The sequence below is a fragment of the Triticum aestivum genome, chromosome 3A (assembly GCF_018294505.1).
Source record: "Triticum aestivum cultivar Chinese Spring chromosome 3A, IWGSC CS RefSeq v2.1, whole genome shotgun sequence".
Taxonomy (NCBI): Eukaryota; Viridiplantae; Streptophyta; class Magnoliopsida; order Poales; family Poaceae; genus Triticum; species Triticum aestivum.
In genome coordinates, this window is record NC_057800.1 from 741766215 (window position 1) to 741910393 (window position 144179).

The 144179-nt window shown below is 45.5% G+C and overlaps 5 protein-coding genes and 2 non-coding genes across 7 annotated transcripts; 1 reads left to right on the forward strand and 6 right to left on the reverse strand.

Annotated features, from left to right (window-relative positions):
- Nucleotides 1–66808: 66808 nt before the first annotated feature.
- Nucleotides 66809–66882, reverse strand: TRNAR-UCG (transfer RNA arginine (anticodon UCG)). The gene has a single exon. It is a non-coding gene; the product is annotated as a tRNA-Arg (tRNA).
- Nucleotides 66883–79924: 13042 nt separating this feature from the next.
- LOC123059652 (11S globulin seed storage protein 2) lies at nt 79925–81799 on the reverse strand. The gene is made up of 2 exons (XM_044482163.1): nt 80801–81799; nt 79925–80272 (listed from the first exon to the last, which is right to left on the reverse strand). Exons 1-2 carry the CDS (start codon nt 81754–81756, stop codon nt 80122–80124), a joined length of 1107 nt encoding a protein of 368 aa, XP_044338098.1. The 5' UTR covers nt 81757–81799; the 3' UTR covers nt 79925–80121.
- A 256-nt stretch (nt 81800–82055) lies between these two features.
- Nucleotides 82056–84454, forward strand: LOC123059653 (uncharacterized). The gene is made up of 2 exons (XM_044482164.1): nt 82056–83739; nt 84060–84454. The coding sequence occupies exons 1-2, from the start codon at nt 82662–82664 to the stop codon at nt 84101–84103; spliced, it is 1122 nt and encodes a 373-aa protein (XP_044338099.1). The 5' UTR covers nt 82056–82661; the 3' UTR covers nt 84104–84454.
- Nucleotides 84455–100333: 15879 nt separating this feature from the next.
- Nucleotides 100334–102525, reverse strand: LOC123057351 (cell surface glycoprotein 1-like). The gene is made up of 5 exons (XM_044480370.1): nt 102470–102525; nt 101537–101690; nt 100937–101131; nt 100637–100831; nt 100334–100531 (listed from the first exon to the last, which is right to left on the reverse strand). Exons 1-5 carry the CDS (start codon nt 102523–102525, stop codon nt 100334–100336), a joined length of 798 nt encoding a protein of 265 aa, XP_044336305.1.
- Nucleotides 102526–105766: 3241 nt separating this feature from the next.
- TRNAR-UCG (transfer RNA arginine (anticodon UCG)) lies at nt 105767–105841 on the reverse strand. Its single transcript has one exon. It is a non-coding gene; the product is annotated as a tRNA-Arg (tRNA).
- Nucleotides 105842–110518: 4677 nt separating this feature from the next.
- On the reverse strand, nt 110519–111854 carry LOC123059654 (protein SODIUM POTASSIUM ROOT DEFECTIVE 3). The gene has a single exon (XM_044482165.1). It carries the CDS (start codon nt 111714–111716, stop codon nt 110772–110774), a length of 945 nt encoding a protein of 314 aa, XP_044338100.1. The 5' UTR covers nt 111717–111854; the 3' UTR covers nt 110519–110771.
- A 5063-nt stretch (nt 111855–116917) lies between these two features.
- Nucleotides 116918–118155, reverse strand: LOC123059655 (protein SODIUM POTASSIUM ROOT DEFECTIVE 3-like). Its single transcript, XM_044482166.1, has one exon. The coding sequence runs from the start codon at nt 118080–118082 to the stop codon at nt 117168–117170; it is 915 nt and encodes a 304-aa protein (XP_044338101.1). The 5' UTR covers nt 118083–118155; the 3' UTR covers nt 116918–117167.
- Nucleotides 118156–144179: the final 26024 nt, after the last annotated feature.

Consider the following 144179-nt stretch of genomic DNA (forward strand, 5'->3'; position numbering starts at 1 on the left):
CTCTACACACACTACGTAGCCTTTTTACCAAGCCGTGAAACAAGGAAGGCAGGCCAATCCATCTCCAAGAGCACGGTGTTTTTACGGCTGAGTTGGCAACCATGTGGCCAATCTGTCACCCCTTTTATCACCCCTGTATTGCGCATCAGCAACATGCCAACATAGACTCTCTTGTCGCCACCGTTGATGAGCAACTTGCCACTCTTCTCTGCTAAGCACGTACTCCCTCCGTCCGGAAATACTTGTCATCAAAATGAATAAAAAGGGATGTATCTAGATGTATTTTAATTCTAGATACATCCTTTTTTGTTCATTTTGATGACAAGTATTTTCGGACGGAGAGAGTATATGGCATCATACCATTAGTGTTTGTCGGATCCAGACGCAGCAGCGTCAGAGTGTGGATCCGCCACCCAGTGTCGTATAGGGTCTGGATCTCTAGCTCCTGACTCCGTCTTTGTATGTACATCAGGGTGAGCCTTCCCTCGGCATCGACACCAACGCTTGGTTCATCGTAGAGAGACCCCATTAAGTCGGGGCGTTCCGGGAATGCCGGAATCGCTATAAAGGAGACGTGGCCCGTCCCGGCGCTTACATCAAAAGTGTAGAAGCCTACCGACGCGCTCTCAAAGAGCCACCGTGCTATGCCGCGACACACGACCGCCCTGTGCTGCAAAAACTGGGGGTGCATGCTGCCGCCCTCCATATTACCGGGTATATGTTTGGGTATACGTTTGGGTTGACGTGTATCTTTGGTTGAATTCTTGGGGGTTGTTTTTCTTTTATGATCGGTTGGAATCTTGGGGTTGATACGTGTACGTTCCGGTTTCGTTGGATGTTTTTTTTGCTACGATTTTTCATCATTTTTTGCTACGAATTTCGTTGGGTGTTTGACTTCCAATTTGGACACGTACGGCATCTTTTGCTGACCACGTCCGTACTCCTACGTTGGATTGGCAGCCCAAAATTTCCAACCCGTACTTCGAAACTTTCATCTTTTTTACATACTCGAGAGGGAGTACATAGTGTCGTAGCGTCAATGTTGAGTAAAGTGATTGTGTTAGTAAACATATGTTAGACTAGGAAATATCCTCTCTAACCCGGACAGTCTGTGTGCACAAGTGATGAAAGCTAAATATTTTTCATCTGGTCTCCTTGTGGACACTATTTTCCCGTCCAACTCTTCACCAACTTGGCAAGCAGTGGCGCATGGGCTGGAGCTTCTGAAGCATGGTATTTTATGGCGGGTAGGTAACGGGCAATCCATTCGTATATGGAGAGATCGTTGGATCCCGAACGGTGGCTCTAGCAAGCCTATCACCATGCAAGGGCGATGCCGTCTGAGAAGAGTTTCTGAGCTGCTGGATGAACGCGGTGCATGGCGTATGGACCTTTTACAACAATATTTCAATCCAGTAGATGTCGAGCAGATTGTTAAAATTCGGACTTCTCCACGGCTCGAAGAGGATGTCCTTGCTTGGGAACCGGAGCGTAATGGTATCTTCACGGTTCGGAGCGCGTACCGGCTTGCACTTGATGAACGTCTTCGTCCATCTTCAGTCGCAGCGAGCAGGGCACCGGACGGGCGACGAGCCGTCTGGGCTTTTTTATGGAGGTGCCCTGCTCCTCCTAAGGTGCGTGTGTTTGCTTGGCGGGTGGCGACGAACTGTCTGGCCACATGGACTAATAAACATGCGTGTAGCCTTGAAGTATCTAACTTGTGTCCCGTGTGTGTTACCGAACCGGAGGACACTTTTCATGCTCTCTGCAGATGTCCTCATGCGGTCGCCTTGTGGCAAGCTATGGCGCGGCAATGGAATATTCCGGACATCCGTCGAGTCATGCACACTGGGCCAGAGTGGCTTTTTCATGTGCTCGCGGACTTGTCACCAGAGGAGCGGATGTATACGCTCATGACGATTTGGCGTTGCTGGCATGTGAGGAATGAGATCGTCCACGACAAACGACCACCGCCGGTCGAAGCCTCGACCAGATTCCTAACCAGCTATATCAACTCATTGCTAGCCATCCAGACGTACCCTCATGGAGATCACATCAAAGGAAAAATGGTGGATGCGCCTTTGTACAGCAGGAAATTGTTATCACATGTTGAGCGTGGGAAGCAATCATCACTTGGATGGGAGGCACCACCGGCCGGCTGGGCTGCGCTCAACATCGACGGGTCCTTTTCTGCCAAAGACGGAACTGCAGGAGCTGTTATGGTCCTCCGGGATGAACATGAAGATATTATTTTTTCGTCTTGCCATGAGTTAAGGCAGTGTGCATCACCACTAGAATCTGAACTTGCTGCATGTTCAGAAGGCATCTCCCTAGCTACCCAGTGGTCTGAGCTGCCTTTTGTGATTCAAACAGACTGCGCAGAACTGGTAAAACTAATTGAAGGAGGTATTGGCGACAAATCGAAGCATATGATGTTGATCCGCGAGATTACTTCACGTCTTCGGGAACATGATGAATTCTTAGTTAAGCTTGTAAGGCGTGAACAAAACACTGTTAGTCATTTTTCAGCGAACTTTGGTCGAATAAAGAAGCGCACTGCGGTGTGGCTTCATTCCGGACCGGACGAGGTTCCGGACCTATGTAATGCGGACATGGCTGCCACTTAATTAATGAATTTTCTTTTTTTCCCGCAAAAAAAGTAGATCATGTACTTCTATATATATGCCCACGAGGCTCAAGCAATACAACAAACTATTCCACAAAATCTCTCTTTCCCTTCTAACATGGTATCAGCCTAATCGATCCTAAACCATAGCCATCGCCGCTTCCGCACCCGCGCGTCGCCCTCGGGGTGGTCGGCCTACATGACCGCCGCCGGGGCCGCGCCGCCCGTACCTAGGGTTCGTCCACCGGTTGTGTTAACCGGCTGCCCTAGAGAGTCTTTTTCCCTGATCCCTTGATCCGGGTTTTCTCTCTCTCTCGCCGATCATCTTGATCGGCGTTTCTTTTTGGTTTTCCGATCTACGATTGGTTTGCGTCGCCCACCGCCGCTGTCGACCCCCGTGTGCCTCTTCTCTGACTTCGGCATCGACTACACCGGAGTCTTCACCGACCGGGCTGCCTCATGTGTCGTCCGCGCGTCTGCCCACTGGTCGCCCCGACCTGGCAGCCTCGCGTCATGCGGCGGCCCTTCACCGCTGCCGTTCGCGCGCCGGCCCGCCCGACGATCTACGCCGGCCGTCACCGCCCTGCTCCGACCGGGACTCCTGCATCACCCTGACCCAGCAACCTCGCGTCATGCGGCGGCCAATCATAGCCGCCCCGCCGCCCGCCGTCGCCGGCTTCATCCCGGACTCCGCCGCACTCCTAACCTAGTCGCCACTGCCGCCGTCAGGCCGCCGTCGCCGCTCTTCTTTAGCTACCGCCGCCGCTACCCCTGTAGCCGCCGCTGCCCGTCCACCTCCTTCTTCTTCATCCAGCACCAGCCCGTCGCCAGCGTCGCCACCCGACATCACCCGCTCACCACCGTGATCCGCCTAATCTACGTCGCGCGACCGACTTGGCCCGTTGGTTACGCGCGCCTTCGCAGGTCCCGTGAAGATCGTCCCCGAGTTCAGCGCGCCCCACCACCGATCGAGCAACGGGCTGCCGCTGCATCGCCCCGTCGGGCCGCAGCAGCGCTGCCACGTGGTTCTCATCGCGGCTGCATCGACTTGTGTGTCGCCGCTGCGTCGCCCCTACGGGCCGTAGTGCCGCGATATGCGGTCCCTGCAGCCGCCCCGAGGCCGTCCCCACGGCTGCACCGACTCGCCCGCCGCCGTTGTGTCGCCCCTTCGGGCCGCAGCGCCACGGCCCGCGGTCCCCGCCATCGCCCCGACCTACCCGCCGCCACTACGTCGTCCCTTCAAGCCGTAGCGTCGCGGCATGCGGTCCACTTCGCCGTTACCGCGCGTTGACCTCCTGTGATATGCGCCGCTCCGTCTCCCTTGGCGCGGGAACGCCACCGTCCGCGCCGGTCTACGTCACGCTGTTAGGGTTCTTCGCCTACTTCGAGCACCGCCGTGGCACTCCTAACCTAGTCGCCACTGCCGCCGTCAGGCCGCCGTCGCCGCTCTTCTTTGGCTACCGCCGCCGCTACCCCTATAGCCGCCGCCGCCCGTCCACCTCCTTCTTCTTCATCCAGCACCAGCCCGTCGCCAGCATCACCGTCATCTACCCCGACCACTTCGCCTACTCCGACAACCGCGGGCGACATTGGCCCCGCGCCGATTGGCGCCGCAACCGTCGTCGAGTCCTTCTCTGCTGGCCTTTCCGACTTCTTCGACATGGCGTACAGCTCGTGCAGGTCCCAGTCTACGCATGCCCGGTGCTGGCAACACCGCCGCGTGCCTTCGTCCACGACGTGTCCCCGGGCCTGGCAAGCCTGGTGCGGCGCTTTGTAAACTTCGTATTCGTCCGTCTACGCATGCCAGTGCTGACAACACCGACGCGTGCCTTCGTCCACGATGTGTCCCCGGGGTGGGCAACCCCGGCGCGACACGTCGTCAACAACGTCTTCTTCCCGGCGCACCACTACTTCGACACCACTACGCCCATGACTGACTCGGCGCCTCATTGCGCCCGCGGCTCCACGGCGACTTCCTCGACCCCGGCTACCCCGACTTGACATCAACCATGGAATTCTTTGCACGGCTCCCTCGACCACTACTCCACCACCATACACTCTTGGCTACCTTGACGAACGGCACAAAGGGCTACCGCCTGCTTGAGCAACCTCATTGGTTTCCACTCCAGCCACGACTCCGCGATGCGTCGACCGTTATGACTATGGCGGGGTTTCCGTCGGCTTGCCTTCGGATTCTTCTCCAGTCTCACCATCTGCGTCGCTACCATTGTGACTGCGGGGGGATATTGAGTAACGTGATTGTATTAGGAAACATAGGTTAGACTAGGAAATACTCTGGCGTGCCTTGTACTCCAAGTAGATCATGTACTCCTATATATATGCCCACGAGGCTCAAGCAATACACAACGAGCTATTCCACCAAATCCCTCTCTCCCTTCTAACAGTAAATAACCATCCAGCTGCTGTATGTGTCTCGCAATGACGCATACCCCAAAGGCTTAGGGTATATCAATCCACGTGACAAGAGGTGGCTGTGGCGGATATGGCAGCCTCTCGCTCCCGGACGACCTCCTAATCAAGGTCCTCGTCCGCGTCAAGGACGTCGTTGCTCTCTTCCATTGTGCCACGGCATGCAAATGGTGGCACCATCTCATCGTCGATCTATCCTTCCTTCGGCGACCCTGGCTAGAGGGCGAGTGGGTCTCGTCCTCTTTTCTCGGCTTCTTCATGTTAGGAGAAGATAACATGGACTTTGGTACAGGGCCCTTTCCTACCCCGGCGCCCTGGTTCGTCCCGGTGCTGCGGTCCGCTCTGAGCCTTGGCCGCTGCGGCCTTGGCTCCTTGGTGACCACTTCCCATGCTGGCCTCTTTAACCATGCAGTGTCGCTCATCTAGTGCCACCACCTCCTCCTCGTGCGAATTCAAGGCAAAGGCACTTCCTTTTACAAGGACCGGACCATCCTCCAGTTGACGGTATGCAACCTATTCATTGGCACTTGTGATACGCTCCCTCCTCTAACCTTCAGCTCGGAGTTCAAGAGTGATTATTCCAACGGATATGCCATCCTAATCGATGCAGACTGTCAATCCGACGATGAGCCATCATCATCATCGCTACCGACCAAATGACCTTTCTCCCGAGTGATCATCATCGGCCCACCATGCGAAGACCCGTAGTACAATCTCTACGTGATCTCTTCTGACAAAAGAGGATCGCGTCAATCTCGAACAAGGTGGTCGCTTGCTCGACAACGAAAGTAGAGAGGATTGGAGGGGACGCGAGGAGAACGAGCAATGTGGGTGCTGTGGATATAAAGGGGAGAGGGATGAGCATGCAAGGGAGATGACTCGGGAGGGAGCAAGATGTTTGAGGAGGAGAGTAGAGCGTGAGGTACGGGGTGGTTATCTGGTTCATCTGCTCGTCGGTCTTACGTGATCGGGCTTTAGCATGGGGGAGGAGCCATCGACAATGGCAGGGGGTGCTCGAGTGGCCTGCATGCAGGGGGCGGGTAGGGAGTCGGGGCTGGGTGGGCATGGTTTACATGCAACGCCTGGTGGACCACGAGGATTTGGTCGGGCGGTGCATGGACCGGAAGCAGGGATGCCGGTGAGCATGCTTAGGTCGCGTTAAGTGCGAGTTGATTAGCGGCCCCCCCTGGCCCTCGCGTCGCTCCGATAGGGGCGACTCGGGTGGTGAAACCCTAGCCGCCACTTCAAACTCCCCTCCTCCCCTCCCTCCCCTCGCCGTCGCCGGTGGATACCGGCGGGCGAAGCCCTTGCCGATGGACGGCGGCGGCGGGGCCCTTGTCCGTGAGTTCGCACGCTGTTGTTTGTGCGCTAGAGCGGCAGGAGCGCGCGGTGGCGAGGCAGGTGGTCGTCTGCGCTCAGGGGAGGCCGTGATGGTGTGGAACGCATGCGCGGTGGCGCTGCTGTGGCAGCGGCCGGCCGCTGCTGCGAGCAGCAGAGATGAGGGCGCCCAGATCTGGGCTGCGCGTTTCTGCCCCGACCCACCCGTCCCCCTCCTTCCACCCCTCCCGGCCGCCGTCGGTGGTAGCCGCTGGGCGGGTGAGCACGCGCGCGGCAGTCCTTGACGGCTGCTGCTCTGCCGTGCCCCGGCGGTTCCTGGCGGCGGAGACTGCGGGCCGGCGTGGCGGTGGCGCAGTGCAGGTGGCTGTTGTCGCCTGCTCGTCGCGCTCCCGGCGGTGGCCGGCCTGCAGGCACTGCGCCGGTCGGTGCTCCTCCTGTGACTACAATGTTCCTAGGCATCCCTCCATGTGTGCTGGTCTTCTCCGACGTTCTTATCCTAGTCCGATCTGCCATTGCATCTGAGGTCCTTGTTCATGGGTCGGGGTGAAATCCCCGAGCGGCGATGGCCTGCGCTGTCAATGGCGACGCCCGAGGGTGTCGTCACCTCCTTGGAGGCGTTGGCATGACCCTGACCAGATCCCCTCCTCGAGCACCGGGAGAAATCCCAGGTCCGGCCTCCTGGACCGGGCAGCGGCGGTGTCTCAGCGCCGTTCCCCTCTTGTAGGCGCTGCTTTGGCTGCAAGTGGAGTTTGATGCGGCAGATGGAGGCTGGTGATGCATCGCTCTGGCGTAGACTGCTACACAGGAGCGGATCGCAATGTATGCCAGCGCCCGCGCTTCTCCAACGGTTGCTACACCAGTTCCTGTTGAGCCCTGCCCTTCACCCGCCGACTCTCTAGGCACATGGGTGAGAGGTACGTTGGCCTGGGCAGTCCTGGAGTTGCAAACGTCCCTGGAGCTGTCTGGCAATGGCAGTGACGCTGCCCTGCTGGGCGAGGCCTAATGTCGTTGCGTGTCTGTAGTTGAGGGCACCTCCTCACCTAGTTGTAGTCGCTTGGTGAGGACGTTCGTGTATATGTGTGTGTGTCCCTCCTTTCTGGAGGTTGTACCCCTGATGTCTTCCTGTTCAATGAAATGAAACGCAAAGTCTCTTGCTTTTCTCGAAAAATTGATTAGCCCCACATGGCAGGTGCGAGCAGATTAATTGTTATTTTAGCATTTTGAACAGCACTAAGGTGATGAAACGGGACTAGGAGGTGTGATGTCTCGTCGAGGCAAGGCGTGCAGGGGAGGAGGGGCGGGAAGGGGAGGGCGAGGGGCGCCAAGAATGGAGGAAACTCAGTTGGTGGCGTAAATTGCAATGTGCAAGTTGGACCAAACTTCCAGCCAGAGCGTGCATGACTAGGTGAGGAGCGCCATGAATGGAGGAAACTTGGTCAGCGGCGTAAAATGCAATGTGTGAGTTGGGCTGGAATTCCAGCCAGCGCGTGCAGGGTTGGGTGAGGTGAGCCGCGGCCAAGTTTGAAAGTCCAGTATCCCGCACGGCTGACTTGGAGTGGGCTAAGGACAACATCAGCCTATGGAGTAGGATAGGCGACCATTGTAGGATTTAATCTCGAATTTGACTCGGCGACACCAACGTGAGCAACAAGTTTCAAAACACTTTGTTTTAACCGTTGCAGTGATCTATGGACATTTTAACTAAGAAAACACTTTGTTTTGGCTTAGTTGAAAAGAATGCAATCCAAATTAGTAGGTTTTGGGTTGGTATGAGGTGTAAGAGGGGTATTTGCTCGGACTAGATCTAACTTAAACCTATGAACTATGATGGAGGAAAGATCGAAAGCCGATGATGAGCACAGTACAGACCCGGATGCCTAGATGGGAAAGAAAGGATACGAGAGAGAGAAAAGCGAAAGTAAATGCTCAGGGAAAGAGATGAAGAAGAGAGAGAAGGGTACGTGTGGACTAGAATGAATTGCGGCGGCGATGAGAAGAAAAATGATGTGGTTTGTGGTTCCACCTGCTCGGATTATCCAACGCGCAGGGCCCGACCGGCGCGAGACAACGAATCGTTTCGCAATAAAAAATCAAACCTTTTACGTTTAAAAAAAATCTAAAATATACTCCCTCCGTTTTTATTTAGTTCGCATATTAGCTTTGGTCAAAGTCAAAGCTTTGTAAACTTTGACAAAGTTTATAAATAAAAATATGAACATATACAATAACAAGTCAATATCATTAGATTTATTATTGAATGTACTTTCACATCATATAGATTTGTTATGGTAAATATTTATATTATTTTCTATAAACTTGGTCAAATTTTACGAAGTTTGACTTCAGTCAACTCTAATATGCAGAGTAAGTAAAAACGGAGGGAGTACATGTGTACACAAGGATGTAATGCACAAGTGTGTAAAATTTCATGATAAAATATACTTTGAATTGTGAGCTACAAAAAACATCAATTTTGAGAATGGAAAATGCATGTGCTTAAAAGCCACAAATTCGTTTTTATGTACCTCCGAATTTAAGTATTTCATCAAGTAATTTTACACACATGTACATTACATCAGTACATCACTATGTATGTGCTAGTTTTTTCAGAATTAAGTATATAAACAAATTCAAACTTCAGGCTCCATGGAGCCTGAGCTACATATATTCCTCATCAGGCTCTTCTTCATGTCCAACTAAATAGCTGCGGCATCTGGGATGTGTGAGACCTTCAGCCCGATCTTCACACCCTTTACAATGAGCTGAAAAAGAAAGAAAAAGCATTAGAAAATGGCCAATGCAAATAAAAAATGATAATGACCTTCGTAGTTAGATCACAGTGTATTCGCACAAAAATATAAGGAAAATATGAAGATACCTTGGTCATTCTTCTGATGACGCATGTCCAGTTTCAGCTGAAGAGCAGATGCAGGTCCAGAGATCAACGCTGCTGCCGTAACTTGTGGCTTTAGGACGTCTTCTCGCCTACTTCAAATGTGCTTTCCTTTTAACGGTCTTGTATTAGCATAGCACCTGCTGTGTTGTACTCTTGGCTTAAGGACGTCTTGTCGCCTATTCCAAAAATGCTTTCCTTTTAGTGGTCTTGTATTGTGACACGCCGAACCCATGCAAATGCCGGTTATTTGTTTAGTTGTGACTTATCCAGATATCGTAGTGACCATATATGAATACAAACGATGGTAAAGAAATAAAGAATACATGTAAGGACATTGATATGGCAAGAAAAATAAATAAATAATGACTTAGGAGGAGATTGATTTTGCATAGAAACCATTGTCTTGATTTTGCTAAATTTTGCAATATCTTAGTCTCGTGCAACACATACATTCGAGCATAACATAATATGGGGAGAAGAAAAATGCACGCTACAGTAACTTGTCTTGTATGTATAACCTGCAATCTCGCATTTAAGTTCAAATTCAAATTCAGACAATCTATTCGATCGTGTTAAGTACATGTTAAATTATTAAAAACAAATTTTTTTAAATATTTCATTAGAGCATACATGAGCTATAGCTTGAACTCCTTTGGAGAATGAAAAATGTTTATGATGGAAAAATAGTTTAGACTTCTAAACCAAGGTCCTCAACCTAGCTTGATCAACTATTTATCAGCTCAAATAAACCAAAGAAGTTTGGTTATAATTTTAGTAGGGTATTCTCTCTTGGAAATAGAATCGGTGACACCTCTGGTCTCCTGTGATAAGGTGGTGCAATGTACTTCCTTTAAATCTTCATTTGCACTGGACATAGGCACAACAATCTGTTTCCATCGCCAGCCAAAAATCAAGGTAGCCTATTTGCATCCTGATAAAAAAGGCATTAATAAGGTCAGTCTTAAAATACAACATAAGCGACGATGAGGCACGTTGCGGTATCCAGTCAGGTAGGGGCATTGGGATGGTGCATTGGGGACCAGCGGTTGGGTCGGAGAGGCGGCGTCCAGTGCAGTGTGGTGCTGCATCGGCGATGTTGGTGGCGCATAAGAAGCGTCCAGGGCAGGGCGCTGCCTCACCGGTGAGGTCAACTGTGCCCAGGAAATGTCTGAAGCAGGGCACTCCAACATCAACGAACATGGGCGAGAGGATGGTGGCGGCGTGGCGGCGAGACGGAGTCCCTGTAAAGGTGGCCGATCTGTAGTGAATGATAATTAAAACCATTAAGCTACGTGTGAAGGGCGGCCAACCAGCTATGCCACATGGCGCAAGCTGGTTGTCCGCGGTGACAAATCTTTTGCAAAAAATTTAGATGAAGGTGTAGATTATTTTTAAATGTATTTTTTTAGATAAAGATGAGGACCTCTGGTATTTTTTACAAGGTGCTCAAACACGTGCTTTCCTCCACTTAATCTTCATCGATGGGTCTCTGGATTCGTCTTCTCTTCGCCCGTCGCTCTGGCGACCGATGGTAGAGATGGCTAGCTAATAGATAGGTAAGGTATTAGTCCTTGTAAGGGCGGGGTTAGGCGCTTATTCTTTGAATCCCATTAAGTTACGCGTGAAAGGCGGCTAACCAGCTATGCCACGTAGCGCAAGCTGGTTGGTCGCGGTGAGAAAACTTTTAGAATTTTTTTAGATGAAAGTATGGATTATTTTTTAAATGTATTTTTTAAAATGGAGATGAGGATTTCTGATATTTTTAAATGGAGGGTTATGCAAAGTGGCACTCGTAGATAGGCTGCGGTGGTTTTCTTTTTTACTTCTTTTATTAGATGAAGGTGGGGATTTTTTTTAGATATTTTCTTAGACAAAGCGAGGGCTCTATTTTTTATATGAAAACGTGCGCACAACTTCCTCTTAAGCAGCGCCACAGGGTGGCGCCCCAACCACTAGTACTCATCACAAACGAGCCTAATGCTTGGCCAGTCTATGATAGTGGACAATAAATTTTAGATTTTGTGTTTTCATTTATGAGAAAGATGTATTTTGGGTGTAGGATTTCTGATTTTTCTCTTTTGCGAGAAAACTTCCGATATATTCATCTCTAATCATGATAGTACAACAAACATCCGAAATAATAAAAATTACATTCAAATACATAGACCACCTAGCGACGACTACAAACACTGAAGCGAGCCGATGACACGCTGCCAACATAGTCCCCCACCCCCGCCGGAGTTGGGATAAGCCTATTGTAGTAGACAATCGTTAATTAAGTCGTCATGCTAAGGCCTCATACGACCAACACACCAAAACAACAAACACCACTGACAAAGATTAGCATAGATCGGAAGGATCCATCTTGAAGATACACGAACATAGACCAACGATGAGCAGATCCGACCAAATCCAGCAAAGACAGATCCATTGGAGATATACCTCCACCCACCCACCGACGACACTAGACGCATCACGGAAACGGCGGCTAGGCAACTGTTTGAACAACATTTGTACGTTATTTTTTTCTTTTTTGATTTGTTTTCTATGTACAAATCTAATATTGCCTAGATGATAGGAAAGTATGATAGGAAAGTGCCGATCAACTGGATGTATTTGAACAGTACGTAAGAGTTTTGTTCATCAAAATATTTATTATAACTCTATAACTGTCAATATCATGTTAGTACTACATGGAATTTTTACACAAATTCTTGTCCAAAAACCATAAGAATCTAAAACTTTAATACATCACTAGCTGACTCATCACATTTAACTCTGACTTACCTTTTCTCGGCCTGTCAGTGACCCGCGACCATTTTTCTCTTTTCACCTTTTGAACAAAATTTCAATTATCCAAACATCAGTTACATGAGAGAAAAAAAAACTCTACAAACTACTGATGGCAATGGGTAGACTATGGTTGGGGTACTTCTATATGTACTAATATTCGAATTCAATGTAATAAGAAATTAAAGGATATCAAACTGGTAACATCGCTACATTTTGCCATCTCTCATCCATCTTAATTCCTAAAAAAAATACTAACTTCTCTGCTTATCTTAACTCATCAAACCAATGAGCCTTTTAGTCCTAGTGAAAATTAATATATAATATATTTGAGACACATATAGTGAATAATTAATTAATTATACATAACACCTCACAGCTAAACATCATACTACTTTAAATGAAAGTAGGTACAACTTTGCTTATCGATAGATTAAAACTAGCTAATTAGAGCTAACAAGGAGCTAATTAGTCCTCTCATCGAAGGAGAAGTTGTGCACGGCTGATGCGTTCCAGGAGCCCGTTGCCTTGTCTTCATGGGTGCGCCTCGGCTTCTACAGAACCGGCTCTTCGCCATCGTCGTCGGTGTCAATGAGGTATGCAACAACCGGAGTCATGGTGCTCGGTGTTACACTTAATGCCCAACACTCCGCGGTGAGCTTGGTGAGTCATGGATATGCTTTGGGATTGCAACTATGCTCAAAGATGCTGGAATATTCTGATGGGATACCCAACAAAAAAGTGGCACATATGTATTTGAGGAAACAATACTTGCCAAAGCAGAACTACCTTCCCACTTTGAAATGGAAGTGGTTATGCTAGGATGTTGGAGTCTCTGGATCCAATGAAATGGGCTAGTATTCAGGAATATCCCACCAACAATCCAAAATTGGAGATATACTTTAAAGAATGACTTACATATCCTTAAAATAAAGATGAAGAACAAGTATTCAGAAGAATTTCAGAACTGGATAGTGTAAACATCTTGATCCAATGATGCTCATGTTTCCAAAAACTGGAGTTGGCTGAGTAGCCTTTTTGCTCACTTTTCAAAAAAAAATCTTAGTTTTTTTATCTTTTTTCTCATTCCTCTTTGTAACATACTACTATTATATTAATCATGGATGGAGAATCTTTGTGCAATGCTCGTAATATCATTTGATACGAATAGTGCTATGCTACACAGTACCTCAACCTAGCTAACACGGGTTCATGAAAATTTGTGTTGCCTCACGGCAAAGACATTACTAAAATGGACTTTACTATTTTTGGTATAATGATGTATTCTCGGGCATCACTAAGCAACGGCAACAAAGGCGTGAAGAGATACTCGCAACCAGGTAGGTATTTCTGTGATTCAAATTCCACACTCCTAAACACTATTCATGTTTATGTTTCTGCCCAACACACCTTTTCATGGCAGCATGCAAGATTTCAAAGAGTTTGTTGATGTTATCATGTGTGACGGTGGGTTATGGGAGGAGGAGGAGGGGGTCTTGAGCCATTGGGCCAGGGAAGTGTGTTTTGTTTTCACCCATTGCAACACACGGGCATTTGTGCTAGTATGAACTAAAGGTGATGACAGATGCTGAAATGAATCCTTTTTTCACTTATCGGTGAGACTGGGTGTAATTTATCGCAACTTTAGGGGCAATTCTCCGATGGATGGTAGGTGTAGATATACCCCTTTTGATCACACATATGTATACATAGTCGCAGCTATACTTTGCAACAATACTTAGCCTATGCACATGAAATGGTCCAACATAGAACTGCATTGCATGGTAGTTATACTCCTTAATTTTCCATGTACATCAGATACTATAAGATGTATATATACCTTGCATGCATGTGAAAAAAAAACACAAGCATCGCCGCCCATCATTAGATACTATAATTGAGCACTCCATGCCAAAAGCCAACAGAGTAATTGAGCCGTACCTGCCAAAAGATAGTCCTTGCCAAAATCCAGTAGAGTAATTGTGCTGTATCTGCCAAAGGCTAGTCCCTGCCAAAAGCCAGTAGAGTACGTGATAATTACTTGCCAAAAGGCTCCTTGAGAGAGCCTCGTGAGTCGAGTTTTATAACATGGGCTCCTCTCCTATCCTCATCCACTCCATCGTCGTCACAACAACCACGAATCCCCCCTCGCGTACTCTCCCTCAAGGTCTCCCAACACTCCTTTCGGAGTCACCGCATTGCCATTGAGGCCGCCGCACTCATGACTCAGCACAATCCCCATCTCGCCTACATGTACGCCACGGTAAGCCCCCCCCCCCTCACCTGTATTGCCATCATGTGATTGAGGGGTGGGACTTACCATGGCATACATGGAGGTGATGTGGGTGTTGAGCTGGGCCCTAAGCGTGGCGGCCTCCATGGTTACTCACCATCAAAGAAGAGATTGGAGTGCATCGGTGCATGAATGGATCCACTACGTTTGCGTCGATGGATGCATGCTAGGCTACCAAGCTACAGGACAGTATGAGCCATCGAACTCAATTAAATAAAATGTTTTGCAAAGATCAGAAACAAGGCACATATTAATATCCATCTAAATGAAGTCAACTACACATATAAAGATAGATTTCTATGCACACTAATTCTTTAGTGTAGGAGGATGATAGTTTGGCAATTGCTCAAGAAAATCCGCAAGCTATGGCAACTTATTTATACAACAACCTTTTCCATGTTGATCTTCATCCATAGTTAGTGATCCAGTACATCCCCAGAAAAGTGACAACTTATATGAATGCCTTTTTGTGTCCTCTGTTCTCAGTAGAAGAGATGAAAAATGTTTTGTTTGTGATGAGCCCCAACAGATTGCAGACGTTGATGGTTTTACAATAGGATTTACGAAGAGAACTTGGGTCTAATTGGTGACACCATCACTCATGAGGTTCTTGGCTTTCTAACTGGTGCTCTCTGTTGGAGTTCACCCACGGATTGATCACATTACATGACAAACACGCACAACAACAAAATTGTGGCCAAGGGCCCTTGTCGTGCATTTTTTCTCTCTATTTCTTTCTTTCTTTCCTTTTTCTTCTTTTCCTCCCGGTACAATATTTTGTTACAGCACTGGTAGAAAAAGGGCCTATAGTCCCGGTTCGTAAGGGCCTTTAGTCCCGGTTCCTGAACCGGGACTAAAGTGTCGGTACTAATGCCCCGACCCTTTAGTCCCGGTTCAATCCAAAACCGGGACTGATGGGCCTCCACGTGGACAGTGCGCAGAGCCCAGTCAGGAGACTCTTTGGTCCCGGTTGGTGGCACCAACCGGGACCAATAGGCATCCACGCATCAACATTTCTGTGGCTGGGGTTTTTGTTTTTTTTTAAGGGGGGGGAGGGGGGTTGGGGGTTTTGGGGGGTTAATTTAGGTGTTTCATATATTGTGTTAGCTAGCTATAATTAATAGATAGAATTGTCCTCTCACATGTCCGTGCTTGGTCGACGCTACGTACTATACATACGTATAGAGAGGACTAGACACGCTGGCTAGCTAGTAAGCAAACGAAGGAAACAGAAGATCGTCATGAACATATATGCATACAGAGAAAAGTGATATCGACCACCTCTCCTTCTCCGAGAGATTGGTCGAACAACAAGTTCTCGTATATCTATCTGACACTACCGGCTACATATATACAATAATTATCTCTTACAAATATAATCATACGGACTCAGGGTCCACATAGAATTCTCCGTCTTCAGGGATCACGTGGTCAAGAAAGAATGCCGCCAATTCCTCTTGAATTGCTCGCATGCGAGCTGGTGCTAGGAGTTCATCCCGCTTCCGAAACATCTAATTTGAAGAAGGGGGTCAATACATATATATATATATATATATATATATATAAATGAATGAAACTCAACACAAATGATGGTAATAAAATAAAATTGTGAATGTTTTTATTTACGTACTTCATATTGTTCGTTAGAGTACCGGCCCCGCTCACAGGTCGTGTGGCGGATGGACTCGCAGATGTAGTATCCACAGAAATCATTCCCTTGTTCCTGCCACAACCACTTTATAAGAAATAGAGGTCAATCAAACTGATAAGCAAGAATGCTAAATGGTATTGATGAAACTAGCGCTTGAATCACTAGGGGATGCGCGGAACATGTTACTATAGTACTTACTTTCGGGTGTCTAAATTCCAGCTCCTTCGGCAGTCCCGGAACTGTTTTGGTGAATTTTCTCCAAACCCTGCCGGACAAAGAAAACAATTACTTGATATCAGAAAATGAACAAAGTTGCTGATATGGTGGATAATGATCGATTTAACTTGCTTCTGGAGTATTTGAGTCATGTCTGCATAGTCCTGGGGATCTTTTCGTTTTGAGTCTAAGACGGTTACTAGTCCCTGCTCAAGCTTAATCTCTAGGAGAATATAGTGGAAACTGCACACACATGCATAACTCATGAATTACATTACTATAACCTTGACTAATATATAAGGGAAACCGAATACGCACAAGACAGTAACACTCACCTGAAGTTGTAAGGAAAGAGTATTATATCTTTGTTTTGATTTATTACGAAGATCGTAGCAAGTTGGCCTCGGTAGCTGCGGCATGAAGTTTAACCTGAGTTGCATCTATGAGATATGTGTTAATGAACCCAATATCACCGACTTGTCTTTTCTTCAATTCGGCGATCTTCAATCTGCATAATATAGTGAGGATGATTATAAATACATGCAATGAAAGAGCTAAGCTATATAGAGAAACTTAATGACAGAAGTAGTACTACTTACAGACAGTAGCAGGCGACCGTTGTTTTATCGAGGGCCAATTGGTTGAAAAACTGATAGAACTCCTCAAATGGAACAGACAACAGATCAATTCCAACGAGGTCATGCTCCTTTTTAACTTTCACATACAAAGTACTCCTCCCCCAGAGTCTCTGCAGATTTTCAAGTACCAATCATGCAATCTTCGCATCATCGTTGATAGAGATCTTTCATCTTTGACGAGAGGCTTCCCGTACTCGTATCTTTGTATCTGCACGTCCATGGGTTCATAATGTACTTCGTCGGACAGGTAATCTGCAAGATTGCTATAACCGGGCACCATCCTTGGATCATTAGCGACGTTGTGGCTAGGCACCTTGAGCGGGGGCCACGATTGCTTCGCTTGTTCGCCGAGCTGGGCAATTTGTTTCCCAGCTCGTCGTTCTTTCAGCCTTTGATCACTGACAGTACTTCCCGACCGCTCCGCTTCGGCAAATTCCTTTCCAATAATGCGGTAATAGTTTCCTTTCGGCGGATCAGACTTCGGTGGTTTTGTCAGGGCAGCCAGAGTGCGCTTCACTTTCACCCGATCTACCTTCTCCTCCAAAGGTGGATGTTTCTTTGCTTTCACCCCTTCAAAGAAGTTCCTCACTTCTTCTCGCGCGATCTCGACGTTCTCCTCCAGGGTCCTCTCATATGGTAACTTCTCTGGAGTCTTCAAAGAAGGACCGAATCTGTATGTCCTCCCGCCTCTGGTTGTACTGCTAGACACCGACCGAGCAGACAGAGCGGTTGTACACATTCTTCCTGCATTTGTCCAAGTATATACTTTCAGTGTCATCTAAACAGTGCGTGCATGCGTGGTATCCTTTGTTTGTCTGTCCTGAAAGGTTACTGAGAGCGGGCCAATCGTTGATGGTCATGAACAGCAACGCCTTAAGGTTAAATTCCTCCTGTATGTGCTCATCCCGCGTACGTACACCGTTTCCATTCCACAACTGTAAAAGTTCTTCAACTAATGGCCTTAGGTACACATCAATTTCGTTGCCGGGTTGCTTAGGGCCTTGGATGAGAAATGGCATCATAATGAACTTCCGCTTCATGCACATCCAAGGAGGAAGGTTATACATACATAGAGTCACGGGCCAGGTGCTGTGATTGCTGCTCTGCTCCCTGAAAGGATTAATGCCATCCGCGCTTAAAGCAAATCATACATTCCTTGGGTCCTTTGCAAACTCATCCCAGTACTTTCTCTCGATTTTTCTCCACTGCGACCCGTCAGCGGGTGCTCTCAACTTCCCATCTTTCTTTCGGTTCTCACTATGCCATCGCATCAACTTGGCATGCTCTTCGTTTCTGAACAGACGTTTCAACCGTGGTATTATAGAAGCATACCACATCACCTTCGCAGGAACCCTCTTCCTGAGGGGCTCGCCGTCAACATCACCAGGGTCATCTCGTCTGATCTTATACCGCAACGCACCGCATACCGGGCATGCGTTCAGATCCTTGTATGCACCGCGGTAGAGGATGCAGTCATTAGGGCATGCATGTATCTTCTCCACCTCCAATCCTAGAGGGCATACGACCTTCTTTGCTGCGTATGTACTGTCGGGCAATTCGTTATCCTTTGGAAGCTTCTTCTTCAATATTTTCAGTAGCTTCTCAAATCCTTTGTCAGCCACAGCATTCTCTGCCTTCCACTGCAGCAATTTCAGTACGGTACCGAGCTTTGTGTTGCCATCTTCGCAATTGGGGTATAACCCTTTTTTGTGATCCTCTAACATGCGATCGAACTTCAGCTTCTCCTTTTGACTAATGCATTGCGTCCTTGCATCGACAATGACCCGGCGGAGATCATCATCATCGGGCACATCGTCTGGTTCCTCTTGATCTTCAGCAGCTTCACCCGTGGCAGCATCATTGGGCACATCGTCTGGTTCCTCTTGATCTTCACCAGCTCCCCCCGTTGCGGCATCACCGTAATCAGGGGGCACATAGTTGTCATCGTACTCTTCTTCTTCGCCGTCTTCCATCATAACCCCTATTTCTCCGTGCCTCGTCCAAACATTATAGTGTGGCATGAAACCCTTGTAAAGCAGGTGGGAGTGAAGGATTTTCCGGTTAGAGTAAGACCTCGTATTCCCACATTCAGTGCATGGACAACACATAAAACCATTCTGCTTGTTTGCCTCAGCCGCATCGAGAAACTCATGCACGCCCTTAATGTACTCGCGGGTGTGTCTCTCACCATACATCCATTGCCGGTTCATCTGCGTGCATTATATATAATTAAGTGTCCAAATTAATAGAAGTTCATCATCACATTAAAACCAAAGTGCATACATAGTTCTCATCTAACAACATATAGCTCTCCATAGCATCTAATTAATTAAACCATACATTGAAACTATGTAAAACATTTCAATGCGAAAACAAATGCGATCATAATCGCAACCAAGGTAACAATTGATCCAACGGCATAATGATACCAAGCCTCGGTATGAATGGCATATTTTCTAATCTTTCTAATCTTCAAGCACATTGCATCCATCTTGATCTTGTGATCATCGACGACATCCGCAACATGCAACTCCAATATCATCTTCTCCTCCTCAATTTTTTTTATTTTTTCCTTTAACAAATTGTTTTCTTCTTCAACTAAATTTAACCTCTCGACAATAGGGTCGGTTGGCATTTCCGATTCACATACATCCTAGATAAATAAAATCTATGTCACGTTGGTCGGCATAATTTTCATAAACAATAAATGAATCAATAGTTATAAAGATAATATACATACCAAATCCGAATCATAGACAGAACGAGGGCTGACGGGGGCGGATATCAAAACCATCGCACTATATAAGATGCAATAATAAATGTAAGAAAATGATACAAGTATCTATCTAAACATACAAGTAAGAATATTTTTCCTTTCAGAAAGAAGATAAGAACAAGAGGCTCACCACGGTGGTGTCGGTGATGAGATCGGCACGGGTGATCGACGGCGGTGAAGACGGGGACGGGGCGTGACGGACCGCTAAATCTAGACAAATCTCGAGGAAAATGGAACTTGGAGGTCGAGCTTCGAGAGGAGAAAGCTTAAGTAGTGTGGCTCGGGCATTCCATCGAACACCTCATGTGCATAGGAGGTGAGCTAGAGCACCACAAAGCCCTCTCCCCCTCGGCCAGAAAAAACAGAGCACTGTGCTCTGCTCTTGCGCGAGGGGGTATATATAGGCACCTCATTGGTCCTGGTTGATGACATGAACCGGGACTAAAGGGAAGCCTTTGGTCCCGGTTCAAGCCACCAACCGGGACCAATGATGGTGGGCCAGGAGCGAGGCCCATTGGTCCCGTTTCGTCCCACCAACCGGGAGCAAAAGGTCCAGACGAACCGGGACCAATGGCCCACGTGGCCCGGCCGGCCCCCTGGGCTCACGAACCGGGACCAATGCCCACATTGCTCCCGGTTCTAGACTGAACCGGGACTAATGGGCTGAGCCGGCCTGGACCATAGCCCTGTTTTCTACTAGTGCAGCCTGGCCGGCTGGTGTTTATATATACACGCAACCACCATACGCATGTCGTAATCGGAATCAAACTCAGCAATGTAACTAGTTTGTCCCATAGGCATGTCTTAATCTTAGCCAGATCCGGTGATCGGGAAAGGATGTGCCATGGTGAGGAGGAGCACGGGCTTCTGCTCTGCCGTCCAGATTGGGGGCGTGCTTGGAAAGATGGTGCCGTCTCCGTTGTAGAGGGCTGGCTGTTGTAGGGGACAGTGGAAGACGGCAGCTCCTCCTCCTCATCTGGTCGTCCGCTGGGTTGGGAAGGAGAAGGGGATGGAAGGTGCTGCGGTGCCGGGGGGTCGGGGAGGAAGAGGGGTGGCGGCGCGCGGTGACGTGGTAGGGGTGCGCCACGCTAGAGGTGGAAGATGGGATTGTATCATGGGTCGTGTGGTTGAGTGAGTTTTTTTTCTTTTCTGTTGCTCGTACATTTTGGGTTGATTTTCATCTGGACTGCGGGTTAGTTCCCGTAAAAGCCAGGGTTGTTTCAGAATTAAGGTTATCTCTAATGTTCTCCATTATGCTCAGCACCATATTTTCCAACTGATAAATAGCAGCAATAATTTAAAGAGAAGAATATCATATAAAGTAATACTCCCTGCTACCTCTTGAGCACTGCGTTGGTTTTCCCTTGAAGAGGAAAGGGTGATGCCATAAAGTAGCGTAAGTATCTCCCTCAGTTTTTGAGAACCAAGGTATCAATCAAGTAGGAGGTCACACTCAAGTCCCTGGCACCTACACAAACAAATAAGAACCTCGCAACCAACGCGATAAAGGGGTTGCCAATCCCTTCACGGTCACTTACGAGAGTGAGATCTGATAGAGGTGATAAGATAATATTTTTGTTATTTTTATGATAAAGGGTAAAAGTAAATAAAGCAAGTAAATAGTAATGGAAATAACGTGAGATTAATATGATGGAAATAGACCCGGGGGCCATAGGTTTCACTAGTGGCTTCTCTCAAGATAGCATAAGTATTACGGTGGGTGAACAAATTACTATTGAGCAATTGATAGAATTGAGCATAGTTATGAGAATATCTAGGTATGATCATGTATATAGGCATCACGTCCGTGACAAATAGACCGAAACGATTCTGCATCTACTGCTATTACTCCACACATCGACCGCTATCCAGCATGCATCTAGAGTATTAAGTTCATAAGAACAGAGTAACGCTTTAAGCAAGATGACATAATGTAGAGGGATAAACCCATGCAATATGATATAAACCCCGTCTTTTTATCCTCGATGGCAACAATACAATACGTGCCTTGCTGCCCCTACTGTCACTGGGAAAGGACACCACAAGATTGAACCCAAAGCTAAGCACTTCTCCCATTGCAAGCAAGATCAATCTAGTAGGCCAAACCAAACTGATAATTCGAAGAGACCTGCAAAGATAACCAATCATACATAAAAGAATTCAGAGAAGATTCAAATATTGTTCATAGATAATCTTGATCATAAACCCGCAATTCATCGGATCTCGACAAACACACCGCAAAAGAAGATTACATCGAATAGATCTCCAAGAGAATCGAGGAGAACTTTGTACTGAGATCCAAAGAGAGAGAAGAAGCCATCTAGCGAATAACTATGGACCCAAAGGTCTGAGGTAAACTACTCACACATCATCGAAGAGGCTATGGTGTTGATGTAGAAGCCCTCCGTGGTCAATGCTCCCTCCGGCAGGATGCCGGAAAAGGTCCCAAGATGGGATCTCACGGGTACAGAAGGTTGCGGCGGTGAAATTAGGTTTTCGTGGTGGCTTCTGATGGTTTGGGGGTACGTAGGTATATATAGGAGGAAGAAGTAGGTCGGTGGAGCCACGAGGGGCCCATGAGGGTGGAGGGCGCGCCTGGGGGGGGGGGTAGGCGAGCCCCTACCTCGTGGCCTCCTCGTCTGTTGCTTGACGTCCACTCCAAGTCCTCTGGATCACGTTTGTTCCAAAAATCACGTTCCCGAAGGTTTCATTTCGTTTGGACTCCGTTTGATATTCTTTTTCTGCGAAACACTAAAATAGGCAAAAAAACAACAATTTGGGCTGGGCCTCCAGTTAATAGGTTAGTCCCCAAAATAATATAAAAGTGTATAAATAAGCCCATTAAACATCCAAAACAGAATATACAATAGCATGGAACAATAAAAAATTATAGATACGTTGGAGACGTATCAAGCATCCCCAAGCTTAATTCCTGCTCGTCCTCAAGTAGTTAAATGATAAAAAAGAATTTTTGATGTGGAATGCTTCTTAGCATAATTCTCAATGTAAATCTTTTTATCATCGTATGAATATTTAGATCCGAAAGATTCAAGATAAAAGTTTAATGTTGACATAAAAACAATAATACTTCAAACATGCTAACCAAGCAATTATGTCTTATCAAAATAACATAGCCAAAGAAAGCTTATCCCTACAAAATCATATAGTTAGGCTATGTTTCAATATTGTCACACAAACGTTCTCATCATGCAAAACCCCGATGACAAGCCGAGCAATTGGTTCATACTTTTAACGCGCTTTAGCCTTTTCAACTCTTACGCAATACATGAGCGCAAGCCATGGATATAGCACTATGGGTGGAGTAAAGTATAATGATGGGGGTTATGAGAGAAGACAAAAAAGGTAGAAAGTCTCACGTTGACGCGGCTAATCAATAGGCTATGGAGATGCCCATCAATTGAGGTCAATGAGAGGAGTAGGTATTGCCATGCGACGGATGCACTAGAGCTATAAATATATGAAAGCTCAACAAAAGAAACTAAGTGGGTGTGCATCCAACTTGCTTGCTCACGAAGACCTAGGGCATTTTGAGGAAGCACATCATTGGAATATACAAGCCAAGTTAAATAATGAAAAATTCCCACTAGTATATGAAAGTGACAACATAGGAGACTCTATCATGAAGATCACAGTGCTATTTTGAAGCACAAGTGTAGAAAAAGGATAGTAACATTGTCCCTTCTCTCTTTTTCTCTCATTTTTTTATTTGGGCCTTCTCTTTTTTTTTCTTTGGCCTATTTTTTTATTTAGTCCGGAATCTCATCCCGACTTGTGGGGGAATTATAGTCTCCATCATCCTTTCCTCACGTGGGACAATGCTCTAATAATGATAATCATCACACTTTTATTATTTACAACTCAACAATTACAACTCAATACTTAGAACAAAATATGACTCTATGTAAATGCCTCCAGCGGTGTACCGGCATATGTGATGAATCAAGAGTGACATGATTGAAAAAATTATGAATAGTGGCTTTGCCACAAAACACGATGTCAACTACATGATCATGCAAAGCAATATGACAATGATGAAGCGTGTCATAATAAACGGAACGGTGGAAAGTTGCATGGCAATATATCTCGGAATGGCTATGGAAATGCCATGATAGGTATGTATGGTGGATGTTTTGAGGAAGATATAAGGAGGCTTATGTGTGATAGAGTGTATCATATCACAGGGTTTGGATGCACCGGCGAAGTTTGCACCAACTCTCAAGGTGAGAAACGGCAATGCGCAGTACCGTAGAGGCTAGAAAATTATGGAAGGTTGAGAGTTCATATAATCCATGGACTCACATTAGTCATAAAGAACTCATATACTTATTGCAAAAGTTTATTAGCCCTGAAAGCAAAGTACTACTACGCATGCCCCTAGAGAGATAGATTGGTAGGAAAATACCATTGCTCGTCCCCGACTGCCACTCATAAGGAAAGCAATAAAAGAACACCTATGTGTCAAAATTGTTACACAACTTTTACCATACGTGCATTCTACGGGACTTGCCAACTTTAACACAAGTATTCCTCAATTTCACAATTACTCAACTATCACACTCTAATATTACCACCTTTATATCTCAAAACACTTATCAAGTATCTAACCTCTCATGATATTTAATGAACTCAATATGGAAGATTAATTTCACAATTAAAGCAAATTACCATGCTGTTTTAAGACTCTCAAAATAATATAAGTGAAGCATGAGAGATCAATAATTTCTATAAAATACAACCACCGTCATGCTCTAAAAGGTATAAGTGAAGCACTGGAGCAAAAACTATATAGCTCAAAAGATATAAGTGAAGCACATAGAGTATTCTAACAAATTCCGAATCATGTGTCTCTCTCTCTCAAAAGGTGTGTACATCAAGGATGATTGTGGCCAACTAACAAACAAAGACTCAAATCATACAAGACGCTCCAAGCAAAACACATATCATGTGGTGAATAAAAATATAGCTCCAAGTAAGTTATCGATGGTTAAGGACGAAAAGGGATGCCTTACGGGGCATCCCCAAACTTTGGCTTTTTGGTGTCCTTGGATTTACCTTGGGGTGCCTTGGGCATCCCCAAGCTTCGGCTCTTTCCACTCCTTGTACCATAATCCATCAAATCTTTTACCAAAAACTTGAAAACTTCACAACACAAAACTTAACAGAAAATCTCGTGAGCTCCGTTAGCGAAAGAAAACAAAATACCACTCCAAGGTACTGTATTGAACTCATTCTTTATTTATATTGGTGTTATACCTACTGTTTTCCAATTTATCTTTAGTTTATAAACTATTTTACTAGCCATAGATTCATCAAAATAAGCAAACAACACACGAAAAAACAGAATCTGTCAAAAACAGAACAGTCTGTAGTAATATGTAACTAACGCAAACTTATGGAACTCCAAAGATTCTACCAAAATAGGACGACCTAGACAATTTGTTTACTGATCTGGTGCAATTGGAATCAGTATTTTATCGCTTTCTGGTGATTTTTAACAATTGTTTTCGTGAACAGAAAGTTTCTGGAATTTTCAGCAAGATCAAATAACTATTATCCAAGAAGATCCTATAGGTTTAACTTGACACAAACACTAATTGAAACAAAAAAACAAATCTAACCAGAGGCTAGATCAAAGATTTATTCCTAAACAGAAGCAAAAAGCAAAAAACTAAAAACAAAATTGGGTTGCCTCCCAACAAGCGCTATCGTTTAACGCCCCTAGCGAGGCATAAAAGCAAGGATAGATGTAGGTATTGCCATCTTTAGTATTTATCTTTTTAATGGAGTTATGCTCGAATCTGGGAGGTTCCTTACATTTCCCTTCATACTCAGAGATTCTTAGATCTAGAGCATCCAACCGTTTATTGCAAAGTGTGATCAAAGTATTCATACGATTGAGGTTTCCTCCAACATTTTTAAGGGGTTCAAGAGATTTTTGCAATTCGCCTAATTTTTCTAAAATTTGGGTTCCCTCGTGGGTAAGAGTTAGTCCCTTTGGTAGGGGAAGTACTCCTAATTTCATAAGCAAAACTAGGATCAGTTTCAATAAAATTCCCTTTGGCGGAAAAATCAAGGAGTTGTCTATGGGATAAGGTTAGCACAACATAAAAATTACGAAGTAAAACCTTGAAATCTCCCTCTATAGTGCAACCACGATAGGATTCTATCAATCTATACCAAGGATCTTTTAAATTTTTTACTTGTTTTTGTTTGAAGTGAAGAACTTCAAACTCGGGAGACAAAGGAGTAGATAAAGGACTATGCATAACGATGAAGTAGGCGAAAAAGAGGCAAACGGAAGAGAGAGGGAGAATAAAACGGCAAGGGTGAAGTGGGGGAGAGGAAAACAAGAGGCAAATGGTAAATAATGTAATGCAAGGGATAAGAGTTTGTGATGGGTACTTGGTATGTCTTGACTTGACTTGGCGCACACCTCCTTGGCAACGACACCAGAAATGGCTCGTTGTCGGAAAATCAAATCTTGAATTGACTTGGTGTGAGCCTCCCCGGCAACGGCGCCAGAAATCCTTCTTGCTACCTCTTGAGCACTGCGTTGGTTTTCCCTTGAAGAGGAAAGGGTGATGCAGTAAAGTAGCGTAAGTATTTCCCTTAGTTTTCGAGAAGCAAGGTATCAATCCAGTAGGAGGTCACGCTCAAGTCCCTTGGACCTACACAAACAAATAAGAACCTCGCAACCAACGCGATAAAGGGGTTGTCAATCCCTTCACGGTCACTTACGAGAGTGAGATCTGATAGAGATGATAAGATAGTATTTTTGGTATTTTTATGGTAAAGGGTAAAAGTAAATAAAGCAAGTAAACAGTAATGGAAATAACAGGAGATTAATATGATGGAAATAGACCCGGGGGCCATAGGTTTCACTAGTGGCTTCTCTCAAGATAGCATAAGTATTACGGTGGGTGAACAAATTACTATTGAGCAATTGATAGAATTGAGCATAGTTATGAGAATATCTAGGAATGATCATGTATATAGGCGTCACTTCCGTGACAAGCAGACCGAAATGATTCTGCATCTACTACTATTACTCCACACATCGACCGCTATCCAGCATGCATATAGATTATTAAGTTCATAAGAACAGAGTAACGCTTTAAGCAAGATGACATGAGGTAGAGGGATAAGCCCATGCAATATGATATAAACCCCATCTTTTTATCCTCGATGGCAACAATACAATACGTGCCTTGCTGCCCCTGCTGTCACTGGAAAGGACACCGCAAGATTGAACCCAAAGCTAAGCACTTCTCCCATTGCAAGAAAGATCAATCTAGTGGGCCAAACCAAATTGATAATTCGAAGAGTCTTGCAAAGATAACCAATCATACATAAAGGAATTCAGAGAATATTCAAATATTGTTCATAGATAATCTTGATCATAAAGCCACAATTCATCGGATCTCGACAAACATACCATAAAATAAGATTACATCGAATAGATCTCCAAGAGAATCGAGGAGAACTTTGTATTGAGATCCAAAGAGAGAGAAGAAGCCATCTAGCTAATAACTATGGACCCGAAGGTCTGAGGTAAACTACTCACACATCATCGCAGAGGCTATGGTGTTCATGTAGAAGCCCTCCATGATCAATGCTCCCTCCGGGAGGATGCCGGAAAAGGCCCCAAGATGGGATCTCACGGGTACAGAAGGTTGTGGCGGTGGAATTAGGTTTTCATGGTGGCTTCTGGTGATTTGGGGGTACGTAGGTATATATAGGAGGAAGAAGTAGGTCGGTGGAGCCACGTGGGGCCCACGAGGGTGGATGGTGCGCCTGGGGGTAGTCGCGCCCCCTACCTCGTGGCCTCCTCGTCCGTTGCTTGACGCCCACTCCAAGTCCTCTGGATCACGTTTGTTCCAAAAATCACGTTTCCGAAGGTTTCATTCCATTTGGACTCCGTTTGATATTCTTTTTCTGTGAAACACTGAAATAGGCAAGAAAACATCAATTTGGGTTGGGCCTCCGGTTAATAGGTTAGTCCCCAAAATAATATAAAAGTGTATAAATAAGCCGATTAAACATCCAAAACAGAATATATAATAGCATGGAACAATCAAAAAATATAGATACATTGGAGATGTATCACTCCCAACAATTGAAAATAGATGACATTTTAGTGCTGCACACAAGATTAAGTGTGAGTTGGCATATGAATTAATTATGAGTGAAATGTCAATATTTCCAGCAAATGGTATCAAGAAAGTTTAAGGTGATGTTGACCACAGTGCCTATGATAAGGAAACTAGAGCACCAAGTAACTCCATATGAAGATAGATAGGATCAAGAAACTGAAAGATGCAGATGGGAATTGGGTGGACAATGCAGAAACATCTGAACAACTGGTCCCGGATTTCTTCGGGGTGATGTACACCAAAGACCCTGATGTGAACCGCAATCAGCTGCTAGCACTCTTTGAGCACAAAGTCAAGGAGTATATGAACACGTCCTTATAAAGAGAATTGGGTGATGGCGAAATACATGATGCTCTGTTCTAAACAGGCCCAGTCAAGACACCCAGCCCTTCCACCGAGATTTTCCAAAGGAAGTGAGACACACTGAGTGAAAATGTTATCAATGCAGCCAAGGAATTCTTCAGGTCAGGGATTATGCTGGCTGGGTTGGACAACACAGTTATTGCCTTTCCTAAAAGGTAATTAACCAAAAATAACTCACAGATTTCAGACCTATTAACCATGTGGTGTGGTTTACAAAGTTGTGGCCGGATGCTTAATCCATTGCATGACTCTCTCGGAGCTTAACTCTAAACCTTAAAGTGCTTCGTACACGGGCGGATGATTTGAACAATACAATCATGTCCGTTGACTAAGTGCTTTCATGCGATCCAATCCAACAGTGCAAGAAACCTGATGATAACTGCTCTACTTACAAGTTTTCGGAGCTTGGTGAGTCATGGATATGCTTTGGGATTGCAACTATGCTCAAAAAAGTGGCACATATGTATTTGAGGAAACCATACTTGCCAAAGGAGAACTACCTTCCCACTTTGGAATGGAAGTGGTTATGCTAGGATGTTGGAGTCTCTGGATCCAATGAAATGGGCTAGTATTCAGGAATATCCCACCAACAGTCCAAAATTGGAGATATACTTTAAAGAATGACTTACATCTCCTTAAAATAAAGATGATGAACACGTATTCAGAAGAATTTCAGAACTGGACAGTGCAAACATCTTGATCCAATGATGCTCATGTTTCCAAAAACTGGAGTTGGCTTAGTAGCCTTTTTTCTTTTTCAAAAAAAAATCTTAGCTTTTGATCTTTTTCTCATTCCTCTTTGTAACATACTACTATTATATTAGTCATGGATGGAGAATCTTTGTGTAATGCTCGTAATATCATTTGATACGAATAGTGCTACGCTACACAATACCTCAACCTAGCTAACATGGGTTCATGGAAATTTGTGTTGCCTCACGGCAAAGGCGTTACTAAAATGGACTTAACTATTTTTGGTATAATGATGTATTCTCGGGCATCACTAAGCAACGCCAACAAAGGCGTGAAGAGATACTCGCAACCAGGTCGGTATTTCTGTGATTCAAATTTCCACACTCCTAAACACTATTCATGTTTATGTTTTCGCGCAACACACCTTTTCGTGGCAGCATGGAAGATTTCAAAGAGTTTGTTGATGTTATCATGTGTGACGGTGGGTTGTGGGAGGAGGAGGAGGGGGTTTGTGTTTTGTTTTCACCCATTGCAACACACGGGCATTTGTGCTAGTATGAACTAAAGGTGATGACAGATGCTGAAATGAATCCTTTTTTCACTTATCTGTGGGATTGGGTGTAATTTATCGCAACTTTAGGGGAAATTCTCCGATGGATGGTAGGTGTAGATATACCTCTTTTGATCACACATATGTATACATAGTCGCAGATATACTTTGCAACAATACTTAGCTCATGCACATGAAATGGTACAACATAGAACTGCATTGCATGCTAGCTATACTCCTTAATTTGCCATGTACAATAGATACTATAAGATGTATACCTTGCATGCATGTGAAAAAAACACAAGCAGCGCCGTCCATCATTAGATACTATAATTGAGCAGTCCATGCCAAAAGCCTGCAGAGTAATTGAGCAGTACCTACCAAAAGATAGTCCTTGCCAAAAGCCAGTAGAGTAATTGTGTCGTATCTGCCAAAGGCTAGTCCCTGCCAAAAGCCACTAGAGTAAGTGATAATTACTTGCCAAAAGGCTCCTTGAGAGAGCCTCGTGAGTCAAGTTTTATAACATGCGCTCCTCTCCTATCCTCATCCACTCTGTCGTCGTCGCAACAATCACAAATCCCCCCTCACGCACTTTTCCTCAAGGTCTCCCAACACTCCTCTCGGAGTCACCGCATTGCCATTGAAGCCGCCGCACTCATGACTCAGCTCAATCCCCATCTCGCCTCCATGTACGCCACGGTAAGTCCCACCCCTCACCTGTATTGCCATCGTGTGATTGAGGGGAGGGACTTACCATGGCTTACATGGAGGTGATGTGGGTGTTGAGCTGGGCCCTGAGCGTGGCGGCCTCCATGGTTACTCACCATCAAAGAAGAGACTGGAGTGCATCAGTGCATGAATGGATCAACTACGTTTGCGTCGCTGGATGCATGCTAGGCTACCTAGCTACATGACGGTATGAGCCCTCGAACTCAACTAAATAAAATGTTCTGCAAAGATCAGAAAAAAGGCAAGTATTAATATCCATCTAAATGAAGTCAACTACACATATAAATATAGATTTCTATGCACACTGATTCTTTAGTGTAGGAGGATGATAGTTTAGCAATTGCTCAAGAAAATCCGCAAACTATGGCAACTTATTTCTACAACAACCTTTTCCATGTTGATCTTCATCCATAGTTAGTGATCCAGTACATCCCCAGAAAAGTGACAACTTATATGAATGCCTTTTTGTGTCCTCTGTTCTTAGTAGAAGAGGTGAAAAATGTTTTGTTTGTGATGAGCCCCAACAGATTGCGGACGCTAATGGTTTTACAATAGGATTTACGAAGAGCACTGGGGTCTAATTGGTGACACCATCACTAATGAGGTTCTTGGCTTTCTAACTGGTGCTCTTTATTGGAGTTCACCCACGGATCGATCACATTACATAACAAACACGCACAACAACAAAATTGTAGCCAAGGGCCCTTGTCGTGCATTTTTTCCCTCTCTTTCTTTCTTTCTTTCCTTTTTCTTCTTTTCCTCCCGGTACAATATTTCCTTACAGCCAGGCCGGCTGGTGTTTATATATACACGCAGCCACCGTATGCATGTCGTAATCGGAACCAAACCCAGCAATGTAACTAGTTTGTCCCGTAGGCATGTCATAATCTTAGCTAGATCTGGCGATCGTGAGAGGATGTGCGGTGGTGGGGAGGAGCGCGGGCTTCTGCTCCGCAGTCCAGCTTGGGGGCGTGCTTGGCAAGATGGCGCCGTCTCCGTTGTAGAGGGCTGGCTGCTGTAGGGGACAGTGGAAGACGGCAACTCCTCCTCCTCCTCTGGTCGTCCGCTGGGTTGGGAAGGAGAAGGGGATGGAAGGTGCTGTGTCGCCGGGGGGTCGGGGAGGAAGATGGCGGCGCGCGGCGGCATGGTAGGGGTGCGGCACACTAGAGGTGGAAGATGGGATTGGATCATGGGTCGTGCGGTTGAGTGAGTTTGTTTTTCTCTTTTCTGTTGCTCGTACATTTTGGGTTAATTTTCATCTGGACTGTGTGTTAGTTCCCATAAAAGCCAGGGTTGTTTCAGAATTAAGGTTATCTTTAATGTTCTCCATTATGCTCAACAGCATGTTTTCAAACTAATAAACAACAACAATAATTTAAAGATAAGAATAGCATATAAATTAATACTCCCAACAATTGAAAATAGATGACATTTTAGTGTTGCGCACAAGATTAAGTGTGAGTTGGCATAAGAATTAATTATGAGTGAAATGTCAATATTTCTAACAAACGGTACCAAGAAAGTTTCAGGTGATGTTGACCACAGTGCCTAAGAGAAGGAAACCAGAGCACCAAGTAACTCCATATGAAGATAGATAGGATCAAGAAACTGAAAGATGCAGATGGGAATTGGATGGACAATGCAGAAACATCTGAACAACTGGTCTCGACTTTCTTCAAGGTGATGTGCACCAAAGACCCTGATGTGAACCGCAATCAGCTGCTAGCACTCTTTGAGCACAAAGTCAAGGAGTATATGAACACGTCCTTATAAAGAGAATTGGGTGATGGCGAAATACATGATGCTTTGTTCTAAACAGGCCCCGTCAAGACACCCAGCCCTTCCACCGAGATTTTTCAACGGAAGTGAGACACATTGAGAGAAAATGTTATCAATGCAGCCAAGGAATTCTTCAGATCAGGGATTATTCTGGCTGGGTTGGACAACACAGTTATTGCCTTTCCTAAAAGGTAATTAACCAGAAAGAACTCACAAATATCAGACCTATTAACCATGTGGTGTGGTTTACAAAGCTGTGGCCGAATGCTTAATCCATTGCATGACTCTCTCGGAGCTTAACTCTAAACCTTAGAGTGCTTCTTTCACGGGCGGATGATTTGAACAATACCATCATGTCCGTTGACTAAGTGCTTTCATGCGATCCAATCCAATAGTGCAAGAAACCTGATGATAACTGCTCTGCTTACAAGTTTTCGGAGCTTGGTGAGTCATGGATATGCTTTGGGATTGCAACTATGCTCAAAGATGCTGGAATACTCTCATGAGATACCCAACAAAAAAGTGGCACATATGTATTTGAGGAAACCATACTTGCCAAAGCAGAACTACCTTCCCACTTTGGAATGGAAGTGGTTATGCCAGGATGTTGGAGTCTCTGCATCCAATGAAATGGGCTAGTATTCGTCGATGCTGCGTTGAAGTTTGTTTTTCCATCGGCTCCGGTGCTGCTGCGTTGGAGCTCTGCATGTGGGTCCCGGTGCTACTGCGTTGGACTCTGCTGGTGGGTCCAGTGCTGCGATGCCGTCGGCACATGCACCACACCACTAACGCAGTAACAGAGAGCTGCGAAAGATGATGCAGCAGGCCCCGGCCGCACCACCGTTGGCTGCTCGGCAATTGGTATCAGAGCTTTGGTGTATTGGCGTGATCTTCGGAAAGCACTCGAAGGATCATGTCGAACACAGGCAAGGAGATCATGATGGCAGCAGCGGGAGCACCGATGGTGATGGTGGGGATGTCGCAATTCCCCTGCCTGGATCGAGAGGACTACGCACTATGGGCGATGAACATGGAGGTCGCGATGGAGGGGGCTGAGTTCTGGGAAGCCGTTGACCCCGGCGGCGCCGAGTACGCGAAGGGCGCGATGAAGTACCGGATTGGTCGTCAGGCATTAACGGCGATCTACTCCGCAATGCCGAAGGATGTGCTACAACACCTCGTCAGAAAGAAAACGGTGAAGGAGGCATGGGAGACCATCAAGATCCTGCACCAGGGTCATGACCGTGTCAAGGAAGCACACCTTCAGTCCCTCATGAGAAGCTACGAGTGCCTGAAGATGGATGAAAGTGAGACGGTTGATCGGTTTGCCTCCCGTCTCAAGACCCTCGTCAACAGCATACGCAACTATGGTCCAACCCTAGAAGAAGTTGCGATCGTCCAACGATTTTTGCGTGCCGCGGCGACACGCTACATCCAGATCGTCACGTCGATCGAATAATGTCTCGACCTGAAACCTCTCACGGTTGAGGATCTCGTCGGAAGGTTCAAGGCCCACGACGAGAGAACTCGTCTCAGTTTCGGCGACGCGGAGCCGAGTGAGCACCTGATGTTGACAAAGGCGCAATTTATCACCCTGTCGAAAGAAAAGCAAGGCGGATTCACGAGCAGCGGCAAGAAGAAGGGGATGGGGAAGCAGCGCTCGGCGAGAAAGAACTTAGCTGACTCGTACGATGAGGCTACACCTGAACCACCGAGGAGGAAGTTTGACATCAGAAAAGTGAGGTGTTATAAGTGTGGCCTCCACAGTCACTTCAAGGCTAACTGCGAGGAAGCATCGAAGCAACATGCGCTCATGGCTGAGGAAGGAGACGATGGGGATATGATGTTGATGTGCGAGCTAGTGGACGAGGAGGATCCAGATGATCTTGGTCAGCTGGACACGGGTCCAGTGATTGCATTCGCCTCAGCAAACCCAGGCGAAGTTGTGGCGCCCGAAAACCATGACACAAGGCGTGATGGTGTGGTCATGCCAGTAATCCCGGGCGAAGTCACGGCACCAGAAGACCATGACATAAGGCGTGATGGTGTGATCACGCTAAAAGCAGGCGAAGAAGTGACGCCAGAACTCCACGACACAATGCTTGACAGTGTGATTACGTCAGCAAACTCAGCGAAGTCATGGCGCCAGAAGACCATAATACTATGCGTGATGGTGTGGTCGCGCTAGAAGACGGCGAAGACGTGTGGCCTGAAGAACACGACGCGAGGCGTGACATGCGGCAGACTGCACTCGGACCAGAGGAGCGTGGCAGTGCAATAGCGAGTTGCATGGACGTCGTGACCCGCGACGGATCCGACGTGGCGAGTCGAGACGCCACAGGCGTTGCGTGCATTGCATCGAGCGGCAAACCAGCCAGCCCGCATGAGCACGCAGCCGAGACGAGGCAGGTCACGTACGCGGCTAGTGCGGCTGTGATCGCTGGCATGTCATGCCTAGCAGAGGGGCCAGATGATGGTAGGGCTCCAGCAAGCTTTCAACACGGGAGCCCAATATCACGTGGAGGCCTAGTAGATAGGCTAGAACGTGAGCTTGATGTCCCAGACGGAGACGGGCTAGAAATGGGTGCACTAGACGGAGGCACTAACCGTGGAGGTTTTTTCAGCAGGACAGAAGAGAGGCCGGGCCCAGCTAGCAGTGGAGCAGCTGCAGGCTTTCCGAGCGGGCCCGGATGCCCAGAAAGCGGACCTCAATTGCTAGAAACAGGAACTTTGGCAAGTTCAGAAGCAAGTGTTTCTTCACCAATAGCACATGAACGACCCGTGTTTGATCTCTCTCCAGAAACAGGGCTTTGGATAAATCCGGTGAAGATGAAAAGTAAAGGGCAACGAAGTTTGCACATCAAGGAACCGGAAAATTTTAAAGATGCAAATATGGAGGAGTGTTGGCGTCGTGCTATGGATGAAGAGTTGGGGTTGATCCGAGATAACGATACATGGGAACTCATGGATCTTCCCAACGGACATAATGCCATGGAGCTCAAGTAGATGTACAAAGTCAAGAAGGATGCCAAAGAGAACTTGGTGAAGCATAAAGCAAGGCTCGTGGCTAAACCACACGTGCAAGAGCAAGGTGTGGACTTCAAAGAAGTGTTCGCTCCAGTTGCGAAGATAGACTCGGTGAGGCTACTTATAGCTCTCGCGGCTCAAAAATCTTGGAGGCTACATCACATGGATGTGAACTCCGCATTATTGAATGGGGAGTTAGAAGAAGAATTGTATGTCAAGTAACCACCAGGGTACATCAAAGAAGGAGAAGAACACAAGCTATTGAAGCTACACAAGGCGTTGTACAGGCTACGACAAGCTCCTAGGGCATGGAACATCAAACTTGACCGTACATTGATTTCTCTTGGATTTGAGAAAGCCCCACTAGAGCATACGATGTATAAGCGAGGTAAATGCAAGGATCGTCTGTTAGTGGGCATCTATGTGGATGATCTGTTGATAACTGGAGCAGACGAAGAGGTGATTGCAAACTTTAAGCTACTAATGAAGGAGCTATTCAAGATGGCTGATCTAGGGCTCTTGAGTTACTACCTTGGGATCGAGGTACAACAAAAGCCGAAAAACGATCACAATATGTCAGGAGGCATATGCAAAGAAGGTACTTGAAAGTTGTGGCATGAAAGATTGCAATCCAAGTCATGTTCCGATGAAGCCTTGTCTCATACTAAGCAAGAAGAGTGAAGCACACGTGGTTGATGCAATGGAGTATAAAAGTGTGGTCCGAAAGTTGAGGTATCTCACGAATACAAGACCGGACTTGGCCTATTCTGTTGGCATAGTGAGTCGCTTCATGGAAGCACCCACGATGGAACATTGGGCAGCTGTGGAAAATATACTCAGATACATCAAAGGGACAACAAACTTCGGTTGTGTCTATTTGAGAGAGAAGAAGGAGATGGTGGAGCTACTTGGCTATAGTGATAGCGACATGGCAGGAGATGTGGACGACCATAAAAGTAACTCGGGCGTGGCATATTTCTTGGGAGGAAGCATAGTGAGTTGGCTATCATAAAAGCAGAAGGTGGTTGCATTATCATCCCGTGAAGCGGACTATATTGCAGCTGCAACCGCGGTGTGTCAAGGCGTTTGCCTAGGAAGGCTACTCGGTGACCTCACAAGTAAGGAACCGAAACAAGTGGTGTTGAACGTTGATGACGAGTCTACAATCTTTTTATGGAAGAATCCAGTGCGTCATGATAGATGCAAGCACGCCGATACAAGATATCGTTACATAAGGGAGTGCGTGAAAGAAAGCAAGATTGACTTCAACTACATTTGCACCAATGATCAGCTTGCAGGTATCCTAACCAGGTCTTTGGGACGACGGAAGTTCGTGAAGATGCGGCGAAGGATTAGCGTCCAAGCTGTGAAGTGAGGACATCGTGCTTAGGTGGGTGATTGTTGAACATAATCACGATTAGGTAGCTTGTCTGGTACGGACTCTTTAGCCTTAGCCGAGTCGGTCATGTACTAGTAGAATATATGTTCTATATATACTGTACGTGGCTCCCCCTGTAATCTTAACTCAGATCAAAGCAATACAAAGCATAGGTGCGATACGCACCTATTAGCCATCAAATATCTTGTGTTTCGCCGAGTTGTGCTAGTCTAGATCGATTAAGTATCCAGCCGTTGCTACGTACTAAGCTAGCAACATCCATCAGCTAGTTTTGTACGTGCACGTTGCCTCAGGAAGAATTGATCAAGCGTGGTTTCGTACGTACGTGTTCGGTCGACGGAAAGTAGAGTACTTGTCAAGGAGCCAACATACAACGTTTGATCGGGCCTGTGCCAACAGCGCCTATGCTACAAGCCTGCGCCAGTGTCCATGCTGGAAGATGAGGCACTAGCCAGTAGCCACAACACGCGAGGCGGGGGCTCCACTGCTGAAAGGGGTTGGCAACTGGTGCTCAGGAGGCATCGCATCGGTGCTGGAAACGGGGAGGAGGACGCGCGGGTGCAAAGTTGAAAGTTGTCGCCGTTGTCATCGGTGGTGCAAGCAGACAAGCGTCGCCATTGTGGACATCGTCGGTGGTGTAAAGCATGCCGCGGGTGCTGCAATGGAGCGTCGTCGGCTCTCTGACGACATCATACTGCGACAGACGTGCTGCTGCAATGGAGCATTGCCGGCTCTGCAACGACTTCGTGTTGTGACGGTGACCGCGACGGGGCGGCCGATGGCACTGCAACTCGGGTCAAGTTTGCGCGGCTGCTCGCCAGTCACTTGATGCTGCGTTGCAGCATGCTCGTCGAGCTCACCGGCGCTTTGCTACGAGCTTGCCAGGTGCGGCTGACGAAGTTACGTCGAAGCTGTGTTGCAGCATGCTTGGTTTCGTCGAGCTCGTCGGCGCTTTGCTACGAGCTTGCCAGGTTCAGTTGCTTGCCGGAGTTATGTCGAAATGTCTAGTTCGCTTTCACTATTTGAGCCGACCGGCAGCCCTGCTGCTGCAAGCATGTGCTACAAACGGCGAGCTGATGCCCTCACCGGAGCTATATGCGAGCGTGGGGAGGGGATCGTGGTCGTTTCTTTTGCAACTAAACGTTAGTTGTGGAGGCTCAGCGGGAAACATGGGCAGTCGTGGATCAAGCGAGATGCAGAGGTCAATCTGACGACAGGCGAGGCAGCTTACGTTTGTATGTTATCATCCGGTAGATTTGTAGCACTGGCCGAAAACTAATCTATCATATGTTTTCTAAAGAATCACGATACCAAGAAGTGTAGTCCACAACACAGAAGCTCCCACGATAGGAGTTGATGGATAAGGTACCTACAAGTTGCCTTGTCCGAGTATAAGAACTAGGATTTAGAAAGAGACTATCAGTCAACCTGTATCTGGATCGGACGAGAACCCAATCCGACTCCAATCGAGTATGTACAGACATATACTCTTGTACTACGAACGACACTCGATTATATATACCGAGCCGGCCGGCTGGCCGTAAGCAATACAGGGTCGACCAGCCGAGCGTGCGCACCACCATGGCAGTAGTCTCGGACGACATGGTCCTGGAGATCCTCGCCCGTGTCGAAGACGTGGCCACCCTTGTTGTTGCGGCGCCCTTCTCCCTCCCTCACCGGAGCACTACCCCCCTCTCTCTCTCTCTGCACTCGAGGAAGAAGAGGACTGGAGGAAGAAGGACACAGGGACACAAGAGTATTCCGGCGCACGTACGCCACCCGCCGTACCAACGGCGTTGTCATTTTCTCCTGAGCACGTACTCACCACACCAGACTACAACATGCGGGGTCAATACTTATACACGGGCGCACACCGACTTTGCTACAGCTACTGGCAGTTTTCACCGAAAGTTGTTACGGAGATGAGGTGGAGACTTAGGATTTACCACGATTTGGATCCCACAGCTTAATTCACGGGTTGAGCATCAATGAGATTACGACACCCCATCCCGTAACTACCATCCGTAGGCTGGTTTCCCTAAGTCTAGCATTTTTGGGCGCACACACACGCACTAAGCTAGCTGACCTGATCCATCTAACAAACTCATGCATGCATGCAGCTGGACGCAGCTAGCGCCCACCCAACGCCCGCCCGCCGAGCTCCACGCGCGCGTACACGATCTCCTCGAGACTCGGCGCGAGCCACTGCACTTCCGCTGCTTTCGCCCAGCCCTGACGCCCACTGTGCCACGCCCCGCGCTCCTCAGCTCCTGCGCCCGCCGCGCACGCACGCCAACAGAACGCAACTGGTTCCAGCGCCCGGCACGCGTCCGTCTTAGCAACCCACACACACCAGGTCATGTACGCACGTGACCCAGGCTCACATGGGCCGAGCCCGACGCGTTCACCGCGCGCACGCATGCGCACCACGTCCCGGGCTCGCCACGGCTTATTCCCAACAACCCTCTTCCGCTGTGCGACGGTTTGCAAGAGGTGGTGCCGCCTCGTCGTCACCAACCCCTCTTTCCTCCGCCGTTGCCATGCGTGCCGCTCGTGCCCCTTCGCCGGCTTCTTTACTCAGCAACCGTGCCGTGATGGGGTCCCAACGCCGTGCCTCATCGCCGCTACCGGTGTTGGGTCCTCATCGCCGCTTCCTCAGCTCCTTCATCCCCGACTTCAGCGATGCCTGTATCTTCGTCCACGCGGTGCCGCTCATCTCCCGCCACGGTGTCCTCCTCCTCCGCCTTCAGACGAGCACGAGTGGTGTCCTCATGGCCGTGTACGACCCACTCACTGGCACTTTCCATGAGCTCCCGTGGCTAGACCATTATTGGGACTTCGAAGACAACCACGGCGTGAGTGGATATGCCTTACTTGCCGCAGCCGACTGTTCAAGCTCCAAGGACGACCAAGATGCCCAGCCCCAGCAGCAGCGGCCGCCTTTCTTCAAGGTGCTAATCCTTACTGTCCAAAAGGGCCCAATGCAGTACAATCTCCACACGTGTTCGTCAACCGAGTCGGGATGGAACACGTGCTATGGTGTCATGGAGAACGAGGACGGTGGCATCAGTGCAACCCTTAGGCAGCACAACGCCATTGTGTGCGGTGGTGCAGCATACTGGCTCTTACGGGGCAAGTCTGAAATCTACACTCCTGCTGTCAGCACTGAGACTGGCCACGTGTCTGTTACTGAACTAATGGGCATGCAACTCCATGACCTCCGGCAGTTGGCAGTTGACATATGATGAACCGTACCTTACTGCCGATGATGGGAGGCTCATGGTGCTCAGCCTGCAAAAGGACGGTCGCCGACTAGAGATCTGGTCATCATACGACAAGGGGAGGTCGTTCCATGCTTTGATTCTTAGGTTAAAACAACCTGATCAGATGATGAAGAAGCCTAATCCGGTATACACGTGCTTGGGAGAGAAGAGCGGCATGATGCTCGTCAAGGACAATGACCGGCATGTCTACATCGTCCATCTCGAGACAGGGGTGATGCAGGAGGTGGTGGATTGGCCACGCAGTCGCGGTCTTAGCCGTAGAAAAACCGTGCCTTTGAGATGGATAGGCCCGCTTTCATGGTTTCCCGCCTTGGTGTAGCAGATACAACGTGAAATTTCCATGCACTATTAGGTTGATCGAGATCAGTAGTTGCTCATGTTAGTCCTGACATAAAACAAATTGCATGGTTGTTAATCATTTATTTAATGATTTAAGTATTACTAGGAAACATGCCCATGCGTTGGAGATTTTTTTTTGTCATACACACATAGTCGAGTAAGCAAGGCTCATTATCCTCCTTTCCTTCCTCTATTTCAACATGGTGCCCCACCTATCACAGGTTACCCTCAGTTCCATCCTCGCTGGCAGTGACCGTGGTGTCCACCTGATCGTAGTGTGTCTGAACATATCCCCACATGACTCCTTAGGGTATGGTCAAGTCAAATAAATTTTAGCACCCAATCATGACAAGAAAAGGAGGCACATTGCAACTGCGGTTGGATGAGAGGGGAATCTAGCAGTCGAGGGGAGGGGGCGCTTAGCTACGTTGCCAACTATACCTCCACGATGGGCGTCGAAGCTTCTAGACCGTCCGCGTCGGCCCCCTCATGTGCCCGAGAAGTGCACCTCGCCCTTGTCCTCTTGCTGAAACATAAACCCCCCCTTTCCTTCCAATCTCCTCAGAAAAGGTTCACCACTTCAACAAAACTGAAAATATTCAAAAGTATCGATAGTCATTCTTAAAAAAATCATTCTCAACAATAAAAGTTTACATCGTTTCATATATCTACCTCTCTAATTACAATATTAATAGGAGAAATATGTCTTCCCTTGTTTTTAGTAGTTCATACCTTTTTCGCACTTATTTATTCTATATTGATTGAATCCGAATATAAGCATCAAAATGGTTTTAAAAAATTAGTAAGTCCTAATTTATTAGTATAAAATATGTTGTTGTTGTTATTTGAGCATTAAAATTGTTTTGAAGCCAAATATGGACATGCATAATTTCTCTCGATAGACAGCCAAATAAGAGTAACACTACAATCACATATTCGGCCTTCCAACACCCGTCACACACCTACGAACAGTTTTTGTTGACATCAAACGGGGTCAAAGGAGTACACCGTTCAAAAATAAAGCCATTGCTTTTGCGCACCAGAGAAGGCAACAACTTAGGATTGGGAAGAAGCTGCACATTTCTGGCATCATAGCCGAGTAAAGGGCAAACTTGCGTGGCTGCTGTCGGCGAGACACACAAAGAGTGCAATCTAAGCATATGTATTTTGGTATAAAAGTTATCAAGAGCTATTTTGTGACCTGTGTGTCTCGCTGACAGTAGGGTTACGATCTGTTTCATAGAATTTTATGACCTTATCAGGTCCTGATCCTACCAAAACAGCGATACGGCTTTGAACCCTACCAGAACTAGCCATGAAGTGGCTTACATTATTTTGATTGCGACACACATGAGTATTATTAGCATTTGGTTCATCTAGTTTCCGTTTAATCTGCCGGATCAAGAAAGAGTTTCCCAGATCAAGAAAAACGGAAGCAGTGGTTAGGTCCCTTTGTGATTGCCGAATATTACTATTTAGGCATATGAAAAGTGGACGAAAGAACATGAAAAGCATCCAGTTCTTTACTTCTTTTTGAGAAATGGAAAGATGATAGATTGAGAATCATATGCGGAGGAAAGGAGCAATGGTCGATAGCTTTTTCTTGCTAGAAAACATGTATAATATTTGAAGCATCTATAGGACAGAGCACAGTTTTAAATTCCTGTGCACCATTGGGAAAAAGTAATTCCTTCAAATCAGTTCAATAGGAAATAAAATACACGCCCTTTCGGAATAAAGAAAATCAAGTTAATATTTCCAATTGTTTGATGGATGCATGGACTAAATATAGTAACAATTTTGCAGCTCAGAGGAACTGTGGACAAGGATGAAATTTAACTATAGTGAAGACTGGACTTTCAGCTCCCGGGTGCAGGGGCACCCTAATGAACAGTAAATGAAAAACAATATGAAAAAAAATAGAAAAATTCTGAAACTTTGGGGGATCAAATATGATCAAACATTCGATGTTCATGCAAAGTTTTAGCATCAAAAAACATTCATGGAGCCTTCACAAAAAAATCAGTGTTCAAAGTTATGTGTAGTTTTGAGCAGTAATTTCTGCTCGAGTGTTATTTCTGGCTTAAAATTTGCAAGAACATCAAAATTTTGATCATATTTGATCCCCCAAAATTTCAGATTTTTTTAATCTTTTTTTCATATTGTTTTCAAGTTATACAGGATATTGAAATCAGCACAGTTATAGAAGCCAGATAACCTTATTGGCACTTTTTCTGCTAATCAGAATTAACCAAAAGTGTAGAATATACAAGTCTCGTAACTGTTCCATGCCAGAATATGAATGAAGATAGTGCTTATCTTTTATCAGCGGTAGGGGAAAACAACCCAACGCTCCCAACTAAAAAGAAGAGAAGAAACTGCAGAAGGAACTAATCTTAGGTCCAATATAAGTTAGAACCTTGCCAAATAACTTCGAAGATAAACATGGATCCATTCAGTGCCTAACAATTTTGAATGAAGAATGCTAAGATGAAAGATTCGCTCAAAATTGTCAAAAGTGAGAATATGATACCCACTTGCCGCTTAAGAATAAGCATCCTCATTGGCCTATAAAAGAGGACAAGAAAACATCACACTTGCTGCAAACCAATTCCTACCCTTCCAGCATTTCCTCGTAGCTCTTAAGCAAGGAGCCATAGACCAATGTCTCATACTTGTATGCTTTACTTCGAAGCCCACCAACACCATGCCAAATTTCAGGACAACCATGCCAGTGTTATGAGGAAAGAAGAAGCAGCAGTAGGAGCAAAGCATGTTGAAGCCAACAAAAAACAAGTCAAATTTCAGGACAGCCATGCCAATGATATCAAGATAGATGATGTGAGTAAGGATGTGGATACAGTGGCTTTGGACTTCATCAACCGTAAGCACACGTCCTGGGCACTCCAGAAGAGCACAACCATGTATCCAGCTTCCTAAGTGCACCAGGGTTGCTTAGTCATGGTACTATCTGCTCATGCTTTGTCCAGTATGAAAGTTAGAATAAGAGGTGATGCTTGGAGGTAACCTAAATATTCCGAAGTAGTGGTACTATCTACTATGGTGTTGTTACTTGCAATATCAATAGAAGTGAAGTGAATATGTTGTACTGTTATTGGCAATACCGATGCATAGCATTCTTATATATGAATGTCAGGTTATTACAATGATGCCGTTCAATTTGTCAAGGGATACACATTCTGTGGCATAGTGGTCTTTCATTGACCATGAATTTAAGTGGGGCAAACGATAGACTCCCATGACGGAGAATTTGTCACAAACTTCCCCTATGATGGAAACACTGATGCCAACCTACACTGTCTTGCCTTAAAAAATTCAACAATATCCCTTACAATTCCACCACAGTACTGCTCCCTCCGTTTCTAAATATAAGCCCTTTTCGATATTTCCATAGGAACTACATACGGATGTATATAGGCGTACTTTAGAGTGTACACTCATTTTACTCCATATCTAGTCCATATTGAAATCTCTGGAGGCCTATTTTTAGGAATGGTGGGAGTAGATTATAGCAGCTTATAACATATAAAAATATTATGCTGATAGGATAAATTTGACAAGAAGGCTGCAGTAAAAAATGAGACCTTTTACAGTACATCAGATCAATATTGGCCGTTTATTTTTGTGTTTGGACGGCTCAGATTTGAAAATACTACTGCAGATTTTCGGTAGTATATTTTGTGATCAGGGGCAGTTTCGGTACTGTTAGCAAAAACGTGGGCTGGCTCCCTAAAAAAACGAGTGACCGGCATTGCGGAATTTCGACTATCCATTCACCATCACCACCATACGCACCCCCGCGGCCCATCCTCTTAATGGACACAGCGGATACCTCGAAAAAGAAATACGACCACTAGTGGCGCTAGGGCGAGAGGACGACGGCAGCCTCTAGTCGCCGTGACAGCTCTCCACACAGTCTATGCGAACGCTAGGGCTTCGCGCTCCGCCGTAGGCCGTATGAGCCGGCACTGCGGCATCGGCCCCCTCCTATCCTAGGCGGCAGCTATCGTCGGCGAGAACACTGCGACAAGAAGGAATTAATTCACGCAATAACAGCATTATAGATTAGTTGCCTCCTGCATGCAGCGTCAAAGCGAACCTCCGGCGTTCTAGTAGTTTGGATATGCAGTGACCATGGCATGCACTGCCATGAGCATGCATCGCCGCACTAAAGAGAAGAATTAGTTGAGAGATGAAAGAGGGCTCATTTGAAAAGGAGGACATTGCTTGCGCTAAGAGCATCTTCAATAGGCGCCGAACGCGCCGCGCGCAAAAACAGCTTATAGCGCACGCCCATCGCCTGGTTTGGCGCGGCGTGCAGTGCTGGCTCCAACAGCCGCGCTAAAATGCAGCGCGCGCGCCGTTCCAGCAGTGCGCAAAAATGCAGCGCACGCGACACTCGCACAAACAACATATGCATTCGAAAACAGAAGCAAAAAGATCAAAACAAACAAAAATAAATAGTTCAACTTCATTTATTACAACTCAAACAAACAGTTTATCGTTCAATACAACAAATAGTGCAATTAAACACAACAAATAGTTCAACAATACAATAATGAACGCACAAATCATGATGCTCTTTGTCGTCCATTCCATGCCCACCACTCCTCAATGAGATCCTTCTGAAGATCATTATGCGTTGCGGGACGTCGAATGGCATGATAGGAGGCAACAAAACGGGCCACCCTTTCAGCCCTCCGTCGCACTCGCACGGGATATCCCAAGAGCTCATACTGAGAGTAGTCTACATCTTGGCCACGCTCATTCTCGATGGTCATATCGTGCATGATCACACAAGCATGCATTATGTACCAAAACATCTTCTGATCCCAAAATCTAGCCGGTCCTCTCACAATAACAAATTGGGCTTGCAAAATCCCAAAAGCTCTCTCCACATCTTTTCTAGCCGCCGCCTGAGCATTGTGGAAATCAAGTTCTTTCTTACCTTCTGGCTTTTTCAACGACTTGACAAAGGTTTGCCACTTTGGATAGATGCCATCCGCTAGATAATAGCCATAGTTGTATGTACGGCCATTTGCTACAAACTGCACCGGTGGCAACTCCCCCTTTGCAATCTTACTCATCAGTGGTGACCGGTTGACAACATTGATGTCATTCACAGATCCAGGCATTCCAAAGAATGCATGCCAAATTCAGGTCTCTTGATCGGCCACCGCTTCAAGGATTATAGTGGAACCCTTTTTTTGGTCGTGGAATTGCCCATGACATGCCTTTGGACAATTCTTCCAACTCCAATGCATGCAATCTATTGAGCCAAGCATGCCAGGAAAGCCGCGAGCTTTGTTCATCGCCAAAAGCCTTGCGACGTCTTCAGCGTTGGGAGATCTCAAATACTCCTCGCCAAACACTTGCACAATTCCGATTGCGAAGCTCTTGACACACATGATGGCTTGGCTCTCACCCATAGCCAAGTGATCATCAACTAGATCAGCCGGTATACCGTATGCCAACATACGCAAAGTGGTTGTCACCTTCTGAAAGGTGCTATGCCCGAGCTCTTCGGCGGCATTCCTCCTTTGCTGAAAAAAGCGGTCATGGCTCGCTAGTTTCTCTGCAATGCGCCTGAACAACTCGGTGCTCATCCTAAACCGGCGACGAAAATACGACTCGGGGTATGTGAGATTCTCCGCAAAATAATGCCTGATCAATCTGTTGTGGGCATCGATCCTATCCCTCCAAATTTTCTGCCGACCCATAACCGAACCACCGTGCTTCGGTTTTTTATTAATATGCATAGCTAGGATCATTGCAAGATCCTCCTCCTCTTCCATATCAAATTCTTCTTCGGAAGAATCATACGACGAGCTCATCTACAATGTTGAATACTATGCTATAAATAAAAAACTACAATCAACATGCACGAAAATCGTGGCTTTTGAGCAATACATACCTTCTAGGTGTTTTGTCGAACACCTTGCGGGCGCCGAGCGGCAGCGAGCGCGCGGGCGCTGTTCGTCGGAGGACCAGCTAGCGCCCGCGGGACTAGAGGGGGGGGGGGCAGAGAAAGCGCGCGCGGGCGGGGATAGGCCGGGGAAGCGCCGGAACGGTCGCCGGGTGGCGCGGTCGGCGGCGGCTGGATGAGGGGATGGGACGTGCGAGCGAGCGCGCGAGAGTCCAGCGCGCGGGAGCGGGCGCAGCAAATAAGCGGCGCATGATTGAGTTTCGGCCCGCGCGCTGGACTACGTATGCCACGCGCGCTGTTTTCGCGCGCCCGCTGGAGCAACTATTCCAGTTACGCGCGCGCTAAAACGGGAAATTTTGCGGCACGGCGCTAGTTTGGCGCGCCTGTTGGAGATGCTCTAATGAGAGACGACGTGCCGAGGAACAGATCTCGAGCGCCGTCCGAAGATCATGCGACGGTGGGCCACCAGCCGGCGCGGAGTAGCTGCATTATCTAAGATCTTGGGCAGTAGGCCAGGAGATGGAGTGGCCGCCCCTGTGCGACTAAGGAGACGGCCGTCGGGCTGCTGGTGTGTCGCCAGCAGAATGACGAACTGCCTGAGAATGAGGGACAAACCTATGAACTAAGATGAGGCACAAGTTTTCTTTTCACATGTCTGATTGCCTACGTTATTAATCATTACAATCACTCATAGTATTATTAATCATTACAATTAACATTAAGAAAAGATAAATCTACCTAACATCCAATTACCAAAATGTCCTAGGGAGAAAAAAACATTGAGTAGTACGATATACCGTAAAAAGTCTCTAAAAATAGGCTACAGTAGAAGCACCTCTAGGGTACCTGTCAGTTCTCATGAACACAACGGTAAGTGTAGACAAAGGAGGTTTCCAGCCCTTTTTTTATTTCTCTGAATAAAATAAAGGTTGCGACGGTTATCTAGGAGAATACTGATCTTGACTACTACCTTGATTTTAGCAAGACTCATTCAGTATCAGCAATAGTGCGAAGAACTTGGCAACATAGGAACTAAGTGATCAACTACAGCAATTAGAAACTAACCAGCACTATCACTTATATGAATACAGAAGTTTTTCGTTAAAAAGTAATGTTAGTTATTGTATGTCATGTTCCAATAATTCTTATTCAGTATAGCCAGACCTACAATAGAACTTTGCGTTAACACCCTAGTATGACTACTCAATGGCCATCATATATATTAGTACTCATATTAGTTCTATTGTAAGTCAAACTTTTAAATTTTGACCTAGTTTATATGGAAATATTAAACATGTATAATAAATACAGAAACATATTTCACATAATGTATGGTCAAAATTTGATTGTTTAGAAGTTGATGCTTCTCTATATGCCACCTATTTTAAAAAGTAGGGAGTACTATTCTTTGCTGGCAGAGAGAAAGATCTTTGGATGCTCAGGCTCCTGCGTGCATGCGTGTCAGCATCCTGCCTTTACACAAAGGCTCTTGTAATAATACGCACATATAAGACATATACACAAATAGTCCACACCTAACCTTCTCCTAAGATACAGCAGCAGCAGCCATGCCTTTTCTCGGTACTTCTATACTTCTTTCTCATGACATAGCCATTGCACTAATCACCACAATCACCTAACGCTGTCGTTGTCTACACGAAGCATCTAGCCTTTGTTATCATCCCCAACGTATCAGATCTTCCCTGGCCGAATGCTCACGCCGGCAAATCTCTAGTTTAATGTACATCCACTGCTGCAATCCTACGTCGCACTCGGTGATGCTTTCTACTAATACGCACACCCATATATTCATCTGAATGTCGCCAATCTCCTAGACATCACCCCTTTTCCTGATGTTGTTGTTGTTGTTGTTGGTTGTGTTACCATGATCCGTGCCATCCGTGGACCCGAACCGGATGTTGCCAATTTCAGCATCACCTTGCGCGCTCATCGGAATATCGTCTCAACGTGAACACTTCATGTCACCTTGTTATGTTGGGAAATGCAGTGGAAAACAAAAAGGTTTGCCCCACTATCATGATCCCAGGAACACTATGAAGATACATTAGAGGTTTAGATCATATCATTACCAACTTCGCGTTGCTATGGACGAAGAGTTGGTGTAGATCATTGATGAAGTCACTCAAACCGTTCAAGAATGATTCCTCAAACCAAAGACCGAAAGAACAACCTTTCTACGGATTGCACACGTCCGGGCTTTACGATCCGGCATAGTTACGCCGTTGAAAGCTTTGTCGTTGCCGGAGAATTAGAGGGAGAAGAAGAGAATCACACGGTGTTTTCTCTATTATGAGGATAAGAGAGAATTAGATCTAACTCATAACTATATCTAGAGAACTAGAGGAGGCTCCAAAACTTGTGTGTCCCAAAGGCCAAAATCCTCTAGTAGATATAGGTTGAGGTGAGTGTGAGGGGCGCCACCAAGGGATGGAGGAATACTCCCCTTGCGTCGTGCCTATGAGGAGAAGGAGTCCACCTCCCACTCCTATTCACCCCCTTCTTGGCCTCCTACAAGGCTAAAAGGGGGCACGCCACATGTTGCTGGGCCTGATGGCACAAGAACTCTCTACTACGAAGCCTTTTAGTGTTTTTTAGCTTGTAGATATTAAATTAATTCTAGAAGACTCATAATGAATATTATAACCTTTTATCATTTATTTAATGTCTCCAGAAATATTTTCCACCTATATATCATTTCCCGGTATTACCCTAAACTCTTCCAGTAACCCCGAAACGCTTCTAGTTTCTTTCAAAGCTATTTCTTTATTCCCAAAACTATTCCAAGAATATTTTCTTATATTTCTCACTCCACTAAGTCTCAGCATATCGTAATTCCCTTAAGTGTTTGACCAGGTAGGTTCAGTCAACTATATACATGAACGAAACCCCTTTCGTTCAATGATCAATAGCGGAACCGTAGACATCCATATTTACCCCTATGATTACACGAATAATATTTGAATGAACCTTTGGTTATAATATTCTATTCCCTTTGCTTCATGACATGTTACAAAACCCAAGGTGAGATATATCGGTATCCCCTTCATTCTCATGCTCATTATACCGGTCTCCTCATTATCGGTTTTGTTCTTCTTTCTCGTTAACATGTTTCGGCATCCCCATTACCTAGTCATGTGTGTCTGGCCAGATGATGATGGATGTCGTCACACCAAGAGGGACCTAAAAATATCTTTCCATCGTCAGAGGAGCGAAGCTAACTCTTAAGATATCTAGTTCCTTTTCACACATTCCGATAAATTTGTAAGTTGTTGTTATGATCACCATGTAACAGATGATGTTCGAGAAACTCCAAGGTGTATCATCTAGTATGAAGTGACTCGATACTCTCATGATCTAAGGATCTAAAGCATACATTAACTCTCCATGCTATAACTATAGACTTGTGATGATAAGAACCCAAATTATGACAAACAAGTTGGGTCAATTCAATATGGTAGTTCTACTAACATCACATTCTCAATGTTGTTTGGCATCCTTGTTACACATAATCAAAAGCCCACGATCAGGAAAACGTAATCATCACACAACACATGAGCTGTCCCTATAGGCTAGACTAGGAATTAGGTTTTACCGTTTATCATTCTACACATGCTCGTGAGTTTTCCTTTGAATCACATATTCAAGAACCATAGCAATTATATCATAGAATATAAACTCTTAATTGTAAAGATGGAAATATATAATAGAAATATAATTGCCTCTAGGGCATATTCCGGACATGTTAGCTTTCCATTTAGGAGTTAGATCATGTATTATAAGCAACTTTAGAGAAAAAGGACTACAAAGCGAATGCTCTTAGAAAATTAGACATCAAATTTATTATTCATTGAATTACATTTTAAAAGTCCTTAACTCATTCTCGCATTTGTTAAAAGAATCTTTATGTCTACCATATTTCTAAAGAAAAATCCTCGAGCCTTGCAGAATGTGTTGTTTTACTAGAAGGGTGTCTTTGTGCCAGGACATTTTTCACCCTGTTGCATCGCACGGGCATGTTTTCTATGTGTGTTTATGTCTCTGTGTGTGCAATGCTATTCTAAGCATCAATGTAGAATAGCTTATTCTACACCCCGAGTAACGCTATATACAAAATTGAGTAAAACCCTGTACAAAATTTAGTGATTCGGAAATATATTTATACTATTCAAGTTAGTAATTTATTATTTAAAAATACAATATACTGTGTGTAATGTGTTACTATATTTTGATATAGCTTTACTAGGTGTGTAAAATATGTTATTCTAGAATCACGCTTTGTTTGTTGTTATTATATGCATACGAGCTATTCTGTTACTCGAGTCGAACTACCCATTTTCAGTCATGGAACTGTATCTGCCTATTCGGATTTTTCATTGATTTTTTTTATTTTCATCATAACAGGGCATGTAATATACCGTTGGAACTCTAAGCAGCGTGAATACAACTCATCTTGTATATTTTTGCAAAATCATCATGGTTTAAGAGCAGTTTGTAAAAAAAGCTATAACACAAATGGTATTTTGGATTCTATTTTAAAGGTATTTGTTGGAATTGAGCAAATGAGATGGCGTTGGAAAGTTGCTACAAATCTACTAGTTTTATCTATAGAAAGTTTTTTCAAATTCCACACAATTTGAGAGCAATTTGGAAAACGGTGAAAATCTACTAGAAACGCATTTTTCAGTTTTTGGGCAAACAGTTTCTTAGATTGACGCAAATGGTATGCTATTAAAAAGTTGTGGAAATGCGAAAAGGTTCATAGAGAATATTTTCCCTAATTTCTTATTTTTTAAATTCAAATTTTAATCCATTGAAAGTTATTTTTAATTTGATGTTTTTAACGTTTTGGAATGGGACAGCTAATATACCATTCGAAACGTATTGAAAATGCGAAACTTTTTCATGTCAGAATAGAGTAATTTGAAATACGGTGTGAGTGCTCGTGTTGTTTTCCCATCCCAAAAATAGAGTATTCGAACTAAACTCTCTGCGCGGTTGAACTGAGCGTGTTTGATAGTTCGAATTTCTCTAATTTTTGGTAGTATATTCCTCATAATTTTTTCAAGTTTGGTTGAAATTGAGCAAACATTATATCGTTGAAAAGCTGTTGAAAAGGCAAAGCTTTTTCATATTGGACATTTTTTCAAATTCATCATTGCTTAATATCTGGTTTGAATTCGGTGAAAACAACATGAGTTTTTTTTACACAGCCGAAATGAACAGTGGAGTTATATGACCAGATATTTTTAACTGAATTGGGGTTGAGCTCAACTTATGGAAATGAAACAAATGGTTTTAATTTCAAGAAAAAATTTCACCCGAACTCACTTTGTCATCGTCAACATACTTGCATGGTTTATATATTAGAAGTGACTAGACTTTTTTCAAAATAAATATTTTTGTGTTTTTTGTTTTCTTTTCCTTTTTCTCATTTCATCCAAACTTAATGGGTTACTCTAGATGAAGTATGACATTTTTTGAGATATCGTTTTCTTCTTTCGGACTAACTAGTGGTTTCATGTGTGAACTTTTCAGGCTTTTTCGCATTGTGAATTCCATGTCTCTTGGTGGAATTCCACAAGGCCCTTTTTCAAACAATTATCGACCTACTTAGTATTAAGTGTTCGTACTTATAGGATTCAGAAACATTAACTTCACTTTGATTTGATGTTATTTTTTTGAAATTGCAGCATTTCCATTTTCTAACCTTGAACTTCTGTAATTATTCAGAAAATGCTAAACCTTTTCATATAGAAACTTTTTGAACTTACACAAGTGCCAAACACCACCATTTCCCATATTGCATTGAGCTTCATCTGGATAGTCCACTCATGCCTTGTTACAACCTCACACGCACATAATTTTCAGGCAACCAAAGTAACCCTCCATTAATATCTATCTTGTGAAATTTTTTGAATATGTGGAAAGATGGAATAGTTCGTAAACGATCCCTTCCTACAGACCAGCCCCATTTCTCATCTCTGGCGACATTTACTTGCATGCTACTAACAGCGTAGAAAATGTTATTTGTGTCGGGCATAGTAGACAACATGAAAATTCCACCATTTGGGCCTTAATATCCTTAGAGCAAAGAGAGACCCCGCTGTCATATTTGGATACCAAGGCATCTACCTTATGGCGGAACATCAGCATTGCTGCAGCTTTGACGCACATCGTCCAGCCACTTCAGCTGCACGGGGTAGACAAAAGATTATATTTAGAAACATGTCTTAATTTCCCCATGCAGATAGGTGCAAGCAGCGTCGGATGTGGGTACACTGGTCAATGAACTTATGGTCTCTCGAGATCTGAACTGATTGTGTTACAAGAACACGCATAAAATCCAACTAGTTGATGTAATTAAGTACATGTTAAGAAGATAATCAAGTTCATGTATATTATATTGGAGAAGTTCAAGAAGAAACTTTTAAAAAGTTTTGTACTATTTTTTCTATAACCACTATAGTTATCTTTGCCAACCATGTATATTACATGGTTAAGATATTTGAACTAAACTCAAATAATAATTTGAAGTAAACTCAAATAATAAGCAAAACTGAGCATGTCACTGAAATAATAATTGACAGATGTGTAGTTTAGTAGAGCAATTTTCATGAGTTGATTGATGTCTACTATGCAACTTTATTCTTGTAGACTTGTGTTGGGCCCCCAAGAGCAAAGTTTTGTAGGACAGTAGCAATTTTCCCTCAAGTAGATGAGCTAAGGTTTATCAATCCGTGGGAGGCTTAGGATGAAGATGGTCTCTCTCAAACAACCCTGCAACCAAATAACAAAGAGTCTTTTGTGTCCCCAACACACCAAATACAATGGCAAATTGTATAGCTGCACTAGTTCGGCGAAGGGATGGTGATACAAGTGTAATATGGATAGTAGATATTGATTTTTATAATAGGAACAATAAAAAACAGCAAAGTAGCAAGTAACAAAAGTGAGCACAAATGGTATTGCAATGCTTGAAAATGAGGCCTAGAGTCCCTACTTTTGCTAGTACAATCTCTCAACAATGCTAATATAATTGGATTATGTAACCATCCCTCAACGTGCGATGAAGCCAAGTCCTTATCTAGCAGATAACATAAGACAAAATTGTTTGTAGGGTACGAAACCACCTCAAAGTTATCATTTCCGATCGATCTATCCAAGAGTTCATACTGAAATAACACCAAGTTATCATTTCTAATCGTTCTATCTAAGAGTTCATACTAAAATAACATCATATGATACACATCAACCAACTCCAATGTCACCTAGATACACATCAACCAACTCTAAAATAACACCATACGATATGCATCAAACAATTTCAGATTCATAATACTCAATCCAACACAAAGAACCTCAAAGAGTGCCCCAAGATTTCTACCGGAGAAACAAGGACGAAAACGTGCATCAACCCCTATGCATAGATTACCCCAATGTCACCTCGGGAATCCGCGAGTTGAGTGCCAAAACATATATCAAGTGAATCAATATGATACCCCATTGTCACCATGGGTATTCATAGTAAGACATACATCAAGTGCTCTCAAATCCATAAAAGTATTCAATCCAATAACAACGAAATCTCAAAGGGGAAAACTCAATTCATCACTTGAAGATAGAGAGGGGGAAACACCATATGATCCGACTATATTAACAAAGCTCGGGATACATCAAGATCATGCCAAATCAATAACACGGGAGAGAGAGAGCGAGAGAGAGAGAGAGATTAAACACATGGCTACTGGTACAAACCCTCAGCCTCGAGGGTGGACTACTCCCTCCTCATCATGGTGGCTGCCGGGATGATGAAGATGGCATCTGGTGATGATTTCCCCCTCCGGCAATGTGCCGGAACAGGGTCTAGATTGGTTTTTCATGGCTACAGAGGCTTGCGACGGTGAAACTTTTGGTCTAGGGTTATTTCTGGGCGTTTCTATATTTATAGGATTTTTTGGCGATGGCTTCATGCGAAGATGGGCCTTAGGGGGCCCACCACCTAGTAGGGCACGCCCTAGTTTCTTGTGGGCGACAGGGGGGGCTCTGGTGGTTCTTTGCTCCATTATTTTTCTTTTCTTCCAAGAAAATCGTTAAGAAGTTTCAGCTCATTTGGAGAACTTTCATTTCTGCACAAAAAACAACACCACGGTTGTTCTGTTGAAAACCTGTTTAATACAGATACGCTGGAGACGTATCATTAGTCATCATGGAAGATCATTCCTTGTGGCATCTGTTGGGTTTCGTAGTAGTTTCAAAAAAATTCCTACGCACACGCAAGATCATGTGATGCATAGCAATGAGAGGGGAGAGTATGATCTACATACCTAGTAGATCGACAACGGAAGCGTTTGGTTGATGTAGTCGTACGTCTTCACGATCCGACCGATCAAGCACCGAAACTACGGCACGTCCAAGTTCTAGCACACGTTCAGCTCGATGACGATCCCCGGACTCCGATCCAGCAAAGTGTCGGGGAAGAGTTCCATCAGCACGACGGCGTGGTGACGATCTTGACGTGCTACTGCTGCAGAGCTTCGCCTAAGCACCGCTACAATATTATCGAGGACTATGGTGGCTGGGGGCGCCGCACACGGCTAAGGAATAGATCACGTGGATCAACTTGTGTGTCTCTGGGGTGCCCCTGCCTCCGTATATAAAGGACTAAGGGGGGAGGCTGGCCGGCCAAGGAGGGTGCGCCAGGAGAGTCCTACTCCCTCTGGGAGTAGGATTCCCCCCCCCCCCCAATCCTAGATGGAATAGGATTCACGGAGGGGAAAAAGAGAGAGGGGGGGCCGGCCACCTCTCCTTGTCCTAATAGGACTAGGGGAGGGGGGGGGAGGCGCGCGGCACATCTTGGGCTGCCCCTTCTCTTTTCCACTAAAGCCCACTAAGGCCCATATATCTCCCGAGGGGTTCCGGTAACCTCCCGGTACTCCGGTAAAATCCCGATTTCACCCGGAACACTTCCGATATCCAAACATAGGCTTCCAATATATCAATCTTTATGCCTCGACCATTTCGAGACTCCTCGTCATGTCCGTGATCACATCCGGGACTCCTAACAACCTTCGGTACATCAAAATGCATAAACTCATAATATAACTGTCATCGTAACCTTAAGCGTGCGGACCCTACGGGTTCGAGAACAATGTAGACATGACCGAGACACGTCTCCGGTCAATACCCAATAGCAGGACCTGGATGCCCATATTGGCTCCTACATATTCTACGAAGATCTTTATCGGTCAGACCGCATAACAACATACGTCGTTCCCTTTGTCATCGGTATGTTACTTGCCCGAGATTCGATCGTCGGTATTCCAAATACCTAGTTCAATCTCATTACTGGCAAGTCTCTTTACTCGTTCTGTAATACATCATCCCGCAACTAACTTATTAGTTGCAATGCTTGCAAGGCTTAAGTGATGTGCATTACCGAGAGGGCCCAGAGATACCTCTCCGATAATCGGAGTGACAAATCCTAATCTCGAAATACGCGAACCCAACATGTACCTTTGGAGACACCTGTAGTACTCCTTTATAATCACCCAGTTACGTTGTGACGTTTGGTAGCACCCAAAGTGTTCCTCCGGCAAATGGGAGTTGCATAATCTCATAGTTATAGGAACATGTATAAGTCATGAAGAAAGCAATAGCAACATATTAAACGATCGGGTGCTAAGCTAATGGAATGGGTCATGTCAATCAGATCATTCACTTAATGATGTGATCCCGTTAATCAAATAACAACTCATTGTTCATGGTTAGGAAACATAACCATCTTTGATTAACGAGCTAGTCAAGCAGAGGCATACTAGTGACACTTTGTTTGTCTATGTATTCACACATGTATTATGTTTCCGGTTAATACATTTCTAGCATGAATAATAAACATTTATCATGATATAAGGAAATAAACAATAACTTTGTTATTGCCTCTAGGGCATATTTCCTTCAGTCTCCCACTTGCACTAGAATCAATAATCTAGATTACACAGTAATGATTTTCACACCCATGGAGCCTTGGTGTTGATCATGTTTTGCTCGTGGAAGAGGCTTAGTCAACGGGTCTGCAACATTCAGATCCGTATGTATCTTGTAAATCTCTATGTCTCCCACCTGGACTAGATCCCGGATGGAATTGAAGCGTCTCTTGGTGTGCTTGGTCCTCTTGTGAAATCTGGATTCCTTTGCCAAGGCAATTGCACCAGTATTGTCACAAAAGATTTTCATTGGACCCGATGCACTAGGTATGACACCTAGATCGGATATGAACTCCTTCATCCAGACTCCTTCGTTCGCTGCTTCCGAAGCAGCTATGTATTCCGCTTCACATGTAGATCCCGCTACGACGCTTTGTTTAGAACTGCACCAACTGACAGCTCCACCGTTTAATGTAAACACGTATCCGGTTTGCGATTTAGAATCGTCCGGATCAGTGTCAAAGCTTGTATCAACGTAACCTTTTACGGTGAGCTCTTTGTCACCTCCATATACGAGAAACATATCCTTAGTCCTTTTCAGGTATTTCAGGATGTTCTTGACCGCTGTCCAGTGATCCACTCCTGGATTACTTTGGTACCTCCCTGCTAGACTTATAGCTAGGCACACATCAGGTCTGGTACACAGCATTGCATACATGATAGATCCTATGGCTGATGCATAGGGAACATCTTTCATATTCTCTCTATCTTCTGCAGTGGTCGGGCATTGAGTCTTACTCAACTTCACACCTTGTAACACAGGCAAGAACCCTTTCTTTGCTTGATCCATTTTGAACTTCTTCAAAATTTTGTCAAGGTATGTGGTTTGTGAAAGTCCAATTAAGCATTTTGATCTATCTCTATAGATCTTAATGCCTAATATGTAAGCAGCTTCACCGAGGTCTTTCATTGAAAAACTCTTATTCAAGTATCCTTTTATGCTATCCAGAAATTCTACATCATTTCCAATTAGTAATATGTCATCCACATATAATATCAGAAATGCTACAGAGCTCCCACTCACTTTCTTGTAAATACAGGCTTCTCCAAAAGTCTGTATAAAACCAAATGCTTTGATCACACTATCAAAACGTTTATTCCAACTCCGAGAGGCTTGCACCAGTCCATAAATGGATCGCTGGAGCTTGCACACTTTGTTATCTCCCTTTGGATCGACAAAACCTTCTGGTTACATCATATACAACTCTTCTTCCAGAAATCCATTCAGGAATGCAGTTTTGACATCCATCTGCCAAATTTCATAATCATAAAACGCGGCAATTGCTAACATGATTCGGACAGACTTAAGCATCGCTACGGGTGAGAAGGTCTCACCGTAGTCAATCCCTTGAACTTGCCGAAAACCTTTTGCGACAAGTCGATCTTTGTAGACAGTAATATTACCGTCAGTGTCAGTCTTCTTCTTGAAGATCCAGTTATTCTCAATTGCTTACCGATCATCGGGCAAGTCAACCAAAGTCCATACTTTGTTTTCGTACATGGATCCCATCTCAGATTTCATGGCTTCAAGCCACTTTGCGGAATCTAGGCTCACCATTGCTTCTTCATAGTTCATAGGTTCATCATGATCTAGCATCATGACTTCCAGAACGGGATTACCGTACCACTCTGGCGCGGATCTTACTCTGGTTGATCTACGAGGTTCAGTAGTATCTTGTTCTGAAGTTTCATGATCATTATCATTAACTTCCTCACTAATTGGTGTAGGTGTCACAGAAACAGTTTTCTGTGATGTACTACTTTCCAATAAGGGAGCAGGTACAGTTACCTCGGCAAGTTCTACTTTCCTCCCACTCACTTCTTTCGAGAGAAACTCCTTCTCTAGAAAGTTTCCGAATTTAGCAACAAAAGTCTTGCCTTCGGATCTGTGATAGAAGGTGTATCCAAGAGTCTCCTTTGGATATACTATGAAGACACATTTCTCCGATTTGGGTTCGAGCTTATCAGGTTGAAGCTTTTTCACATAAGCATCGCAGCCCCAAACTTTCAGAAACGACAACTTTGGTTTCTTGCCAAACCACAGTTCATAAGGTGTCGTCTCAACGGATTTTGATGGTGCCCTATTTAACGTGAATGCGGCCGTCTCTAGAGCGTATCCCCAAAGTCCAGGTGCGGTTCCGTTGGAGAGCGTCGAACTCTTCCTGCATCGCCGCAAGCCAGTGAGGATCACGGAGGGCGGCGCGGGCGGACGCAGGAATGGGTGACGGCTCCGCGGCAGAGGCGGCGAGGACGTACTCGTCACGCGAGTAGCGGAGGCTCGGGCAGTGAATGCCGGCGCGAGCACGGGTGATAGGACCGGACGGGGCCACCGGTGCCGGCGAGGCGGCCGGCGAGGTGGCCGGCGAGGGGGCCGGTGTCACAGCCGGCGATAGAGCCGGCGAGGCGGCCGACGACGGGGCCGGCGAGGCGGCTGGCGACGAGGCCGGCGAGGCGGCGGGCGAGGTGGCCGGCGGCGAGGCCGTCGGGGCGGCCGGCGAGGCGGCCGGCGTCGAGGCGGCGGAGGAGGCGCCCGACCCCGCGGCGCCCGAGTCGGGGGCGGCGGGTGAAGGCGGGGCGCCGGCCGCAACGGCAGGGCCGGCCGTGGAGGGCGCCGGCAGTAGGGCCCGTGGACCGCCAAAGCCCAGAGGCGGTCCACGAACCAGGCGTGCTCGTCCGCCTGACGAGGTCGTCGATGGGCCGCCGGTGGCCGGCGGTGACGAGACGACGAGAGGTGCCTGCTGCTGAAACGGGAAGACCATCTCATCAAAGTAAACGTGTCGGGAGGTGAAAACACGGTGAGAGACTGGATCGTAGCAGCGGTAGCCCTTAGTGTTAGGTGGGTAGCCGAGAATGATGCAGGCGACTGAGTGGGGTGCGAGCTTATGAGGCGCAGTGGCAGCGATGCTAGGGTAGCACAGGCAGCCGAAAATGCGAAGCCCTTCATAAGAGGGGGGTGCACCGAAGAGAAGGTGGTGAGGTGTAAAGTTCCTGCGAGTACGACATGGATGGATGTTTATGAGGAGGGAAGCGGCGGCTAGAGCGTCAGGCCAAAAGCGCGGAGGCACATTGGCGTGAAAGAGAAGAGTCCGAACGCAGTCATTAAGAGTGCGAAGGATGCGCTCAGCACGACCGTGCTGCGAGGTGTACGGGCAAGTGAGACGAAAAATCGTGCCATGTGTGGCGAGAAGATCGCGGACAGCGGTGTTGTCAAATTCCTTCCCGTTGTCTGTCTGCAACGCAAGAATGGGCCAGCCAAACTGCATGCGGACATAAGAGTAGAAACCGACAAGAGTGGAGATAACGTCCGACTTGCGGCGCAACGGGAAGGTCCACACATAATGCGAAAAATCATCAAGGATGACAAGGTAATAAAGAAAGCCCGTATTACTTGCAACAGGAGATGTCCAAACATCACTATGAATCAACTCAAACAGGTACGATGCAACAAAGGAAGAAGCCCTAAACGGAAGACGAGCATGTTTGCCAAGACGGCATGCATGACACGAGTGATCCTCATTCTTATTACACGTGAAAGAAAAACTCCGAAGTATGTGGCGAAGGGTGGCATGATTAGGATGACCCAAGCGAGCGTGCCAGAGATCCACTCCGGTGGCGAGAGCGACAGGGGCGGCGGAAGTGGTGGAGGCGGCAGAGTGAACCGGGTAGAGCTCGTCGGGGCTGTCACATCGGTGGAGCACCATCCGCGTGCGAGCGTCCTTAACAGAAAAACCACAGTCGTCAAATTCAACGGTCACCGGATTTTCACGTGTAAGAGAACGGACGGAAACAAGATTTTTGATAAGATCAGGAGAAACAAGAATATTAGACATGGATATAGGGGTGGAGTTAGACGGAAAATATGTATGTCCAATATGGGTGATAGGAAGAGAAGAACCGTCACCGACGGTGATGCGGTTGGAGGTGTGGACAGGGTGGGCAGTATGGAGGTTACCGGGGTACGTCGCCATATGAGCGGTGGCGCCACTGTCCATGTACCAATCGCCGCCGCCGGTGTAGCTGGACGGGGAAGGGGCGGTGTGGAGAGCCGCCAGGAGAGCCGGGTCCCATGGCGCCGGTGGAAGAGACGGGCAGACGTCAGGGGCAGCGGCGGCGGCTGCTGCCCGTAGGGTGCCGCATAGGGCTGCGGCGCGGCGTAATACGCCTGGTGTGACGGAGGCCGAGTGCCGAGAAGACCCGGAGTAGGAGCCCGTGGAACCGGCATAGAATAGGCGTGGACGACGCCGGTCCACGGGTTCTGACCGGCGTACCACGGGGCCGCCGGCTGAGGAGCCGGCTGTTGCTGGCGTGGCGCTCCTCCCTGAGCACCGCCGCCGCCGCTGCCGCCTCCCTGCTTGCGGCCACCCCGGCGGCCGTCGCGATGGCCTTCCCCATTGTCTGCCGGCTGGGGCGGCGGAAAGGGGGCGGGTGGGGCGGGCGGGAAGGCGGGCGCCGCCTGCGGGGGCGGCGTCGGGCGAGAAGGTGGTGGGGCCGAACCCCCACGTGTGCCGGCAACGAGGGCGGTGTGGGTGGCGCGCGTCCTGGCCACCCGCATCCGGCGTTCCTCCAGCTTGAGGTACGCGACCACCTTGCCAAAGGTGGGCTCCGGGATGAGGGTGAGGTTGGAGGCGGCGTTCCCGAAGTCCTCGTTGAGGCCGCCGGAGAGGGTGCTGATGAGGAGCTCGTCGCCGATCTTCTCCCCCAGATCACGGAGCTCATCGGCGAGCTTCTTGAGACGCATGCAAAAATCATCGATGGACGAGTCAAGTTGCTGGCACCCGTAAAACTCACCATAGAGGATGACCTTGCGCTGCAGCCGATTGTCGGTGAAGAGGCCGTTGAGCTTGGTCCAGACCGCATGGGCGCCGTCCTCGTCGTTCACCATGGTGTGGAAGATGTCGCTGGAGATGGTGAGGTAGAACCAGCGAATGATGGTGGCGTCGAGGATCATCCACTCCTCGTCATGGATCATGAGCGCGGAGTCCACGGTGTCGTCCACGTGGCCGTGAAGGAGGTACTCACGGAACACGTGCGAAAAGTACCGCTTCCACGCGGAGTAGGAGGCGGTGGTGTGGTCAAGCTTGACCGGGACGCGCTCATGGATGTTGAGGTCGCGGACGAGGGTGACGTCGGGACCGGCGAACGGGTTGGAGACTGTAGAGGAGGAGGAGCTCATGATGGCGGCGGTGATCGGGTTGGGGCGCGGCGCGAGTTACAGAGAGGGAGAGGGAGCGGCACGGGTTGGGAGGGGGGTGGGCGGCGCGGGTGGGGATGGGAGAGAGGTGCGGCGCGGGGAAGGGAGGGAGCGGAAGCGGTGCGGCGGCGGCGGCGGCCTCGGGACAGGAGGCGGCGGCGGCGGCGGGCGGGGCGGGCGGGTGAAGGCGGCGGTGACCAGGGGCGGCGGCGGCGGCCTAGGGAAGGGCGGCGACGGCGGCGGCTGGTGACGGCGGCGTGAGGCGGCGGCGGCGGCGGCGGCGGCGGCGGCTGGTGACGGCGGCGTGAGGTGGCGGCGGCGGCGGCGGCGGCTAGGGTTAGGATCTTGCTGCGATAGATACCATGTAGAAGGACAAGTTATGGCTGTGCAATCGCGATGTATTGATCGGTGCACCAGGCACGTATATATAAGTACAGAGGTGGACCACAACCTCAACTATACAAGGAAAACAGAAGGTGGGCCCTACACACACATATACACGTACACAATATACTCAACATTGTACACAACGTAGAAACCATCATATGCAAGAATTTTGATTCCAGGAGAAACTAAATATCGTTTGGGGCGGTGAGGTTAGGATTTCTCATCATGTGGCGGGATTTGGTGCCAGGCGGTATAGATCTATGCAAGGGTTCAATGACGACCACAATTGCTCTAGGGTGCTGGTCCTTAGGGACGCGTGTACGAAGACTTCCCGATTGTCATCGACAAGGTCAACCTGACTCCGGTAGTGGAGCGGCTAAAACGGCATGTCAGAGGTTTCGCTCTGCCGCTAGTAGTGGTATAGGAATCTTGGTGTAATTTCTGTCATGTTTGAGATGATTTGTACTTCCGACAAACTTTTATAATATATATCCTTTCCGCTAAAAATATATAATAAATAAATATCATTACAGAAATAGTTCGTTGCTGATTACAGGATATTGTGGGGTTTTTTTTTAGAACTAGATATTGTGCTCTTTGACGTGGCCAAAATCTCCTCAACAAATGGGCCGTTCGAGAGGGACGCCCACATCACGGGACGCGCGAATATTAGGGCATTGGGCCTACGTAGATAAACCCGCGACGATTAAGCAGCCTAATTAACGACGCGCGAATATTAGGCCATTGGGACGGAAGACCCCTCAAAAACAAAACCAGACCGATGGAAGAAGCGGCGGCGGCGGCCATGGCAGTTCCCCTCCCGGACGACCTGCTGCTCGAAATCCTCTTCCGCATGAAGGACAACGCTGCTCTCTTCCGCTGTGCCACGACGTGCAAACAGTGGCGCCGTCTCGTCGCTGATCCCGGCTTCCTCCGTCGATGCTGGCCAGAAGACCACTCGTCGTCCTCTTTCGTCGGCTTCTTCACCCGCATCCGGGGACGTCGCCGCAGAGATGGGGACGCCGATCCTACGCCCGTCATGGCGCCGTGCTTTGTCCCAGGACCGCAATCGACACTGGGCCCTGATGGCCGCTACCTCATCTCCTTGTCCACTGCCGCCGCCGGCCTCTTCGACGGGGCGGTGCCTCTCGTTGCTACATGTGCCGCCGATCAACCCGTCATTCTTCAAAGTGGTAATCATCGGCTCCGGTCACGGCGACCTGATGTACACTCTCCATGTTTTCTCATCTGACAAGGCAAGCTGGAGCGTGCGGAGCAACTGCTTCAACACAAATGCGCAATCGCATCGGTATGGGTCATTTAGCGATGCCATTGTGTGCCGCGGCGTGGCACATTGGGTGTTTTATTATTACGAATGCTTTCACATCATTAATATGAACGGAAGGACTGGCCACATCTCCTGGACGAAGCTCCATTCTGGAGCAGGCTTCCACTACTTGAGTCAACCATGCCTTACTCTAGCCGTCAATGGGACGCTATCATTGCTCTGGATGCGAAAGAGAGATTCCCGACTAGAGATATGGGAACAACACGAGGACCATGCAAACATGGGAGTGCTTCAAAGTGGTTACCTAGTCGGACAATCAAGCTAAAACAACCTAGGAAGAAGATTGAAGGACGAGAGTTGTGTTTCTTGAGAGAGAAGTGCGGCACACTGCTCATCAGCGATAGCAGCGGGTGCGTTTACACCGCTGACCTCGAAACCGGGATGATGGCCCAGTTGGTGGATTGGCCTCACAGGCGCTCAATCTTGCCCTGGGATGCCATGCCCTTGGACATGGATTGGCCCATGATCTTTGTTTCTCGGCTTATCAGGTATAGCTAGCAATTCTGAAATATATGCATTACACCTTTTTTGTTTTCTTTGCAAAGTACTCCCTCCAGTCACAAATATAAGATGTTCTAATTTTTTTTTTTAATATTAAGATATGCAAAAACAACTTTTATTTGTGAATGAAGGGAGTATATATGCAAAAACAACTTATATTTGTGAATGGAGGGAGTATTTTGCAATTTGCAAATCCATTCTCGAAAAGAATATGATTGAGTAATTTTCATTGTTTTTGCTCGCCCTGTTTGCACATTTACTGTTTGGGTGTTAATAAAGGAATTCTCTTTATTTGATAGGGGTGAGACAGCAACAACGAGTAAGAGACATCACAAAAAAGGAGACAAAAGGAAGGGTAAGGGCTGCAACAGCTGCATATCCAAGAAGGTGAAGTATGGTGCGGCGGCATAAGGAACTTAATTCATCAAAGGAAAAACCTAAGAAACTCAAGAGCATATATACATATACATATTTTTATAGTTTACTGTTTTTCTCACCATCGAGGCATAAACATGTCACCTCATCAATTGCACATTTTTAAGTAGAAATAGTGGCGTTGAAAATTGTTTTAGCGGACTGATTATTTTTACTGTGGTAATTAAGGTGTATACCATTACCATGTGATTATGGTGGACATGAAGACTGCTGAATAATGATGATCTAAAGGAAGCTATTTAGACATGGGATTGGAGGATTAGTCATGCAGAAGCGTAGCTCAAACAGATATATAGATTGGATTGTGCGAGTAGGGCAATTCATAACTAATTGCCTGGATGCACACTTACATCCGTGCCCTTCCTGTCTGGCTCTCATCTGCCTGACCCAGGTAGCCAGAGCTATAGCGGTCTCGGTGATTAGCATTAGCAGTCTCTCGGTCAAAGTCGGCCTCCCCACTTGCTCTTTGAATCTCTCTCAATCGTATCATGATCTTTATCCAGAATTCCACACACCAGGTGCTACCATACGGCAACACAAATTTGATGAAGGTGAGTTGTTGTGTTGCTTCAACAAGTAGCTAGCCATGGCCGGATGGACAGAGTGAGAAAGCAGGGCTCGAGGTGGGGTTTTTGGCTGGGTCCGGGGTGTCAAAGCCTAAGTGGCGGACGTTCGGATGCCCACAACCCTTCACCAGCTTTCCTCAGAATGTGCGGACCAGTATGGGAAGCACGGCATTGGATGAGAAAAGGTGTCTGTCTGGGCCTTTGCCGTCTGGACGTTTAGCGGCATTTTGATGCATGGCATTGGGGATGCCCTCATAGCGTTGCATCTTCCTTGCACTCATCGTAATATATTGCTGCCAATAAGCCCAAAAGCAGCTGCTCTTGCGCCCTCCCGCTACGGTACCTCCCCTGACCTCCTCCCGCCGCCGTCAGCCGCCCTAGCGCCCTCCTGTCGTCGTCGGTCGCGTGCGTCCGGCCCCGCGCACCTCCCCCCCCCCCCCTCCCAGTTCTGCCCTTGCGCCGCCTCCCCGGGAGGTGGTTGGGGCGCCGTGCGTCCCTTCCTCTCGGTCGTCATCCTCCTCCCTTACCCGCCGCCCCTGGTGCTGACCCGGTGATGTCGGCGGCGGCGGGACCTCCTGTCCCCCCACGCGCGTCCGCCCTTCCTGCGGCAGGGGACGGCGGTGGTGCTGCTCGGCTTGGCAGCGGCCCGGGGATGGTTGTCAGCGGCAAGCGTGGTGGCGGTGCTGCTCCTTGGCGGCGGGGCGACGTGGTGGCATGGGGTGGCCCGCGGCGTGCCCCCGGGGAGGGGGGGGGCGATCTGCGTCCTAGCGGGCCGGCCACTGGCGCGACTCCGACGTCTTCTGCGTGGCGAGGAGGAGGAGGAGAAGATTGCGCTGGGGATGGCAGCTCTGACGGCGTGCCTTCGCCTTCTGCAGCGCGACGGTGGGAGCTTTGCGGGCATCTAAGGAGCTGACTGGGGTTGTGGGCCCATGGGCCTGGCATGCTCCTGTTGTTGCGTCTGGCCGGTTACCGTCGTTGACGGTGGAGGTTGGGACCTCCCACGTGTCGACGGTGTTGATGTCCCTAGTCCCGGCTCCTCTTCTTCGTTGTGCAAGCCCCCTTCAAGGTGCCGTGGTGAGGCGGCGTGGGAAGCTTCAAGACCGTGTTGGCGCAGGGTGGCGGTCTGTTTGGTGGCGTGCTCTGGAGCGCCCGAGGTGAAGGTTGGGATCGGGAGAAATCCCTGTCGGCCTAGCCAACACCAACACGATGGCGCCTGTGGGTGCCGCCGGACCTTCCTAGAGGGCGTCGGGGGCTACCCTTCATGTCTCCTCGTCATCGCCGCATCCCTTCTTGGAGTTGTTGATTGGTACGGGCGCTTCGAAATTTAGGAGCTTGGTGAAGATCCCCGGTGGGCACAACGGTCGCGAGGCTTCTTCGTTTTTGTTGCTCCGCCGTTGTCGGCATTTGTTTCTTTTGTACTTTCTCTTTCGTTTCTTTTGGGCGTGTCTGTGCTGCTTCCACCCCAGCACCTATCGTTGGTTGTATCAGTGATGGTTGCTTTGTAATACAAAGCGGGGGAACCCCTATTTCGTCATAATATATTGCTGCCGCCTCATAGTATTGCATCTTTGTGGTACCAACTATTTTGCATCTTCCCTACACTCATATATATTGCTGCTGCTTCATGATTGACCTCGAAGCTCAAGGTTTGCATGGTTTAGTCAATAAACAGTCCAATGAAACTATGTTTGACAGCATTTGTCAACTCAATATATATATTGCTCCTGCTAGCTACATGATATATCAAACAGGTCGATCAAGCTTAACCAATTTGCTGCAGTCCAAAGAAACTGTTGAGATGAGTAGCAAGAAGCCAAGCACACTCTCAAGATGTGAGAGGAATCTGGTGCCATAAGTGTGTCCACTCAAGGATCGACCTTATGATCTTCCACAACTTCCGAGGGGACGAGTGCATGCTCTGCTTCCTCAAGTTCATCCTGAAGAGCACGCGGACGCTGACAAAGCACCTTCGCCTCGAGGGCCGAGGCACATTTTAAACTCCAAAAGAGGATCCGACCGGACTTTTCCTTGAGCGACCTGGTGGCCTTCACCGGCCGATGTTACTTCCTATGGTGGTTCGTGATTTTCTTGGTAGTACGTACTGGAGAGGCAGTAGTGTTTTGTCGGATCGCTGGCTCTGTGTTGCTGGAACAGTGCTCCGATCGCCTGTGATGTGAAGTTTCTGAACCTGATAGCCAGCGATTTGGCTGAGCCTCCCTCGAGTTCAAATGGAATGATGTTCGAACAATTGCTGGAGCTGTCAAGATCCATCAGTGGTGTGGTAGTTTTGCTGTTGGTTTGGCGTATAATTAGTAGTTTGTGATTTTGCCTCTGTGGTGTGACAGTGTGGGTCTGTTTGAAGAGAGGTTTGTGAGTAATTGTGATAAGAGCAAATAAAGGTAAAGAAAAATTAAAAAGGATAAAAGATAAGAGAGCAACGACCACAGTGGGAGTCGAACCCACGACCTTCTGATCCGAAGTCAGACGCGCTAATCCACTGCGCTATGCGGTCACGATTGTACTATTTGGATGACTAACAGCAGCAAAATTGTTGAAACGTGAACGTACCACTATGGATCATAATCGCTCAAATATAGATACAGATGTCAAAATCCAAATTCAAAACGCAGAAAGGAAAGAAAAAGTACATTCTGAGGTCTGGGCAACCGCTTGCAAGCCAGGAGAGTCCAAAGCATACAGATTAACTGACAATTAACTACTAACAAGGTACTACATAGCGTAGCCTTAGGCCGGTGGTAGCTAAAAAATTTAGGAAACCATGTGAAGCTACTGCGTGCAAATCTTGTGCTGCCAATTGATTGATGGGTCCATGGATGGAGCTGTGCACTTAAACTACACACTGGCACAGCAAAAGACTGTTGTACTCCCACCGTCCATGTTTATTAGGCCCTTCACACTTTGAAATAAAGTTTGATCATACATTGGCGTAATAAATTATGTGTTATTTGTAGGAAATATAGTATCATTCAAAACATCCTATGTTGTTTGTAGAGAAGTAGTACTTTGCAAGGAGCAGTATATTGTTGGGTTTGGACCTACCTAGTACCTACCTCCCTACCTTGGCATGATTTTCATGATCCATGGATCTTATTGTATCAATTAATCATGACACCTCCGCCCAAACGAACCGAAATATCCTAGATACATAAATCTTTGCGAAAAGGAAATAAGTTTGTTCTTCTATATAACTGAGTTAACTTAATCTGTAATAGTTTATTTTAGATGAATATGGGGATTGTCTTTCCTTAGATGATTGTTCCAAAAAAAATATGTTTAAGCTACGGCCATCAGATTCAATGGAACGCCGAAATTCTTCTTCAAATCATCATTATACGTGATGTCAGCTTGTAAGAAGAATCACATCTTTGTTCTGTTGTTGAATGTTGATGTGCATGGCTAATGGTGATTCAAATCAACTTTGGGATTTGGTATATGTTTTGATCGATGGAGAGAATTAAATCCATTAACAGTCGCCACAATGGCGCCTCCTCGCGCTGCCCACCTCTTCATTTTTACTGTGCTGGCGAGAAAAAAAAAAGAAAGGGGTAAAAAGGGGCGGACCGAGCGGAGACGCAATTGGGCGAAGACCTAGCACGGGGTCTCTGCACAAGCTCCTTCTCTCTTTGACGCCGCCGCCTCCTCCTTCACATGGGACGACCTACTAAGATCCCGCTCGCTCAGCCCGGCTCCCAGCTCCACTCGCTCGCTTAGCATTTTTTTCCATCTTAGTTCCCCTGCCATCTACTATCCACGATTGCTAGTTTTATAAGAAAAGTGGCTATATTTTTTGTTTGGTAAAGTTTGTTAAATCAAAAGATGTTCACAGATTTAAAACCATGAATTTTCTAAAATTTTCAGGAATACAATTTTTTTCATTAATTTCAAAAATATTCATAAATTTGAAATAATGCTTGCAAGTTTAAATCATGGCCATAAAATTTAATGTGTTAATTTTAATCATTTGAATAGATGGTCGTGAATTACAATGTGAAAAACAAATAAAAGAGAAGTAACGTAAAAAGGGAAAAAAACAGGAATCCACAACAACTATGGGCTTTGTTGGCTTGTGCGTTTGGTAGAGGGAGCCACAACAACAATGGGCTGGAGAGGTGGAGCCACCCCCAATGCTTTGTTTAATTATTTATAATTTTATCTAAAAAATATATATATATAATTCATTTGCTCAGAAAAAATATTTATAATTCAAATTAACTCCTAACTGGTTTTTTTAGCAATGGAACTATGTCTTTTCATGTAGAAGAAAAGAATTGAGCAGTTAACATGGAAAGCTGGCCATGTTTATGCCGTGCCCTCCATCCACTGTTGTAATCTTCTTAATTATATGGATTTGGGCCAATTTTCAAATAGGAAATCAGGTGGGGAGTTCCCCCTCTGATCCAGACAATTCAAGAAAATTAATCTTAACATCTCAACGATAAATACCAAAGTAGGTGAACGAATAAAGTATACACTGGTAGAAAAAGGGCTTATAGTCCCGGTTCGTAAGGGCCTTTAGTCCCGGTTCCTGAACCGGGACTAAAGTATCGGTACTAATGCCCCGACCCTTTAGTCCCGGTTCAATCCAGAACCAGGACTGATGGGCCTCCATGTGGGCAGTGCGCAGAGCCCAGGCAGGAGACCCTTTGGTCCCGGTTGGTGGCACCAACCGGGACCAATAGGCATCCACGCGTCAGCATTTCTGTGCCTGGGGTTTTTTTTTTTTGAAAGGGGGGGGGGTTTGGGGGTTTTGGGGGGTTAATTTAGGTGTTTCATATATTGTGTTAGCTAGCTATAATTAATAAAGAGAAGTGTCCTCTCTTACGTCCGTGCTTGGTCGACGCTACGTACTATACATACGTATAGAGAGGACTAGACACGCTAGTTAGCTAGTAAGCAAACGAAGGAAACAGAAGATCGTCATGAACATATATGCATACAGAGAGAAGTGATATCGACCACCTCTCCTTCTCCGAGAGATTAGTCGAACAACAAGTTCTCGTATATCTATCCGACACTACCGGCTACATATATACAATAATTATCTCTTACAAATATAATCATACGGACTCATGGTCCACATAGTATTCTCCGTCTTCAGCGATCACTTGGTCAAGAAAGAATGCCGCCAATTCCTCTTGAATTGCTCGCATGCGAGCTGGTGCTAGGAGTTCATCCCGCTTCCGAAACATCTAATTTGAAGAAGGGGGTCAATACATATATATATGAATGAATGAAACTCAATACAAATGATGGTAATAAAATAAAATTGTGAATGTTGTTATTTACGTACTTCATATTGTTCGTCAGAGTACCCGCCCCGCTCACAGGTCGTGTGGCGGATGGACTCGCAGACGTAGTATCCACAGAAATCATTCCCTTGTTCCTGCCACAACCACTTTACAAGAAATAGAGGTCAATCAAACTGATAAGCAAGAATGCTAAATGGTATTGATGAAACTAGCGCTTGAATCACTAGGAGATGCGCGGAACATGCTACTATAGTACTTACTTTCGGGTGTCTAAATTCCAGCTCCTTCGGCAGTCCCGGAACTTTTCTGGTGAATTTTCTCCAAACCCTGCCGGACAAAGAAAACAATTACTTGATATCAGGAAATGAACAAAGTTGCTGATATGGTGGATAATGATCGATTTAACTTACTTCTTGAGGATTTCAGTCATGTCCGCATACTCCTGGGGATCTTTTCGTTTAGAGTCCAAGACGGTTACTACTCCCTGCTCAAGCCTAATCTCTAGGAGAATATAGTGGAAACTGCACACGCATGCATAACTCATCAATTACATTACTATAACCTGGACTAATATATAAGGGAAACCGAATATGCACAAGACAGTAACACTCACTTGAAGTTGTAAGGAAAGAGTATTATATCTTTGTTTTCATTTTTTTGAATGATCGTAGCAAGTTGGCCTCGGTATCTCCGGGACGATGTTCAACCTCAGTTGCATCTATGAGATATGTGTTAACGAACCCAATATCACCGATTTGTCTTTTCTTCAATTCGGCGATCTTCATTCTGCATAATATAGTGAGGATAATTATAAATACATGCAATGAAAGAGATGAGCTATATAGAGAGACTTAATGACAGAAGTAGTAGTACTTACAGACAGTAGCAGGTGATCGTTGTTTTATCGAGGGCCAATTGATTGAAAAACTGATAGAACTCCTCAAATGGAATAGGCAACAGTTCAATTCCAACGAGGTCATGCTCCGGTTTAACTCTCGCATACAAAGTACTCCTCCCCCCAGACTCTCTGCAGATTTTCAAGTACCAATCATGTAATCTTCGCATCATCGTTGTTAAAGATTTTCATCTTTGACGAGAGGCTTCCCGTACTCGTATCTGTGTATCTGCACCTCCATGGGATCATAATGTACATCGTCGGGCAGGTAATCGTCAACATTGCCATAACCGGGCACCATCCTCGGATCGACGATGTCGCTAGGCACCTTGAGGGGGGGGCACGATTGCTTCGCTTGTTCGCCGAGCTGGGCAATTTGTTTCCCAGCTGCTCGTCGTTCTTTCAGCCTTTGATCACTGACTGTACTTCCCGATCGCTCCGCTTAGGCCCATGTCTTTGCAATAATGCGCTCATAGTTGCCTTTTGGCGGAGACTTGGGTGGTTTTGCCAGGGCAGCCAGAGTGCGCTTCACTTTCGCCGGATCTACCTTCTCCTCCGGAGGTGGATGTCTCTTTGCTTTCAACCCTTGAAACCAGTCATCCACTTCGGTTCGCGCGATCTTCGCGTTCTCCTCCGGGGTCCTCTCGTATGGTAACTTCTCTGGAGTCTTCAGAGAAGGACCGAATCTGTATGTCCTCCCGCCTATGGTTGTACTGCTAGACGCCGACCGAGCAGACGGAGCGTTGTCTTCTTTACTTGCTTACGAGGTGGAGGAGAAGGACTACGACGCGCCGGAGCAGCTGGAGCGGCGGCAGGTCTCTTCCGCACTTGCTAACGAGGCGGAGAAGGAGGAGGCTGGCTGCTCGGGCGCGTCGACGCAGGCGGAGAAGGAGGCGGAGTGCCGCCACGCGCCGGAGAAGGAGCCGGCCGAGGGCCCTGATCATCACTCGCCGGAGGAGGAGGCGGTGGAGGAGGCGGAGTGCCCTGACTCGCCGGAGGAGGAGGAGGAGGCGGAGGCGTCCAGTTCGGAAGGTTGATGAGCTCCTTCCGCCATAGGCATGGAGTCTTCAGAGCAGACCCCAGCCGAGTCTCCCCTTCACCGGTAGGGTGGTCAAGCTGGAGGTCCTCAAATCCCTCCGTTATTTCATCCACCATCACCCTAGCATATCCTTCTGGAATCGGCCGGCAGTGAAAAGTTGCGTCGGGTTCAGTAGGATAAACAGAGCCAACAGCCGCCTTGACCTTCAAATTCATCCATTGCGTCATAAGGTGGCAATTTTGAGACTCCGTGATAGCATCCACGGGATAGCTGGCAGGAGCCGTCAAGGCATGCTCCGGCTGAAGCAGCTCGGTGGAAGCCACGCTGCTTCTGCGCTGAGATGGCGGGGTAGCTTCAGGGGAGGCTTCGGCAGTACGTTTGCTGCGATTTTCTTCTCGTTCCTCTATCGCGTCTACCCTTGTTTGCAGCGCCTGCATTTGGGTCTGCTGCACTTCTTTCCTCCTCTCATGGGATTTGTAACCGCCTGCGTCCGGAAACCCAACCTTCCACGGAATGGAGCCTGGCGTGCCTCGTGTCCGTCCAGGGTGCTCAGGATTCCCGAGGGCCATTGTGAGCTCGTCGTTCTCTCTGTCTGGAAAGAACGTCCCTTCCTGCGCTGCTTCGATATACTGCTTAAGCTTCCTGACTGGTATGTCCATTTGATCGTTCGTCCAAATGCACTTCCCTGTTACAGGGTCCAAGGTTCCGCCAGCCCCGAAGAACCAAGTCCGGCAACGGTCTGGCCAGTTAATTGTCTCTGGTTCGATCCCTTTATCAACCAGATCATTCTCAGTCTTGGACCACTTAGGCCGGGCTACGAGGTAGCCACCTGACCCCGTGCGATGGTGAAGCTTCTTCTTCGCAGCATTTTGCTTGTTTGTCGCCGACATCTTCTTACTCTTTTCGATGTCTTGTGGGCCACAAATGCGGGCCAGTGATCTCTGATCTTCTCATATCTGCCCTTGAATTCTGGTGTCTCATTATTTTCGACAAACTTATTCAGCTCTTTCTTCCACCTCCTGAATAGTTCTGTCATCCTCTTAAGAGCAAAAGACTTGATTAATTTCTCTTTAACTGGGTTCTCTAGATTATCCTATGGCGGTAGGGTGAAATTTGACTTCAGCTCAGTCCAAAGATCATTTTTCTGCATATCATTGACATAAGACACCTCAGGGTCTTCTGTAGCCGGCTTAAACCATTGCTGAATGCTTATCGGGAACCAGAACCCCGCACTGAGCAACAAATGTGTTCTTTGTTCGGATGGGTTCAATCGGTTGGCCGTCGGGCGCGATTGCTATGATCTCAAACTTTTCATCCGAGCTCAACTTTTTCTTCGGGCCTCGTCTCTTTACCGAAGTTGTGCTCGATCCGGAGGGCTAGAAAAAAGAACAAAGACTTAATTAATACGTGTACATACCAAAACAATGAATGCATCAATCAGCTAGTCAGCACAGGCTTAACTAATATATATACCTGGCCGGACTCGGTTCAGTCACCGGAGCCGTCATCACGGTCTCCTTCTTGCACCGGCATTGGGTCACCGGAGCCGTCCTCATGTTCTTCTTCTTGCACCGGCATTAGGTCACCGTAGCCAGCTTGTCCACCCTCTCCTTCCAGACCATCGGTTTCGTTGAGAAACAACGAGACGGCATCACTTCCTTCTGCGATTATGTCCCTCAACAACGCTTCTTTTGCTTCGTCTAGGGCGGTGTCCATAGTTTCTACAAATATTTACAACATGGCAATTATTATTCAAACATGACAGATGGATATATTAGTGCCAAACGTAGAACTAGCTACCTAATCATAGTAGGCTATCGGGAGGGGGTATATATCGACAACGACGACACTACATCTATGTCCCTCGACGACCCTCGTTCCCGATAAAAAAAAGAGGAAGAAGAAGAAAAAAAAGAGGAGAAGAAAGAATAGAGGAGAAGAACTCCTCTATTCTTTCTTCTCCTATTCATTTTTCTTCTTCCTCTTCTTTTTTTATCCTCTTCTTCCTCTCATGTTCGAGAGGATCGCCGAGGGGTCGGGAGGTTGCCTAGTGTCAAAGGATTCAACAAAACCATGTCTTCATCATTAGGCGAAAGTAACATGTGCATGATGGTACGAAGCTCTTCAAAGTTGTTCTGGAACGGAGTCCCAGATAGGATAATTTGCTTTTTGGTACAAAGTTCAGCAAGAGCCTTCCGAATATCGCTATTTGGAAGGCCTTTGCTGAATTCGTACCAAAAGGAGGATTATCCTATCCGGGACTCCATTCCAGAACAACTTTGCAGAACTTCGTACCAACATGCCCTGGTTACTTCCGGCTAATGATGAAGGCATGTATTTCTTTAATACTTTGACACTAGGAAACCTCTCTCGACCCCTCGGCGATCCTCGACCCCTCGAACCCTCGACGACCCTGGAACCCTCGACCCCTAGACGAAGCTGGAACCCTCGACCCTCGACCCTATAGAACCCTCGAACCCTCGACCCTGAAACCCTCGACCCTTGACCCCTTAACGACCCTCGACCCTCTACCCTAGTTCCCGACCCTCGACCCCTCGGCGATCCTCGACACCCTCGTTCCCGATAAAAATTAAGAAGAAGAAGAAGAAGAAGAAGAAGAAGAAGAAGAAGAAGAAGAAGAAGAAGAAGAAGAAGAAGAAGAAGAAGAAGAAGAAGAAGAAGAAGAAGAAGAAGAAGAAGAAGAAGAAAGAGGAAAAGAAGAAAGGAATAGCTAGAGGAGAAGATCGAAGAAAAAAGAAGAAAAAAAAGAGGAGAAGAAGAAAGGAATAGTGGAGAAGAAGAAAAAATAGAATATATTATTTTTCTTCTTTTTTCTTCTTCTTATTTATTTCTCCTCTTCTTCCTCTCCTCTTCTTCTTCTTATTTAGTTCTCTCGACCCCTCATCCCTCTCTCGACCCCACGACGACCCTCATCCCTGATAACATTTTTTTTCTCCCCTCGACACCTCTCGACCTCTCGTCCCACTCTCGACCCCTCATCATCATCTATCAACCCCCTCGTTTTCTTTAGCATATATCCATGAACAAAATAGAGGAGAAGATCAAATAAAAAAAGAAGTATTCCTCTTCTTATTTTCCTTTTTCAACTCCTTCCTTTTCTTCTTCTTCTTCTTCCTTCTTCCTTCTTCCTCTTTTCTTCCTTTTCCTTATTTTACTTTTTCCTCTACACTAACCTAATTAAAATGCACTAACCTAAAATCGATATCTACTAACAAACTAAATAAAAAAATTAATACATATATGAAAAAACATATATAAACAAAAAAATGCTATGAACATTATATTCATACATACATATATAGCCACATCCATTCATCATATAGCATAAACAAAAAAATTAATACATATATGAAAAAACATATATAAAAAATGCTATGAACAGAGCCTCGACGGCGGCGGCTCACAACGGGGGCGGCCGGCGAGGGCGACGGCGGCGGCGGCGATGGCGTTGGCGACGACCACGGCGTTGGCGGGGGCGGGCGGCGGGCGGCGTCGAGGCAGCGCCTGGCGGCGACGAGGCAGGGGTGACGAGGACGGCGGGCTCGGGGCGGCGCGGGGCGCGGGCAACGGCGGGGGCGGCGCGGGGCAGCGCCTGGCGGCAACGGGGCAGGGGCGACGAGGACGGCGGGCTAGGGGCAGCGCGGGGCGCGGGCGACGGCGGGGGCGGCGACGATGTCAGGGCGTCGCGGGCGACGACGGGGCGGTGCGGGGCGCGGGCGACGACGTCGGGGCGGCGCGGGCAACGACGGGGCGGCGCGGGGCGCGGGCGACGATGGGGGCTGTGACGACGTGCGCGGGCGACGACGACGAGGAGCAGGGCGTCGGGGCAGAGGGCGGCGTCGGCGGCGGGGAGAATGAGGAACTGAATGAAATTTTTGACAAGTGTTGTATATATAGCAAGAGCATTGGTCCCAGTTCGTGAAACCAACCGGGACTAATGCCCCCCTTTAGTCCCGGTTGGTGCCACCAATCGGGACCAAAGGCCTCTTTTTTGGTCCCGGTTGGTGGCACCAACCGGGACTAAAGGCCTCTTTTCAGCAGCCCAAAGGGCGGGAAGCGGCGGCCTTTGGTCCCGTTGGTGGCACCAACCGGGACTAAAGGGGGGCATTAGTCCCGGGTCGTAGCACCAACCGGGACTAATGCCGCCCTTTAGCCCCGGTTGGTGCCACCAACCGGGACCAAAGGCCTGTGCTGCCCCGAATCCAAATATTTAGTCCCACCTCGCAACTTGAGAGGGAGGCGCACCTGTTTATAAGGTGCGGTGCGCCTTCCCTCTCGAGCTCCTTTCTAAAACAGGCTTTCGGGCCTAACACTGCAGTCTGTGCTTGTGGGCCTATTGGGCCTCCCGCGGGCCTGAATCCTGGCCCATGGTAGGGTTTCTACTCTTATTCAGGCCGTGGGGGCCCAGTAGGTGGCACTTTTTTCGTTTTTTTTGTTTTTTTTTGTTTCTACTTAGAACTAAATACTTATAGTTTTGTAGTGTTTTCTTTTTTATTTTAGGTCACAAAAATTATAAACTTTCTGTTAGTGCCATTAGTTTTAAAATTTGAATAATTTAAATTTGATTTTTTTTAAAATTTGTGTGAATCACTAGTTTATGAATAACTTTACTATAAAAATTGATTTTTGAGTCAATCTTTTTCCTGCTATTTAATATTACTGTGTTTTATCATTATACTCAATTTGGTAATTTTAGTTAGTCATAACAAATATTATAGGGGTGAGCCCTATTTTTTTCCATTTTTTGTTTTGTTTTCTGCATTATTTATTTCCTTTTGTTTTTTGCTTTATTTTTTAATTCTTTTTGCTTTTAGTTTTAGAAAAATTATAAACTTTCTGTTAGTGCCATTAGTTTTCAAATTTGAAAACACTTTTTTAGTTTTTTAGTTTTCTTTGTTGCTTTATTTATTTTATTTTGTTTCTACTTACAACAAAATACTTAATGTTGCTATTTTTATTTTTTTCCAGTTTTTTTGTTTTGTTTTCTGTATTATTTATTTTCTTTTGTTTTTTTCTTTATTTTTTAATTCTTTTTGCTTTTAGGTCAGCAAAATTATAAACTTTCTGTTAGTGCCATTAGTTTTAGAAAAAATATAAACTTTCTGTCAGTTCCATTAGTTTTTAAATTTGAATAGTTTAAATTTGAACATAGATGCACCTATAGAGAAAATTCGACCTAAATTCATAGTTTTCAAATGAATTCTGAAAAAGTTGGCATAGCATACTCGTCTGTTACAAATTTGGCATGGTATCATCACGTGCATCACGCAAAGGTTCACGCAAAGGTTCACGCAAAGGTTCTTCGTCACGTGCATCACGTGATTGAGGAGCGGACCTCTAGGTCTTTCCAGTAGGGTAGGTCCCAAAATATAGATTTCTTCTTCCACATGGGTGCGCGTCCCTCAGCGTCATTCGGAACAGCTAGTCCACCGGGACCCTTTCCAAAGATTACGTAGTGTAAATCATTGACCATAGGAAGCACGTGATCACCGGTGCGCATGGCGGGCTTCTTCCGGTGATCTGCCTCGCCTTTGAAATGCTTGCCTTTCTTTCGACATTATGGTTGGTCGGAAGAAATCGATGATGGTCCAGGTACACATTCTTCTTGCATTTGTCCAGGTATATACATTCAGTGTCATCTAAACAGTGTGTGCATGCGTGGTATCCTTTGTTTGTCTGTCCTGAAAGGTTACTGAGAGTGGGCCAATCGTTGATGGTCACGAACAGCAACGCCTTAAGGTTAAATTCCTCCTGTTTGTGCTCATCCCACGTACGTACACCGTTTCCATTTCAAAGCTGTAAAAGTTCTTCAACTAATGGCCTTAGGTACACATCAATGTCGTTGCCGGGTTGCTTAGGGCCTTGGATGAGAACTGGCATCATAATGAACTTCCGCTTCATGCACATCCAAGGAGGAAGGTTATACATACATAGAGTCACGGGCCAGGTGTTGTGATTGCTACTCTGCTCCCCGAAAGGATTAATGCCATCCGCGCTTAAAGCAAACCATACATTCCTTGAGTCCTTTGCAAACTCATCCCAGTACTTTCTCTCGATTGTTCTCCACTGTGACCCGTCAGCGGGTGCTCTCAACTTCCCATCTTTCTTTCGGTTCTCACTATGCCATCGCATCAACTTGGCATGCTCTTCGTTTTTGAACAGACGTTTCAACCGTGGTATTATAGGAGCATAACACATCACCTTCGCAGGAACCCTCTTCCTGGGGGGCTCACCATCAACATCATCAGGGTCATCTCATCTGATCTTATACCGCAATGCACCGCATACCGGGCATGCGTTCAGATCCTTGTATGCACCGCGGTAGAGGATGCAGTCATTAGGGCATGCATGTATCTTCTCCACCTCCAATCCTAGAGGGCATACGACCTTCTTTGCTGCGTATGTACTGTCGGGCAATTCGTTATCCTTTGGAAGCTTCTTCTTCAATATTTTCAGTAGCTTCTCAAATCCTTTGTCAGCCACAACATTCTCTGCCTTCCACTGCAGCAATTCCAGTACGGTACCGAGCTTTGTGTTGCCATCTTCGCAATTGGGGTATAACCCTTTTTTGTGATCCTCTAACATGCGATCGAACTTCAGCTTCTCCTTTTGACTAATGCATTGCGTCCTTGCATCGACAATGACCCGGCGGAGATCATCATCATCGGGCACATCGTCTGGTTCCTCTTGATCTTCAGCAGCTTCACCCGTGGCAGCATCATTGGGCACATCGTCTGGTTCCTCTTGATATTCACCAGCTCCCCCCGTTGCAGCATCACCGTATTCAGGGGGCACATAGTTGTCATCGTACTCTTCTTCTTCGCCGTCTTCCATCATAACCCCTATTTCTCCGTGCCTCGAACAAACATTATAGTGTGGCATGAAACCCTTGTAAAGCAGGTGGGAGTGAAGGATTTTCCGGTTAGAGTAAGACCTCGTATTCCCACATTCAGTGCATGGACAACACATAAAACCATTCTGCTTGTTTGCCTCAGCCGCATCGAGAAACTCATGCACGCCCTTAATATACTCGCAGGTGTGTCCGTCACCGTACATCCATTGCCGGTTCATCTGCGTGCATTATATATAATTAAGTGTCCAAATTAATAGAAGTTCATCATCACATTAAAACCAAAGTGCATACATAGTTCTCATCTAACAACATATAGCTCTCCAGAGCATCTAATTAATTAAACCATACATTGAAACTATGTAAAACATTTCAATGCGAAAACAAATGCGATCATAATCGCAACCAAGGTAACAATTGATCCAACGGCATAATGATACCAAGCCTCGGTATGAATGGCATATTTTCTAATCTTCAAGCGCATTGCATCCATCTTGATCTTGTGATCATCGACGACATCCGCAACATGCAACTCCAATATCATCTTCTCCTCCTCAATTTTTTTTATTTTTTCCTTCAACAAATTGTTTTCTTCTTCAACTAAATTTAACCTCTCGACAATAGGGTCGGTTGGCATTTCCGATTCACATACATCCTAGATAAATAAAATCTATGTCACGTTGGTCGGCATAATTTTCATAAACAATAAATGAACCAATAGTTATAAAGATAATATACATACCACATCCGAATCATAGACAGGACGAGGGCCGACGGGGGCAGATACCAAAACCATCGCACTATATAAGATGCAATAATAAATGTAAGAAAAATGATACAAGTATCTATCTAAACATACAAGTAAGAATATTTTTCCTTTTAGAAAGAAGATAAGAACAAGAGGCTCACCACGGTGGTGTCGGTGATGAGATCGGCCCGGGTGATCGACGGCGGTGAAGACGGGGACGGGGCGTGACGGACCGCTAAATCTAGACAAATCTCGAGGAAAATGGAGCTTGGAGGTCGAGCTTCGAGAGGAGAAAGCTTAAGTAGTGTGGCTCGGGCATTCCATCGAACACCTCATGTGCATAGGAGGTGAGCTAGAGCACCACAAAGCCCTCTCCCCCTCGGCCAGAAAAAACAGAGCACTGTGCTCTGCTCTTGCGCGAGGGGGTATATATAGGCACCTCATTGGTCCCGGTTGGTGACATGAGCCGGGACTAAAGGGGAGCCTTTGGTCCCGGTTCAAGGCACCAACCGGGACCAATGGTGGTGGGTCAGGAGCGAGGCCCATTGGTCCCGGTTCGTCCCACCAACCGGGACCAAAAGGTCCAGACAAACCGGAACCAATGGCCCACGTGGCCCGGCCGGCCCCCTGGGCTCACGAATCGGGACCAATGCCTACATTGGTCCCGGTTCTAGACTAAATCAGGACTAATGGGCTGACCCGGCTTGAACCAAAGCTCTGTTTTCTACTAATGATAGGAGAACCTCCACTGAACAATAATGATTCAAGAAATAGTCTGATGAACAATAATGGAACAATCCATCTAATGCTTATTACATTTGCTAATTAAATAAGTGCAGGACGCAATTCTATTTTAGTACCCTCTTGATCGACGATCTAGAAACAAGATCAAAGCTGCTAGCGAGCCGAAGACAGATGGGCGGATGTTCTAGCTTGGGGCGAAGAAGATCTCAGAGTCGAGCCTCTTGGAGCGGAACAACTTTTCCATCTCTGGACTGGTGTTGAAGGCTGACTCTAGTACTGCCGGCGAAATTGCCTTCCACACTGATGTCCTCCCCGCCAAGTGGCTAAATATCGGGCTGCATTGTTTTTGCATAATAGCATGATTGTTAATTAATCAGATTGATCAGAATATAATTGAAATATATGACAAATAAAATTGCAACATAGTGCAAGATTACAATACAAATAATTTTGCACAAAGAATTAGCATAAAAAAGCATGTTTTTATTTGTAAATCTCCCTTCAAATTTATATATATAGTAACCCTATAGAAAGCATATATGACAAGAGCTTCGTTTTAGTACCTCGCAATGATGGGAATATATGATAAATCCAAATTATTGAATAAAATTCAGTATAAATGTTGGAGACTTTATTTTAAAAGGTGCAAAACATGCCACAAATTTGTGCAACTAAAGTCCTATTTTAGAAAGAAGTTCTTTTTTTCCGAAAGGGGGGGGGGGGGTAGAAAGAAGTTCTTAGTTTAATTTGCTAAACTGAACCAAAATATGCCGAACAGATAATGCAGCAGATCAAGAGTTTAGTCCATAGTCTAGTTCTTGTATGTAGATTGTAGAAAGAGAAAGAGCATATTTTGTACGTACTTGGGAGTGGTGATGATGGAGAACCACTCCATGCCGGTGTCGTCGGCGATCTTGGAGACGACAAAGAATCTGGGCACGATGAAGAGGCACCCGGCTTCGGCACGGGTCTCGAGCACGCGGGTGCCATCGATGCCCACGGCCTGGACGCGCCCGCCGCCGCGCACGATGTACGTGACCTGGTATGCCGAGTCGCAGGAGAAGCCCGGCGAGCACATGGAGCGGCCGCCGATCCTCACCAGGTCGGCGCCCAGCCCAACCTCCTTCACCAGTGGCAGGTTGGCCGTGTTGAGCACCACGACACAGCCGCCGCCCGGGATGTCCACGTCCAGCGGCGCCTCTAAACAGTTGAGCACCACGCCCTCCCGGTCCTCGGCGCGAGGCTCCGGCATCCGGTGCCCTGCGGCAATCTTCACGACGCCGGAGCCAGGCTGGGTGGAGACGATCTTAGCAGCAGCGTTCTGGTCAAGGTCCCAGGCGCGCGCGACGAACTCAGTGGAGAAGCCCGTGAAGATGCCGCTGGCGCCGGTGAGCTGGAAGTTGGTGAAGCGGCCTGGGGTGTGGCCCTTGGAGGTGTCGCCGAGGAAGAGCACCACGAGCTCGGCAGTGGATCCCTCGGTGTTGTGCCACCAGGTGACGGCGCCGAAGGGCAGCGCGAGCGCGTCGCCCTCCTTGACGGGGATCACCTTCTCCTTGGCCGCCTCAGGGAGCACGAGGCCGCAGGCGCCGGCGCCCTGGAGCACGTAGGCGACCTTGGCAGAGTCGGAGTAGCTGGGAAGGGCGAGCCCGCCGGCGGAGAGGTGCAGCTTTGCGGCGCCAATGGAGGCCGCGCCGAGCATCGGCAGGTCGGCCGGCGACCAGTCGTAGTACGAGCCACCATCGCTGCCATAGGCCTTGGCAGGCTTCTTGGGCGACAGGTCCATGCACATGACTTCGGCGGTGGTAGTGCGCTGCACCATTGTGATCAGGATGAGAAAAACGTTCTTGGCGTGGGAGAGGAGGAAAAGGTGGCGGCCGAAGGGTGCGTATTTCTAGTTGATGCTGGTGCCTGACTGCCTGGTTCGTTCGATTAGGATAAGGATTGTTTGTTCTAACTAATTATCCCATTTTACTCGCTCGCTCGAGAGATTAGCTTACGATGTGTTGGTGTATGAATATTGTAATTAGGTGACTTCTTAGGGACTAAAACGTAAATTGTACAAACAAATATAAATAAGTACAGAGAGAAGGGATCGGTGTGGAACGATCCAGAGTTTCCCCAAATCCTCTTCTTCATGCTCCCTCAAATCCCTAGCTCAAATCACTCAAATCTCATATGATTTTCAACATGGCATCGGAGCAGGTTAATCTTCTCTGTTTTTTGCTGTGATTTCAACCTATTGCGGTGCTGTGTCGCCGTGATTTGCGGCTATCGGTGGTGATTGATGCGCACTCGAGCTGCTGCCGGGACCTGCGAGGTTATCTCAAAGCTGCGGCAAGGAGCGCCGCGACCGGTCTACTGCTGCCTGTTGCGTGTCGACCGCCGTCCGGCGTGGCTGAGCGTACTCCTGGTATTTGCCGTACTCTGACGTTGGGAAACTGCTTGGTGCGACTGTTGGGCTGTTCTTGCCGAAGGAGTAAGCTGGCTTGTTGTTGCTGATTGTGGTTGCTTTTGGTCAACTGTGATTAGTGTTGCCGTATATCTCATCTCTGCTTGGTGGCCGGATTAAAATACTTCTGCTGCTTGTGTGCATTCGAGAGTACTAGTATATTTAGTTGACATCGACTCTGCTAGTACTCTGCTTTTGTGCTGCCTGTGTGTTGTTGCTGGTGGAGTGCTGCAAAAGAAGTCCTGTGTGACTGGCTCTTTTGGTGGTGGTAAATCATGGCAGATCCAAGCAAGGAGAAGTCAGGGGATAGTAGTGTGGATAAGTTATATGAAATTTTTAGCAAAGTATTTGAGCAGCAACAACAACTCAAATTGGTTCCTGAAGCAGTCAAGTATGCGCTTGAGCCTAATCCGGTAAAGTTGGTTGGACCGGGCAATTACATTAGTTGGGCACGACATGCTCAGTTAATCCTGAGTTCTCATGGTTACGAAGAATTACTTAGTGCTGATGAAAGTGGCACTAGCACAAAACAGATCAATGACAGAGTGTTGGTCTGGTTATTAGGAAGCATGGAACCATCAATTCGAGAGCAAGTTGAGACTATGACCACTGTATCTGAAGTGTGGAGAGCTTTGGAGAAGCAATTTTCGGGAAAATCAAATAAGATGCAGGCTACTCGCATCATGCAGGAGTTGACTCACTTAAAGCAAGGCTCAAAATCAGTGACTGAGTATGCTGGTGAGATAAAGAGATTGTGCAGGGAGTTGCATTATTACCATCCATTTCAACCTGTTGACAAGAATGACATGGCTATTCAGCATACCTGGTTTGAACCATTTGTGGGCAAGCTCTTCCTTGATGGCCTGAATCAGGAATTTGACCTCCGTCGTCAGCTAATATTCTCCAAAACTGAATGGCTAAGCCTTGACGATATCATCTCTAGTGTGATTGAGGAGGAGACTCGTCTTATTCAACCCAAGGAGCATGGTCAGGAAAATTCAGATGCACGTGCAGCCCTATCCATACAAGCTCGTCATGCTCCAAGGCCGTTTGGTAAAATAGATAAAAGCAAACTATTGTGCAACCATTGCAAAAGGACCGGACACGCAAAGGATATGTGTTTTGAGCTGCATGGCTATCCATCTTGGTGGGAAAAAGGGAAGTCTCGGCCAAGGGGAGTTCAGGGAGCAAGTAAAAGACATGCTAATCTCACTACATCCACCAGGGAGCTGCCAGTGGTAGATGTGCGAGCTCTTGAGGATTTCACTTCCAAGCTTAGACTCTCAGAAGGCTCCTCTTCCTCTCAAGGTTCATCTAAAGTTGAGTCTAGCCTTCATGTCACTTCTGACCAAGGTATGCCAAATCATCAGGTCCACACTTCTCGAGCACAACCAAAATCTTGGATTATTGATACAGGAGCTACTAACCACATGACAGGAGTCCCGAATTTATTCACTTCCTATACACCTTGTTCTGGTAAGGACAAGGTACGTGTAGCTGATGGATCCATGGCACCTATTACAGGACGTGGATCTGTCAGGTGCACTAAGACATTGTCCTTATCCCCTGTCCTACATGTTCCAAAATTTCCAGTCAATCTCTTGTCCGTTAGCTCTATTACTCAATCCCTTAATTGTAGATGTTGGTTTGATCCTACCTGTTGTGCTTTTCAGGAGATAGACACAGGGAGATTGTTGGCGACTGGGACCGTGCATGATGGACTCTACTATCTTGATGAAGGAAGTGATGAAGTTGCTTTTGCATCATGTCTGTCTCCTGGTCAAGAACTACTACTACACCATCGCAGGCTCGGACATCTTTCTTTTGTGGCATTATCTCGTATTTACCCTTCTCTTTTTAAGCTGTCTCCCAGGGAGCTCCTGGTATGTGATGCTTGTGAATTGGCTAAACATACAAGGGGTTCCTATCCTAGTATAGGTTTAAGGAGTGACAAACCATTTGAAATGATTCACTCTGATGTTTGGGGACCCTGTGAGGTTCACTCCATTTCTGGACATCGATGGTTTGTAACTTTTATAGATTGCTTTAGTCGTTACACTTGGCTTTATCTTTTGAAGCGTAAGAGTGACGTGTTCTCGGTTTTTAAAGATCTATGTGCTCTTATTAAAAATAAACATGGGGCAACTATTAAAACTTTGCGTTCAGATAACGGAACTGAATATGTCAACCAAGAATTTGGACAGTTCCTTGCCTCAAATGGCATTGAACATCAAACGACCTGTGTTAACACTCCAGAGAAAAATGGTGTTGCAGAGCGTAAAAACAGACATCTGCTTGAGGTTGCACGCTCACTTATGTTTACAATGAATGTGCCTAAATTTCTTTGGGGGGAAGCAATAAAAACTGCAACATATTTGATAAACCGTATGCCTCTTCAGGTTCTTGGTCATAAGACTCCTGTTGAGTGTCTCTTGAAATCTAATGATTTTGTAGTTCCTCCGAAGGTCTTTGGGTGTGTTTGCTTTGTGCACGACTATAGGAACTCTGTTGGAAAATTAGACCCCCGTGCTCTCAAATGTGTTTTCATGGGTTATTCTGCCTCCCAAAAGGGTTATAGATGTTGGTGTCCTTCGGAGCGTCGTTTTTTGTGAACATGGATGTGACGTTCCGTGAACATGAATCATATTATGGACCAACAAATGACACTGGCATTGCCTTATCCCCACCTGAAGTGCAACAAGAGGGGGAGAGTGATGATGGAGGCCCTCCATTAAGCCCTATTCTTGTTTCCACTTCAGGTGGTTTAATGTTGGAAATATGCCCTAGAGGCAATAATAAAAGTATTATTATATTTCATTGTTCATGATAATTGTCTTGTATTCATGCTATAACTGTATTGTCCGGAAATCGTAATACACGTGTGAATACTTAGACCACACTATGTCCCTGGTAAGCCTCTAGTTGACCAGCTCGTTGTGATCAACAGATAGTCATGGTTTCCTGACTATGGACATTTGATGTCGTTGATAACGGGATCACATCATTAGGAGAATGATGTGATGGACAAGACCCAATCCTAAGCATAGCATAAAAGATCGTGTAGTTCGTTTTGCTAGAGCTTTGCAAGTGTCAAGTATCTCTTCCTTCGACCATGAGATCGTGTAACTCCCGGATACCGTAAGAATGCCTTGGGTGTACCAAACGTCACAACGTAACTGGGTGACTATAAAGGTACATTACAGGTATCTCCGAAAGTAGCTGTTGGGTTGACACGGATCGAGACTGGGATTTGTCACTCCGTATGACGGAGAGGTATCTCTGGGCCCACTCGGTAATGCATCATCATATTGAGCTCAATGTGACCAAGGTGTTGGACACGGGATCATGCATTACGGTACGAGTAAAGTGACTTGCCGGTAACGAGACTGAACAAGGTATTGGGATAACGACGATCGAGTCTCGGGCAAGTAACGTACCGATTGACAAAGGGAATTGCATACAGGGTTTGATCGAATCCCCGACATAGTGGTTCATCCGATGACAACATCGAGGAGCATGTGGGAGCCATCATGGGTATCCAGATCCCGCTGATGGTTATTGACTAAGAGAGTCTCGGTCATGTCTGCATGTCTCCCGAACCCGTAGGGTCTACACACTTAAGGTTCAGTTACGCTAGGGTTATAGGGATATGTATATGCAGTAACCCGAATGTTGTTCGGAGTTCCGGATGAGATCCCGGACGTCACGAGGAGTTCCGGAATGGTCCGGAGGTAAAGATTTATATATGGGAAGTCCTGTTTCGGGCATCGGGACAAGTTTCGGGGTTATCGGTATTGTACCGGGACCACCGGAAGGGTCCCGGGGGTCCACCGGGTGGGTCCACCTGTCCCGGGGGGCCACATGGGCTGTAAGGGGGTGCGCCTTGGCCTAATGGGCCAAGGGCACCAGCCCCACATAGGCCCATGCGCCTAGGGTTCAAGGGGGCAAGAGTCCTAGGAGGGTAAGGCACCTCCTAGGTGCCTTGGGGGGAGGGAAAACCCCCCTTGGCCGCCGCACCCCCTAGGAGATTTGATCTCCTAGGGCCGGCCACCCCCCCTTGGCACCCCTATATATAGTGGGGGGAGAGGAGGGACTTCATACCTGAACGCCTGGCCTTTGGTTGCCTCCTTCTCCCTCCCCAACACCTCCTCCACCTCCATAGTGCTTAGCGAAGCTCTGCCGGAGTACTGCAGCTCCACCAACACCACGCCGTCGTGCTGCTGCTGGTGCCATCTCCCTCAACCTCTCCTCCCTTCCTTGCTGGATCAAGAAGGAGGAGACGTGGCTGTTCCGTACGTGTGTTGAACGCGGAGGTGCCGTCCGTTCGGCGCAGGTCATCGGTGATTTGGATCACGTCGAGTACGACTACATCATCACCTTGCAAGCTTCCGCACGCGATCTACAAGTGGTATGTAGATGCAAACTCTCTCCCTAGACTCGTTGCTTAGATGAACTCATAGATGGATCTTGGTGAAACCGTAGGAAAAATTTTAATTTTCTGCAACGTTCCCCAACAGTGGCATCATGAGCTAGGTCTATGCGTAGTTCTCTTTGCACGAGTAGAACACAACTTTGTTGTGGGCGTGGTTTTCGTCATCTTACTTGCCTCTACTAGTCTTTTCTTGCTCAACGGTATTGTGGGATGAAGCGGCCCGGACCAACCTTACACGTACGCTTACGTGAGACCGGTTCCACCGACTGACATGCACAAGTTGCATAAGGTGGCTGGCGGGTGTCTGTCTCTCCCACTTAGTTGGAGCGGAATCGATGAACAGGGCCCTTATGAAGGGTAAATAGAAGTTGACAAAATCACGTTGTGGTGATTCGTAGGTAAGAAAACGTTCTTGCTAGAACCCAATTGCAGCCACGTAAAAGATGCAACAACAATTAGAGGACGTCTAACTTGTTTTTGCAGCGATTGATCATGTGATGTGATATGGCCAGAAGTTGTGATGAATGATGAATTGTGATGTATGAGATCATGTTCTTTGTAATAGGATTCACGACTTGCATGTCGATGAGTATGACAACCGGCAGGAGCCATAGGAGTTGTCATTATTTTTTGTATGACCTGCGTGTCATTGAATAACGTCATGTAAACTACTTTACTTTATTGCTAAACGTTAGTCATAGAAGTAGAAGTAGTCGTTGGCGTGACAACTTCATGAAGACACGATGATGGAGATCATGATGATGGAGATCATGGTGTCAAGCCGGTGACGAGATGATCATGGAGCCCCGAAGATGAAGATCAATGGAGCTATATGATATTGGCCATATCATGTCACAACTATAATTGCATGTGATGTTTATTATGTATTATGCATCTTGTTTACTTAGGACGACGGTAGTAAATAAGATGATCCCTTATAAAATTTCAAGAAGTGTTCTCCCCTAACTGTGCACCGTTGCTACAGTTCGTCGTTTCTAAGCACCACGTGATGATCGGGTGTGATGGATTCTTACGTTCACATACAACGGGTGTAAGACAGTTTTACACAGCGAAAACACTTAGGGTTAACTTGACGAGCCTAGCATGTGCAGACATGGCCTCGGAACACGGAGACCGAAAGGTCGAACACGAGTCGTATGGAAGATACGATCAACATGAAAATGTTCACCGACGATGACTAGTCCGTCTCACGTGATGATCGGACACGGGCTAGTCGACTCGGATCGTGTAACACTTAGATGACTAAAGGGATGTCTAATCTAAGTGGGAGTTCATAATTTGATTAGAACTTTATTATCATGAACTTAGTCTAAAACCTTTGCAAATATGTCTTGTAGATCAATGGCCAACGCTAATGTCAACATGAACTTCAACGCGTTCCTAGAGAAAACCAAGCTGAAAGATGATGGCAGCAACTATACGGACTGGGTCCGGAACCTGAGGATCATCCTCATAGCTGCCAGGAAACAATATGTCCTAGAAGGACCGCTAGGTGACGCTCCCGTCCCAGAGAACCAAGACATTATGAATGCTTGGCAGTCTCGCGCTGATGATTACTCCCTCGTTCAGTGCGGCATGCTTTACAGCTTAGAACCGGGGCTCCAAAAGCGTTTTGAGCATCACGGAGCATATGAGATGTTCGAAGAGCTGAAACTAGTTTTTCAAGCTCATGCCCGGGTCGAGAGATATGATGTCTCCGACAAGTTCTACAGTTGTAAGATGGAGGAAAACAGTTCTGTCAGTGAGCACATCCTGAAGATGTCTGGGTTGCACAACCGTATGACCCAGCTGAACATTAACCTCCCAGATGAGGCGGTCATTGACAGAATCCTCCAGTCGCTCCCACCAAGCTACAAGAGCTTTGTGATGAACTACAACATGCAGGGAATGGAAAAGACCATTCCTGAAGTGTTCTCGATGCTGAAGTCAGCAGAGGCTGAAATCAAGAAAGAACATCAAGTGTTGATGGTCAATAAGACCACTAAGTTCAAGAAGGGCAAGGGTAAGAAGAACTTCAAGAAGGACGGCAAAGATGTTGCCGCGCCTGGTAAGCCAGTTACCGGGAAGAAGTCAAAGAATGGACCCAAGCCTGAGACTGAGTGCTTTTATTGCAAGGGGAAGGGTCACTGGAAGCGGAACTGCCCCAAATACTTAGCGGATAAGAAGGCCGGCAACACCAAAGGTATATTTGATATACATGTGATTGATGTGTACCTTACCAGTACTCGTAGTAACTCCTGGGTATTTGATACCGGTGCCGTTGCTCATATTTGTAACTCACAGCAGGAGCTGCGGAATAAACGGAGACTGGCGAAGGACGAGGTGACGATGCGCGTCGGGAATGGTTCCAGAGTCGATGTGATCGCCGTCGGCACGCTGCCTCTACATTTACCTACGGGATTAGTTTTGAACCTTAATAATTGTTATTTAGTGCCAAGTTTGAGCATGAACATTGTATCTGGATCTCGTTTAATACGAGATGGCTACTCATTTAAGTCTGAGAATAATGGTTGTTCGATTTATATGAGAGATATGTTTTATGGTCATGCTCCGATGGTCAATGGTTTATTCTTAATGAATCTCGAGCGTAATATTACACATGTTCATAGTGTAGATGCCAAAAGATTTAAAGTTGATAACGATAGTCCCACATACTTGTGGCACTGCCGCCTTGGTCACATTGGTGTCAAGCGCATGAAGAAGCTCCATGCCGATGGACTTTTAGAGTCTCTTGATTATGAATCGTTTGACACGTGCGAACCATGCCTCTTAGGTAAAATGACCAAGACTCCGTTCTCCGGAACAATGGAGCGAGCAACCAACTTGTTGGAAATCATACATACCGATGTGTGCGGTCCAATGAGCGTTGAGGCTCGCGGAGGATATCGTTATGTTCTCACTCTCACAGATGACTTGAGTAGATATGGGTATGTCTACTTAATGAAACACAAGTCTGAGACCTTTGAAAAGTTCAAGGAATTTCAGAATGAGGTGGAGAATCAACGTGACCGAAAGATAAAATTCTTACGATCAGATCGTGGAGGAGAATACTTAAGTCACGAATTTGGTACACACTTAAAGAAATGTGGAATCGTTTCACAGCTCACGCCGCCTGGAACACCTCAGCGAAACGGTGTGTCCGAACGTCGTAATCGCACTCTATTGGATATGGTGCGGTCTATGATGTCTCTTACCGATTTACCGCTATCATTTTGGGGATACGCTCTAGAGACAGCTACATTCACTTTAAATAGGGCACCGTCTAAATCCGTTGAGACGACACCGTATGAATTATGGTTTGGAAAGAAACCTAAGCTGTCGTTTCTAAAAGTTTGGGGATGCGAAGCTTATGTCAAGAAACTTCAACCTGAAAAGCTCGAACCCAAGTCGGAAAAATGCGTATTCATAGGATACCCTAAGGAAACTATAGGGTATACCTTCTACTTAAGATCCGAAGGCAAGATCTTTGTTGCCAAGAACGGATGCTTTCTGGAAAAAGAGTTTCTCTCGAAAGAAGTAAGTGGGAGGAAAGTAGAACTCGATGAAGTACTACCTCTTGAGCGGGATAGTGACGCAGCACAGGAAACCATTCCTGTGATGCCCACACCAACTGAAGAGGAAAACCATGATAATGATCAAGGTACTTCGGATCAAGTTACTGCTGAACTTCGTAGGTCCACAAGGACACGTTCCGCACCAGAGTGGTACGGCAACCCTGTCCTGGAAATCATGTTGTTAGACAACAATGAACCTTCGAACTATGAAGAAGCAATGACGGGCCCGGATTCCAACAAATGGCTTGAAGCCATGAAATCCGAGATAGAATCCATGTATGAAAACAAAGTATGGACTTTGACAGACTTGCCCGATGATCGGCGAGCGATAGAAAACAAATGGATCTTTAAGAAGAAGACGGACGCGGATGGTAATGTTACCATCTATAAAGCTCGACTTGTCGCTAAGGGTTATCGACAGGTTCAAGGGATTGACTACGACGAGACATTCTCTCCCGTAGCGAAGCTAAAGTCCGTCCGAATCATGTTAGCAATTGCCGCATACTATGATTATGAGATATGGCAGATGGACGTCAAAACAGCATTCCTTAACGGGCATCTTAAGGAAGAACTGTATATGATGCAGCCGGAAGGTTTTGTCGATCCTCAGAACGCTAACAAAGTATGCAAGCTCCAGCGATCCATTTATGGACTGGTGCAAGCATCTCGGAGTTGGAACATTCGCTTTGATGAGATGATCAAAGCGTTTGGGTTTATGCAGACTTATGGAGAAGCCTGCGTTTACAAGAAAGTGAGTGGGAGCTCTGTAGCATTTCTCATATTATATGTAGATGACATACTCCTGATGGGAAATAATATAGAATTTCTGGACAGCATTAAGGCCTACTTGAATAAGTGTTTTTCAATGAAGGACCTTGGAGAAGCTGCTTATATATTAGGCATCAAGATCTATAGAGATAGATCGAGACGCCTCATAGGTCTTTCACAAAGTACATACCTTGATAAGATTTTGAAGAGATTCAGAATGGATCAGTCCAAGAAGGGGTTCTTGCCTATGTTACAAGGTATGAGACTGAGCTCAGCTCAGTCACCGACCACGGCAAAAGATAAAGAAGAGATGAGTGTCATCCCCTATGCTTCAGCCATAGGATCTATTATGTATGCCATGCTGTGTACCAGACCCGATGTAAACCTTGCCGTAAGTTTGGTAGCAAGATACCAAAGTAATCCCGGCAAGGAACACTGGACAGCGGTCAAGAATATCCTGAAGTACCTGAAAAGGACAAAGGACATGTTTCTCGTTTATGGAGGAGACGAAGAGCTCGTCGTAAAGGGTTACGTCGACGCTAGCTTCGACTCAGATCCGGATGACTCTAAGTCACAAACCGGATACGTGTATATGTTGAATGGTGGAGCAGTAAGCTGGTGCAGCTGCAAGCAGAGCGTCGTGGCGGGATCTACGTGTGAAGCGGAGTACATGGCAGCCTCGGAGGCAGCACATGAAGCGATTTGGGTGAAGGAGTTCATCACCGACCTAGGAGTCATACCCAATGCGTCGGGGCCGATCAAACTCTTCTGTGACAACACTGGAGCTATTGCCCTCGCAAAGGAGCCCAGGTTTCACAAGAAGACCAGGCACATCAAGCGTCGTTTCAACTCCATCCGTGAAAATGTTCAAGATGGAGACATAGAGATTTGCAAAGTGCACACGGATCTGAATGTCGCAGATCCGCTGACTAAACCTCTCTCGCGTGCAAAACATGATCAACACCAGAACTCTATGGGTGTTCGATTCATCACAATGTAACTAGATTAGTGACTCTAGTGCAAGTGGGAGACTGTTGGAAATATGCCCTAGAGGCAATAATAAAAGTATTATTATATTTCATTGTTCATGATAATTGTCTTGTATTCATGCTATAACTGTATTGTCCGGAAATCGTAATACACGTGTGAATACTTAGACCACACATGTCCCTGGTAAGCCTCTAGTTGACCAGCTCGTTGTGATCAACAGATAGTCATGGTTTCCTGACTATGGACATTGGATGTCGTTGATAACGGGATCACATCATTAGGAGAATGATGTGATGGACAAGACCCAATCCTAAGCATAGCATAAAAGATCGTGTAGTTCGTTTTGCTAGAGCTTTGCAAGTGTCAAGTATCTCTTCCTTCGACCATGAGATCGTGTAACTCCCGGATACCGTAAGAATGCCTTGGGTGTACCAAACGTCACAACGTAACTGGGTGACTATAAAGGTACATTACAGGTATCTCCGAAAGTAGCTGTTGGGTTGACACGGATCGAGACTGGGATTTGTCACTCCGTATGACGGAGAGGTATCTCTGGGCCCACTCGGTAATGCATCATCATATTGAGCTCAATGTGACCAAGGTGTTGGACACGGGATCATGCATTACGGTACGAGTAAAGTGACTTGCCGGTAACGAGACTGAACAAGGTATTGGGATACCGACGATCGAGTCTCGGGCAAGTAACGTACCGATTGACAAAGGGAATTGCATACAGGGTTTGATCGAATCCTCGACATAGTGGTTCATCCGATGACAACATCGAGGAGCATGTGGGAGCCATCATGGGTATCCAGATCCCGCTGATGGTTATTGACTAAGAGAGTCTCGGTCATGTCTGCATGTCTCCCGAACCCGTAGGGTCTACACACTTAAGGTTCAGTTACGCTAGGGTTATAGGGATATGTATATGCAGTAACCCGAATGTTGTTCGGAGTCCCGGATGAGATCCCGGACGTCACGAGGAGTTCCGGAATGGTCCGGAGGTAAAGATTTATATATGGGAAGTCCTGTTTCGGGCATCGGGACAAGTTTCGGGGTTATCGGTATTGTACCGGGACCACCGGAAGGGTCCCGGGGGTCCACCGGGTGGGTCCACCTGTCCCGGGGGGCCACATGGGCTGTAAGGGGGTGCGCCTTGGCCTAATGGGCCAAGGGCACCAGCCCCACATAGGCCCATGCGCCTAGGGTTCAAGGGGGGCAAGAGTCCTAGGAGGGTAAGGCACCTCCTAGGTGCCTTGGGGGGAGGGAAAACCCCCCTTGGCCGCCGCACCCCCTAGGAGATTTGATCTCCTAGGGCCGGCCACCCCCCCTTGGCACCCCTATATATAGTGGGGGGAGAGGAGGGACTTCATACCTGAACGCCTGGCCTTTGGTTGCCTCCTTCTCCCTCCCCAACACCTCCTCCACCTCCATAGTGCTTAGCGAAGCTCTGCCGGAGTACTGCAGCTCCACCAACACCACGCCGTCGTGCTGCTGCTGGTGCCATCTCCCTCAACCTCTCCTCCCTTGCTTGCTGGATCAAGAAGGAGGAGACGTGGCTGTTCCGTACGTGTGTTGAACGCGGAGGTGCCGTCCGTTCGGCGCAGGTCATCGGTGATTTGGATCACGTCGAGTACGACTACATCATCACCTTGCAAGCTTCCGCACGCGATCTACAAGTGGTATGTAGATGCAAACTCTCTCCCTAGACTCGTTGCTTAGATGAACTCATAGATGGATCTTGGTGAAACCGTAGGAAAAATTTTAATTTTCTGCAACGTTCCCCAACATTTACCCATTCTTGATAATGCTCAAAATCAGGGGGAGGAGACAAATAATGATGGGTGTATTAATGGTTCTGGTCATGGAGACGTACAAGATACAATGGAAAATACTTCACTTCCTTCTCAAGAGGGTGAGCTTACCATGCATGAGGACCCGGGTACTAACACTAACTCTTCTAGTTCCATTGCTCCTATTAGCACCGCAGGGCAAAGTGATAGCCAATTATCTACTCATACTCCTCAAGATGATCAACCTATTGCTTTGAGGAAACCAATTAGAAATCAAAACATCCCAGGACACCTCAAAGATTTTGTTGGACCTAAACATGACATAGCAAATTTCATTTCCTATGATTACTGTTGTCTACCATTCAAAAGCTTTATTGGCTCTTTAGACTCTGTGTCCACACCATCTAATTGGAAAACTGCTATAGAGGACCCAAAATGGAAGGAAGCAATGCTTGATGAGATGAAAGCCTTGGAGAAGAATGAGACTTGGGAGCTCGTGGATCTACCACCAGGCAAGCAACCTGTAGGATGTAAGTGGGTCTTCACTATTAAGCACACTCCTGAGGGTAAGGTGGAGAGATATAAAGCACGCCTTGTTGCAAAGGGCTACACACAAACATATGGAATCGATTATGAAGAGACCTTCGCACCAGTGGCAAAGATGAATTCAATAAGGACGCTAATATCATGTGCTGTAAACCTAGGTTGGGATATTTATCAGATGGATGTGAAGAATGCTTTCCTTCATGGTGATCTTCAAGAGGAGGTATATATGCATATTCCACCTGGGTTTGAGTCGAGTCAAACCATTGGAAAGGTGATGCGCTTGCATCGCTCTTTGTATGGCTTAAAGCAGTCACCACGAGCTTGGTTTGATCGGTTTAGACAAGCCATGCTAAAAAAGGGTTATCTTCAAAGCAATCCTGATCATACCCTATTTTATAAGCACACTGATGGCAGAGTGGCAATCCTTATAGTGTATGTAGATGACATTGTGGTTACTAGAGATGATTCCAAAGAAGTTGCAGGTCTGAAACATCACCTTGCACGGGAGTTTGAAGTGAAAGACTTGGGACAACTAAGATACTTTCTTGGTATAGAGGTCTCACGAGGATCAAAGGGTATCTTCCTCTCACAACAGAAGTATATCTTGGATCTACTCAAGGAAACAGGTATGCTTGGTTGTCGACCTGTAGCTACACCTATTGAACAAAATCATAGGTTAAGTAGTGATGCAGGGACACCGGTTGATCGGGAACGCTACCAAAGGCTTGTTGGAAGGTTGATATATCTGTCCCATACCCGTCCAGATATTGCCTTTGCTGTGAGTGTAGTTAGCCAATATATGAATGACCCAAAGTCAGCTCATATGGAAGCTGTGATTAGGATACTGCGATATCTTAAGGGGTGCCCAGGAAAAGGCCTCTTATATACGAGACAAGGGGACCTGCAAGTTGAATGCTATACTGATGCCGATTGGGCAGGTTCTCTTGATGATCGGCGCTCAACGTCAGGTTACTGCACATTTGTTGGAGGGAACCTAGTTTCATGGCGAAGCAAAAAACAAAGTGTAGTGGCTTGATCTACTGCGGAGGCTGAGTTTAGATCCATGGCTCATGGCATATGTGAGTTATTATGGTTGCAGATTCTCTTAGCAGAGTTGAGGTTGTACAGGTACAAGCCTCTGATGCTATACTGTGACAACAAAGCTGCTATTGACATTGCTAATAACCCTGTTCAGCATGATCGGACCAAGCACATAGAGATTGATCGTCACTTCATCAGGAGAAGCTTGATAGGGGAGTCGTTTGCCTTCCATATGTAACTTCAGCAAGTCAAGTAGCAGATGTTCTTACCAAAGGACTCCCAGAAATTTTTTTTACCATGTTTTGTAGCAAGATGGGTCTGTACGATATATTTGCCCCATCTTGAGGGGGAGTGTTGGTGTATGAATATTGTAATTAGGTGACTTCTTAGGGACTAAAATGTAAATTGTACAAACAAATATAAATAAGTACAGAGAGAAGGGATCGGTGTGGAACGATCCAGAGTTTCCCCAAATCCTCTTCTTCATGCTCCCTCAAATCCCTAGCTCAAATCACTCAAATCTCATATGATTTTCAACACGATGGATTAGGATCTGCACGCAAGGATGAATTGACTGGTGCGCATGATTAGGATACGCTTGCAAACTTGGGCTGTAAACATTATTTTTGGTGATAAAGTCGACAAAATATTGTTTTTTCACTGAAAAAACAAAAGAGAACAATTTTTTTATGATAAAGTCAACAAATTATTGCAACGTACACCATGCGTTATTCAGAAATAGATAAACGCAAGAATATGTAAATATATGTCAAAAAAAAACCACAGCAGATGCCATGATATTGATGATGTAACTGACATGCCGTGAATAACAAAAATTGCCATGGTAAATAATAAAATTGCCATGCTATCATGATAACATCACACCTATGTGTTATTGTATATGAACAATCATGAAAACATGTCGCCACACTAATTATCAAAATTTCATATCTACATGAGAAATTTAGAAATGTTTGTTCATATCAATGGCAATAGAAAAAATTTAAAAGACAACATGGCAAAAAAATTAATTTTTCCATATACATGCAGGATTGCCGCACGTCATGAAGAAATGATGCAGGCAAAAAGAAAAAATGTGGCAACTTTTGAAATAAATATTATTCTCTAAATCACATCAGCTTTAGGAAAAAAATAGTTGTCATAGTCACATGGAAAAAATTAGGAATTTCATTCTCTAAGACATGGCAAATTTTGGAAAATTTAAATAGGCGCGTGGCCAGTTTCAAAATTTTGTTATGGGATCAATGCAAATTTGGAAATTTGGTTTCTCGAAAACATGGTAACTTTTGAAATTTGTATAAGTACGCCTGCAAATTGAGGAATTGTGTTTTATGAAATCATGGCAACTTTTAGAAATTTGTAACTGGCACATGGAAAATTTAGGTTGTTCTCTACAACATGAATTGATTTTAGAAAAATGAGGAGTTTTGCCATGATTTTGTAAATTTGTAATGGGCACATCGCAAATTTAGGAATTTTGTTCTTTGAAAATAAAGATGGAAAATTTAGGAATTTGACATGGGTACATGGAAAAATTAGGAATTCGCCATGAACACATGACAAATTTAGGGATTTTGTTCTATAAAAATTAATGAACTTATAAAAATTATAATTAGCACATGGAAAGGTTTGGATTGTTTTTTGTAAAACATGGAAAATTTTGGAAAAACATTCTCCAAATCATGGCGGCTATATATTTGCATAGATTTTGAAAAAAAATCAAGGAAACATGGCTAATGTACAGGAAAAGTTATATAAAATCATGGCGTATACATGTGAATTTGTATAAAAAGAACCTAAAATATGGTACACCTAAGGCCGCGGTCGCCGCCACGCCCTGACATGCCTTGCCTCGCCTGCGGTCGCCGCCACGCCCTGCCTCACCTAAGGCCGCGGCCAAGCCCTGCCTCCCCTGAGGCCGCCCCCTCCCTCCCCTATCAGATCTACATCCTCCACCTCTTCCACGACCAGCCCTGCTGACCTTTGGTGCCCATGCCTCCTCATCGCCACCTACAGCACCCGGCGAGCGGCCATGGGGATGCTGGGGAGGGGAGGATATTCGCCGACTTGAGAGGGGAAGCGAGGGTCACCGGCTCGGGAGAGAGATGGCGTGAGGAGAGGAGAGGAGATAGAAAGAGATCGGGATGGAGAAGAGAGAAGAAACGGAAGAGGAAGAGTCGTCTTAAATTTAGGCGCCACATGGAAGTTAATGGTAAAACTAAACACTCAAATGAACGATTTGTTTAGAACCGGGTCTGACTTGTCATAAACCAAATCAATTTTAAATCATGTGGTCGTTTGAGATTTTTTTGAAAGAGTAAACCATTGATGTTGTAGGTATCCGCGACAAACAAAAATTCGGTACATTCATGAACCATAACCCGAAAAGTGGTAGTTTTATGCTATTTACTCTAAAAATTTACACAAATGTACATTACATCCCTATGCATATGTGTTTTTTTCCAGAATTTTCTAAAATTTATAAGTATAATTTTTTTAATTGTCAATACGCTCCATGGAGGGCTAGCTCTAAAGTGTAATTTTGATAAATATCTCACTACCTGTAATCCTCATCAGGCTCTTCATCATGTCCAACTAAATGGCTACCACAACTGGGATGTATGAGACCTTTAGCTCGATGTTCGCACCCTGTACAACAGGCTTAACAAGAAAGACACTACATTAGTAAATGGCCAATGCAAATAAAAAAATGAAAATGATCTTCATAGCTAGAGCACAGTGTATTAGTAGCATCAAAAAATTAAAGGAAAATATGAAGATACCTTTGTCATTCTCTTTTGATTGCTTGAAGTCATCCTCCCCCAAAGGCATGCAGAGAAGAACATCTTTCTCATCGATGACCTTAAGGCGCAATTCAGCAAAAAACATTGTCTGTTTACCATCTAGTCCTTTCACTAAGAAGTTGTAATGCAAATAACTTTTTGAGTCCTCATCAAGTAAAATGTTTCTTTCTTTCACTTGCACAAATTCAAGATCAGTAGGCTGCAATATAATAGATATGCATGTCAATATTACAGGCCCACTTTAGATAAATAGTAAATTGCATTTCAGTTCTGCAGCTAGCTTGAATAATGGGCTAAATAAGTGGTCTCACTTGCAAAAGAATTTAAAAAAACTCACTATTGTGGCTATATTCACTTTAGTAAACCGCATGTCCATTCTGAAAACAACAAGACTGGTAATATCGTACAATAACAAACTAATTAACATGAGTTGGTTAAGATAAATAGTGAACTACATGTGTGTTCTTAAAAAATATAGAAGTAGCATTAACAGAGTAATATAGTCATGGAAGAATAACTAGAATACTAATTATTGACTGATATGTGTGGTGACCTGCATGTTATTTTGCTTGGTATATAGACTTCAAGTGCCCTCATAAAGCTCTTGCGATCATCCTCTTCAATTTCCCTAACATACTCCTCACAAGCCTTAGCAATAGCCGCGTCAAAATCCTTGACAGTAATAGATTCTAATTCCCTAGGAGTGGGGTCATCCCAAGTCTCCAACCTTGTGTCATAACTGTATGAGATAAAAAAAAGAGAGAAACGAATAATCAATTAATCATGAGTTGAATTGTTTCAGTTCTGAAAAACTGGTGCGGATGAAAAGAAAGCCGTCTCAGCAAATTCAAATTAGAGGACATGTTGATTAGATTTTCTTATGAAATAAAGCAGTAGCAGCCAAAAATGATAAGAGACGTGATCACGTGAGTGTATATATAATATGTTGGCAGTCCAACTTGAGATTCATCATGCAATGGATATTGTGATGATTAGAAGATGTCTACATGTCTAATGCTATTTTTGCAGCCAAGGAGGTAGAAGTTATCCAAATTGAAGCAGCCGGGGCAGCCAAAAAAAAGTATAACTGTTTCGTTTGTGACATATAAGAGGCCTCAAATAAAACCCTTGTGGACATGCATGGATGGCTTAATTCACCGGCTCCCTTAGTCGGTGAGTTGGACCTCTCAGACGGGGCAGTTATCGAACCAACTATATCATATTAGTGCAAATTAATCAAGAGATGGCAGGCCATGCTGACGCAAACTGAAAATTCCTAAGTCCTTTGTTTTTCCTAGAGACTAGAAAGAAGTTACTCGTCAAGTGTATATAGAAAGTCTGGTCTGGTGTTTTATGATTCGATTCGATTCGATTGGGTGTGCGGTCGACTAAGTTTACTACATGGATGCAAGAAAAGGAATAAAAAACAGTTGCAATATAAGATACGGTGGTGGATATACGCATACGTACTAGTCGAAACGTTGACCATCCCAAAGTTTGACGAGATAAGACGGTAGATTGTCCTCGTCGAACGGCAGATCTTCTTCGTCCTGGGGGGTCCTCCGCTGCTTATCCATGTCCTTCACTCATACACAAATCAATCATAAGCACACGCACGCGGACGGAGGGTTTAATCCCGATCGGCCGAAACAAAAACAAGGGGGCAAATAAAGCGAATCACCTGCGACTGTCGAGAGGTTTCAGTAGAGGGACGGGGGTAGGCGTCCTCGGGGTGAGCATGCTGGACATCTTCTTCTTCGTCTGGCGGTACATCTTCTTCTTCGTCTGACGGTACATCTTGGTCTAGCGGTACTTCTTCTTCGTCTAACCGCAGATCGTCTTCGTCCTCGGGGGTCCTCCGCTGCTTATCCATGTCCTTCACTCATACACAAATCAATCGTAAGCACACGCACGCGGACGGAGGGTTTAATCCCGATCGGCCGATGGCAACAAAAACAAGGGGGCAAATAAAGCGAATCACCTGCGACTGTCGAGAGGTTTCAGTAGAGGGACGGGGTAGGCGTCCTCGGGGTGAGCATGCTGGACATCTTCTTCTTCGTCTGGCGGTACATCTTCTTCTTCGTCTGACGGTACATCTTGGTCTAGCGGTACTTCTTCTTCGTCTAACCGCAGATCGTCTTCGTCCTCGGGGGTCCTCCGCTGCTTATCCATGTCCTTCACTCATACACAAATCAATCGTAAGCACACGCACGCGGACGGAGGGTTTAATCCCGATCGGCCGATGGCAACAAAAACAAGGGGGCAAATAAAGCGAATCACCTGCGACTGTCGAGAGGTTTCAGTAGAGGGACGGGGGTAGGCGTCCTCGGGGTGAGCATGCTGGACATCTTCTTCTTCGTCTGGCGGTACATCTTCTTCTTCGTCTGACGGTACATCTTGGTCTAGCGGTACTTCTTCTTCGTCTAACCGCAGATCGTCTTCGTCCTCGGGGGTCCTCCGCTGCTTATCCATGTCCTTCACTCATACACAAATCAATCGTAAGCACATGCACGCGGACGGAGGGTTTAATCCCGATCGGCCGATGGCAACAAAAACAAGGGGGCAAATAAAGCGAATCACCTGCGACTGTCGAGAGGTTTCAGTAGAGGGACGGGGGTAGGCGTCCTCGGGGTGAGCATGCTGGACATCTTCTTCTTCGTCTGGCGGTACATCTTCTTCTTCGTCTGACGGTACATCTTGGTCTAGCGGTACTTCTTCTTCGTCTAACCGCAGATCGTCTTCGTCCTCGGGGGTCCTCCGCTGCTTATCCATGTCCTTCACTCATACACAAATCAATCGTAAGCACATGCACGCGGACGGAGGGTTTAATCCCGATCGGCCGATGGCAACAAAAACAAGGGGGCAAATAAAGCGAATCACCTGCGACTGTCAAGAGGTTTCAGTAGAGGGACGGGGGTAGGCGTCCTCGGGGTGAGCATGCTGGACATCTTCTTCTTCGTCTGGCGGTACATCTTCTTCTTCGTCTGACGGTACATCTTGGTCTAGCGGTACTTCTTCTTCGTCTAACCGCAAATCGTCTTCGTCCTCGAGGGTCCTCCGCTGGTTATCCATATCCTTCACTCATTCACAAATCAATTGTAAGCACACGCACGCGGACGGAGGGTTTAATCCCGATCGGCCGATGGCAACAAAAACAAGGGTGCAAATAAAGCGAATCACCTGCGACGGTGGAGAGCTTTCAGTAGGGCTGGGGTAGGCGTCCTCGGGGTGAGCCTGCTGGAGCGTGTTGACGGGGAGTTGGGGTGGACCGAGTTCGGCCGCCTCGAGGAGATGGCGGAGGGGCGGCGCGAGGTCAGCGGGAAGCCACGGGCTGCTGGTTTGAGGCAGGGCGAAAACGTGGAATAGGTGGAGTTAGGGCATACCTTTCACCTATTCCGTCCTTATATACGAGTCTTCAACGTGGATACGTGGATACATATATTGGGTCAGACACGGGCGGAAGTTCAAAAATCGAGGGACAGACTAGTACCAACGTCCAGCATATCGGCCCAACAGTCTGCCTGCGGCCCTCCTACAATTTTTTCTTTTTTTTTTTGCGAATTTTTAACCGGACCTCCTCACTCTCACTAACTCTACTCACTGCTATGCCAGATTTGGCGGTGGCGGGAGCTTGGGCTCCAATCCACGGTGCCATGGATACATGTCGCCATGACGTGCTCGCGCGGACAATGTGCTTTGCTAGTGCCTGTCAACGGGCCCCTCCTCTTCAACCATGGCATCTGTCGTCAACAACAACAACGTTGATTAGGACAGGCTTGCGGTGAAGTCCGCGGAGGAGGAGGCCTTGCCGCCCCATGGGCCTTAGACCGCAGAAAGTGGAAGAGGGGCCGCTCTGGTTAGGGCTCTAGGCATCCCTCATCGATGTGGGGCCACAAGAATGATGTCCCTGTCGTGAAACCGAGGTGGTCAGATAGAATGTCGTGTTGGGTGCCAGCCGTATTGGCCTCTTCGCCACATCGGCACCTCAAGTATTACCTCATCAATGACAGTTCTAGGGGCACGTCCTCACCACGCTGGGGTGGCGTCAGGCGCAGTGCTCATCATCGTTCATCAAGACATAGGTGCCTCTGACATGCATGGGTCCTCGCTGACCTGAAGCTCGCAGCTTGGACCAGTCCAAGAACACCAAGGAGGTCGACGCCCAACATCGACATCAGATTAGGTAGGACATCCTCTAGATCGGGATCTCCTTGCCGAAGCGTGAGCTCCGTGTCAAGGAAGAGACGCGGAAGTGGCACAACAAGCACAACACCAACACCATGCCCAGGGACGAATGTCGTGGCCACTGGGCGGCTTCGGCAACCGTCGTGTTCTCGTCCAACAAACAAAGTTGGAGCATGGGTACCAATTGCTACAAAAGTAATGCACAACTGAACCACTACGCCTTGTTCACCGATGTCATTGTGTGTCGTGGTGTGGCACACTGGATATCTCATCATCATGGAGAACGGTGCCTTCAGATCATCAATCTAAATGCTCAGACCCGCCAAGTCTCCTTGACGATGCTCCCTTTCACAGTGAACTTCGGCCCCACCAGTAACGCATGCCTTACTTTAGGCATCAGCGGGACGCTATCAGTCCTCTGGATGCAAAACGGAGGTTCCCAACTAGAGATGTGGGAACAACGCGAGGACCCCAAAAACATGATCGGTACTTCAAAATGGCTACGTACTCGAACGATCGAGCTAAGACGACCCGGAAAGGAGAACGAAGGAAGAGCACTATGTGTCTTGAGAAAGAAGTGTGGCACAATGCTCATCAGCGACGACTTGTGTCGTGTTTACATAGTTGACCTTGAAACCGGGAGGATGGAGGAGCTGGCTGATTGGCCTCACACGCGCTCCATGTGCCATTGGGATTCCATGCCCTTGGATATTGATTGGCTCACGTTCTTCGTTTCTCGGCTTACGAGGTATAGCTAACCATTCTCATATATATGTATACACATTTTTTGGTTTATTTGGCAAAGTATGTTGGATACATTACCGTGCCAGAGGGGTTGATCAACCACGGTGTTCCTATTTAACTCGTTCTTACAACATTTAATGTTTGGGTGTTACTCATGTTTTTTTGTATTTCTTAGGGTCTCCGCGCGTCCCCTCTCATCTACTAGTGGTGATACATGCATCTGCGCCAAGGAAGAGGCGCATGGGCAGCGTGAAGGGTAAGTTACACGGTGGCATCTAGAAGTAGTGGAAGACATGCTCTAACGAACTAGATTCACCAAATGAAACACGCTAGACTCGGGAGTATGTTTAGACTTGCATTTCTTGAAAGAGAGTTTTTACGGTACATCATACTACCGGAAATAGTGGGTAGTATATAATTGATCCGACAGTTATTATTAATTCCTCATCTTTTGCTCCAGGACATTTCGGTAATTAACAATTAGAGTTCGGGACTAGTAATTAATGACAATAGTTCGTCAGACGCACCGCCCGGCGGAAGCCTCCTCGGCCGCACAGGGCCGGCCGCTCTGCGTCGAACGGCCTCCCGCCACCGACCCCGAGATCTTCCTCCCATGCGTCCCCAGCGTCGACGCAGCCGCCCAGCCCCGCCCGGTGGCCCTCTCCTTGTCTGCATGTACTTGGGCCGGCGCCCTGAGATCGCTTCCTCTCTTGCCCTCTCTCCGTCGAACGTACGTCGGCCGGCACCCACTAATCTAAGATATTACACAAAGGCACATGGTATAGCACCTAGCAGGAGTAGTAGACACAAGAACATATCACAGAACAGCACCACACACGAACGGGCATCGCACACAAAGCACACGCAGCACGCTGGACAAGCGCGCGTGCACACACTGACAGAGAGAGTACACACGCGTAGCAGCAGGACGCAACAGACGCTTGCAGATAACAGAGGAAAGGGCAGAGGGAGAGGTAGGGAAGGAGAGGGCAGAGGAGGATAGAGGCGGAGGGCGTTTCCTCGGCATCGGTGCGGGGCTCGAGGTGGCGTCCGTGCAGTCGTGGTGCAGTGGGCCGGCGCGGGGCAGGCTGGACGTGGGCAATGGCGACTCCGTGAAATTCCAGCTCTGTCGTCCCCTTATTCTGAAAGGGATCTGCCTACAGGATTTGGTTAACAGTAAACTACCCAAAACGCCCCTAATTACTTAATATACTACCGAAAATTTGATGTAGTATTGCCTCGTCTGAACCGTTGAACCATAGAAATAAACGGCTCCAGTTTAATTGAGGTCTCTTTCTGAAGTCATCAACTGTAGCTAACTTTTAATCTGTAGTTTATATACGGTGTTAGGTGAATCGTTGGATGTTGAACAATGGCTTAAAAAAAGGACCATCATAAGAGTATTCCTGCCAACTATATAAGCGGATATACTTCAAACATCTCTTTTATGGCTTGACTATTTCGCTGCCAGAATTTCCCTAGACCCTGGCCACCATAAGCAGCTGCATATCGTCGATGTAGAAACTTAGGTACTCTATTGAAATCGTACAGTTTCATGGCAGCAATTGTTTTTACGCCAGAGTGTGTAAGTTATGAAATACAGGGTGAGGTGGAGATGTGGATTTGCTGAAGGGTGGTGATCTGAAGGAGGCCTTGAGACTGGAGGATTGGCCAGGAAGTAGTGTAATCAGTGGCTCTCTGTTCGCTGGGACGGCTCTCTATTCGCTGGGACGGCTCTCTGTTTTCCTGCGATGTGAAGTTTCTGAGGCCTTTTTTGGTTCATATGATAGGATTATTGTAAGAATAGGAATTTTGTAGGAAATAAGATGACATGTATTTCAAATCCTATGAGTAGGAATAGGAAACGAGATGTCATTTGTTTGACACCAAAGGAATTTTTCCATTGAATCTAGACTCATTTTTATTTTCCTATGAAATGTGGAGGATAGGAACCAATCCTATGTAAGAATAGGAATCCATTCCTATGAACCAAAGGGCTCTAAAGGAAAAAAAATCCTATAAAAATCCTATCCTCTAAAATTCATATGAAATTTCTTCAAATCAAAGGAGGCCTCAAGAATGTTCGTTTAAACCCTGAGGTATGGGTGTTTGTTTGTACCAGAAGTCTGTGAGCTGGTGATCTGTACTGCTTCCGAACATTTTTGTTTGGCTGAGCCGTGTACTCTGAACTTGACAGACAGCGATTCAGCCTAGCCTAATGTTCTGGCAGTTGCTCTTGGTTCTGTTTATAAGTAGTCGTTCGTAATTTTATCTCTTTGAGCCAACCAAACTGTTGAAAGAAAGAAAATGGTACTGTCTTCAGAGCCCGCCTCAGTCTCCGTGTACTCTGAAGAAAAGTTCGTGAGTAATAACTAGATGAAAAGAAACAAAAAAGAACTTCAGAGGCCGTCTCAGTCTCCGTGTACTCTGAAGAAAAGTCTGTGAGTAATAACTAGATGAAAAAAAAACAAAAAAGAACGACGACCCACAGTGGGAGTCGATCCGACGACCTTCTGATCCGAAGTCAGACGCGCTAATCCACTGCGCTATGCGGTCACGATGACATTTCTACGTCCGTACAGCTTAGGACACGAAAATATTTGAAATCTAATGTGTGTGTTTTTTTTAGCGATGCCAAAAGAGATATTTGAAACAAGAACGTACTACTGCGGATCACAATCGCTCAAATAGAGATAAAAGTCAAAATCCAAATTCAGAACGCAAAAAGGGAACGAAAAGTACATTCTGACATGGATGCACGGCTTGCAAGGGGAAGAGTCCAAAGCATACATTTTTGCTTGATATGCAGCATTCGTGGGCCAGGCTAACCCACCGGTTAGCTAACACAATTAACTAGCCTAGGCCGGCGGTTAGGTAGCAGTGTAGTTTCTAGTGGTGTCTTTTGCTCTGTCAATTTGTATTATGTATCTAAAGAAAGGTGGAAATCATGCGAAGCTACTGCGTACGTACCTCGTGCTGCGGATGGATCGATGGATCAATGGATGGAGCTTTCCGAGCGATGGAGCTGTCTACGTGGTACCAGTGTACTAGTTTAGAGCAAACTAAATTAACCCAGTGTGCAAGTGGTAGTATATTTTTTGGGTATGGACCTACCTACCTTGGCTTGATTTCTCCTGATCCATCCATCTTATCGTATCACTGATCCATCCATCTTATCGTATCAATAAATCATGACACCTCCACCCAAATCCACCAAAAATATCCTAGCTAGATAAATCCCTGTGAAAGGGAAAGAAGTTTGCTTTCCATATATATATATTTTTTTTGTGGGAAAACATCCAATGTCTTAACCTTCAATCATGGCAATACAACGAACACCATAAATAAATAAGAAAAATTACATCCAGATTCATAGACCACCTAGCGACGACTACAGGCACCGAAGCGAGCCAAAGGCGTGCTACCGTCATCGCACATCCCTTATCAGAGTCGGACAAAACTTGTTGTAGTTGACAGTCCGGAATTCTTCATGCTAAGGACCCATACGACCAACGCACCATAACAACAACTGCCGCCGATGAAGAGTGGAAAAGATTAAAAGGATCACACATACGTAGATGGACGATGCAGATCCGCCGGAAACACACCTCCACACGCCCACCAACGATACTAGATGCACCACTAGAACTGAGCTAGGCGGGAAGAACCTTATTTCATTATCAGGGAGCCACCGCCGTCTCGCCTTCTTGAGCAGGATACAAACCCTAAAAAATCATAAACACATCTAAACACAGAGCCCTCCCACCAATAGGGGCCGGGATCCATCATGCTCCCATGGCCCTAAAGCCACCGGGGATGAGGCAGACCGGCGCCGGTGGGAGGCGGATAAACCCTATTTTTTTAGGGGAGGAGGCGGCTTGTCCACGTCCGCGTGTTGCCAGTTTCCGACCTAGTTTGTTTTTCCATATGATAATGTTGTGCATAATAAGGCTTTGTACATGAAAAACATTTACAAGTTATGTTTTTCATGTGTACCCTGGGATGAGTACATATATAATCCAAAAAATTGACACCCTCCTTTCTTATGATGGAAGATTCTTGCTCATCAAATCAGTCTTCTCTGAACTGCCAACTTTTTCCATGTGTACCCTGGCTCTGCTAGTTCGAGTAATTGATCAAATCAACAAATATGTGTAGAATTTCCTATGAAGAAAGTATGGTGTGGAGGATAAGGGCACTGCTCTGACTGCTTGGTCTAAAGTTTGCAAACCAAAACAACAAGGAGGTCTTCGAATACTAGATATTGTTGTACATAATAAGGCTGTGCTCATGCAAAACATTTACAAGTTCCTAAACAAAGAAGATATCCCCTGGATCAAGCTCATTTGGGAGAAGTACTATCAGAGAAATGCACCTCTGGGCAAACCAGAAGGATCACTTTGATGGAAGGCCCACCTTTCGCTCTGGAATGATTTTAAGGAAGCCAGTACATGTAAAATCACATCTTGACAATCTGTTCCGATCTGGAAGCATAACTGGGAAGGGGAAGATCTACAACAAATTTTTCCTGAACTGCACTCCTATGCAATTGATGACTCACCTTCCTTGCAGAAATTCAGTGATTCTCATGATTGGACGGAACATTTTCACCTAGCAATGTCCACTGAAACTTTTGAGCAGTTCAACAAGATGAGAGAAATCATCCCAGAGGTGGATCCCAGCAGCAAGGATAAATGGATATGCAATGGTAGAACTAACATATATTCATCCATGCAAATGTACATCATGCTGACGGGAGATGAAGTGGGGCATCCTATTTTCAGCTTAATCTGGAGCAGTTCCAGTAGACTCAAGCATAAGATCTTCTTTTGGTTGGTTGCCCACTACAAAATTAACACAAGAGCTCTTCTAAAGAGCAAAATAATGCATTTGGACAACGGAAAATGCCATCGGAGGCCGAGCTCCAGTGAGCTCGTTTTTATTTTTTATTTTTCTGGAGCATGAAAATTTTCAAATTTATTTTTTGAACACACATGCACATGTATACTATGTATATGCAAAATTTCACAGTATTATACGTTTACATGTGGCCTACAGGAAAAAGACAAATACACATTTTTAATGGGCCTTTTATTTTTGTTATTGGGCCAGAAATTTGTTATTTTTGTACAGCCTATAAATCACAACATTTTTCGACGAAATTTAACACGTTCTTACGGAATACATATAAGTTTTCATGATACTTTTTTCAGATTTTTTTGGAACTTTTAAATATGCTTTTTGATTTTTTTTTCAAAATACCGAGCTCACTGGAGCTCGGCCTCCAAAAATCCGCACTCATTTGGACAACCCTTTTTGTCCTAATTGTAGTCAGATGGCAGAGGAAACCACCGTGCACCGGCTCTTGAACTGTAACTTTGCACAAGAATGTTGGAACACTCTGATCCCTAGCAAGAAGAGAGGCGCCTAAGTGTATGAGGAAATCATGTTTGCCATTGAATTACTCCCTAAGCATTTTGCTCCAGAAATTGTCATTTTGGGATGCTGGAATATTTGGACACAGAGAAATGGGAAAAAAAATTCAGAGCTCAACAATAATCCATCCAGGCCCGGAGATTCTATCTTAAACAAGACCTCAAGCTGCTACGATTTAAAGTTCAAGAGAAGCATGTTCAAGAACTCTCACAGTGGATAGACAATAGTATGTAATCCCATCTGGAGGGCCTTTTTCTATATCAGGCATTGGCTAGCCTTTTCCCTTCTGGAGGGCCTTTCTTTATTTTGTTCCTTTTTTCTCACCCCCCCCCCATGTAATATACTTTTTTGATTAATGAAGATTTACTATAGAACTATTGTTCTATGCTTTACGGGTGAAAAAAAGTGATACATCTTATCTTTGTGGTAGATCGATGTATCTATCTAAAAATGTCCATCGGAGCAGAATCAAAACATCCGTGACTCCCCACAAAATAAGAAATGAAAAAAATTCCAGCACCAGCATAAGTTCGTTCCTCAGCATGCTTTTTTTAAATCAACCTTTTCCATTTTTTTGTGTTCCTTCTTTCTTCTTCTTTTTCTCTCGCAATTAGATACTTTTACTCCCTGCAAGAAAAAAAGGAATGCTTTTGAGAATGATGAAAATATTGGAACGAACAATTATATAAATAAACTCTGAAAAACTGTAATTTCAATGAGTTCTTTATTAAACTATTATTATGCACATAAAGGGTCGAATAGAGAGAAATACATAGAACAAACGCAATGGAACTGGTCAGCGCTGGTGAATGGTAGAAATGTTTATACCGTGCTGTGCTGATCGCTACAGATGCACCCTTTCGAGTAACTAATTAAACACTGGCTCGTAATCAAGAAGCTAGCTAGGCCGGTGGTTAGAAAATATACATTTGAAGCGTAACTTGTTAACCAATTGGTGTCTTTTGGCTTTTGCTATGTTTGTAGCTAAGTAGGAAACCGTGCGGAAGCTACTCGTGGATGGAGCTTTCTGACAGATGAGTGTTGTTGTTTTCTGTACATTGCCAATCGCTTTGACAGCAGGGTCGTCGTGTAGAGCCCCTCTCAGTGTGCATATACTACTACGTACTCCTATCCAAAGGAGTAGTATATATTTTAGTTTCGGACCTACTTTAGGCTTGATTTTCCTGGTAGACGGATCGATCTTATCGTATCAATCATGACACCTCCACCCAAACCAACGAAAATCAATTAACAAGAAGGAATGAATTCTCTACCGATCTCTCTGATAGGGAAATAAGATGTTTTTCTCAATAATATATGCAAAGTTGACGTTGAATCAAGCTTGGTGGCCATGAAATTCCACAAATTCGTCATTTGTTTACTGGTAATGCCTTTGTCGTCAACTTGGAAGAAGAATTTCGTCTTTCACTGCCGTACGTTGATGTGCATGGCTAGCTAGTGACGTGTCTCTGCTTTTTCGGCAAAGATTAGGTGTATTTGCTAGTGTGATGAGAAAGAGGATACTATAAGTATAAATAATCCAAAACCAAAAATGTGATACCCAGTGTCATCTTAATCTGTGGTCGATGGATCAGAGCAGCTAGCACGGCTCTCCATTAAACAATGACAAGCAGGACGGCACCACCAGGATATGTTCGATTCTACACTTTCTTCCCCACTCACCTTTGATTTTCCCTTTTGTTTTCTCTCGATATTTTGGTTGCGCTCCTCCCTATGCGTGGCTGAGTGCACCGTCTACGCGTGGTTTCGAAATTCAGACAAGAAAGCAGAGCAAGGTAAAAAAAAAGGAACTGTAGTACTCCAGTAAATACTTATCTCAATTCAGAGTACAGGCGTAGAAAATCCATGGGTGCACATGCATGCCAAGGCAAGGAGCTTCAATGCCGTTTCTTTTAAAGAACGAAAAAGGAAAGAAATATGGAGGTATTACGTGCGTGGCAGCCGTCCATCTCGCTCGAGGTTCTAATTCTACTACGTACTTCGATCGAGTGATCCGCCATGGGCGACCACTGGTTGGCGCGTTCAGATTTCAGAAGGAAGGGGAGGCGCGGGGCGGGCACGGCTGCGACGGCCAGAACTGCGCGGGCTTGACCTTGGAGACGCTGGTGAGCACGCCCAGCGGCGTCACGTCGCCCGCCACCGTCACCTTCTTGCTCGGGATGTCGATGTCGAACGACGTCACGCCCTCCATCTTGGCGATGTGCTTCTTCACCTTGCCCGCGCAGCCCTTGCAGTGCAGCGACACGCGCAGCACCACCACCTGCGTCGTCCTCGCTGCCGCCGTCGTCGAGGACGACCGCGCCAGCGCCGCCGCCTTGTGCTGCTCCGTGTCTTGGACGGCCGTGATCTCTGATGACGACGAAGCAGAGGAGGACGTCCCTGACGACGAAGACTCTGCTTGGTGCACAGTCGACGGCGGCGCGTCCTTGGCGAAGGGAGCCGGCAGGGAGGCGTCGGCCGGGAACGCGTCGATGAAGGACGGCGGCGGAGGCTTCCCTTCGCCGCCGGGGAACGCGTCGATGAAGGACGGCGGCGGAGGCGGGGGCAACGCGAGGACGTCGAGGTCGTCGGACTGCAGCCGGGAGGAGTTGAGGAGGAACCTGGAGGAGGTGGCCGGGCTGACCAGCCTCTTCTCCGAAGATCTAGTACCGCCACTGATACCAGCAGCACCAGCAGTGGTGCTCTTCTTCTTCTTCTTGGTGCCGTGGCCGTGCAGCTGGTGCTGGGAGTCCTCTGAGAGCGCCGAGTCTTTGGTGGTGCTACTGGTGCTTGGCCTTGGCGGCTTGGAGGTGGAGGAGCGGTGTGGGTCGCGGAGCCGCGGCGAGTGGCGGTCGATGGCCCGGCCGCTGCTGCCGACGATGGCGCCGGTGCCGGTGGAGGCGATGATGTTGGTGGCGTCGGCGGAGGAGCAGGAGATGGAGATGGAGGGCAGGCCCAGACGCTTGTGCACGCCCTTGAGAAGCAGAGACGCCATGGAACGAAGCAAGATGGCCGGCCCGATTACTCTGAGTCTCTCTCCGGGTCTGGGTTGGGTTGGTGGTGCACAATGAAATGAAATGATGATTCTCCGGGAGAAAGGAGGTTTTAAACTTGGGGCTTTGGAAGGAAGGTGCCAAAGCAAAAGCCAAAACCGCTACCAAGGAGTGTACTCTTGCTTCTTGGGCCGCTTCTTGGGTTGACGTGGGACATGTACGTGGCACAACCTGTGTGACCACGTGTGCGTGCTGCTCCAGCATATGCAAGCATGCTCCGATCCAGCTGGACGGTTTCGGACCGTAGTGAGTGTCAGTGAGTGTGCTACTGGCCACTAGCTAGCTTCACCTACCGGCTGTACCTACCAGCCGGACAAGACCAGAGCTGTGCATCTGCATGCACGCTGCACGCTGACTGACATCATCAGTCGGCAGGTACATGTACTGCCTGTCTGGAATCAGCCCGTTACATATCGACAGCAGCAGCGTCTATCGCGTAATCAGCAGCAGGAGGATCTAATCTGTACGTGCCGTAATTTTTGCTGACGAACAAGCTCTGGAGCTGCCTGCACTAGTTTGAGATTCGACTAGTTTAAAGGCGACGCAGCTGAGAGCCTGAGATGGCATCCACGACGGACGGCCGGACGCGCGTGCCTAGAGATTCGACGTTGATATATAGATGGTGCCAAATCTGCACCGGAATACTAGCCGGTGCGCTAGATCGTGGAACTATTTCACTGCTGATAGTAATGCATATCACTAGTTTAAACATGACACACACAGCTGAGATGGCATCCACGGCGGACGCGCGTGTGCAGTAGCCTAGAGATTCGATGCAGCTGCACATGCATGCATGCGAGCCCGCACGTAGAGAGAGATTCACTGTGACAGATCATGGAGCTACTTCAGTGCTAATACTATGTACTGCACATCTTCGTCTCTGACATAAATAAACATACATGTATCGCATCCGATGTTCATGTTCAGATACGTTAGCGTAGAGTGAAAATAGGGACCGCCTATCCCTCAATGGACTGAAAATTTCAGAAAATAGTGTCAGTTGATTCCCTCAGGTCCGAACGATCCTACCGAGCAAGTCAAATACAGCTAGCACACTGCACACGCATATGTACAGCTTGGTCGATCGGATTACTGCTCGTCGCCATTCATCCATCCATCAAAATCGTATAGTACAAGTCAGTCAGAAGAAGAATAGGGAGAAAGGGACCCGAATATATTCGAGACATTTGGTGCAACAGCCGCCACTCTTTCTTCCTCCGTGGCCGGGAGAAGGAGAAAAGGACCCGAGAGGAGCACGGCCAACTTTCTTCCTAGTCTGCTGTAAGAAACAGCTACACATGTCATTATGTCACTGTCCACCTTTTATTTTGTTGACATTTATACACGACCAGCGAGGAAGCAACGCAAATTTATTTACTTACGCGTGTGATCGATTTGGTGCAGATCACTCTTATTGACCGACTCACCGCTGCTGACCGGTTTGTCTAACGTCTTTTGTTTTGGTGAAATGCATGGATTACAATTTGATCATACTATTATAAATTGGTGCACTACTCATTAGTCGTAGTACTAGTTGGTGTTCCGTTATTTTCTTACTACTCAATTACTATTACAACTAATCATGACTTGTACCAAGCTCCATCGAACTTGCATTGCATGATCTAGCATTATTTTGTAAAGACATTTCTTTTATTTACTTAAAAGGTGCCACAAGGAAAGCTTGCAGGAAGCTAAAAAAAGACGCACTAAACATGGACCACGTGTAACGCCGAGCTAGATGCACGCGTACCTGAAATTAGGCAGCGGCGGGAGACGGCTAGAAAGGAAGAATACACCAACATATTCCAAGGAAAGGTGGTGTTGCTATACATATATGTAGCACAGTTAGCTGGCACAATGGTCAAAATGATCCCTTAATTTGTGCACCACAACTTGCCACTTCTTGTCCAATATGGAAGAAAAGCCAATGACTGCACCAATCCCTAGGCAAATTTGGGCAAGCTTAATTTACTTTTTGGTGTAATCATGGCCGGCCTGCATGCATCCTCGTCCGGAGAAGCTGCACTGAAACAATGGCAGGTAGACGCAGGTGTATATTGTCTCCTTAATTTCTGCCCTTTTTGGGAGTAGTAGCCTTTCCAGATGCATCTTTTTTCTCTTTCTATATCTACCTCGTCACGGGTACACCAGAGCTACCTCAACAAAAACACAAATGGCTATCACCTCACTTGAGCAACTCATCGGCTTCCTCTATAGTCTACGCGTCCGCGGCGCGGTGCGACACCATCCCCGGCGCTCCCGCTGTGACTGCACGGGGGGGGGGGGGGGGGGGGGGGGGCAGCCCATTGGCTGCTATTCTCTCTAGTCTCACCGTCCGCGACGCTTCTGTTGTTCGCAACATTATCGCTACGACCACGGGGGATATTAGAGATATATTTGAGCTACATGTATTTGGTAGTCTAGAATTTGTAATCCTTCTCCTACCTTATCTCTACGAGAGGCTTTTTACCCTTCAAATCTATACTCCTATATATACTCGCCGTGAGGCTCAATAGAACATCCATCATATTCCGCCAATCTTCTCTCTATTCACTTCTAACACTTTTTTCCCGGTGAATTTGCTCTACAAAAGTCAAAGTGTGCCTTCCTTCGAGGTAGCATGGTGTTTAAGTTTAACACTCTACTACCAATGAGTATAGTAATTTTTTTAGAATTCTATTTTCACTGCACAACGAAAACAGCCAGTAAAATCATATACATCCAAAATGTAAACTGAAATATCTTCAGCCACATTTTGGTTATACATACTATCTTTGTATCAAAATATAAGATATTTTTTGGTTTTGCACAGGGCATAAAAAATGTATTATATTTTGTTACGCAGGAAGTATTAAAATCCATCATCGAATAATCTTGTTAAACTGTACATCGAGAATATATGTGTTGTTTAGCGGACCCTTCCATTTTATAAGTATGTTAGGCACAATAAAAAGTTCTGCTATCGGAGTATCCTTGGTGCATGCAGCCTAGTTCGATTAGTCAACTGAGAAACGGGCACGGGTATGCAAAGCATCCTGGAAAAACCCGGGCAAAACATGCACAAAAATCCCAGCATGTTTCTAAAAAGCAAGCTATCACTCCTATCTTTCTCCATCTCTTTCCCCCCTTTTTCTCCCCCGTGTGTATGTATGTGCTAAGCTGCTTTGGGAATAATTTTTTGGAAGCAGCTACATCTCATAAAAAAGTGTCAGATGGTAAGCTGTCCACACACACACACACGCGCGCGGCATGTATACGTTTGGTAGAGGGAGCCACGACCACCATGAGCTCGAATAGAATCTGATGCTTCCTACCGGGGGCACTTTCTTTCATTGGTTTTGTCATACAATGTGCGCATTGCTTTTCCGTTTTCTTAAAAAAAAAGGAGTGCACATTGCTGCTTTCCTCTCGCGCGTGTATGTTTGTTTTTATTTTGCGGGGATCTCCTAGCTAGTTATGGATTGGTCGTCTTTCACACGCATGTGGTTTCTTTCATCCGATTTGAAAAACTGACAACAAGAAGGGGAACAAAGAGCCCTTGTAAAACTAAGTGTTACTTTCAAAGTTCCATCCAAGAAAAATAGCACTATATGTGAAATGGTACACCACCTTCCACATCTCGACACTCATCCATTCTTAGTATCTTGTAGTACTAAGAAATAACATGGCAGTCACTCGTACGACTGAGCTAGGATTTGTTGTAGATGTTGGCTCCACGGTCCAGAACATTTTCATTGAACAGCATTTCAAACCAAACAAAAGATAAGAAACAAGGGATAATTTTCATTGAACAGCATTTCAAACAAGCACTACATGCTCAGCCTGCTCCTTTTTTTACCAGTTTCTTCGTTTCTTTGTGTACGCTATGAGTGCAAGATCGGGTAGTGCGTATATGCTATGACTCTAAAAATTGTGTTCATGAGTAGCCTAGGGCTGTATGTGATTATAGATACCAAAAATCATTACAACATACGAGTACTAATTATGCAGCACTCTTCGGAGTAGCTTATTAAACACGGGTTCGTAATTAAGAAGACATGCTAGCTATCTAGGCGGCGGTTAGTGTTGGTTTTTGTTATGTTTGTAGCGAAGTCGGAAACCATGGATGGAGCCTTCGGAGTGGCGAGTGTTGTTGTTTTCTCTGTATTATCTTATCAAGTCGCTTTGACAGCAAGGTACTCCCTAGTGTAGCGCAGAAGAGCTTTTTGAGTGTGTGTATATATAACTATGCAAAGAAGGGTCATATACTCATATATATTTTTGCTTTCGACCAATCTTATCTGGGCTTGATTTTGCTGGTCGATGGATCGATGTTATATCATATCAATCATGACACCTCCACCCAAAACAACCAAAATCTGTTAACAAGCATGAACTCCCTATCGATCTCTGTGATAGGGAAACAAGATGTTTTCTTTAGCTGATCAGAGTAAAATGTGAAGAATGTTGACGTCTAAGCTTCCAATTGCTCTTTCACTGCTGTTGATGTACTACTACACGGCGGCTAATGATGGATTACAATCAACTTAGATGGATGGATATCTTGGCTTTTGCACTTATGCTGCTGCTAGTGGTGGATGGAGAATAATAAGATATGTATAATCCAAAAGAAAAATGTGATACTCGTAGTCATCTTTGTGAGAACCATCCATGTCGTCCACCCGAATAGAATCAAAATGTTACATACTAAACAATGACAAACGGCACCACCCGGGATAAGTTTGATTCTACACTTTCTTCTCCACTCAACTTTAATTTCCTCCTTTCTTTTCTCTCAAATCTTGATATTTTGAGTGCGCGATCGACTAGACTAGTATATGCTTTGTTTGGAAATTCATACAAGAAAGCAGAGCAAGGTCAAAAAAAAAATACTATTATTACAGTACATGACCTATTGTATTGTACTACCTAACGTAAAAAACGTTCTTATATTATGAGACGGAGGGCGTATATCTCAATTCAGAACACACGTATAGAAAATTCAGCTTCGTTTCTTTTCTTTCACAAAAAAAAGGAAGAAAGATAGAGCTGCGGCTAGCCTGACGTACATACGTGGCAGCAGCCGTCGATTCTTTTCTTTCAGGCACGCGCTTTTTTTTACGAAACTTTGTCCGAGGGCGGGGAGCTCCCGCATTTGCATATAGAAGAAGAAAGTTGATCCGGTTAATAAAGGAAACCCGACCCAAAAACCATACATGCATCAGTTAATTAAGGGAAACCGGCGAAGACCACACACACCGGACTAGCACTCAAGAGACGTCGTACGAGCCAGATACAAGGATGCCGAGGCCCAAGACCACCGTCAACACAGCATGGAGGACAGACACTGATGATGGCTACCTAGTCTGCTAATCCTGATGATGTGGTTCAGACTTGAGAGATAGTTGTTGAGTTCAGAAGGACGCGGAGGCGCGCGGGGGGTACGGCTGCGACGGCCAGAACTGGGCGGGCTTGACCTTGGCGACGCTGGTGAGCACCCCCAGCGGCGTCACGTCGCCGACCACCGTCACCTTCTTGCTCGGGATGTCGATGTCGAACGACGTCACCCCCTCCATCTTGGCGAGGTGCTTCTTCACCTTGCCCGCGCAACCCTTGCAGTGCAGCGACACCCTCAAAACCACCACCTGCGTCGTTCTTCTCTCCGTGGTCGTGGACGACCGCGCCAGCACCGCCGCCTTCTGCTGCTCCTCTTCTTGGACGGATGTGATCTCGGACGACGACGAAGCAGAGGAGGAGGACGAGGAGGTCTCTGCTTGCTGTACCGGCGACGGTGCCTCCTTCGCGAAGTAAAGAGGGAGCGAGGCGTCGCCGGGGAACGCGTCGATGAAGGACGGCGGCTTCCCTTCGCCGCCGGGGAACACGTCGATGAACGACGGCGGCGGTGGCGGGGGGAGCGCGAGGACGTCGAGGTCGTCGGACTGCAGCCGGGAGGAGTTGAGGAGGAACCTGGACGACGTCGCCGGGCTTACCAGCCTCTTCTCTGAAGTCCCAGCAGCAGCAGTGGTGCTCTTCTTCTTGTTGTTGTTGCCGTGACCGTGCTGCTGCTTGGAGTCGCCGGAGGACGCCGAGTCTTTGGTGCTACTGGTACTGGTGCTTGGCCTTGGCGGCTTGGAGGTGGAGGAGCGGTGTGGGTCGCGGAGGCGCGGCGAGTGGCGGTCGATGGCCCGGCCGCTGCTGCTGCCGACGCCGTTGGTGGTGGTGGTTGAGGCGATGATGTTGGTGGCGTCGGCGGAGGAGCAGGAGATGGAGATGGAGATGGACGGCAGGCCCAGCCGCTTGTGAACGCCCTTGAGAAGCAGAGACGCCATGGAATGGAACCCGGCCGGATTACTCTGAGTCTCTTGGTCTCGGTCGGGTTGGGTTGGTGGTGCTGGTGCACAATGAAATGAATGATGATTCTCTTCTTCTTCAGCTTGTATTCTAGTATTTGTATGTCTGTGTGCCCACTGCTGGCTCGCGTGCTTCCAAGCTTGCAACTTTGGAAGGAAGGGAGGGGCCAAAGTCAAAGCCAAAGCTGCCACGGAACACTCTCTGGTTGTGTTGACGTGGGCCACCAGCCACGTGGCACAGCTAGTTGTCCACGCGTGCACGCCTTGTCAGACTAGAGCTAGAAGTCACTCCTGCTGTGAGTGAGTTGATCAGTGAATTACTGGCGAGTAATGCTACATCGACGGGCGGTTTTACATAATGGATTTGAGTTGTCAAATTATTATTGGATTAAGGGGAGTGAGGGGCCCCACCCACCTGAAAATTAGGGAGGGAGGACTACAGGGAAGGTTTCCGTAAAGCTTTGTAACAACCCCGTACGTTTAGCATTTTCGGTTACTGACTACTACCTTTGTCTGGCTTATAGTTTTATCGTATTTCGGATCAAAGTCTGACAATATATTTGACTAGCAAAATATTAATGCATGCCAAAATTATATGGTTGTCAAAGTTATATGGTTGCACTCATATTTGAATGTATTTTCTTGATATTATTTTATTATGTATATCTTATATTTTATTAGTTAAATTTATAATTTACATATGACCTACAATATGTTAAGGATTAGTAAATCAAAACGAAGATAGTGCTATACTACTTCACCTACCTACCCACCAACGGGACAAGACCAGCAGAGAGTGCATGCACGTTGCATACTGACTGACAGCAGATGCATGTCGTGGAATCAGGCCCGTCAGTAACTGGAGTCAGTGCATGATCTACATCGATCAGTTGCATGAGCAACAACAGATTCTAATCGACAATCTGTGTAATCACGCGCACAATTTTTGTCATGTAACGCGGCTGATACTATTAGTTTTTTTTGGCGGATGGATACTATTGGTTTTATGATATTCTTTTGAGATAATGGGCACAAGCAGTACCCGGCTTTAAATTAATAAAAGTCGATAGGGCCAACAAAAAACTAAGTCTTACAAAAGAATAAAAAGTTTGTGCCTGGACAATGTCCATAAGACAAGAAAAAAAACTAAGCTAGGCTTCATCGTTAGCGCTTCGATTGATGGCGCGGAGACGTTTGACAGCTCAAAGAACTCTAACTGCCGCTTCATTGCCTTCACTCTTCCCTAGAGGGCTCCATTGTTGTAAAAATAAAGACCATTTGAAGATATGGTTAGCTGGATCGCTCGAGAGACTTTTTAAGGTGATGCTGAAATTCGATGAAGATGCTGCTACGTGGTGCCAAATCTGCACAAGAGCTTGCTGTTGCACATATGTTTCATTCATTCAATAGACCGAGCCCCGCTGAATCCTAATCTAAAACTGTAGGAAATACTTTGCGTGGCTTGCAACATTTTTATATACTACATAGTTCCTGGAATATGTTTACCTCGATATGGAATTTACGGATGCACTTGAATATTGCTTGGAATACATGAATGGAATATAGTTCATGGAAGCCGGTACATATATGCTGGAAACAGTATTTATTAATGTTGGAATATTTATTATACTATATGTATTTTTGCCCGGGCACAACATATTATGGAATGCCAGGTTGTTCATGGGATTGGCTCCATGAATTGGTAAAGCCTGTGAATTTGAATTGTAATTCAAATTCAGCGTGCAACTCACACGTACGGCTTATGGGACAGTTTGCAGATGAAACTCCTTGCTGGTTACTAATGATCGTGGTTGGTTAAGTTAACCTGGAGTCTTCGTTTAAACAGATTTTATCTGGACATTTATCTGCAGTTTATATAGTTTGAAATTGGCTGGAATAGCACTATATAAAGGTCCCTAACCCCTAGCCTCAATTGATCATTGTGAGCGGAACCACGGAAAAGGATCAAGGAATAGGGCTTAGACCGTGTGCGTATATTTCTTAGAAAAACTAGCCTCTGCGACAGATGGACTACATGGCGTCCGATGTTCAGATATGTACGTGCACGTACGTATACTCTAGTGTCGTAGTAGTTGATTGTAGAATGGAATTAGCATCCATCCGTTCATACGCACGTACCTATCAAGCAAGTGAAACACGACTAGCACACTGCACACGCAGAGAGTTAGAGAGAGAGAGAGAGAGAGAGAGAGGGAGGAAGAGGAAGTTCGTGAAATAAAGGAGACAGAAGGAGAAAATGGTTTGCACAGTTTTGTCGTCGCTATCGATCCATCGATCAAAATCACATACATATGTGTCAGTGAAAAGAAGAAAGGGACCCGAATATATTCCAGACATATAGAACCACAGCCGCCACCCTTTTTTCTTCTCTATCTTTGTTTCGTTTCTTTCTCACATAACCTAGCTGAGAGAAGGAGAAAAGGACCTGAGAGGAGTGTTCATGTTTACCTTTCGATCGGCCAACTTCCTTCGTCTCTGCAGCAAGTAACAGCTACATAAATTGATCCGTGTCCAACTACTTTTAGTTTTTTCACGTTTACACCACCAGCAAAGAATCGTGAGAATTTTGTTTACGCATGTGATCGATTTGGTGAAGATCACTCTTAATTAAACTTGTCTATTGACCGACTCACTGGTTGGTCTCAACTCCACTGAGTGGTATGTTTAGCAAGTAGTTGCAGCATTTTGTTTGTAGAAATTCGTGCGTTAATGTTTGATTACCAGTGCAATCAAACTGCTGCACAAGTCGTGAGTAGTTGGTGTTCCGTTATTGTCATACTCAATTACAACCACTACTCCTCATGACTATTCCTAGCTAGCTCCATCAAACTTGCGTGGCATGAGATGCATGCTAGCATTTCTTTATTTATTTTCTTATTTTATTCAAAGGAGCCAAAAGGAAAACATGCATGAAGCTAAGAAAAGAGGCACTAAACATGAAACATGAAATGCCTACCTAAAAGGGAAGAATTAATACACAAGTAAGAAAATTCAAGGAAAGGTGAGTAGTGTTTCAGTAGGCAGTAGATGTAGATTCCGCAAAAAAAAAAAAGGCAGTAGATGTGCACAATGGTCAAAATGATCCCTTAATTTGTGCACCACAACTTGCCACTTCTTGTCCAATATGGAAGAAAAGCCAATGACTGCACCAATCCCTAGGCAAATTTGGGCAAGCTTAATTTACTTTTTGGTGTAATCATGGCCGGCCTGCATGCATCCTCGTCCGGAGAAGCTGCACTGAAACAATGGCAGGTAGACGCAGGTGTATATTGTCTCCTTAATTTCTGCAATGGTAGTACTACTAAAAAGAAACGGAGGGAGTACCAGTAGTACTATAGCCTTTCGAGTTGCATCTTTCGAGAATCTTTTTTCCCCGTGTATTTGCTCCACCAAAGGGTGCCTTCCTCCCACAGACCCATGCAGATTAATCTTAACACTATTAGTGGTGTCAGACATAGCCATAATTTTTTGAGAAATAATAATTTAACTGGACTACGAAAACATATACATCAAAACTGGAAACTGAAATATATTCAGCAGCATTTCAGTAATACAATTTTTTGAAATTCATCATCAAATAACCTTGTTGAACTGTACATCGAGAAAATATGTGTTGTTCAGCGGCCCCTTGCGTGTTCCATTTTATAAATATATGTTGCGCACCATAAAAGCTAATGGCCAAAGTCCTGCTTTGGAGGCATCCATCGTACCTCCAAAGGTACATGAGTCCTCCTGAAATGGCTCGAGTAATCTTTTTTTTTTTTGAGGGGGCTCGACTAATCTTGTTTAGTGCATGCAGTCCAAATTTGAGTAGTCAACTGAGAAACGGGCATGGGTATGCAAAGCATCCTGGAAAAACCAGCTTCTTTCTGAAAAGCAAGCTATCACTCCTGTCTTTCTCCATCTCCTTTTTCCCTTTTCCTCTCACGCGTGTGTACTAGCTTCTTTCGTTCGGGAATATATTTTTGGAAGGAGCTGCAGCTTTTTGGTCGACCGTAGCATGTATGCATTTGGTAGAGGGAACCACGGCGACGATGGGCTCGAATAGAATCTGATACTTCCTACCGCGGGGCTTTCTTTCTTTGCTTTCTCATACAATGTGCATATTGCCTTTTTTCTCAAAAAAGTGCATATTGTTTTCTGAAAATTTCTCGAGAGATGGAGGCACCCAAATGCTTTATTTGCTTATTTAATTTATCGAAAAAGGCTTTCGCCCCGCTTTATATTATAAAGCAAATGCCCAAGCCAAACATCCAACAAGGTTCAAACACACACACACACAAGGTCCAGACATGAAAGAGGTCAAAAGGTTAATGCTGAGGGCACAGCTCAACAAGCCCTGAAGAAACACAAAAGAACGCATGCGCCGGGTGCGAGACAACATCTAGTCGGGCTCCGGGGGTGGCGGAGGGAGCGGAGGCGCCAAACGGAAGGCCATCGAGCGAAGGTTGGCGAGGAGGGTGTTGATGACGTCCCGGTCCTGGGGGCGGCTAAGCGGCCGCCAGAACTGCAAATATCCACACATTTTAAAAATGGAGTCAATAGCACGTCGAAGAGGCACCTTCCGTATGACAAGCTTATTGCGTACGGTCCAAAGCGTCCAGGCAAGGACCCCAACGCAAAGCCATCTGATATGCCTATAGCGAGGGGGGGGGGGGAGCCTCAATTTCCGCAAGCAGATCAGGGAAGTTGGTGTTGCACCACTGGCCCCCAACCGTTTCGCGGAAACAGGACCAAAGGAACTGTGCCGTGGAGCACGAGAAGAAGATGTGGTTGGCATCCTCTACCGTGCCGCACATGGGGCACATCCCATCTCCAGGTCCATTACGCTTAAGGACCTCTACGCCGGATGGGAGGCGGCCGCGGATCCATTGCCACAGGAAGATCCTGATCTTCAGGGGCAGGCGGATGTCCCAGATCAAACTGAAGGGCTCGGGGGCCGTCGAGGGGCGATGGCCGCGTAGAGAGATTTGGTGGAGAAGCAGCCGGAGGGTTCCAGACGCCAGGAGATGGCGTCCGGGGTGTTGGCGACGTCCATAGGAAGGAGGGCGATGTCCTGGAGAAGGACATCCCAAGCTGCAACCTCAGGGGGGCCAAAGGGGCGGCGGAAAGCGAGGCGTCCTAGGTCAATAAGGGCCACCTCGACAGATACCCGAGGGTCAACGGCGATGTCGAAGAGCCCTGGGAAACGCACGGCTAGGGGGGTGTCGCCAAGCCACCTATCAAACCAGAACAGGGTCGAGGACCCAGTGCCAACCGAAATGGATGTGCCAATGCGAAGCACGGGCAGCAGCTGGATGGCGGCCTGCCAAAACTGGGAGCTGCCTGAGCACTGACAAAATGCGAGAGGCTGTCCACAAAGGTACTTATTCTGGATGATAGTAAGCCAGAGACTTCCATCGCATTGGCAACACGCCAGAGCCAACGGGTCAGGAGGGCAATGTTCATGCGTCGGGAGGACAAGATCCCAAGACCGCCCTGGTCCTTGGGTTTGCAGCTAGTTTACTTTTTGCGGGGTTCACTAGCTAGTTTATTGTTTGATCGTCTTTCACACACATGTGGTTTCATTCAACTGATCTGAAACCCCACAACAACACGGGCAACAAAGGCCCCTTGTAAAACTATCAGTTACTTTCACAGCTCCGCCAAAAAAAACACTAAAAGTACACCGTACACCACCTTTCACTTCTCCGTACTCATCCACTCTTACTACATTATAGCACTAAGAAAAAACATGAAAAAATATTCCTATGACTGAGCTAGCTTGTGTGTGGCAGATGTTGGATCCACAATCCAAAATAAAGACATCACATCAATTGATCAGCCCAATCGAAACAGGTAGTTCTGAAGGCCCGCACAATTCAGTTGTATCATAGTTCCCAAATGCCAACCGGCGATGATGCATCTTATTCTTGTTTCTTTTTGGCAGGTAGGGTAATAATATTTTATTCTTTGTCGATCATTATTACTCGACAAAGCAAAATGACGACACCTTGATTTCTCGTGCCTCCACAATCAAATGAAACTACACATAGTATGTAACTAAACAATAACATGGTCGTGCATTGGGTGCTTGGTCTTCGTGGGGTGGTGGTGAGCAGGAGGAGGATGAGGTGCATGCATAGGCATCGACGACTTGGGCTTTGAGCTCTGTAGGATTGGGAAGGTTTCCTCGAGTCCGAAGGGGACCCTGACACTTTACTCGATCCACCAGAGTCAACAATAACGAGGATGCAATGGACATGCACCACCACTATCACCGCCACCATGACCACCTACCTCGATATGATCCTTAACCGAACTCTCCGCATCTTTTGCATGGAGTATATGTATACGAACGTACCAGATCGATGGATGAGAAATGCATCCACTATCCGGTTACAGGATCGTCACGCATTGGTTGCTTGGCCTACAAGATGTGGTGATGAGCGGGAGGAGGATCAGCCGCATGCAACGGCGTCAGCGACGAGGGTTTTGGGATCGGCGGGATTGGGAAGGGATCCTCGAGATGGAAGGGAACGCTGACACTATTCTTGATCCACCAGAGTCTATGGCAACAACGATGCAATGGACCGGCACCACCACGACCACGGACTTGGATATGGTCGACAACCAAACTCTTGCATCTTTTGCATTGAGTATATGTTTGCAAACATACTGGATCGAAGGGTGAGAACTGCATCCCCTGTCTAATTAGCATGTTTAAGTAGTACATCCAACAAAGTGAGGTCATAAGGATTGCCAATTAAGTGGCATTTAGTACAATCAATTCATGTCAATTGCAACCTCGTTAATTCCTACCCCGCTAGGTAATCTGAAATGGACGGAGTTGTAATCAACCTCATTAACTGCAGTAGTGAGAGTTTGTGTTCTCTTTTGTTATGTTTGTAGCAAAGTAGGACAGCATCCGGAAGCTGCCGACGGATGGGGCCTTGTGAGGAGCTTTGCTACACCTACGTAAAAATCCTTACGAAACCTACGTACGATCTGAGCTGGCCTAATTTGATTCGAAGGCACAAAGGCCCAGGCCCACCCCCTGAAAATCGGGGGGGGGGGGGGGGGGGGGGGAGAAGATTAGTTTAGGATGGAAAGAAAAACGTAGGTGTAGCATTTTTGCCTTCTGAGTGACGAGTGTTGTTGTTTTCTCTGTATTATCATATCAGTCGCTTTGACAGCGAGGTACTCCCTAGTGTAGAGCAGAAGAGCTCTCCGAGTGTGCATATAAAACTATGCAAAGAAAGATTATACTTTTGGTTTGGACCTACCGTACATGGGATTGATTTTCATGGTCGATAGACCGGTCTTATCGTATTAATCAAACTAAAACTAATTAACCACAACTTGTTCTATGGGGATATATCAGTGTGAAAGGGAAAGAAGTTGGTTTCTCTAGTTGATGAATTAATCTATAGAGAATGTTGATGTCGAATTAAGCTTGCGGCCTTCCAATTCCTTGCCTTGGCTGCTGTTGATGTACTAGTACTACATGGCGGCTAATGATTAATGATTTTAATCAACTCTGAGAAAACCGTGCTAGCTGCTGCTGCTGCTAGTGACGACAGAATAATAAGATATGTATAATCCAAAAGAAAAATGCGACACTCGTAGCCATCTTTGTGAGACCCATTCATGTCGAGCACCCGAATAGAATCGAAATGTTACTAAACAATGCACGGCTCTCCCCTGAACAATGGCAAGCAGGCATCACCAGGGATAAGTTCGATTCTACACTTTCTTCTCCACTGCTCCTTGTTCCAACTGGACTGTTTCAGACTGTAGCGAGTGAATCAGTCAGTGTGCCACACTACTGGAACTACTTCATCTACCAACCGGACAAGACCAGCAGAATAGCGCACCCACGATGCACACTGACTTCACCAGTTGGCAGATATACATCGATCGTAAAAACAAAATGCCGTTGTGTAATGCAGACAAGCTGTACGAGCTGCATCTGTCTGCTTAAACTAGTATAGTAGTACTAATTTACAGCTGAGATGTCATCCACGACGGATGCGCGTGTGCGTACCTGCCGAGAGATTCTACGATGATAGATGATGCCAAATCTGCACATGCGCTTGTGCTCGAACCTAGAGAGAGAGGTTCACTCAACAGATCGAGGCATGTACTGAATCCCGCGACAAATCATTTAGCTAATTCAGTGCTGATGCTGATAATATTAACACTGTGCATCTTTGTCTCTCACCATAAATAAATGTACATACATGGAATCCAATGTTCAGGTATGTATTGTACGTACAATGCAGTGTAGAATGAAATAAGGAACTACCAATCCCTCTGTCTTTCTCCTTAGGCGTTTTTATGTTCGGCTTCTTCATCCATATGACTGTTATGCTGTCGGCGGCCCCAACCTTCCCTTAAACATCCTTGGAAATAAGATTTCTCGGATGAGCCCGTACCCCTATTCAGTGGCGGAGCTAGGCAAAAAGTTCATGGGGGGCTAAAGGCAAACCATGAAAATCTTATGGGGCCAACAACTATCTATCTCTGAATCTATACCTCCCCAGAAAATTTATCTTCACAAGACATCAACATAGCTCGGCCATTGCCCCTATTTGAACCAGTCATCCCTCGGATTCATTCACCTCCATTTATGACGTCATCGTCATCCGGTGCCGCTGTCTTTTGCCTCAAGGTTTCACCAGATTCGATTAATCGTGAAATAAAATCTCAGTTAATTACCTGAGAAATATCAAGACTGATGAAATCACCGTCCATCCATAGTAAATCAGTCAAGAAAGAAGTAGGTTAAATTCATACATACCTAACTCAAATACACATAAAGAGAGCGAGGGACAAAGATCGACTTGCACATCTCCACCGGACTATTGCTCGTCGCCATCCATCCACCGAAATCGTATACTCTCAGAAGAATAAGAAGAAAGGGACCCTGAGAAATCGATTTGAGACATTTTTGGAAGCACTGCCAGTATTATTAACTTGTAACGACTCTGACAAGAGAAGAAAAACACCTGAATGAAAGGATCGTGCATGTACCTTTCGGCCAACTCAGCTTCTTTTACTGTAAGTTACGGCCACAAATATCGGTGTGAGCTTTCTAGTTTGTTCACATTTACACCTGCACCAGCGAAGAGCCAACAAATTTTTTTTTTTTTTTGCTTACGCATGTGATGGATTTGGTGCAATCTTAATTAAGCATGTCTTACTAGCTGGTGTTCCGTGATTGTCATACTCCAGTAGTACCACTCATGACTTGTCCCTACTTTGCATGAGCTACCAATTTTTCATACAAAAAGAAGCTTCTTGCATGAAGCTAAGAAAAGACGCACTAAACATGAAACAATATGTAACGCCGAGCTAGATGCATACCTGAAATTAGGCGGCGGTAGCGGCGGGAGAAAAGAATACATTAGAAAGGCAGTGAAGTGTTGCGGAACATGGACATAGGTAGACTACCTCTTGTCCAATATGGTCAAATGGATCCCTTATGAATTTGTGCAGCACAACTAGCTACCTCTTGTCCAATATGGAGTAACTATAATAAGCCAATTACTCACGAATACCTAGGCTAATTTGGGTACCTTTGTGACTTTCTGGTGTAATCATGGCCGGCCGGCATTCATCCTCGTCCGGAGAAGCTGCACTGAAAAGTCTGAAACAATGGTGTACCGTCCCCTTAATTTGTGCACCAGTACTAGTATAGCCTCTCCATGCATCTTCATGTCTTTCTGTCCTTGCATTGCTCCACCAAAGCGTGCATGCCTTCTACGGTTCCATACAGGCTAATATTTTTTGTAACTTGTTAAATCTTCATGCTCTATGAATGAGTACTACTACTCTCTCTGTAAAGAAACATAAGAGCGTTTAGATCACTATTTTAGTGATGTAAATGATCTTATATTTCTGTACAAAGGGAGTACTACTCTACCCAGTACCACTACTCTCTTTGTAAGAAAATATAAGAGCGTTTAAATCACCACTTTAGTGATGTAAATGATCTCATATTTCTTTACAGAGGGAGTACTACTACTCTCTCTGTAAGGAAATATAAGAGCGTTTAGATCACTACTTTAGTAATACAGATGATCTTATATTTCTTTACAAAGGGAGTGCTACTCTACCCTTTGGTGCATGTTGTGAAAATTCAGGTCACCTAATAAACGGGCATATACATGGATAAAGCATCAAGGAAAAATTAACCGGACAAAACATGCACAAAACTCTCAGCATCTTCTAAAAGCAAAGCTAGCAGTCCGATATTTCTCCATCTCATTTTCCCCCTTTTTTCTCGCGTGTATATGTGTATGCGCTGCTTTGATTTGATTCGTGTGGAGATGGATTGTTTGGAATATTTTTTCTGGAAGGACTAGCCAGCTTTGTTTGATCAACACACACCGGACCACATATACAGAAGCGACATGGGCTTCTTCTTGTCCATGGTCCTAAAATTATCGGCAAATGCTTATGACTGTATGCCATTGTATTGTTTAACAGCGTGGATCAAGAAGAAGCATAATTCTCTTCCTAACACCCTGAAGGTCATTTTGTTACTTTTTTATTGTTATGTTATTTGAGGAGGGTTGTTTTACATCAGATTCTGATGATTTTCTTTTTGGCGCAAGGATAGTTTACAAAGATGTCTTCATTGGTACAGTTGTAGTGCTGCATCATTTGTTAATTTTCATTGGTACAGTTGTATTGCTGCATCATTAGTCAACTTTCATTGGCAGATTTTAAAATTTTCCTAATGTTTGTTTCATATGGACAAGTTTTGTAATGAGCAGGATAGGTAGTACTCTCTACTCTTTTGCCATTTAGAATTTATAGGAGTTAAAACTGCAGCCTTAGGCGCATCGATGTTTGTGCTGGGGTGCGACATCATCGATGTTGTAGTAACGAATTATAATGTCAAAGCTGCTGCCTTAGCAGATCTAAGTTTGGAAAATGGATGCATCATATCTATTCATGTGTGTTCAGGTGACTAATTTTCTGCATCGTGAATTAAGTATTCCGAATTTCTGGGATGGCAATGTTGTCTGAAAGCTTGGCATAGTTAGGCATCAACTCGCTTTCAAAACCACTGTTTTTCCCTCATTAAAAATCAACACAGTAGTACACATTTGCTAGTCTTCAGTTTTATGTAACTCATTATTAATAGAGTTTCAGTGCACCATTTCAAAAGCCTTTGGTTAGTTTCATCGGTACTAGATATTTATGAGCAAATTTGTTATATTTTATCAACCAGATTCATGCCTTTCTCACTATACTCATTTTATCATTCATGAACGATCAGATGTCTTTAAAAATAGGATAGTTGAAGCCACTTTGCTTCCTACTAAATGGAATATTTGCACATAATGTTTCTCTTTTTATCTCTTAATATTAAAAGGATTTGCCGATCAGGTGCTTGTAAAAAAGTCTCGCTGCATCGCCTACAAGGTTCTTCCTGAATCTTGATCCCTCCATTACCAAACTTCCTCTGCTCTGTTGCTTCTTTACTATATCATGCAATTGACATTTTGATTATTTTTGCTGCCTTCCTTGAATATGTTTAGAGATGAGTCATTGTTTGTATTATGAGACACATCTGCCATGTGCTAGCGTTTATTTTGGTAGAACTCATCGTGGGGTTTATTTTGGTAGAAGAGTGTCTTTGCAGAGATAGACACACTTAATTACGATCCAACTTAGAATTTATGTTGTAGAAAAGAAAAAAAAATCTGCCACCACTTAGGTAATAAGTTACTATTGTCTGTAGTTACACGCTTACTAATAGCTTCTCAGAGTTTGATAGCGGAGCTCATGTTCTAAGTCCCCTTAATTTTATTCCATGGTATTTTGTTCTACATTATTATGCCTTTTTGTGATGATGCTTAACCTGAACGTATGCAGTCATCATTTCTTTGTCACAATCATGGCCACACATATGTGCTCCTTAGAAAATTTGTACTGCATTCTAACTTCACTTTTGGTATAATTATTCATGTAAATTTCTACAGATTACCACTTTGAAGAATGATGAGTTACTTTCTCGCTATTTTTTGAGTGACAGTATGCGTCGCACGGAACAACGTATCCATCTAGGCTAGGTTTACACCGTCGTCGGTAATGAACTATTGTGCGCTTCTTCAGGTCACTCGCTAGGTGGGTTCGCGTTGGGTAGTTGATCTACAACCCAAATTGCATGCGCCCGGGTACTGTGTGTATGCCTGACCAGGGTATGTTTTTTGAAAATCACAGAACCTCAAACAATTTTTCTGCAGTATTACCTTTTCCTTTTTTTTTGTTATACTTTATGCTAGCTCGATGCCACATACCTTTGCTAGTTAAGGCAGGTCTACGCTTGCCGGTCCATTTCGTCGTCCCGGAGGTAAATCGATCAAAATTGCAGCCCATTCACCCGTTGTACAAAATGTGGTTACCAAGTTAGATTACGAGCTTCCGTCAAACGAATCATGTGGGATGGACTACAATAGAATCTGAGCATCCTATGCAAAAATAGAAAAAACATCCTGGACCATTAGATTGAAGATGAATGGTACAGATTTAGGTGGAGGGATCTGAACCACTTAATGTACGTTTCACAGAAAACCCCCTGTCAATAGTTAGATATGAAACAACACATTTGCAGTTTAGACCTTTAGTCTTCGTGAAATCTGAGCCTTTCAGCTATGCACCATGTTGAAGCTTTTTTCCTCTTAGTTTGATACAGAATATTTACAAATATTTACTTCATGAAATTCGTACACATTTAAGTGTCTATTTTGGCCTTTGAGGCATCACTTATTTTTCAAGAGAGTTCAACATCTTGGTTAATAAAACGCATCAATATGTATCAAAAATATTTCAGCACATGAGAGAATTAAGCCATCCCAGATCAAGCAGACTACATATACATATCAACCTGGAAGTATCCGAGTGCATGAGCAAATTAAGGATTGAATATTTGAGCACATGAGAACATAGCACAAGAGGTATACATAGATCGTATTTAGTACATGACCGGCAGGACCGTGTTAAGGACTGAAATTATCACTGCCCAACAAGCATCTTTTTATTAGGGTCCCAACAAGCATCTTGATAGTACATGAGAGAAAAGATCTATCATTTTGCCTCCTGTTTATGTGCTTCCTGGTAATCGAGCTTCATCTGCTGTGAGAAATGACAACCTCCATGGACTCCTATACATTTATCAGTTCAATCTACCTTGCTAATAACATGAAATAAATAGGTGTCAGTTAGAAACGGATATGAAATAGCAGGAGATGTCTCACAGAGAGAGTACAAATATACTGTTGCAGCATATTTCGTTATACCATTACAGATTATGTTATAAAACGAACAACATTGAAACTCATTTTTCGCAAGAGATCAGCATAACACACATATGTTCTGATTCAAAAAGAATTATGACAACTGACAAACACTCGTGTTTATGCCATTGAATTGAATGGACCTAAGCTGCTTGCATAAAAACCAGCTCATAAAAGTTTCATAGTGGTGAAGGTTAGAGAGTATGACCTAGGGTTACAATTATAAATTTGACTTTACCTATATAGTAAGGACTTGGACATGGTTACAAATATATTTCGCATGCAAAAAATAAATCTTGGTACCTTGAGAAAATAGAAACATATATAGGCTCCAGTTTCACACGGGGTTAAAGCTTGCATGAGCATGCATAGACCTATGATCAACATATTACAATTTCAACGATTGGTTAAAAGCATAAATGAGGACGATGAACAAGTGGCATCGAGTAATTTAAAGGGAGTTTTTTGAGTTGCTTGCAGATGCAGATTATATTCGAATTCGATAGCTATAAACAAAGAATTTGGCATGCATTATATTATACCTTGTAATAAAAATAAAACTACGACAGCACAGGAAAAATATAAATGAACAAGATGGCAAACAGGCTCTTGTCATTGAAAAATGATTGATACTAAATCACATACATAGATCCTTGCTTTAGCGATAACAGAAGTCGGTCAAAATGGAAGGTATACATATCTTGGGTAAATGATCTATGTAAGCCAGATTGTTTCAATCGACCTGGTTGAGCCGTCATAGCAAGACAAATTGTAAGTTTAATACCATCAACCTTGTGTCCCAATCGTGATACCATACTGATATGTAGAATATTACATGCTATTTGCTTATGAAATCTCATTTTTCTGTCACATCTAGTAATATATTTTGAAGCAAACTAAAATTCAACTACTATTACCTAGATGCAATGCACATTCAACAAGTATTGTAGGTTGTGAGCAGTATAGGTACCTCTTGAGAAAATGATTGTTTATTTTTCGGAGTACTGAAATCATCGATGAGAAGCATGGGGGAATTAATCTCTGCAAACGAGGTAGCATCGCTGAAATCTTGATTTTGAACGTTGTTGACCAATTCCACAGCTACAAACAATTTTTTCGCAAACAACATCACACAAGGGATTAATAGAACGTTAGGTACATCAACATACTTTCTTAGACCGATGTTCTCACCTGATAGTGCTAGTGCACATGCTGCGATCATTGCAGCCATGGGCTCTCCTAAAGGCGATATCGCGCTACTCTCCTCCATTACTGGATCCTGAGATTTGAATTGCAAAGTCAGAAATGATATCATCTTTTCTAGGTCAAACATTAGGCACATGGATCAAATAAAGAACACGACAGCTGCATATATCTTCGTTTAACCTGTATTAAAATAGTAGAATGTTTATTATGATTTATGAAGAAATGCATGGCACACAGATCTTACTTGCCGGTCATGGCATGCTACTGTTGACATTTTTACTTGGCACTGCTCTTTGCACTTACAATTAAAATGGATGTGTATGCCATCCATTAGCTTTAATACTTTGAGAGCTAGTTCATTTGTCGAAGCTTATTTTACATGTAATAACTGGAATTGGGATAACACTGTTCTTGCTCGGCGGCCTGCTTAGTGCCTCCGATTCTGTTGTTGTGGTTGCACTTGTAAAAGAGCCTGGAATGAGTAAAAAAGCTTTGTGGTTGTTTCGTGGTACCTCCCATTGCAATATTGGTTGTGATGTTTTACCGGTAATCTGGGGCAGGTTCCATATATGCATATAGCAAAGTACGTACCTGATCCAGATTTGAAGAGACCTTCATAGCTTTCATCTTAAAGATAAGAGCATGCTATTACTAGAAAAATCCGAAGTTACATGAATCCAAATTTTGATATGCTGACAAATGGACCAATTTCAAATTTATTTTTCTTAGTAGAATCAATTTACTTTCTTTCCAGCTTGTCAAGCTGTTGACCCTGGGTCAATAAAATGGACCAATTTCAATTTTTCTGCCTAGTAGAATAATTTACTTTCTTTCCATCATGTTTTGCTTGTCAAGCTATTTCTGAACCAAGATATTCAGGTGTTGAGACTAAAGCAGTAGCTAAAATGAACTTGCTCACACAGCAGCAATAGAGTATATTCACGACTAATTGCATGTTCGTGTGAACTGTAAAGTCAACTGATGATTCACACTAATTAGGCATAGCCATTAACTAACATATTACAGGAAAATTCGACATTATTATAGGCATATTCTTGACTGACCCAGAGTCTAGAGCAGTAGCAATACACCATTAAATCTTCCAAATTAGAGTACAAAAACGTCTAGAACAGTACCAATACACCATCAAATTGAAGTTACTAGAAAATAGAAGTTAACATCTACTTAACAGAAAATTACTAGAAAGTAGAAGTTAACATCTACTTAACAGAAAAATGAAGCACCTCGTCTCATGGCCGGTCTGGAAGGAGCCGAGGAGACCACAACCAGCTTGCCGCCGATTAGGGGGAGGAGGACGCGAGCTATTACTGGAGCCTTAGAGAGAGAGGGAGAGAAGGAGACGAACCCAGAGCTACCGGACCTTCAGAAGGGAGGCTGCGACGAGGACAGTGTGGGGCGGTGGTTGGTGGCTGACGAGCTCAATCTAGTCCGCCTCTCTGGGCCGCCAGCCACACAACAGCAAGGAGCCATCGAGAGATCTGGAGGAGGGAGTACTCAGCTAGCTTGGAGAAGCGATCTGGGTCGTCGCCGCCGCCGCCGCCCTCGGGGGAAAATCTGTTCGTGCACTGCTTCTTCCCAGGGGATTTGGGTTTGAACGAGAGGGGCATCGGGACCAAATTAGCTTTTGGGGACGGTCTTTTTTGCAAATTTTGCGCATAAAACGCCACACCCGAATCTGGGCCATCAATCTTCCATCCAATGGTACAGATTCTTTTTTTCTATTTTTGCACCATAGCCTCAGATTCTATACTACTCCCTCCGTTTCTAAATACTTGTCTTTCTAGGCATTTCAACAAATGACTACATACGGAGCAAAATGAGTGAATCTACACTCTAAAATATGTCTACATATAGCCGTATGTAATAGTCATTTGAAATGTCTAGAAAGACAAGTATTTAGGAACGGAGGGAGTAGTTGCTTCCGAATCATGTGCATACCTGACACAGAGAGAGAGAGAGAGAGAAAGAGAGAGAATTGAAGCAGTGTTTATTGTAGCTATGCAAACTAGGCCTTTTGATGACAAAGCAACCGTGAATAAAGATTGAGATCGTAGCAACAACAATGTTATCGTACCATATCGCATGCACGAGAAACTTTGAACACATTGGCAAAGTGGCCAGGGTTGTGAAACTGCTAATAGCCACCAGAACCATCGCGATTTGGTGATAATTATGCAGCACAGTTATTAATCACCTAGAATGGACGTATTGTAGGTATTTTTTATATTATAAGTACTGTAGCAGATCAAAATTGGTACTGTACAACCGGGCTGGACATTCTAGCTAAAGCGTCTTTTATAGCTAAAAAACTAATGTGTTTTTTCATCTTTTGGAATATTTTTAAAATTATGAAATGTTTTTCAAATTTTGAACTTCTTTCGGGAATGCGATTTTTTCAAATTTCTGAACCTTTTTTATGAAAAATACTTTGATTTTGTGAATATTTTCAAATCTTGAGAACAGATTTTCAGAATTGTAAAAAAAGTCCAAAATTGTAGAAACTTTTTCAAAAAGAAGGATAATTTATCAAATTTGTCAACATTTTCTTGAAAACATGATAATTTTTAAATTTCCGAACATTTAGAAAAGTACAAATAATTTTTGACGAGGATTATTGGAAAACAAAAACACAAACACAAACATTTTTCAAATTGGAAAAAAAGTGTTCAAGTTAGTAAAATTTTCATACACACTTCGAAATTCCAAAATTGTTGACAAATTTCAGGAAATTGTTAGGAGAAAATAAAAATGTTTATGTTGAGTGATAATGACGGGAATTACAAATACACTCATCTCACTGGTATATTTTAGGCTATGGATAAATGATCCCACCGTCTTGTAAGAGCCTGGCATGGACATATGAGATATCCATGTCAGGTTTGAATGACTTCCGATATCGTTTACATGTTGCAACACGTCCGACCATTTATCGACCTATTTTCATGGAGAAAACTCTAAAAAATGCAAAACTTTTGAAAAATCTAAGCAACTTAGCATTGTGCCTTGAATTGGTCATAGAAACTGGTGGAAAATATTGGGGGTTATTTGACGGTTGTCGAAAAACAAGAGCTTTCAAACGGACCCTTCTGGCCTATCCGAACACCCTTCGGTGAACATAATCTATTTTTGGACATCCTTAAAATGAACCCCACTTTTGCAAGAAGGTAGGCATGCCCATGATAAGCACATGCCTGGTCTGGATGATTTTGGACACCATATGCAAGTAGTGACACATCTGGTCATTTATTGGCCTTCTTAACCAAGAAAAGTTCAAAAAATGCAAAATTGGGCGAAACCCCAAACAATTTGGTATGGTGCCTTGAATTGGTCATACAAGACCATGAAAAATGGGGCAATTTAAGGGATGTCGAGAAATAAGGTGCTCCAAAACATACCCTTCTGGCCTATCCGAACACTCTCCATTGAACATGATATTTCTTCGAAGATCTCAGCACAAGCCCTAACTTTTGCAAGCAAGTCGGCATGACCATTTAAGGCATCCATGCCTAGTTTGAATGACTTCCGACACGGTATGCATGTTTTACCATTAATAGGACTTTTTCATCGAGAAAACTCCAAAAAGACAAAACTTGGCAAAAACCCGTATAATTTGACATGGTGCCTTGAATTGGTCTTACGAGGCCATGAAAAAAATAGGGTCATTTACGGGATGTCGAGAAATGAGTTGCTCCCAAACAGATCCTTCTGGCCTATTCGAACACTCTCCATTGAACATGGTATTTCTTTGAAAATATCAAGACTGCCCCCAACTTTTGCAAGCAAGTGGGCATGCCCATGTTAGGCAGCCATACCTTGTCTGAATGATTTCCGACACCATATGCACATTGCGACATGTTCTATCATTAATTGTCATTTTTTTCAGGAAATGAACAACTTGTCAAAAACCCAAACAACTTTTCATGATGCCTTGAATTGGTCATACGAGGCCCTTAAAAAATTGGAGTAATTTCAAGGATGTCGAGAAATAACATGCTTTCAGACGGAGCCTCCTGGTCCCCAGAACATACTTCGTTCAACATGGTCTATTTTTATACATCCTTGAAATGATCCCAACTTTTGCCACTAGGTGGGCGTGCCCCTCATAGGCATCTATGCCATGTTTGAACAATTTCCGACACCGTATGCAAGTTGCGACACGTCCAGCCTTTTTTCTACATTTTATTATTGAGAAACCTCTAGAAAAATATAAAACTTGTCGAAAACAAAAATAACTTGTCATGGTGCCTTGCCCAACTAAGCGACTGCATCGCTCCTGTCAAGCGACTGCATCGCTCCTGTCAAGCGACTATTGAAATTTGTTCGGAATTTAAAAAAATTCTCATTTTCATAAAAGTTCACATATCCCAAAAATGTTCCTGCAAATTTAGAACACTTTTTTGATATCATATATTTAGTCTCATTTCTGAAAAATGTTTTGGAATTTAATTTTTTGTCCGTTCTCTCAGAAAATGTTTGTGTTCACAATTTTGTTTGTGCTTTTCAAAAAACATATTCACATTTTGACATTCTGGAAAAAAAAGTAAAGACAAACATTTTTTGAAATTACCTTAAAATTTTAAAAAAATGCAAATAATTTTTAATTTATGAACAAAATTTGGAAATAACGAACCTTTTGAAATTTGTGGCAACATTTTGAAAGCGTGACCATTTTTTGAAAAAGAAAGAAGAAACATAACAGGAAAAGGAAACTAAATAAAAAAATAATTATGGAAAAATGACCAGTTCACAAAGTGTTCGTAAAATCTTTTTAAAATTCCCAGCCTGTCACTTACTTAATGCGCCTAGCTTTAGATGGTCTACCAAAGGCATGCTGTCGCATTAGTTGTGGAGGCACTTAATGTGTTAAAGTGGTCGTGGGTTCCATTCCTAGCTTGTGCGATCGTTTTTCGCTATTTTTCATGGCATGCCACTGCAAATGGGCCGGCCCAGGTAATCTGCCCGGCGTATATGTTACTACAAAAGTAGATACAAATTGCGAAATGTCTATATTACCCTTTATATGTATTGTGAGGGGGATTGTACCGAAGCGGGCAGTGGCGAAAACTAAACTAGGACATACCAATGTTTAACGATGTGAGACCTATTTAACATAAATTCGTCTAGCAGGAATATGTAAGGTGAGAGAGAGAGAGAGATAGTTAGTTAGTTAGTTAGTTTAGTGTCAAAAATGCTCTTATATTATAGGACAGATGAAGTATAAAAGGAAAAAAAGGACATTAAAGGGTCATGCACGTACCTTTCGGCCAAATCAGCTTCTTTTATTGAGAGTTTTTACGGTACCCTATACTGCTCACAGGTGCTCACAGGTGAGGGAGCGGTATATTAAAATCCAACTGCTCATTTTCTAAGGGTAGGATAGACAAAAAAAATTACAGTCTCCTTCAACCTCCTGTTCCAGTAGCTGGACGGAAGCACCTCCCCGAGCTGTCGTCCTTGACAACGACCTCTGCCTTGAGCTCGTCTTCTTCATCGCAGCCGAGGACCATCGCCGGCATCAGCGCGCTCCCTCGCCGTCATCACTACGTCCCCAGCCATCTCATCGCATCCATTGAGCCCGTGGTGAGCTGCCGCTCCTCCGCGCCTCAGTTCTCGTCGTTTTTCGTCCAACGTCGTTTAGCTCAAGACGGAGCCCTGTCCGCCATGAAGGAATCCCTGCATGAAGCTCGTCCTGCACGCACGCGCCCGTCCACGCGCACGCTCATTCGCACTCCACGTCCGCTGCAACAGCCGGAGCGCACGCGCCGCAGGTCCACAATTACCGCTGCCGCCTCCGGTACGCAAGCAGCACCACAGCGTCCCCTCGCCTCATCGCCATCCGCGGTCAGCATAAAAGAGCTCTCTTTTATTACTGTAAGTTACGGCTGTTGAGAAATAAAAACATGTGATCAATTGTATGGGATTGATGTCTCCCAGAAGGTGTCTGTTGGGGAAGAGGTGTCTCCCCAACACACCCCTTCACCATGTATATAAATGGGTCTCCCACATTGCAATAAAATGAATGGATCATTTGTCTCTCTCCTTTGTCTTCTTTACTTTGATACTACAACACGTTATCAGCACTTCGCTCTCCGTTGAGACCAAACGGCCATCCGAGATGGAGATGTCTATCGGCAACGCTTCTCTACGGGTGTGTTTGGCAGCCTGCACGGAGGGTGCATGAGCCCAAAAGTTCTCCATCGAACCCACTTTTCGTTGTTTGGTAGGGTGCATGGGCTCTATCGAGCTATGCTCAACTGGTGCAAAAAAGCCACTCAGCTATGCTCAACCCAGCACCCCCAGCGAGGCAAGCCGGGGTCAGCAGGCTGTCTTCGACCCACCGCTCCCTCGAAAGACCACTCCTCCCGAACCCCACCTCTCTCCCACGACCCCATGTTCTCTCGTGACCCCAACCCTCTCTCTCGCACAACCCGATGGCGGCGCCGCCGCCGCTTGTCTACCCCGCCGTTCGCCGGTCTATGCCTCCGCCGCCCAAGATCTTCCGATCTACCTCCCCTTTGCCCCGCCCCAGTTGCTCAGTCAACTCGCCGCCGCCCCTCTTCAACATCCTCGCGAGAGGTAGCATACCGTCGCCGCCGTGAGGGGTAGCACCTCCACCCGTCCCCCCTCCCCCCCCCCTCCTCCCCCTGCGTCCGCCCTTCTCCCTTCACCTCCTTCTCCCTCCTCACTTCCTTCCCCTAACCCCCTCCATCCATCCTTCCTGCCATGTCTACCTTGTAGATCTCTGCAGTATTTCTCTATTCCCTTCTAATTATGATGTTTAGGTGGTAAGAACGAGCACAGTAGATGTTTCCCTTTCATATGTTGTAGCTATTGTGTGCTCAGACTTAATTTTGTTGATTGCTTGTCATGCTGAAAAAAATTGCATGTGATAACTTTTATTTGTTTTTGTTTTTTAGATGAATGATTTGGCAAGAAAACGAAGAAAATTCATTGTGAGAGGAGCTTGGTTTAGTTGATCTAGTGATGTTATATTGCTGAGATTCTGTTTCTAAGATGTTTTATTTCCCAATCATGCTGAGATATGACTAGTAATTTTTTCTTCATATTCATATACAGCCGAAATAATTTTTATTGTTCAGATTATGTTGAAACGGAAATGTTTATTGTTCGAATTATTAATGAAGTGTCGAAGTGTTGTTCGAAATTGTACGGGCACAAAAAAAATTGTTGATGCATCCTACCTCGTATACAGGCTGCCAAACACAGTCTCGGCTCAGCATGTCTCAACACATACATCACTACCAAGCATGTACACAACATGTCTAGACTTGGCATGTCTCAAATGGGAACAACTATGCTAGGATGGGAACAACTACCAAACACACCCAGCAGGATCCAGCCCATCGTTGTCTCTATGGATGGATACAGATAGATCCATTGCTTCTTGCCGGTCTTGATGCTTCACCCCTTGACACGGACGTACTTGCATCGGCGACGATGGCTGGCGCACGACATGGCTGGTTGGTGCGGCCCACTACAGGCGCGAAGGGGCGCCAAGCCTGCGCGGCGGATCTCACCCTCAGCGCTGCTCCTTCCGGCGGCAACGACGTCCCCGCATGCGTTGCTCTTCACTAAATCATCTAGGCCAAAACGGCAAGGCCGTGAGGAGCAAGTGAAGCATGAACACATGCTAGATGAAAATCGATTGACACTGATCAATCAATATGCATGCAGTTGCATGCGTCCATTTAGTCATCAATGCATTGATTCATTAGTTTATTCTTGTTGGAGCAAGTACTAATCGATGCATTATTTTTCTTGTGTCCATCGAAACGGAAGAACAGCCCCGGCGTAGTACTTCCTCAGCGACACCGCTCGATGTTGGTCTGTACCATAGCACGCACGGAGAAACGGCGGCAGTTATGACCAGACCGCCAAGACGACCGGCGGGGGTGGCAGCGCTCCAGTCTCCCGACCTTAGCAGCAACAGCGCGTCGCGTGCACCATGGCATGCACCAGTGCAGCGGCTGCTACGACCCAGACATGACGACACCATCTATGGCAACCGGTTCGTCGTGTAACGACACAACAGAGTCTTGCCGGCACATCGGTGACGACTGGCGCACGGAGCGTCACTCTCACCGTGATCGCGGCTCCCGACGTGCTCACGTCTCCCGGTGGGGTGAAAACCGGCGGAGGCGATAACGGCGGCGTCCATGGGCCTGCGCCTGCGCGGCGCTGCTGGGACCGGCGGCGGTGGTTATTCCCCTTGGGAAATTGGTAACCGCACGGGAGAGAAGGAAAGGAATCCTATCTCCTTGGTGATTTTACAAATCAGTCACTGGATTGTTTGTTAATCCTGGAAAAGTCCCTGCTTTCCCTGATTTAAGGCATATATGCTTATCAGATCTTGCGTTTTAGCCCCTTGGCTTTAGCACTTTGACAATAAGATTATTGTTATTTGCATGTTAAGCCATGGGCTTGAGAGCAAATATGCAGGGTAGACCATTGGTAAATTGCATAATAATGATTATGCATAATTTTATGTCATGTAAAATGACCGTTTGAGGCCCCCAAGTCCTTCAGGTTTGCACAGATCTTATGGATTGCATTATGGCAACGAAATAATTTCGTTCACAACTGTGAGGTCTACACCACCATGTGGTCATTAGCTTCAATGTGTTTTTAATTAACACAGAGTTGTGAGAAGCTCCATAAGAGTGAGGTCTACACTACTTAGTGATTATCTCCATGTGTTTAAAGTAAAAGTGAAGGCACAAAACTTATGACATAGACATTATGAGGCCTACGCTATTGGTGCCTACCTTCATGATGTTTTTCCAATTACTTGTCAATTTCATAGCATTTGTCATTGCTTGTGACTGTAATGTCACATACTCCATCAGGAGATGAATCCAAGGCATTGGTGACTATGATGCATATTATGCTATGAAGAGAATTATGCAAAACACTTGTATATTTTGGTGATTACCTTCCATGCATACACAACTTATGAGACGCCATCATAGCTATGAATTAAGTTTATGCACAACTGAGAGGTTTACGCCATTTTATGGTGATTACCTTCATGTGTTATAAATAACATAAGGTTGTGGAGGCTATGATCAATGGGAACTGTCCATAAGAGTGAGGCACCACTAGGTGGTCGACTACCTCTATGTGTTTTAAGGAAATTAAAGGTTTGTTCCTTTTTGAGGTGACTACCTTTACATGGAAGATCCACACACATTGTGGTGTTCTTCTGGAAGGCTTGCCCTATGGGTCACTAAGAATCACCATCACCATGATTATGCTTAGCCATAGCATTTTCATCCTACTTAATTTACTGAAGGTAAATTAATGCATGAGTATTTCATGCATCATATGGCTGACCTTTCGTAAGGTAATGTGATGCGATTACATTAGGTGGGAATAATTATTTGACATGGGTCGTGGACATAGTGATCTTGTCGACCCATGGCCTTGTGGCCATAAAGACTCCACCTGCAGAGAATGTCATGGCTATTTATAAATAGCTAAAATGTGCATATTTGCATTTATGTGATATCGCAATGACTCAGTTTTTAAACTGAGTATTTAATGGATAATGAATATTCATTTTCCCTCTAAGGCTTCATTGAGGCGAGATATATTGTTATAAGCATCACACGAATGATTATTCATTCGTATTAAGGACTTCAAGTCTGTTGAGGCTTATTATTCTGATGTCTATAAATCAACACTAAGTTGAGATTATGTGATAAGGCGGCTTCAGATACATATCTGACTATAAGTCCTTACTGCACTTTACGTTCTCCTAGGATGGTAAACAGAAATATCATCTTTGTTTCAGGTTGCAATGCCTGAAATTCACGCTAGTACTCAGCAATAGTGGTTAGCGAACCACGAGGAGTTGAATGTAAAGTGAAGAGAGAGAAAAAAATGACAGGCAGAAATTGAGTGTATATCTCAAAAGGGAATGGGTCATTTAATTTAAATGATCATAATGACAACTTTCAAGATTGTCAAAATGGCGGTTTTACGAAATGCCGTACTAATGATTACCAATCAGTCAAGTATTGGGTTGAATCATACCACCGGCTCATTGGAGGCAAATGATTTTAATGGGATAAGTTTGAAGTTCTACTTCAAAAGGACCAGAGAACATTCTGGCATGATAGAAGGAGAATAGACTCCTCTGTATTGATGATATGCTTGTGGAATGATATTCCAAAGATATTTTGGAGATCTCGTGTAGTCTTCTAGTTATCCTTAAATATGATTGGCCTGTAATTGTACTACTACATATAGTATAAATTGCAACATCTTGTCCCTCGGACATGATAGTTGAGATAATTGAGTGTATGAATTAGTTTATACTCAATCTTGTTGCATATATAATAATTTTTCCTCCTTTGTCATTATGATATTGGACGATTAGAGAAATTATTGACAATTCTGTTGGCTAGAACTTGACAAGTTGCAATATTCCCAACAATCATCAGATTGTTTTGTGCACTGCATGTGACATTGGGGAATTAATTTTAAGGCACTCTCACCTTAAAATTTGAAATGAGCCAGCCAATACTCTTGATTGCATTCAAGAATATGTTTGAATTATTCAACCATTATCTGGGTTATGTTGGTACTTCATGGTGTTCATAGACGCATCTAGAAGATGATCTTAGATGTGTATCATTCACACAAAACCATGTGTTTACTGAATTAATTGCTCAAATTGACGAATTTAGAGCAAATTATCCTCATGTGGGATAATTCCATTGGAATAGAAATGTCGTTGAACTTGATTCACGAGCATTCAATGGTTATATTCAGTATATGGTACATAACCAGAATGGTTTGGCTGGATCTCTTATGAAAGATATTTAATATTGCATAACCAATGTTGCAGAATTGTGATTTACCAACATTTTGTTGATGGTAACATGCGGTCTCACACTCCGTATATTTGGTCTAAATGAGATCAAATGATACTGCACCCCCTTGCAGTTTGTACGTGGAAATAAGTGAAGTATTTCCTATCTGCAGTAATTCGGTTGTATACCGATATCACCACCCCAGCGTACATCATGGGCCTTCACATATGGTTGGGATCTATGTGAGGAATGACTGTGGTATGTTCGTTAATCCGCCGAATACCTTAACCCTAGCAAGGGAGTTATTTGCAGCCCATACGCTGATTGCTTTTGCAATAAGAACATTTTCTGGCATTAGGGGGATATGTGTACCACAAAGAATGCCAGGAAATGGATAAGAAATGTCATAGACATTTTGTCCACGTACTTAAGAATCTGAACTGCATGTTCAGGTTATGAGAAATTTGCAGCATATTGCACATAATCTGCCAAGTATATTTACTGATGACAAAGGTGTCACTATGGTCAAGTACCAGAACGAGTGGAGGTACCTAATAAACCACTCGTCTCCCTAGATGAGAGCAAGAGGGGGAGAATTATGGTCGCATGAGATTACATTCTCATATGTTTCAACGGAAACATGGGAGATTGACTCCTCGATCAGTAAATATGATTCAACCTCGGGTTCAATGACACCT

Coding starts and splice junctions, on each gene's coding strand:
- LOC123059652 (XM_044482163.1), bottom strand. CDS start 81,756: ATGGTGCAGCGCACTACCACCGCCGAAGTCATGTGCATGGACCTGTCG. Junction 80,273..80,800: donor TCCATCATCACCACTCCCAA/GTACGTACAAAA, acceptor AAAACAATGCAG/CCCGATATTTAGCCACTTGG.
- LOC123059653 (XM_044482164.1), top strand. CDS start 82,662: ATGGCAGATCCAAGCAAGGAGAAGTCAGGGGATAGTAGTGTGGATAAG. Junction 83,740..84,059: donor TCATGTCACTTCTGACCAAG/GTATGCCAAATC, acceptor TGTGCTTTTCAG/GAGATAGACACAGGGAGATT.
- LOC123057351 (XM_044480370.1), bottom strand. CDS start 102,525: ATGTTGGGCGTCGACCTCCTTGGTGTTCTTGGACTGGTCCAAGCTGCG. Junction 101,132..101,536: donor AAAGCTCTCCACCGTCGCAG/GTGATTCGCTTT, acceptor GTATGAGTGAAG/GACATGGATAAGCAGCGGAG. Junction 100,532..100,636: donor AAACCTCTCGACAGTCGCAG/GTGATTCGCTTT, acceptor GTATGAGTGAAG/GACATGGATAAGCAGCGGAG.
- LOC123059654 (XM_044482165.1), bottom strand. CDS start 111,716: ATGGCGTCTCTGCTTCTCAAGGGCGTGCACAAGCGTCTGGGCCTGCCC.
- LOC123059655 (XM_044482166.1), bottom strand. CDS start 118,082: ATGGCGTCTCTGCTTCTCAAGGGCGTTCACAAGCGGCTGGGCCTGCCG.